At 35.0% G+C, this 144179-nt stretch overlaps 9 protein-coding genes across 11 annotated transcripts in view; 6 read left to right on the top strand and 3 right to left on the bottom strand.

Moving 5' to 3' along the window:
• Window positions 1–5492: 5492 nt before the first annotated feature.
• Window positions 5493–10464, bottom strand: LOC137406424 (fatty acid-binding protein 2, liver-like). The gene is made up of 4 exons (XM_068093006.1): window positions 10324–10464; window positions 8300–8472; window positions 6256–6357; window positions 5493–5707 (listed from the first exon to the last, which is right to left on the bottom strand). Exons 1-4 carry the CDS (start codon window positions 10406–10408, stop codon window positions 5648–5650), a joined length of 420 nt encoding a protein of 139 aa, XP_067949107.1. The 5' UTR covers window positions 10409–10464; the 3' UTR covers window positions 5493–5647.
• An 8081-nt stretch (window positions 10465–18545) lies between these two features.
• LOC137406193 (fatty acid-binding protein 1-like) lies at window positions 18546–21090 on the top strand. The gene is made up of 4 exons (XM_068092728.1): window positions 18546–18681; window positions 18858–19030; window positions 19335–19436; window positions 20644–21090. The coding sequence occupies exons 1-4, from the start codon at window positions 18597–18599 to the stop codon at window positions 20701–20703; spliced, it is 420 nt and encodes a 139-aa protein (XP_067948829.1). The 5' UTR covers window positions 18546–18596; the 3' UTR covers window positions 20704–21090.
• A 4164-nt stretch (window positions 21091–25254) lies between these two features.
• LOC137406375 (fatty acid-binding protein 1-like) lies at window positions 25255–28143 on the top strand. Its single transcript, XM_068092947.1, has 4 exons — window positions 25255–25398; window positions 26576–26748; window positions 27309–27410; window positions 27846–28143. Exons 1-4 carry the CDS (start codon window positions 25314–25316, stop codon window positions 27903–27905), a joined length of 420 nt encoding a protein of 139 aa, XP_067949048.1. The 5' UTR covers window positions 25255–25313; the 3' UTR covers window positions 27906–28143.
• Window positions 28144–29761: 1618 nt separating this feature from the next.
• LOC137406488 (fatty acid-binding protein, liver-like) lies at window positions 29762–44491 on the top strand. 2 transcript variants are annotated; one of them, XM_068093070.1, is made up of 4 exons: window positions 29762–29897; window positions 34420–34592; window positions 39230–39331; window positions 43982–44491. In XM_068093070.1, the coding sequence occupies exons 1-4, from the start codon at window positions 29810–29812 to the stop codon at window positions 44063–44065; spliced, it is 447 nt and encodes a 148-aa protein (XP_067949171.1). In that variant the 5' UTR covers window positions 29762–29809; the 3' UTR covers window positions 44066–44491. The 2 variants fall into 2 exon arrangements, with proteins under 2 accessions (XP_067949171.1, XP_067949172.1); XM_068093071.1 differs by lacking the exon at window positions 43982–44491 and adding an exon at window positions 42431–42725.
• A 1536-nt stretch (window positions 44492–46027) lies between these two features.
• Window positions 46028–52517, bottom strand: LOC137405747 (FGGY carbohydrate kinase domain-containing protein-like). The gene is made up of 7 exons (XM_068092128.1): window positions 52180–52517; window positions 51856–51994; window positions 51692–51777; window positions 51355–51514; window positions 48914–49010; window positions 48118–48285; window positions 46028–46955 (listed from the first exon to the last, which is right to left on the bottom strand). Exons 1-7 carry the CDS (start codon window positions 52515–52517, stop codon window positions 46276–46278), a joined length of 1668 nt encoding a protein of 555 aa, XP_067948229.1. The 3' UTR covers window positions 46028–46275.
• Window positions 52518–58468: 5951 nt separating this feature from the next.
• LOC137406196 (N(6)-adenine-specific methyltransferase METTL4-like) lies at window positions 58469–65441 on the top strand. The gene is made up of 8 exons (XM_068092730.1): window positions 58469–58547; window positions 58979–59160; window positions 60212–60452; window positions 62410–62638; window positions 63409–63583; window positions 64432–64603; window positions 64900–64991; window positions 65308–65441. The coding sequence occupies exons 1-8, from the start codon at window positions 58484–58486 to the stop codon at window positions 65347–65349; spliced, it is 1197 nt and encodes a 398-aa protein (XP_067948831.1). The 5' UTR covers window positions 58469–58483; the 3' UTR covers window positions 65350–65441.
• LOC137406197 (protein C10-like) lies at window positions 65435–68160 on the bottom strand. The gene is made up of 3 exons (XM_068092731.1): window positions 68008–68160; window positions 67196–67366; window positions 65435–66013 (listed from the first exon to the last, which is right to left on the bottom strand). The coding sequence occupies exons 1-3, from the start codon at window positions 68045–68047 to the stop codon at window positions 65874–65876; spliced, it is 351 nt and encodes a 116-aa protein (XP_067948832.1). The 5' UTR covers window positions 68048–68160; the 3' UTR covers window positions 65435–65873.
• Window positions 68161–75994: 7834 nt separating this feature from the next.
• On the top strand, window positions 75995–124991 carry LOC137407309 (polyamine-transporting ATPase 13A3-like). Its single transcript, XM_068093921.1, has 25 exons — window positions 75995–76121; window positions 83482–83552; window positions 91742–91909; window positions 94505–94660; window positions 95019–95104; window positions 100010–100084; window positions 101997–102066; window positions 102881–103015; window positions 103127–103187; window positions 103576–103710; window positions 105625–105789; window positions 107518–107667; window positions 108340–108466; window positions 109149–109283; window positions 109499–109641; window positions 110306–110379; window positions 110813–111096; window positions 113562–113835; window positions 114394–114586; window positions 116513–116763; window positions 117602–117674; window positions 120435–120585; window positions 121107–121318; window positions 122212–122394; window positions 124580–124991. Exons 1-25 carry the CDS (start codon window positions 76115–76117, stop codon window positions 124696–124698), a joined length of 3498 nt encoding a protein of 1165 aa, XP_067950022.1. The 5' UTR covers window positions 75995–76114; the 3' UTR covers window positions 124699–124991.
• A 17834-nt stretch (window positions 124992–142825) lies between these two features.
• Window positions 142826–144179, top strand: part of LOC137406371 (uncharacterized) — a 3341-nt gene continuing 1987 nt past the window's right edge. The window contains exons 1-3 of one of the 2 annotated variants that reach the window (XM_068092941.1): window positions 142826–142914; window positions 143499–143531; window positions 143833–143895. In XM_068092941.1, coding sequence (XP_067949042.1) covers window positions 142888–142914; window positions 143499–143531; window positions 143833–143895 — 123 coding nt within the window. In that variant the 5' untranslated portion in view covers window positions 142826–142887. Of the gene's footprint in view, window positions 142936–143498; window positions 143532–143832; window positions 143896–144179 lie in introns of both variants that reach the window. The other variant, XM_068092940.1, reaches the window with a different exon arrangement.

Raw genomic sequence — 144179 nt, 5'->3', positions numbered from 1 at the left:
ACACAAAACCATAATCGTTGTTCACCAGGCCCTGAATGTTTACAATAATTCAAAATTCTCCGTTCACAGTCAACCAGTTGGCTTCTTGAGGAAAAGTTGTCTTGCATCTCCTTGATGTTACACGTATTCATGTCTCACCAGCAGTTCTTCTAGCTCTTATTGTTTTTGCTGCTAATAAAAACACAGCAGACGCTTCTACAATGTCATTAGTCCGTTCTGAGAACGTTTAAGTTATAGGGATTTTACATTATAAGAACAACAAAATACATGTAAATAGCCTAATCCATTTCAACATCTTCCCAAACTCACCCTTTTGGCTCTTCAAAAAGAAAAAAAATTAAACTTAACTTATTAATTTAATGAATGTACAGCAACTGTGGTATTATTGGTTTGTATCGACAACTTTTCTTGTTTTTCTTATTACTTTCACTTGGTTTAAAGGTCATTTAAGGGTCATGACTACAAGTTAAGGGGTGCACACATTCAATGTCAAGTTAAACCAATTTTTTTTCACTTTTCGCTGCACAGCAAACTCTAAGCTGCAGAAGAAACAAAATTGCATGTCTAAAATAGAGTAAAACACAAATATATATTTACTATAGTAAGAGCTACACCTGTCTGTCCGTCTGTCCAGATCTAAGGTTAAAGGTCAGAATAAAACATAACTTTCAATAAGACTCCAACTCGTGACATTTAGCTTGGTAGACTGACACTCTAACACCTGCACCAATCGACCTCTTTCACGTATATCTGAGTAATTAAGCAGCTAATTATTGTCTATGCTTTATCTGCACATCTGACGATCTCTTATGAGATATACAATAAAGATAGCCCTCTACATCATTATCTCTCTCAGGTGCAACAAGAGAGAATAGGATATTTTTAAGGATAACTATGAAATTCTCGTTATTCAAACCAAATTTGGTAACTTGCACCGACTTGACACTTTATGTTATGTAAAATTTTTTACGCATTATAAAGCAAAAAACTTTTATAAATCCTTTACATTAAGTGGAATCTACATAAAAGGAGGTTAGCATCATAGAAACGTCTACTGTACGCTGTTACATATATCTATTCTGTGCAGTACTTTCCTCCAGTCCTTAGAGCACTTTCAGCACATTTTCTTTCTAGCATTTTTAAAACTAAGTTAGAAATGATGCTCATAAATCCTCTATAACATTGCTAACTAACTGCACTCTCAGCTAAATAAGCTCTTTTCTCTGTCTCAAGGTTCAATTTACGACTTCTTTCAGAAAAAATTACAATATACAGTCATACTTCGACTTACAAGCTTAATGCGTTCCGAGACTGAGCTCGTATGTCAATTTACTTGCATGTTGGTGCAATTTATTTATATATAGAACAATTAAATATATATTGATTGGTTTCCATACTCTAAAAATGCAAATAAAACACTCAAAACAAGATATTGTATCAGAAAGAACATGTTGGTTATTGTCCTAACGTACCACACGCTTTCAAAAAGCAACAAGTAAAAAATAATGCAAGGAAATGTGATTAATTAAAATGTTAAATTAAATGCATACAATAGCAGTTAACGCTAGCACTTGCCAATTGTTTGCCCAATGCCATCAGCGGTCATGAAGATCGCTGCACCGTTTAGAAACTATGGTTAATTGCGAACTAAATGCCCTGAATATAATCCTTCTGTTTGAAAATTGTGGATGTATTTCTGTCATATTGCCGAGCTAGCTCAATCACGCATACACATTTCGCATATTTTTCAATATTTTTCTATTTAATATCCATTGTTATCATTTGCTTTTTATTTGCATTAACTTTTATTTTACTGGCAAACTTTTGGTCTACGTACATTACATTTAATTCACATAATTCTGCACAGAAAATCGTGCATAAAAAACACGGTACAAAAGTATAACCTGAGCAGTTGAAAAATACTGAGTGATGCTGTTCTCATAAAACACCTCTGGCATACTTGGCAACTGACTCAAGTGCACGTATCTCAAACATGGCTCGTATGTTAGTGCTAAAACCTGCTTAAAAGCTGGCTCGTATCTCAAGTTTCTCGTACGTTGGAGCACTCGTAAGTTGAAGTATTACTGTATACAAATAAATTTTCAAATGCAAATTGTTCGCTATATCTCAAACTGAATAACTAAAGTGTTAGTTAACAGTTAATGTTAGCTAACAGGTAATGTTAGTTAACAGTTAATGTTAGTTAACAGTTAATGTTAGTTAACAGTTATTGTTACCAGCTGACAATCAGAAAGAGAAACTCTGATGATGTCATAGGCGATATTAAACTTGAGCTAAAACATTAGTGATGAAAGCCACATATATTTTACTTGCTATACGCTGTTTCATTAGGTTTGAAAAAATGCATTTTCTAGATATTTATTTCATATTGTAATGACCATTATGCATATGCTTGCTGTAAGTTCAAAGATCCAACATAACCAGCAATGCTTTGGTACAAAGGATAACTAACTATAAACAAAGTATAGGACACAGCATTAGAGCTATGCTATAAAACTAACTAATAGGACAAACTATGCACTTTCTGCCATTGTTTTTACTGAAACAATTGGAGAACAGAGTCAACAAGAGCTTTCTATAAACAGTATGACAGTCAACACTAACTTCCTGAGCCGGTTTATGCAAGACATTCCTATAGCTGAAATGTTCTTTTTTCTGAGGAAGGCAACCGGTAGTTCTTATTTTCATTGGTTAGCTCCTGTGCCACAGCTGTCCTTTTTGATTGTGTAATTGTAATCAGATTGATGGCATTTCCTTTTCTACACAGAGTGACTAATTGGAACAGGTGGCAGATATTAAACTTACCACGAATGTGCTGTGTTCTCACCATTACTACATGCATCAATCTTTTCTTTCAAACATAACCATAACTTTTCAACTTTTTTCTGCATCCACTGCTGTCGGCAGCGAGATTAGATCAAATCAATAGAAGTGGTAAGGACAAGAATACAAGTTGGCTCATAAAATCAATCAAATATATTATTATGTCATTATTAAATGTTAATTTGACTTAATTGACTAATCTAATACTATAAAATATTTCAAATTGGCAAAGTACTTTCCCATTAAAAACCCTGATTTTACGAGTTTAGCTAATTGGTACCTAATTGTAGAACTTGTTACTAGCTGTGTGCTTCCCTTTTACTTTCCATTTATAATGAATACTTTTTAGCTAATACATAATGTACCTGAAGGTTCTCAAAGTCCTAAACGTAGGGATCATCATCTTCGTTGGAGTTGCTTCCCTTGAGCGCTGCAGCTAAAATGGTTAATTGGTGTTTAAAAGTGCCGACAGGATTTGAAAATTGCCTTGAACAAGCTAAAGACAACTACATCCTAATAATATTAAATACAGTATATGTTAGGCTGGTGTCACCTTGCTTTAAGTTTTATCAAGTAAAACTTAAATTCTACAAAACTGTTTGAGTGAATAGTTTGAGAAATAGATTTAACAAATCAAAAGGGCATTCGTCAGTTTCTCAACAAGAGAGAAACCTTTCAGCAATTTGCAAGCTCAACTAATGACTGATTTAATGACACTGGTCACACAACTTTTTGATATTTGTTTCTGGTCTGGTTATGATAGCAATTTATTTTAACTTTATTTCAAAAGAGATTGCAAACTCAGCTACCAGTATGTTTAGAGAGCTACACTGATCGATCTGTTATATCAAATAGTAAAATATAATCACTTCTTTAAAAAAACGAGCGAAGAGTTTTATTAGCTTTTATAAGAGTGTTATATCATGATAGAAAGATTTTATACACTATCCTTGTACAAGCACTACATGTACATATACATCTTTTTGTTTTGGAAACCTTAAAAACATCGGAGCTCATTTGCAATTGGCCAATAATAATAGAGGAGTATAAATTTACAAAACAAACATCTTTATCTATAGTTAGTGAACATAATGCCTCCTGATGGACAGAATCATGTAATTATCTCCACAATGTTAACCACACAATTTTCTGTAGCATTAGCAACGTTGCGAAGTTATGTTCTTTAAAAAGGTTATGAATTTATAATAAACAAAAAGATATTCAGTTTTTTTCAGTCCAAATATAGATTAAAGGCTATATTGCTTTTTGACTTTCATACTTTCACGCTTTTTATATTATGATAATGGTTTTAGACTCGCTATACACCCATCTTAGCTATTAGCCTCTGTTAGCCTCTGTGTACAGGTTATGGAACTTGCATATTTTCATAATATAAAAAAGCCACTTTGGTCTTAAATTACAAAACAAAAGCAAAAAGTGCTCCTGACAACTTTCATTCCTAAACAGTTAGAAGCTTTGAGCGCAAAAACTTATTAGAATAGGTTTGACAACTCCAAATAGAGTCCACTGTATACTGTTGGCCAGCAAGCACCCTTATACTGACATTGAGCATTTAAAATATGACACATTTTTGAGGTAAAATACATTTAATTTTGCAGATACTTTGGCTTTTGATGAGCTATTACATTGTACATTATTACATTATTGCATGAGTATTGTTTAGAATTTGAAGCATTCTCATTACAAATTATTATTATAATCTATTATTATAATCTGTTATTATAATATATTGCCCACCACCCCAAGTCATTTACTGTATATTCTAGACTAATGTGAAGCTCTAATATTTAGCTCCGACTTATAAATGAAATCAATCTCTAAAGGTATGAATGCTAAATCCATTAGCATCAGGTTTTCTGCAACAGTTTACTGAGAGTCAGTAAGTTTCAGCCTGTTTGCTATCAATAAGTGGTCCACTTTTATTAAATCAGCAAGCATAAGACGTATTGAAAGACGCTGTTGTAGATGTCAAACTTGAATCACAAAACTTATGAGAGTATATAAAAAGCTAATTTTTTCACATGAGTATTCTTTTAAAGCAATCAGCATCATAGCTTTACTTAAGGCAGTATAATTTCAACAAATTTAGTAGTTTTGTCAACATTCTTCCCACCAGTTGTTAGCGCTGTGCTAAAATACTGCGGGTTAGTTAAAGGTTGGTCTGTTTGCTCTAAACCTTTGATAAAACTGTATTTATCAGAATATTTGTCTCTGAATATTGTAACAAATTGCTCTAGAAATGTTTGTTGCTCAAAGAAATGGTTTGTTATCAATAAATTTTGGCTTAATTCTTTATTGGCAGCAGATTGATCTTTATGCAGAGAATATCATCTTTTCATACTCTGACTTGTGACACAAACTTTAGCCTCAGAGTTGTCAGTTGAATTGCACACGCTTGCTATGGGTGTCACATGTGGTACCTACGAGTAAAGCTTGTTGTACGTACATCACATTGTCTATAAGCTGCAGAAGAACTGTAAAATGTTAATATAGAAGTAACTACTAACATAACAAACAGGATGTTTTTATGCAGGTATCTATGGTGATGTATTGTGAATTCTGATTACAAAAGCACTGATGAGATAAACTAACGTTTGACAACACATAAATCAGAAGTTAACTGCAAGCATGACTGGTTATAACATTTATTTCAATGTATTCAAGTATTAGCAAGTATTATAAAAAGGAGTTGTACGCTCTTGTCTCTACAATATTTAGCTCTCTTTTAATCATTCACTTTTCTTATTTCCCATCAGTTTTATGTGTACTTCGACTTTTTCGCTCATGCTCTGATCATCTTTCGAACACAGGAAACAGGTGGAGATGATTCACAAGTTCTTGTCTGCAATATAAGTGTAGTGCATGTAATATACATTTTTTCTTTCTTTGTTAAATGCGGCTGATATTTAATTTAATTGTGAGTAAAAATTGTTAAAGGCCTCTGACAAGTTTAGAGATTAGTTTTATGGTTTGCAGCTTTGAATATGGAATATATAAAACATGAATGCCACAATATTTAGAGTTGCTTCCTCTTTGTTTGAATTCCTTTAGTGCCCATATATACACAGTGAGCAGTTTGATTAACTAGAGAGATCAAATAAAGACAAGGTGAATACGCTAAGATTGTTGAGATAGCAAATTACATTTAAATGTTAATATTAGGAAAATGTTAAGGAGCATATACCTAAAGGATACCAATTGATAATACACCATAAAATAGAGCTGAATTGTGGCAATATATTTTTGATGGTATTGTTCAGCTAGTATACGTAGTATGCATATTTGTACCCTGTCGTGTATATCAACCTTATACCCTTGGCCCCATATGGTAACTTCACTCATAACTAAACATGTTCAGGCTGTTTATTGTTTTGGTCCACAGCAACGTACCTCAATCAGTTGCCCACCGATAAGTTCTATGGTAGTAGTGCAGTTGTAGAGGCTCCCTTTTTGTTTTCTCACCAGCTTTCCTCCTTCTTCGGTGAAGGTTGTCTAAAACACCAAATGTTTTTTGGAAACCGTTTACTTATCCTGAACTGTAAGGCCTGTACTTAGTGCCTCATATACTTGCGTGAGTCGAATCATTCAAGAAACAAAAAGACAAATCTAGTTTTGATAACATAATGTCAGCAATGGTATTACAGAAATGGTTGATCTTGCCATCAGAGCAGGTAATGAATGCTTTGTAAAACAATAATGCAATCAATTTCTACAGACCTGTGTGAAACTCACTATAAATATTTACAATGCTTTGGTCATTTTCTTTAAATGTAACCTTTCCATACTTTCATATAATGTGAAAGTATGGAAATATGACATATATACTTCCATTTGTAGGTCATAATATATAGAAAGCATTTTTATCAACCGCCTGTTGCAGTGTTATACCATTATAAAGTTTTACAAAAGAATTCTATATGAAAGTGTTTAACACAAAAGTACTGGTACCAGTACTAGCACTAGTACCCTGACAGCCTGGTCTGATGTGAGAGATTATCAGGAGTGCCGATACAGTACAGAGAATAAGTATGTGCACAATTATTCTTCAATCCTGGAAGACGAATGATTAGGGTAGATGATAGCATGCTGGGGGTATATTCATATGTTGTGTATTTAAGTGTTTTTTTTACAAAAGAGTTTCTCTATTTATGTTATTCTACTTGCTTATTAAAAGAACAAACATTCAAACATCCTCCTTTGTTCTGCTATCATCATAAATTAGTGTCTTGATTCACAATTAGTAAATGCAAATAGACCTTCATACTTCAAACTAAGCTGCTCTATTGCAAATTAAATGTAAGTATTCAGAGTCAAAGGAAAATATTAATAAGCATGTTTAGCTTTTCAACAAATTTCAAAACTTTTACTGACAAACTGTTTTATCTGTGATTCAGTAAATTTTGAAAAGAGACCAGCCAGCTTCTCTGGTTGGCTTGTTGAACTTTGAAAGTAGTTTCACAAGGCACTTGCGATGTGATACTTTTACTGCCATGTCTCTGAAAGGGGACTTCTATGCAAGGTGTAAGGTTGTTATATTAGCCATTTTAAATGAGTGGTTTGTCATGTGTTATTTGTTGACAAGTAAAATCTATTATAGAGTAACCCATGAAAACAATGTATTAGTTTTAAGCGTATCTGCCTCTTTTCAATTATTAGTAAGCTAAAATACTCTCAAATAGAATTAGTATAATAATAACACAGTAAGTATAACACATGTTGAATGTGTAATCACTAAAAACAATCGCATCTGCTAATGGTCAGCTTTGAACTTAGATGCAGTTACTAAGTTATAAAGCTGGCAATTATTATAGCTGATGGTAGTGGACCAAGCACTTGCTTATGCATGCCATTTTATCATCTGCGATTTGAAACTGCAATCACCTCCACTATGTTTTTATGAAGCAGTTAACCCTCAAGTTTGCACCTTCCACAAGATTGAACCGGCAAAAATCTGCAAGTCAAGTCACTTTTGTTACGTGCAAATTTCTATTGAATATTTTATGCTTGCAAAAGGTGGAAACGGCACATGTGAATGGTGCTAAAGAAAATGCCGTGTAAACTATTCCATTTTAAATATTTTCCACACTTTAGTCGTTCCTGGTTTGAAAGCGCGCTGCTAAGCGAGGCGAGATTGTTCCGGAAATACCTTTGGCATAGACTTCTTTATCTTTTTAACAAGGCGCCCGCGTTAACCCGCAACATGCAATGTCTAATGCTTATTGAATAGTAACTCCACAAGTGCACAATTTTATCATAAGCCCAGTGGAAACATAGTGCTTGCTTCTTACCAGTTCCAGAGGTATTAGCCACTTACCAAGGGAAGCTACCATAATTACTAAGGTACCAATTCTACTGTATATTAAATGCTTTTACCGCACACACACGAAAGAACTACTACTCAGCAAATCACATGTTTACCCTAGTCTGAAATTACCTGGCATACTTTGCCTCCAACCAGCGTCTCTGAGAACTCATTCCCCAGGGTGAAAGTTGTTTCATGGGAGTTATCTTTTGCCTTCATTGTCTGAGTTATCTTATCTCCATTAACACTCCACTCTACATATGTTTCTGCTTGCGCAGCTCCTTCTATCATGTCTCCAGCCAAGCCTAAAATATATAGAAAATAACCTATCGATGATTCATAGTCAAAAATTTAACATGTACCATAATCTTTACTATAATAAGAGCCGTGTTTGTCCACCTGTCCGACACCACGCTAAGAGTGTTAAAAAAAGATTACCTCATACTGGAATCGAACCCGAGGCAGCAAATTCAAATGCAAGCACAGTACCACTACCCCACTTGGCCACCTTACCACTTCACTGGATAATTATGCACATACTGATTACTAATGACAATCTCTCACAGTGCATGGGACTGGCAAGTCTACTAGTATTAATAAATGCTACAGTTGCACAAGAGAGCAAGTAGTTAGTTACATGTAGAAACACAGTATTAGTTCTGACTGATCCTCCGGTCAGCCTAGCTCAGACATACTTTTTGTATGAGCATAAACATGTACATATGCATATACATGTACATATATGCATACATACACATAGACTGATACATATACATATATATATAAATATATATATATATAAATATATATATATATATAAATATATATATATATATATATGTCACACCGGACATTCATCTAGTATATATATACACTAGCTGAATGCCCGGCATTGCACGGGTATTAGAATAATTACCTGATGAATTTGAGTAACTTACTTGGAAAGCTAGATCTCTATTAAAATTTTTACTAAAACAATACCAGCGTTTTGGGCCAGATTATTAATCGTTACATGTAATAGTCAACATTACTAGTTATTAACCTCAAACAAGCGCTTTATATCTGAGTATCTTAACCAATGTAATGACTATTTTCCCCATGAATCCATTGCATTCCATGTAGCTTAATAGTCAAGTTCGCTGACTTTAGATCTGGAAGTCCCGAGATCAAATCCATTTCTAATTCCAGATTTTAATTGTTATAACTGGACACAGGGTTTAACAAAATGATGAAAAGACAAACACTGAGATTTATATATAGATATGCATACCGATATCTATGGATATCTATAGATATCTATAGATAACTATAGATATCTATAGATATCTATAGATATCTATAGATATCTATATGCGTTTACATGTATATGTATGAGTATTTATACGTATATGTATACATATATGTATATATATGTATAAGTACTCATACATATATGAACATACATGTACATGTATATGCCTGTATATGCACATGTATAACTACATATATGGACATATACATGTACATGTGACATGCACACGCATATGTTCATATACACATGCCACGCGTGACATGTGTTATTCTTCCTTCTCGGTCTACTTATCTACTTAGCACCTGACATCAGGTTATCATTAGTTGTTGTAAAACAATAATAAATGAAAAAAAAGTTAGCTTAAATTTTTTCAAAGTACCAGACATTCTCACATCTAGATCAGTAACCTGTAAGTTCTGAGTGTTACTGTTGTGAAAATTAAACATCCATCAGCCTTACCATAAATCTATGAGAAAAATATCTACACTTGTTTTTACTAATATTTTTTATTTAATCTCTAACAAATATTCAAATATCTTCAACATATTTTGGATAAAACTTGATAATCATGCAAATTATTTAACACCAATTAGTTAGATAACCATGTTGCAGCCACAAATGTTAGATAATAGGAAACTAATATTTAATGCTAGGAAGCAGTTTATGCTGCTAAATAGGTCCGTTTTAATTACAAAATTGCATGTCTAGAAAGAAATGCTTCATAAGAAATTAGATAATTTTTAAAATAGTCGCAGTTTAGTTTACAGGCTATAAAAACTTATGTATTTATGAGTAACAAGTGTCACACATCAAACTCTAAATACCTATCGGATTATATTATATATTTATAATAAAGTATCCGTACCAATTGCTTCAAGATAGGCTCCCAAATTCTCAGTTGCGGCATTGTCAATCTTCCATGTTCCGACGAGTGACTGTACAACAGGCATGTTGATGTACAAAGTTTTTTAGAGTGACAGGTGACAGATTTGACAAGATATAGCAGGTATTCTATGAATTGAGTAAAAAAACTGCCTTATATAGACAAAACTGTTTGACATATTGACCTGAGAGTCTCCTGCAATCATACAAACTTACTGATTGGCTGAGAGAAGGAAATGTTTTACATACTTGCACACGGCAACGACATATTGTTATAGTTGTCTCATAAAGTACATCACGTCATTGGGTGCCATTTCGCCACTGGCAGCCCACCAACGTTTGCTGATCTTTGACCATTGAGACCATGTTCAGTCAGCTATAACTGTTGTTACAAACATATAGAATAATCATAACAACCACTATGCAGCTTTGTAGCCAGTAACGCAAGAACTATAATACTATTTGTAGATTGCGTCATGTCAAAGTCATTTTAAAAACAATCTATTACAATTACCCTATTTTTCGGACTATAGACCGCACCCCTATATAAGCCGCATCTGCTTTATTTTCCAGAAAATGATAATAAAACAATACATAGGCTGCACCTTTGTATAGGCCGCAGAACTCAGGACGGTGCTTTTTAACGCGACACCAACTTTGCTGTTTAAAACGGAACAGTGCCTAACGCCACTGTTTCGGATTAATCGATGCTTTTTAACCTAGTGCTTAACGGAAGAGCACCGTTAGGCATTGTTTCGTATTTTCTTTCACCGCTAGAGGTGCACTAACCGGAGATTCTGGTTAATGGGCCCTAGCGATGAAAGAAAAAGCCACAGAATAGCTGCACCCATACATAAGCCGCATGGCTCAAATCATCAGAAAAAAGTAGCGGCTAATAGTCCGAAAAGTACGGTATGTGTTTTGGTCTAATTTTAGTAGCATTTCACATGATTTCATCCTATTAGTACTGTAGTGTCTTTAGAGTTATCACATACCCAAAGTATCACAGTCATCATACATAAAAAGCATTTCTTATCAATTGCCTGTTGCAGGGTGATACCATTATAAAGTTTAACAGAATTATTCTATATGAAAGTGTTCAACCCAAAATTAGCCCAGTTCATTTAACTCTATGAAGGCCATAGAGCAAGGAAAGTAAAATAAGACATTTTGCACTAGTGCAAGCATCTGCCTTGCTGCTAACCTTTTGGAATACACACAGGAAGTGTCAAACATGGCTGAATATTTTTCCTTTGACATTTATACACATCAGTTTCTATACTCTTCAGTATACCCTTTTACTTGTATATTCAAAACAATATTTGCTTTGATTTGATCTATATTACGCATATATATTCTTGTACATATACATAATCTATTATATACTCTTGTACATATACATTATCTAATATATACTCTTGTACATATACATAATCTATTATATACTCTTGTACATATACACTATCTATTATATACTTTTGTACATATACATAATCTATTATATACTCTTGTACATATACATAATCTATTATATACTCTTGTACATACATATACACTATCTATTATATACTCTTGTACATATACATTATCTATTATATACTCTTGTACATATACATAATCTATTATATACTCTTGTACATATACATTATCTATTATATACTCTTGTACATACACATTATCTATTATATACTCTTGTACATATACACTATCTATTATATACTCTTGTACATATACATAATCTATTATATACTCTTGTACATATACATTATCTATTATATACTCTTGTACATACACATTATCTATTATATACTCTTGTACATATACACTATCTATTATATACTCTTGTACATATACATAATCTATTGTATACTCTGCTACATATACATTATCTATATCAACGTGATCAAGTTTTTATCACAGATTAAACTTTTTTTTGCGCTGTTTTTTTATTTCAATTGTTTTATTTTAACTATAGTCACTATCAATCAGTGAGTCAGTTATGACAAAATGACTGACATAAGTATGAAGTGCTCACAATACACACAAACATGTTACTGCTTGTCACCTGCGCCATCTTCAATGTCAATGCTGGTGGGTATGCCAGCAAACTCGCTTAATATTTTTTGAGTGTGCTCCTGCTTTTAAACTCTCATTTTCAATAAACAGGCATTGCATAGCATTACATAGCCTTGCATAGCATTGTATAGCATTGTGTACGTTGTGTAACATTACTTAGCGTTAAGTAAGGCTCCGTAGTTTTACATAACCTTACCTACCATTACGCAGCATTACGTAGCGTTATGTAGCATTGCGCAGCATTACGTAGAGTAATGTAGCTTTACGTAGCGTTACGTAGCATTGTGTAACATTTCGTAGCGTTGCGTAGTGTAGCATTGCGTAGCATTGTGTAGCGTTGCATCACGTTATATAGCATGACATAGCATTAAATAGCATTGCATAGCATTACATAGCATATCATAGTATTACATAGCATATCATAGTATTACATAGCATTGCATCACATTACATAGCATTCCACAGCATTACATAAAATTACATAGCGTTACATGCATTGCATTACATCGCGCCGCATCACATTACATAGCATTACATACCATGACATAGCATTAAATAGCATTACATGAATTGCATAGCATTACATTGCATTGCATAACCTTACACTGCATAACATTACATGGCATTGCATAGCATTACATAGCATTGCTTAGTATTACATAGTACAGCGTAGCATTACATCGCAGTACATCGCAGTACATAGCAGTGCCTAGCAGTACATAATATTACATAACATTAACTAAAATTAGTTGATTATTACATAGCATTACATAGCGATTGGTCATTAAAAAAACCAAACCTTTAGAGTTTATTGGAACACAGGCTAATAACCAGTGTAATAAAGGAGATGTATATGATGATTTTAGACTGAGATAAAACCAGAAACACCTTGATCATTTACCCTAGCAACCAGATCATCTACCCTAGCAACAGGTGGACCTCTTGGGCAACAAACACTCACAATACAACATTGTACTGGGTCATAGTTCAGCACAGCGCAATATTGGTTTACACTCTGTAAGCATCACAGAGCTTTGAAAAGATTGCAAAAGAAATCTTGTATAACCAACTTTCTCCAATATATTCTTACAAAACATTGATGGAACGTAATGTCTTCCCTTCAAAATCCTACAAACAAGACCACGTTTGATCTCAGTATGCAATTGCAGAGCGACTGCAACACTCGCTAACAAATGCCTTGCCTCCAGGTAATGTTAGAGTGTAAAGTGTATGATGGTTCAGAGAATTTATGATTTCCCTCAAATATTTTCGCCTTTCAGGAGTGTGAAACTATTAAAAATAATTTTTTGTTTACTGTATTATTTTCTTCTGTAAATTATTCCTTACACCATTTTGGCTAAAAAATACTTTACTCTAGTAGATGTACATGTAGTTATATATAGTACGTGTACTTTTGCGGGCTCTAGTGTTCTTGACTGATGCTGATAACTTTAAATCTTCAATTCAACACATCAGTGCGGCGAGAAGCACATGTCTAGTGAGTGTTTAACACTTGACGACTTGTAATGACTTGTGGCGACTTGTGGCGACTTGTGGCGACTTGTGGCGACTTGTGGCAATTTGTGACGACTTGTGACGACTTGTGATGACTTGTGATGACTTGTGATGACTTGTGACGACTTGTGACGACTTGTGACAACTTGTGACGACTTTTGACGACTTGTAATGACTTGTAGAATAAAGAACCATTCAATCAGATGATAATAGAGGTGCAGAGGGGGGCTGTTACCATCGGGATTCTTTTGATGACATAAGCTCAAGAGGTTGAAAAATGTGCTCCCCCTTTCACACAAAAATACTGTAGAGGTTGAAAAATGTGCTCCCCCTTTCACACAAAAATACTGTAATGATACACAAAAATGAGTCAAGGCCAGTCTAAGTTCAATGCCGGCATCACATTGTTCACACTGAGAGCTCTTTAAGATTAGCTGCAACCTCGAGGGGTGACAAAGCAAAAAAATTTTCTAGAATGGTGTGTGAGAAGCATTTGTTTTTGTCCTATGTATAGCAATGAAATTGGAGTTGTCATCTATATACCGCTATCGGAGACATATGATCAACACAGTAATTACTCTATTGAAGACCCATAAGTGAATCTAGCAAAACACTTTAAACGTCCACAAAGAACGTTTGTTATAAAGCAAGTGTTTGGCAATTGTAGCCTAAAAACTTTAAAAATATTTATAAAGATCTAGGGCCACATCTTTTGCTGATGAGTTGCCACGCATGGGCTTATTCATCATCAACAGCCTCTACCCCACTTGGCTATTGTGTACCATCGTGTCCTTCAATCAAGGCAAAATATATTGTATTTCTCCTATGATTGGGAGAGTTACATGATTGAAATTCGAATGCCTTTTATATCTTAAAAGCATATTAAATCCCAAAAAATATATGGAGCTTGTCTTTTTTAGGTGTTCTGTTCTCAATTTCTAATAATAAGTCAATTTTGGCTTGTGTTTCTACGTGAGATATATTTTCAAACCTTTCTCTTAACAGAGTTGTTTACCCTTTTGGAGAGTAACATTTAACACGACACATACATGATTTTTGAAAACCATGACAGTGCCTAATATAGCTTCTGAAGCCCCCAGATGCCTTTGTGATCAACCTTTTTGTGACAAAATACTCAAAACTTGCATTCATCAAAAGTTCTTTCAACTAATAATTATATTTCATTAAGCAAAGAAATCTGGAGTAAAAACTATATACCAATGGTTTATATTAAAAAAACCTGGAGTTTCCATGGATCATGATTTCTTAATATCCACTTGTAGAAACTCCGCGACTTAAAACAATAACTGGGTAGTGACAAATCTTGCCAAAAATGGAAAGTTTTTTTTTTACAAAGTAGTCAGTTTTATCAGGTGGGACCGTATGCATTAACCAACAGTGCACTTACATACAGGCTCCATCAGTGTGACAGCCATCAGCAGGTAGTGTCCCGGAATTATGACAAGGCCAGACAGTTGTCACCTCATAATGACTCCTTTTGTTTTTATTTGAGGCATTGTTAGCGTGCTGTCGGCTTGTTTTTAGCTGCTAAGATGCAGTTTGGTAACTGTGATGACGCTGGTATTGCAAGAGACAATTGGCGTCTCATTGCTTTCTCCAAATATGGTGAGCATCCCTAATACATTAACACTCTTTTTAGTGACCACAAAGGGTGTCAAATGTAGCCTCCCCTTATCATAAGCGACTGTGAACCCAGGCTACTTCTATCCAGAATGTGTAAACCAATTATGTGTTAGTAATGACCATGAAACAGATTGGCGCTGTTTAAAACAACAAACCTTGTGTATGTGTAGGCTCGCTATCCAAATATTAAACTGAGTGTTGAGTGGAAAATTTCTTTCAAAGTACAATCGTAACCGGCAACAACACAAAATAACATCTCCTTTCCAAGCCATGTGTGGAGTAAATTCAGCCAATAGATATAACAAACACCTGCTCACAGGTACCAAATATCTAAAGCTAATACTAATCCTTTACTTTCCTTTCGGCATCTAATTTAATCCCGTCAGAAGGCCAAGGTTAAAAGAAACTAGTCCTATGAAGGATTAAGCCTTTTTGACAATTTTTAACTTCAGCATCTATAAAAGTGGCTTGACCGACTGCCACCAGTTCAACATCGTTGCGCCTCTGTAAATAACCAAATAATATGCCTTAAAGTGCACAAGTCTTTACAAACAAAGAAAAAGTTTTTTAAAGTTTTATAATTTATTACAGTTTATATGTTTTTGTACCATTGTTACAAATACTGTGAAGTTCAACTAGAAGCTTAATCTGTCTCCAAAAGGTCTGGTCATGGAATCTTTTTTTACTAATGACTATATAAGCTGAAAGAAAGAATGTATCACCCATATGTCTGCTACGTCAATATATGTCTGCTAAAAATTTAATAAATTGGAAATGATTAAGGGATTGTCAACTTTTACAATTCACTGAAAACTTATAAATGAAACTAACACGCGGTGTTTGCGGAGAGTTTAGTTGAGAAGAATACAATTAAGGTGAAGCATTTTGTATTTAATAAAATAATATACAACAAACCAGTTTTATTGTATTAATTTGTTTGTAGACACAGGTTATGTTTGTGGGCTTTGACGTTAGAGCAAAGATGGATTATGTAAGGTTTACAGAGTAAACCTGTAACTGAAGAAGTACCTCCTAAACACCTGTCACGGAAAGAGCACCTGTTAAACACTTGCTCTGTAGTGCCCTGGACAGTTCTCTTGGGCATAATATTCTCTATATTCGTACTGTTTGGTATTTACACTCGCTGCTTTGCGGCAAGTTGGTCACTGGTTGTTAACAATTAAGCTTTAAAATGAAATCAAAACAGAAGAAAAAATGATTCAAGCTGGAATAAGAAAACAATTAATTTAGAATGCTTTGTAACGACACAAAGTATTCTAAATTAAATAAATTAAAAAATTATGAAGTTATTAAAGGTTGACTTGCAACAAAATTCACATTACAGTTATTTGGTATCAAAAGATTCACTATGTCTTACTCTGTTGTGTTGTAGGTGCGAAATATGTGGAAATGTGATTACAAGCTCTTAAAAGCTCAAAAACGAAAAGCCGCCGTAGATTGGAATCTCTTTATTTCTCTGACGTAGCCATGAAATTTGGTTATTGTCTTGTCACGTGATGTTCTTACGTGAATTGAGAGGCCAATAATAAGCTCAATATAAAACTTATCGTAGCACTAGTTTATGACAAACAATTCGGGTTTTACCGAAGACCTCGTATCAAATATAGATGCTTGCTACTTTACAGTTTTGTTTCGGTTTGGTCTAATCGGCAAGTCGTAATCTGATCATGTGACCCAATACTTCGCAAATAATTTCTGCAGCACTTTTCGATTATCACAGGTGATCAACAGGCTCGTCATGATTATCAGACAATGATATGTACTCCTTCAAGCTAAGGCTAAAAAAGTAAACGAATTTTTACGGTAAGTTATAAGATATCACTGTTAAAAGTGACAGCATTACGATGACGATAAAACAGACGCGTAAGAACAATAGACATGGTTTTATTGAATGCGTGAAGTATATTTGTGAAAATATTTCGACGAATAAGGTTGCATGGAAGTGTAAACAGAAACCATCTACCACAACTACGTCACATTTGAGCCGTTTTGGATAGAGAATCCAAACAACAGCGGTCTCGTGTGGCTGTGATTAATTGTTTGTTTTTGAGCTTTTAAGAGCTTGTAATCACATTTCCACATATTTTGCACCTACAACACAACAGAGTAAGACATGATGAATCTTTTCATATCAAATAACTGTAATGTGAATTTTATTGCAAGTCAACCTTTAACAAAATTCAAATTTATTGCAAGCATTATAATAAATTTTTTCATGCAATTTTCCCTTTGAGCTGCAATGTATTCACCCATGTTCAGCAGTATTTGCTATTTTGCTGCTTTGGTGTGATTGGCTCAATAATTATGTTTTACACCAAAATTTGATGCTCAATAAAAAATAATTTTATTTGTAATACAACTCGCGTCACTCTACAATAAAAGAAGCCATCGCAATACAAAAATATTTTGAAATGAATAAATTGAAAACATTTATAAACATTTTTTCCGAATTATTGCAAGCTCTGTCTCAAATGTATTTCTCTCTTGCAGCCGGTTGTTTCAACAATAACTGTCTTATGGCTTCGGCTTCATTACTGATTTTCATGCAGCTCTGTTTTCAACCTTCTCCTCTTTTTCCTCAACTTCTTGTCAAAATGTCAAAAACAAAAGATTTGGCCTGCACTACTGGCTATGAGATTAGGGCTGGTTTCCACAAAGCCTTTTATTTTGTTAACAGATCACTCTGGCATCAAATCAACCTTAATAAGACTGCTATATTATTGATGAGCTCACTGGTGACGTAGCATTACACACTACATTATAGTGTTACAGACATAACAACTGTGTCTGGGCTGGTGTTGAGTAAAATAACATGTGTGGCTAATTATCTTATAAACTAGCCAATCATAGCCCTTGCAACACCCTGACAGCTGCCTCTCAGGCTGAGATATAGGACATTTGGTAACCTATATAAAGCCAGAGTGATAGCATCCAAATTAGACGATCACCTTCTACATCTGTTCACACTAATTCTTAGCTGTTAAATCTAGAGCACCTGTCATGTCTGTCGCGCAGTCATTTGTTGGAACATGGAAAATAGACAATGATGCATCAGAGAATTTGGGAAACTACCTTGAAGCCATTGGTATGTTTTTTTTTCACTTATTAGCTACATAGGATTGCATTATCATAATAGAGCACAATACAAATAAAATATTTAATTATTAATATTATTAGTATTAATTATTATTTATCAATATTAGTACTTGTTAACTTTTTGACTATTGCTCATTAATATAAGTTATTTTCTGTATATTTTAGGCTTAGCTGGCGACATGATAGAAGGAGCTGTGCAAGCAGAAACATATGTAGAGTGGAGTGTTAATGGAGATAAGATAACTCAGACAATGAAAGCAAAAGGTAACTCCCATGAAACAACCTTCACCCTAGGGAATGAGTTCTCAGAGACGCTGGCTGGAGGCAGAGTTTACCAGGTAATCTAAGGCTCTAGTAAACTTAAAACCTACTGAAAGCCGTCAGATTTTATACATAAGCATCAAATCGAATCGCTGTTTCTTTCTAACTTACATTGATAATTTTTCAATAGCTTTAAATTGAAACAAAAAGTACTTGCAAACGTTTAAAAAATGAGTCACTGTTCCAAAACCATAAAGTCTTTATATTCTACAGCTCAAAAATACATAAAGTGACCGAAACATTATCCTCTTTATGATATTTAAATATTGCGAGTTTTAGCAGCCATTTCCTTTTTAAAATTTTTTAGAAATTTTATTTTAGACAACCTTTACCGAAGAGGGAGGAAAGCTGGTGAGAACACAAAAAGGGAGTCCATACAACTGCACTTCTACCACAGAACTTGTTGGTGGACAGCTTGTAGAGGTTGGGATTTATTTTACATAAAGTATAACATGAGTGCTCAATTCTATATATGAATGTTGGTGCTTACATACAGAATGTTTTACGTGTAAATCTTAAAATTTTTATAGAAACAGTGAGTTACATTTGCTGAAATGTGAAGAAAATATTTTTTATATTTGTATTAGTTCCATCAGCGAAACACAAAGTAGGAGCTCAGATATTTAATGCAGCTTTTGGTTATCACCGTATTTCTTAGAGTGCTGTCTTCACATGTGATATTTGCGAAGGGTGTATTAGCTGGAGAACATTTTTATTCAGCACTTTTACGACCATAGAGTGAGAATGTTTGTGGTGCATAAAACATTTGGTATATATAAGGCTTAAAGTAGCGCCCTTCTGTTTCTTGAACAAGCTATATTTTATACGTTAAAAACATTTAACTAAATTTAATTGATGCAATAAAATTTAAAGAAATTCACTTTACTCAGACTTTTAAAACTTTTGGCCAAGTTTATAATTAACACTAACTGTTAAAATTTCACAGATGATTGATTATATTATATTGATTATATTAAAGCCATTATGAAAAATGACTGTCAATTTTTTGTTAGACCAAATTCTGTTAAAGTTTCTCACTAACTCTTAACAACTATTCTCAAGTGGCTTTGTTGGTCTTTATCAACCGATTTCTAGGCTTGCACCAACTTTTGTGCATGAAATATTACTAGTTATCAAATGAGAGTTGTGCTTGTCAACTAGAGTCAGCCAGCTATGCTGTCAAAAGAAGCTTATTTCCTTGTCTAACTGCTCACTGTTTCCTATACCCAAAGGTTTACCATTTTATCACCTAACAAGGCTTTTGGATTGTCATATATACATGTAAATGTGAATATGCACACAAACTTTTGTTTGCTTTCTGATAGCAATGTAATGGATAGAACAACATGCTGCTAGGTTGGCCATCACAACCCTTTAAGAAATCAACTAGAAGAAAGTTTAACAGTAACATTATAAATTTTTACTCCCTGAGCTGTGCAGATGTTGTACAGATGTTGTACAGATGTTGTGCAGATGTTGTACAGATGTTGTACAGCATTTACCTATAACGTGGGGATTAAAAATGTCTGTTATTGAATATCTATTTGTTGCCTCATCATTCCTCGGTTGTATTTTCATCTCTGATTGACAAACTCTCAGCTGCATATTCAAAAGTACTTTTATTTTACAGACGAGAACGTGTGAGTCGTCCCCTCCTGTGTCATGTGTACGAAAGATGATCAGAGTTTGAAAAAGAAGCTATTGGCAGAGAGTGTATACGCAAGTGCAAAAACGGGCAAAGGTGAACCAGCTCTACAGACGTCGGAATACCAAAAATATTCGATATAAATGTGCATCCATCACTATAGATATCACATGACAGCATGTGGTTGTTAGCACTGCGAAAGCTCGCTGCCTGCTTTTTTGTCAAAAAAGTGCTGCTGTTTTTAATATTAAACATGTGCAATAAAGAACTCTAACAGGATAAATGCAAATTCCAACGAGTGTGTAACTTATTTGATTATCTGTTAAAACAAAGCTTGAGACTCACTGCTATAATTTCAGCACTAGCTCTTGTTTTACTGTTTATAAACTGCATTTCTTCTACTACAATAAATAGCTTGAATGTTAATAAGAATTCAATATTAGCAGAAGGTGAACACTAACAAGTGGGCTATTAACAGAAGTCAAATGTTAACAGAAGTCAAATTTTAACAGAAGCCGAATGTTAATGGAAGTTAAATGTTAATGGAAGTTAAATGTTAACAGAAGTCAAATGTTAATGGAAGTTAAATATTAACTAAAGTTAAGCGTTAAAAAAAGTTGAGTGTTAATATGAGTTGAATATTAACATGAATTGAATGTTAACAAGAGTTAAATATTAACATGAGTTAAATGTTAACAGGAGTTAACATTTAAACGTTGGATATTCAACAGAACACGTGAGGAGTGAATCTATCAGAAGTTAGAATAAAATATAGATTTGACTCTTTAGAATCTCTTCGAGCATTTCCTGCTGATCAAACGCAACATGGCTGACACTGTAGCAGATTACCATACCTATTCAGTTTTGACATAAGCATCTTTATTAACAAAATACTTTTTTACGAAGAGAATATGAGAGAACAAAACTCACATAATTTTATTGTCTAAATGTTCACTTTTTAATTTAATCAGAATAACTGATATATTTATACACATAGTCAAATGCAGAAAAGCGGTACATAATCAAAACAGTTCGCTTTTTCGTTGTGTTCAAACTATTTAATTTTCATTAATTTGTTCTTTGTGGTTTTTTCCAACATTTTAATTTGCATGAGTTTTTAAAAGCAACTAGTGGCCAAGTAGCTTGAAACTAATTAATAAGAAAGTTCTGACACAAGCAACAATGATTAAATACTTTACAACTTAACATTGTTCTAAAGACCAAGCAGATTCGCAAACAGATATCGGTAAGTGATAAGAATTTAGTTAAAAGTTTAAGGTTAACTAGAATACATACTAAAACTTCCTTTAAGTATGTGTTTAGTGAGCTAAATTAATTTAAACTAAATTCAGTGTTTATGTTATGCACCTGCCTCAAAGGTAAGAACTCTGCATGGTGTACATTGTAATGTTACGTTTTCTTGCAGATAATAGCCAAAAAATGCACTAAAGTTGTTGTAGGTAACTATAGTTACTAAGATTAACATATTAGTTTATTACTATTTTTTTGATAATTTTTACTAGGAGGTGATTGCATTAGATAATTACTATGGGCTAGACCAAATTGAACTAATATTAATCATTACACGTATCTATATAGCAATATGCATGCAGAATCCTTTCAACACATTATATCAGCAGATAAACCTAACTTACAAAAATACCGTTAGTATTCCACAGAGCTTGTCACAAGCAGACAACTTCAATAATGAAATACAGTAAGCACCTACAGACCCAAACAGATTATGCTTCAAAACTGCTGCTGAAACTAACTGTGAATGGACCAATTAGCTTCTAGATGACAGTTTGTTTTCTTTATTCTCGGAAGAAGTCAGTAATGTTGCTATAGCTCTCACATAATCTCAGAACATCATGAAGCCACTCATCACTACGCGTCATCCTTGTACTGTAGACGTGTTCCACATTGCTTTTAGGCAGTTCCTTTTAAATAGGGGTGCGCCTCCACCTCCTCCCGAGAAGATAACATGGCTTTGTCAAGGAAAATGCGGTTGACCTTGAAGAACATGCTTTTTTAAGTTTTTTATTGTAATTTTTACTGCCCTAGAATAAAGTGCAATCGCACATCTACTACGTTAGGGCAGCTGCAGCGCTGTCATTGTTAGAGTGTACACAGGAAGCACTCGCTCTGCGGTGTAAGGGTTTGCTTGGACTGAGCATGCGTGCCTTGGACAGAAGTCTTAAACCTTTTCTGTTACTGTATGTAAGTTACTCTATGTTGTAAGTTGATCTATATTTCTTTCTTCTCTTAAACGTTAATACAAATACAGTGTTATGCAGAGATGTACTTACAACAGTTTATAGACAAACTATACTATTTACAGTTGTGTCGGAAGAACAAGATGTTTTTTTGTTTCTGAAGGAATGGGCATGACAGAAAATAATTGAGAAGCACTGCTTTAATGCAGGTCATTAAGACCAATAAATGCATTATTTGTCTTATGAAATTAAACATACACAAATAAAAATGAAAAGTTTTATTTTCACAGATAATCATTGGGCCATGAAAAATAATAAACTACTAGACATGTTATAGCCTTAGTTTCCAGTAGTCCTCGTTAAAGACTTTGGGTCTCAATGTTCAGTAGTTGTGACAATAGGCTATACATACTTGGCAGCTGTTAAGTGTGCATAGAATCATTTCTAACAACATGTGGGCAACTAGAGCTCTCTCAATCTATGCTTTGTGAAAGCAGTTAACCAGGGCACTAGGCAAGCTTGCGGATAAAACACTATTAAAACCAATGCTAGAGTTGTCTTTTCCTGCTTGTAGAAAAGACGAGTCTCCATTATTTTATACATGGAGGATTGCCTACTTTTTTACATGTATCAGCCATGGTAAAAAGTTTACAGGTTCCGGTTCCGAGAAAGTATATATAGCAATATTCCTGCAGAAAATAAAATACCGTATGCTATGAGAGCTTAGAGTGAAGAGTTGAGGTCTGTTTGAACGACAACCGTCATCTCACTTGCTAAGATAGCAAGATGATTTGGTATAGTTTTCATATCGTTATTTATAGATCTTAGAGAATATTCTAAGAGACGACGTTAGTGTTTAATATTAATACCTATTGTCTAGCCTCTGTAACCGATGTACAAACCAATTAACATACCTGAGAGGAGCTTATAGAAGTGATGAAGCAAACGTTTCTGGGCTATTTCAAATCATTGGGCCTCTCCAAAACATTTTTTATACACTAATCTTGAACCAGTCATTATTGCTACTAGTGCTCTGGCAGTCCAGTATGCCATAAAAGATCATCAGTTGTAATAAGTATCTGCACAATTATTCCACAATACAGCAAGATAGTCGAGTGATGCAGTTGGTAGTATGCCCGGCTGCTAAGTCAAATAACTTAATTTGATTCTTATGTGATGCCTTTTCTACCTCTAAGCATGGCTTTAGACAGATGGACACGGTTCTTATCATAGTAAAAATTTATGTAAACTTGCAATCACTATAATACGAGATTGGCATGTTTTCCAAAATATTACTTGCAACAACTTTAAAAGCAAGTTTTTACACAATTGTTACCCTTATTGTTTACACAATAACTTACATGTATGTTTGCACTTTTGATAAGCTAAGGTATTTTCTGCAGATTCTCAACTCTAATTCTACCACATCTAATTAGCGAGTAAGATATGAGTATTTCCTTTGCTTTTTATCAGCCTTTGAGAGACTTCGATTAGAAAGCTCAGAGATGATTGCCGGTCTTGTTAGTGTCAACAAGTCCACGACTCTCTGAAGAGCTAAACTCGATGTGCTCAACCCGCCAATGCAAGATTCAAAAAGCACCTGCACTGTGAAGTCAAATCAGACAAGTTATTTGAAAGTTATTTAAGTACTTTTATACTAGCTATAATTATTATAAAAATTTGAAAACAACTGATAATCAGTTGAAGTCTTTCAAATTGTTCTGAAGACCACCTTTAATGAAAACCAATAGAGTTGGCACAATCATTAGACATGTTTTAAAAGTAAGCAAGTTACTACTTGAAAACGCGAGTCATGCATGAATAAGGAAGCTTGTGAGTTATTAAGTTGTATGACTCATGCCTTTCTACGACTAGCTTTGCTCCCACACCATAATTATAATTATCTCACACTCCAATCTCTGCTAAGACGGGGGGGGGGGGGGGGGGGGGAAGGGGAAGGGGAAGGAGGGAGATTAGCATTTGTTCAATTGAACTAATTGAATCTATTTGTATTTATACCAAAGATGAAACAAATCACTTCATCATAAGGGTGATCACATGACCAGAGTTGTCTCATCTCTTCAGACTACAAGAGTTTAAGTAAGCCACAGGTAGGATGGTCATGCAGTACTTATTCACAGAGTCACTATGGATAAACAAATGTTGTTTATTCAGAGTCAATAAAAAAGCTCTGAAAGGATATGAGGGCAGCCATTAGCTTCCCCAATTATGATGAAAACCACTTTGTTGTTCCGCTGATGATAGCCAATGAAATTATTCCATGTCAATTCTATTTATGTCTTTTTTGAGCCAAAGATAGATGTGGCCAGCAGAGACTATATAAGCCTAGCATCTTCTGCAAAAAAGCACCCAAACCGCTTCTCCAAGTCAGCTAAGCTTTCCTTTCTTCCACTTACATATTTCTGTATTTAATTCACCATGTCTGTCGCCCAGTCATTAGTAGGAACATGGAAGATTGATAACTCAGAATCTGAGAATCTTGAAGCGTACCTGCAGGCAATCGGTAAGTGGGGTCCGAGATACCAAAACTTATAGTTGTAAAAATCTTTAAAAATATTTCTTTTTAATGGCTAAATGTGGCTGATCAGACAGTACGGTTAGTAATAATACTATAATATTGCTTCTTAAAATGTCAATCTAAGTTGACAGCATTTATAGAAGGTTTATGCTTGTACCAAAAATTATAAAAATGTCGTTAAATTTTTATGAGCTACTGATTCTTCAATTTGAAAGAATATATAAGTACTAAAAATAATTTTAAAAATTTTTAAATTTTTTAATAATTTTTAAAATTATTTACAAAAGTTTTTAAATAATTTTTAAAAACATTATAAAATTTTATAATTTTTTATAAATAAAAGCCTAAGGCCAGCATATAGAAAAATCAGAAATTAATTTTATAGATAAAAAAGAGGCCACAGCATAACAGAAAAAGTGAACACCTTACTGCTTTTAGCAATGCTTAAAACCTATTCACCTTTTAAAGATTGTGTTAAAAGAAATTTTTTCACAAAATTATTTAGAACATATATTATTTAATGTATTCTAGTAGTAATATCATAATATTTTATAGATTCCAATTTTGGAAGGCAAAAATTTTATCAGCTTGTCAACTCTAAAATTTGCGAGTGAAAATATAACTTAATTATGAGATCATCTAAACAAATTAAACCAATGGCTGTGCAGACAAATTTCTTTCTAAATAAACAGTAATAGCTTTGAATAACGGAGTGGCATCCTGCTTTATACAAACCTGTACCTTCATGTCACAAATTATAATGTGAACTTTAATTAAAAATTTTGCCATAGTTCTACATTGATAAGTTATATGTTTAAATTACCGCCTATATAAATATATGTATATATGACAACAATACTATGGTTGTACATGTATATTACAAAAACAATGCTGAGCAAAAGTTTAAAGCAACAAGTCCAAAAACAAATTTGATATGTCTAATATGTGCTATTTGACAGTAAAAGTGTAAATAAATTTAAAACAGACATAATTTGCTTGAAGTTGTTGTCTCTTGATAGTTCTACGCCACAAATTTATTTTATACTTAGTATATTAGAGGACTTCTATTGTAAATTTTAGTGTAATCATGACTGCTGGATTACAAAGGGTCGCAATTTTCTATGCTGCATTTGGTTTACCCTCCTAGCGTATTTTTTGTCAGGAATGAAGGATGATATGATTGAAAGAGCTATCCAATCAGAAGTCGAAGTTGAGTGGAAAGTAGAAGGAGACCAGATAACTCAGTTTATCCGTGCCCCTGTCAAGTCCCATTCAGTCACCTTTACTCTCAACTCACCATTTGATGAGACTCTCCAGGGAGGAAAGGTCTTTGAGGTGAGACAAGTATACAATGATGCCGGGATACTTGTACGTCATTGATTAGTGTCACGTAGAAGATTGTAAAATGATGCTGGATGAAAACATTAATGAAACCTATTGCATAATAAATAAATGGTTGAAACCACTATAATTTCTCAAGCTTACCACAAACTATATTTAATAATCCGGCTCTTGTAGGAATTGGAGAGAAAACGAGTCAGAGAAGAATAAACTATTAAAGATATTGAAAAAAGATTTGATGAGGTTTCTCATAAAAACTAGATTTTTTCTTGTAGACATCTCATCATAGTTTTTTTATCTGAAAAGTATAAAAGCTCTTATAGCTTTGTTTATGTTAGGAATTATATTGCAGCGTTATCCGGCAACATTGTTTAGCTTGCTTGAGATAATATTGGCTTTCATAATAGTTGTCATCTGTGAAAGGAAATTATATGTGGCATATATTTTCCTCTTCATTCTGCTCAACATTTTTCTTGCCACAGAAGTAGAAAAACACAAACAGAATATTTCCTTACAGAGATAAATAAATATTGCTATACTGCACTTACTTGTAGACAACATATACGGAGGAAGACGGCAAGTTGGTGAAAAGGCAGATCGGCAGCCCCTACAATTGTACTTGTAGTACAGAGCTGATTGGTGACCAGCTAGTTGAGGTGAGTACTCTAGCCTCAAGTTTTTCTCAAAGCTCTGGTGGTTAGAAGAGCCAATCAAATCTCCATTTTAGTTTAATTTATAAACTCTAGTAATATTGGCAGCCTACGGAAAACACCAAATGAAATTATGGAGCAACTGCTTAGAATATCAAATCAAATTGTAAAAACAAATCAAATTAACTCTTATATAAAAGTTTAGTTTTATATTATTGTGTTTCTCTTTAAACATTGCAACATAACAGCACAATTCAAGCTGCTTTTGTGTGAAGCTCCCAAAAGCAAACAAACAATATTTCTCGAAGTTAACAAGCTATTTTTAAAAGCTGTTCACTCAATTCTCCTGTTTGAATAATCTAAAGAACAACTTTTTTGTACTTATTTTGTTTAAAAAAATTGACAATTGTGTATTTTCACTGTAAATGCTTGTCTTTGCAGACAAGAACTTGTGAGTCGTCCCCTCCTGTATCCAGCGTCAGAAAGATGAACAGAGTTTGAGCAATATGGAGTTGTCCCAGATGCCGCGTTCCTACTCAACTGTTAAAGTAGAGCTAAACAATTTGTAAGACCTCAAGCTACAATCCATGCTGAATCACATAGCTGTATGCCAATAAAGTGGCCATTTATATACTGGCTACTTCTTGAAGCTAGCTGCATCTGTTTAGAATGACTAAAGAAAGGTTATGTTACATCTGTTGTGCCAAATTATAATAATAAATCATTACTTGTGAATGCATTCTAATTTGTGTTATTACTTCCTCTGAATTCTGAACAATTTCTAACTTTTTTTCCAACACAGCAAGTTTGCTATAGCCAAGAAACAAAAACTCCAACTCATAGGGTTGCTAACTGCTGCTACAAATAGCCATTAAGTGTGCACCAGTTATGACTAGTCTATATATAGCAGATCTTGGGTGAAGAAGTTCAGATATGTACATAAAGTAAAAGGAGTTGGTGCATGCCAGTGAACTTCAACTACCTTAGAACCGCATATAGCATTTAAAACTTGCAAAAGGGAGTTGTCTTCTCTAGCTTCTTTGGTATGAACATTCAAATAGCATATTTAGAAAGTAACTGAAGTCAATGTTAAAGACAAAAGTTCAAAAAGAATTCACAGAATGTTTTATGATGACCGATCTCAAGATATTAAATTATGGCTGCTGATTAATTTAGAACATATTATTTAGCATCAAGGTAATCTCGGAATATGTTAGTGTTATAATTAAATATTTTTTTCTCAAATAAATCAAATAGTATTTGAATTTTTTTTCAAGATCAGTAGCAGCTGTCCATGTTGATGGCTTTTTAACTTTGTAGCCTATTCCCTATACATTTACTGTACACTATTCCCTATACTATTACTGTACACTATTCCCTATACTATTACTGTACACTATTCCCTATACTATTACTGTACACTATTCCCTATACTATTACTGTACACTATTCCCTATACTATCACTGTACACTATTCCCTATACTATTACTGTACACTATTCCCCACATATTTCCCTAAACTATAGCCATTATTCCTATAAAATAACATAAAAATTATAGCCTTTGTTTGTAAGAAAAATTGACTAACAAGTATAGTCTTTCTTCTTAAAATATACTATAACAATTATAGTCTTAGTTCCTAAGACAAGTTCCATAACGAGTAAACCTTCCTTCTTAAAAAAAGTGGCATAAAAATCCTATCTTAGGCCTTTCTTCCTAAAACTGTTACAAAAATTATGGCCTTTGTTTTCAAACAATTTGCATAATGATTATAGCTTCTGTTTCTAAAATATGGCATAATAATTTTAACTTTTTAAAAACAGTAAAGCCAGTCATAAACTGAATATGGAACACTCAATTGAGTCTACAGCTCTTCTTTGTACTGGCCCCATTTCTAACATTTCTAACAACTACCACAACTACCCCGATTGATATGAACAAAGGTGCTCTCCTAATTTCTAACTCAGAAATATCACTCAGTTCAGAAAAGACGTCAAGACCTTTAGAGTAATGGCTGCAGTTATGAAATCTGTACGTGGAGAAGTATTTATTGCATCCTGACAGTCCATCATTAGGCCTAAATAATTAATCAGCTTGCATAATTTACTGCTATGTGACCTTCTGGACAGAAGCGGTAGACCTGCCAAGGAATTCACGCAGCTCTACGTAAAAATCAGACACAGTCACAGACTGCACCTGCCAAGCTATGATTGCAACATCTCCTTGTTCTGCACAATTACATAATGTGTTTGTACTCCATCTGATAGAATTATCTATGAAGAAGCAGCCAATCACAGAACATTTTATCTGTGGACAAGACACTGCGTCATAAGTGTATTTTATTCTCATCATCTATTGAAGAAGCACCTGTTTTTGCTACTCATTAACAGTCAACCTGTAAGACAATGTCATCTGTTGCGCAGTCATTTGTAGGCACATGGAAAGTGGATAATACACCTTCCGCCAGCTTCAAGGAGTACTTGAAAGCTACTGGTAACTATTGACATCTGCAAATATATTAAAAAACATACTAGGAGCCTTTAAAATCTGCTTTGAATGTCAAATTTCAACTTTTTTCTGTAGCTCATCTCTTAAAACATTAGTTGGTTCTTGATTTTTGAGTAAATTATCTGGTAACTAAAATAATTTAAAACATTGCATGTTTGCGAACTGAAAGTAATCATAATAATAAATGTACAACTTTTAGATTTTCCACCACAAACTGTCAACAAAGGTCTATTTTATTTTAGAAATAGGTAGTTATGGCTTGCAGTATTAGCTAGTCTAGAAGAGCCAAGTTGGTAACTAAATAAGTTGGTAACCTTTATATATCTCAATATATTTGATCTTACATCTATAAGTCTCAAAGTTTATCATCTGTTGTCATTTATTTTTCCTGTTTGTTCAGCTATAGCTACATGCATTAAAATCTAGGAATAAAACGCTTGCTTGGTGCTGGATTTGAACTCACAAAAATCGCAATCACAAGTTTTCAAACACGCATCTAACCACAAAGCTACGCAATTAGTACAAGTCCATCACTCTTACCATATACTGTATACTTTTTTCTCCCGATTGCAAGCGCTAAATGACATAGTAATTGATACATTGCACCCACGTGTTATGATGCCCCTGTTATAAAATATTTTTTCACCTAACTCTATGAAACACAGTTCTGTTTCGTTCTCGTCATACTAGGGCGAATTTGTTTTCCGCTATCTGATATCAACAAAAATTTTCTTTCGAAATTGAAATTTGGCAACTGTTGTACTAATTATAACGGAATAAAAAAATGTCGGCATGTTGTTTGCCAAAATCTCTCCCACAACGCCCGGAAGCGATATACATTGCTTGCTGTCTTAGTTCAGCGTTATTGGTTAAAAGTTATAGTAAAAACTAATTCGCACACAAATAAGCAATAAAATCTTAGTTGAAAGCTGAAGTTTAGTTTAGTAAAATACATTCTAAAACTTATCTTCAAGTATGTGTACAGTAAGCTAAATTTATTGAAATTAAATTCAACACTTATATTATACGCCTGTCTCAAAGCTAAGTACTCTCCACGGTACATACCGTACGTGGTACATTGTAATGTTACATTTTCTTGCAGATCATAACCACTAAATACACTAAAGTTACTATAGGTAAATATAGTTACGTACTAAGGTTAACATATTGTTCTGTTACTAATTTTAATATGTACAGTATAGTACATATGTAAAATTTTGATGATTTTTACCAGGAAGTGTTTGCATTAGATAATTACTATGGGTTTCTATACCACTTTATACGATATTCTCGCTACAACACTGAAATGAATTAAAATCATTTAATTGTATACCAAATAATTTTTCATTTTAGTCAAAGCAAAACAGACTTTATTTAGCCATCATTTGCTAATTATTTCACAGTTATCTTTAAAAACCTTTACAGTTGTTTTATTTTTTTAATTAATTTACTTCAACTGCTCAAGACACTTTTTTCATGATGTGAAGTTTGAAAGTTGGAATGGTCACTATTGTTATATGATAAACAAAAATTATTTTTTGTGCAAAGCCTTTTTTATTACTCGGACAACGCTGGGCATTCATTTAGTATATATATAATATAATGTATATATATAGCACATGTATAATATGGGAACTACTTATCTGTTGGTAATCACAACGGGTCTGTTTCGAACAGACATAGATCTTCTCTCATCAGGTGGAAATTTAAAAAGATGGAATTCAAGATGGCTACTAGTGAGTATGAAAATGGCTCATCAATCACATCTGATTGGTTAATGGGTAATCGCCATCAACCAGGGAGAACTGCCTATGTGGTTCCCTCTTTGAAATGACTGAGCAGATAACTCTTAACATGCCTGCATGATGATGTAAATTCATTTCTTTTATCTAATGTGCATTGCTTTGGTTTGCAGATAATCATGAACTTTTAAAAAAGGCAAAAGTTGCATTTTTGCTTGTGTTTGAGTAGGCTCCACATTGCTTATGCATTTTCCCCCATTTAATAGTATATGCTACCATTTGGTCATTTAGTCTCCAAATATACTTACTATGTTCAGTCTGGATTATTTTACTTGCGTGGTTGAATGACTCATTGTGGTTGTTGCACCTAGCTTTGAAGAGTACCTAGCTTTGATGAGAAGAAAGCTCTCATCAGCACCTACATGTATGTCTGTTCGAAACAGATCTGTCATGATTACCAACAGCTAAGTACTCTCCATCTTATACATTATACTATAATTCACTATGCACATCTTGAATGCTTTTTCTTTGTTACTCTTTACAAAACTAGCGTTTCTAGCAATAATAAGTACGTACATACATATACTATAGTATACATACTATAGTCTATGTATGTGTGTTACATATACTATAGTATACATACTATAGTATATGTAACATAGTATATATACTATAGTATATATAACATAGTATATATACTATGTTATATATACTATAGTATATATAACATAGTATATATACTATGTTATATATACTATAGTATATATACTATATAACAGGGCAGTGCTGACTGCTGCTGTGACCCTACCAGCAGTATGTAAATCTGGACACTCTTGGCTTAAGACCATCGGAAAGTAGCAATGAGCCAGATTTGAGAAGGTCTGAGTGCAGTATAATTATTTGAGGATGTTGCATTTTATCTAGCCCAGAACATGATAAAATCTGTTACAAACAAGCACTGATATATCAATAAAGATATCTACCTGTCGATATTGGCTGGACAGCTGAGGTTTTCCGGTCACCTTGGTCAAGAGAAGCTTACTCAAGAAAACATAGTTGCTGTGGAAAGGTAGTTTGATAGTCAGGATGTGTGTTTGGTGTTGACCAACTACCATAGCCTGGCACTGCTGACCATAGAAATCAACTCAAAATTTGATGACAGGCCCTGACAGACTCAAAGCTTTAAGCTATCTATAGGCTGCCGTAAAAGCAGTTGCAACACCTTCCGTTACTGACATAAGTTGTTGTTTAGAAATCTTGTTGCAAAAACAATGAAATCTTTTAGCATAAGGGTCATCTTGGTCCTTTTTCAGAGTCTCGTAGTTTGTGAAAAGTAGTTTGATATATTTAAAGGACAGTTTATAAACTCAAAACAGAATGGTTGAAGGAAGAACCATGTTTTGTAAGAAAACTTGACTGGATGACCAAGGGATCATAGACATCCCCGATTTTTTCTGGTGATGTCATACAATACTGCATGACCCTATGTGTGACTACTGCGGAATGTCTGTACACACTCCAAAGTGAAACTTGGTGCAAAACTCAAATGCTTTGCGGCAATAAATTGGTGTTCAATGCTCAGCACTGTACTCTTGAGAGTGCATTGTAGCATCCATGCTACGCGATCACTTTAAAGCATAGCCTTAGTGCCCGAGTGTCTAGAGCTGTAGCAATGCATGATGAGGGTAAATAACCAACTATTCCAGTAACTAGGACTACAAATACAGCTCAAGAAAAAACAAGAGCATCGCTGAGTGTGTCAAAGAAAATACAACATTTTTCTGAAGTGAGATGCCATCTGTTGCTCATGTGAGCAGGCGCGGCACCAGCGAACTATCTTTTTTTTGGAGTTGCCAAAAAACAGTAACAATTGTGACTAAAAATTTCTCCAACAGAGCACAAAGTTGTATCTACTCACAACATGTCACAACGTGTCACAACATGTCACAACATGTCACAATAATAGTTACTCTGTCTTTCACATGATCCACTTATAATTTTATTAGTGACCCATACCTTTTAGGATTTCCCTAATAGTGCCATAATTAAAGGTCTACTGGTTGGTGTAATTGGGGAGGGAAGTGTCTAGTAAATATTATCGTCACTCTTGCCTAGTAGGTCAAGACTTCGTACAAAATTACAGATGCCAGTTACCAAGGAAACCGATAACTAAAGTAAATATCATAAAAACACTTGTTTCTAAAACTTTTCTGCTATTATGCATTTACAATAATTAAAGTTTTGACACCTCTCTCTCTCTTTTACAAGGTTCAATGTAGTTCTTTCTTTCCCACCCTTTCTTTCCTCTCTCTCTCTCTCTCTCTCTCTCTCTCTCTCTCTCTCTCTCTCTCTCTTTCGCCCTCTTTCCCTCTCTCTCTCTCTCTCCCTCTCTCTCTCCTCTCTCCTCTCTCTCCTCTCTCTCCTCTCTCTCTCTCTCTCTCTCTCTCTCTCTCTTTTCTCTCCCCCTCTCCCCTTCTCCCCCTCTCTTTCTCTCTTTCTCTCTTTCTCTCTCCTCTCTCTCTCCCTCCCTCCCTCCCTCTCTATTTCCATCTCTCCCTCTCTCCTTCTCTCCCTCTCTCCCTCTCTCCCTCTCTCCCTCCCTCCCTCCCGCCCTCTCTCTCTCTCTCTCTCTCTCTCTCTCTCTCTCTCTTTTTCTCTCACTCACAAGGTTCATTGTAGCTATGAATGCGTGCATATAGCATGTTAGCAGGAGCCAGGCGGAGCGGATGTCAGACAACAGAACTATAGTTGTGAGGCTTTTGTAGGATTAGCAGAGGAAACGATTGATAGAGCCGTGAAGGCAGAAGTTGAAGTGGACTGGAGAGTAAATGGACAGCAGGTAACTCAAACGATTCGCACCAAGACCAAATCACACACAATGACCTTCACCTTGGGAGTAGAATTCACCGATACCAATCTTGGAGGGCAAGTCTTTCAGGTAGTTGACATAATCATCCCTTAAAACTTCTCAAATGCTATTAAATAATTAAACATTTTGAATCATGAAAGCTGTCTAAAAACTTTTCATCTTGTTGTCCATGGTTGGCCTGATTAATATATGCTATTTGCTGCATGCACGTGTACATTGCTGTACATTAACAAAGTTATTTTCCTTCTGAAAGTCCATTTCTACAGCAAATTGTTGTATCTAGGTGTTACTTTATGGAGCCTGTTACATCAGTTGATATCCTGAAAACTCAAGCTGTGTGTCCGTTTCGTGAGTGTCACTATCAAGCACCCAATACTTGAGTGTAAAAAGCCGCAGATGGAGGGCTATCTTTTGAGCCAACTTGTCAACCCTTGTCACTGTACAAATATCTTAGCATTACAGATTTTATCACCTAAAGTTGCGTCGTATACCTTTATATGCCCACCAACCTTCGGTTAAATCTTTACTATAATAAGAGCCGTGTCTGTCTATCGGTCTCAAGCCACGCTAAAAGGGTTAGTAAAAAGATCGCCACGCATGGGAATTTTGCCTAAATACTCAGATTCCCAAGCAAGGGCACTACCGATTGGGTCACTCGATCCCCTTGCCGCATCACAGAATAATTATGCGTATAGTTAGGCCTACCCATGATGACCTCTCATGGCCATCATACTGATGGCCATGATAGCATGTGAAGTATTGACAAAACTTCACATGCTACTCATTACGTCAGCATATTTCTTTGAAACCATTTTCAATTATAATCTATAAAAAATAAAAAGGCATACTTTTACTTTAGTTAAAATACATTTATCTGAAAGTGGTTTGTCTGTTAAGGTAAATGTTTCAGCACCCGAAAATTTGACTCAGTAGTATTATATCGATACAACAGTGGCTGCACAGGCTTTGAATGTATGCCAGTAGTTCCTTCGTAACTCCTTATGCTCACAAACTGATATACTACTATATATATATTGCTTTATATATTACTTTATTGTAATTGCAATAATGTCATTTCAAACAAAACATTTTCCAAATTATTCCATACAAGAATCATAAAACAAAAAAAAGCAACAGATAGTCGCTAAATCAAATAAATGGTTTGAAATATAGCGGTTAAAAATGCTTTTGTTTGTTAAGAGAGCAGATCTTATATGGAACATTGTTGAAGCAGCTAGCAATGATATAATAAGGTAGTATAATGGTAAATATTGCAATTTAATGAGTGTTAGGAATATTTTTCAGATATCTCAAACATGGATATATACAGACAGCAGGAATTTGGACAACTCTTTTTTTTGTTTCATTACTGATTTCTGATAGAACTCTATAAAATGGGAGCACCTTTTAGCAGGATAATTAGGGACATATATGTACATAATGATAGGAGCGTTACCTAACAATACTACACTTAGAATATTCATGAACCTTACTCCGGCTTTGTTATCTAGTGCCCTACATTTTCTAATGCCCTTATTACAATACTATCAACCGTCAGGCCTGCTGCTGTTGCTTGACAAAAAGACAAATTCACCCAGCTACAACATGCCTTTGAGTAATGACATGATGGCTTTCTGGAAATTCAGCGGCTGTTGATGCCATCTATTTTGGCTCAGAAAGACTGGCGCACAGGAAATCAAGTGTGAATCACATTGCGTATGGAAGCTGCCTTGTCGGTTTACTGATCATCTGGGGGTGGAAATGATGTCACTGTGTAACCTCGCACTGAGGTAGTTGTATACAGCAGATACATACATACTGGAGGTTTCCACAAAATTGCTAGTGGCATATATTTTAATGTTTAAAGCTTTTGCAAAGTATAAGATTACAATAGTAGTTTAGCGTACTGGGATGACAACTCCATGCTTGACCTCATGCGGTATATTCTGCTCTAAGCATATTATGATGACCCAAAAACCATTTAATAGAGTTAACGTTTTACTGATTCAAATGGCATTTCATAGAATGCATAATGATGTTTGGCTGAATCTATTTTTTAACAAAACTACAAAGTAATCTTTCCAATCATCCTGAAAGCATTATTATCAGGTCATATCAAAAATGAAAAGTTGAAAATTAATATTTTCTATAGCTTATATTGAATATAGCTAAGTGGAATATTACTACAAGGCAAAAATTTTGTTGTTTTGCTGAAAGGGTACTAACATCGTGGTTTATTTACTGGTAACCAAAGATAACACACACCACGAATGAAGGACTGTATATCTGCTCACAGATCTCTTTGCTAACATTTAGAAATATTGTCTAATGTTATTGCATAGAGAAGATTGATACAAGATTGAGGCACAACATCCTCTACTTCTATGTATCTAGCTGAACTCTGACTTTCAGTTATAAATAAAGAATGAATTCTCTGTTGTCATGAGATGTAGGCTATCAAGCTTTCTCTAAAGCTGTGACATCATTAGAGGATTTGGTCATGTGACCAAGGTGTCTTAGTGATATCTGCATACAGTAATAGCTGCGGAGGGTACAGCGGATGCCCTGTGAAGTTGCTCTGCTCTAGAAAGTGGTTGTATGGATAGGGACTCTCTAAAGATATCTGATTCATTATTGGTTATAGTTTTAGTTCAAAAAGTTGGTATCTAAGCAGTGATGCTTCAGTGCCAAAATAGACTTGTTTGACGTCTGAAGCAGAGAAGTCCGGAAATTTCTGCTTAATCCCCGATTTTCTTTTAGATTTGAGGCATTCGAATATTGGTGTTAGACTAAACAGTAATACCTTGACTTTTACATGTTTCTGATCTCAACCAGATGAGATTACGACCAGAAAATTTGAGATTTTCAAGTATCAAAATTCAACTCAAAATTGAACTTTTGAAAATTTTCTTACTGTACATAGAGTCGTTGATTTTACAGTTGGCACAGATGTTTACAATAAGCTCTGCTGTGCTTTTTTTTTTCACACAATCTTTGCCAGGATGAGTTACTGTACGCTTCATAAGAACTTCATTAGACCCAACCTTAGTTTAGGTTAGCCTTCACTATTTTAATGTTTATGTTAAAGTTGGTAAAAATAAAACAGCCGAAATATTTGTTTTATATTTTATGAAAATCAAACACCCAGTCTATTTTCCCACTTTTTTATTTACCTTATACAATACACAAGACTCTGAGTAGATGAGGCTGGGGTTCGCGTTTCTATAGATACGACACACTCCCAACCTAATCTAGTCTATTAATAGATTTTTATAAGACAATCAGCGTATTGTACATATTACCTGCTCTTTTATTACGTGTGTATACAGTTTATGGTGTATAATAGTAAAATAATGCTCTAAAAGTTGTTTGCTAGACTTATAATGAATTAATTACTTTAATCATGGGAAAATAGCTTGGAACTTCGAACAAATCACTTTTTGAACAGCCATCTGGAATGACTTATAGTGAAAGCACGAGGATTGACTGTATTAGCGATGTTCTTTCTGTAATATTTCAACATATTTAGTAAGTTTGTAGCTAAGATTTGGAAGCTTTTTAGTAATTTAATTTTAAAGTTTGACTTATTTTGCTTATAAATATGTTTTAAATTACTATATGTACTAAACTTCCATCTGGTTCAATTTTTTGTTATTCTTATAAAGTTCCAGTTTGTTTCACAACATCTTTTAACTTTTTTATGATGGCTGCCTTGCGCTGGCAATAAAAATCTCCTATTTTTGTTGCCGTATGTATGCTCTTAAGCTATCATGAGTTGCCTGCTCTTTTATAAGCAGGTCTTACTTTGGTTTTGACCTTTATTAACCTCATCTTTGCAGCCTTGTTTGCACTAATTACGTTATGGCATATAAATCTTTTATTTAGCTGAAAGGTCATTTCTGTTATTTTAGTTCAGAAGCTCTTAGAGACTTAGAGTAAGGTAAAATGACTCATCAATAAAAAACATGAAGGTGAACAAGAATTTGCAGCAATGTCTTTAAAAACTTTTCTCAGCTTTGTATTTTGCACTAATTTAGCTTAAGTTCTGTCAACCTTCTAATGACAGACTTAAAACCCAGGCTACACCGAAATATCCTCGTAAAGATCAACTTACACAATATTTCATTCATTTTATCAAAAAGTATCGATATTTTTTTACCATTTGCGATTGTTTTGGACGTTTGAGGTGGTATGAGTGCTAGGATGCTTCAAGATTAAAATCGATAAAAATTGATCGTGGTTGAAATGCTCAGATCAAGTGAAAGTGCGATTATTACATCTATATAGTTGCAAAGAGACCAACAGAATAAAAACGCATAACGCTGCAACTTGAACGCAGTAGTCAATATCAACTATCGCAATGACAACAACTGATGACGTCATCTTGCAGGTATCTTTCTTCTGAGCGTTTTAACTGTGATCAAGTTTTGTCGATTTTAACATTGAAACATCCTGACAGTCAAATCACAGCAAATATCAAGATCAATCGCAAATGATTGAAATATACGATACATTCTGATAAAATCTACTAAAATTTTGTGTAACTGGATCTTTAACATTGAAAATAGATTTGTACTATGACGGGTCTCAAATACATCGTTTGTTCTGTGCTAAGTGACTTACATTGTGACTTACAGGTTACTTACACTGTGATTTACAGGTGACTTACACTGTGATTTACAGGTTACTTACATTGTGACTTACAGGTTACTTACACTGAGGTTGGAGGAAAAATGCTTGTCAAAATGAGGGGAAGTCCTCACAACTGTACTTCTTCCATGGAGCTCATCGGAGATGAAATAATAGATGTAAGTAAACAGAAAGAGGTGACACTTGTTGAAGGTTGTCACTAGCATGCAGGGTCATGAGAACCTCTGCCAGTTGCTTTCTTTTCATAGATGATTTAGGTAACACCCCAGTTAATGAATTATTTATGATCGCTAAAACTAATATTCCAAGGAAAAGCTGAATAATTTTCTTACGCAATGTTTGATCGCATTTACTGATATTCTCTCATCAGAGTATAGAAATCTTGGCAACAGGCCAACGCATTTTTCTCTAACGCTTGACATTACTATGCAAATATGTAGGACTGTACTCAGTAAGAGCCACTCTGACCACAGAACCCATCCGTATGGGTTAGCTTGAGTAAGTTGGAATACTAATGCTTAGATCATATCCTGTTGTGTTGGCCTACAAAAGAGATCATAGTTGTGGCACTAGAAGTAGTCATATTTTAGCGGTTTATAGATTCTTGGAATAAAATAAAGATAAAACACTCAACAGATGGTTCTAAGTTAACCAAAAACAAATATTACTCATCATGGTCAGAAATGAAGTGAGCTGATCGATGACCAATTGATAGAGTGATATTCAATTGAGCCCTGCTTAGAAAGTTACTAGTATAGTCATGGCTAGTACATGTACTTGCATCTACTGTGTTTAATTCCAGCTGTGCAGAGCTTAGCTTTATCTAGCTTGTAAAATATTGGATGAGAATCAGTAGGATCTTTTTTGCAAGCCAAACCAGAAACATGGCAGCTATAAACCATCAGTCAGACAAGCAGCTGCAAATGGTAGAAGTTATTTGAAAGTTAACTGATAAATGAACAATTAGTAGCAGATAAAATTACATAGTTATTTGTAATTTTGTCTGAAAGTAGAGTTTCAGTAATATTTTTACTTAGCTTTCAGCAAATACTATACTTTTTTTCACTTTAAGCAACTTTAAAGAATTTAAAAAAAGCTGTAAACAGCCACAATTTTCAATGCGTTCAACTATAGTGAAATCAAATTGCCTTGAGGCTTTTTAGGAATTGTCTGCTCAGCATTCTTCATACAATTGAAGCAAAATTTTACTGATAGGATGTAAATTGGTAACTTGTGAGACCCAATAAAAAATTTATTTAGACTTTGCGTAAACAAGAGATTTATTAAAACACATCTTTATAAAATAAAACATGTAATTGGCTGCTACAATTATATCGCCATCACACAGGAAAGTTTATATAAATGAATTTTTATTATTCTTAAGGCAGCTTCATATCATCTTCATTTCACCCAAACCAAAAGATAGAATACAAGAATAATAAATAGTTAATCTAATTCCTATAAAGTCATATTAAATGATTACAACTTTTTATTTCTACAATTTTCGAATCTGAAATAAATTTTTATTTGTAACAAAGATAAACTGATTATTACAATTTATTCAGTTGTAATAACGAAATAAAACTAATTGCTTGGTTAGTTAGAGTTGGTTAGAGTATCTGTCCAATAAGCTGAATGTCTTGGATTTGAGACCCATGTTGACTAACATTTCAGTTGTCTCATTTATTGCATTTACAGAATTTCGTGATTGCATGAAAGTCAGCTCATTTTAAAGCAACTGATATTGTGGGACAAAAATATAAGACTTTGACATCCATGCTGCACTTTATCATTTCTGACAATTTATTTTGGATTCAAAAGTCACCTTTAGAGAATTTTAAAGAATTATTAATGACGAACCTGTGAGTCCTCTTAAATAAATTTCAAATGAAGCTGATTTCAGATAGAAGAAATTACAATAGAAGTTGTAATCAAATACATGTATACATAGATTATTGCTCATTCATCCATTATGTAGGCTTATGAATGGAGAGAGCAGTAGCTTATCACTCAGCTTATAGCCTTGGGTTAGTATAATTGTACTGAAACTATGCTTGTTTTCATGTATAAGTTCTATAAGCCTATTACAAGAAGAAATTACAATAGAAATTGTAATCAATATATTCCTATATATACATGTATACATAAATAAGCCTACGAGTTTTGAGCAATAAACATTTATCACTATAACAACTATTGTATGGTATTTGAAATGTATTCTACATAGTAAAACATTAGTGCTGATTGTGAAACATTCATTGCTGGCCATCAGTGACAGCTGTATGCAAGAATCTGAGTTTTCTTTCCATCCTTGGTAGCGTCTTAATATGACAGCATAAATAACTCCCAAAAAGCTAGAAGCTGACTTCCGGCTCTACATATTGTTTATATAAGAAACCTACCTAATTATATACGTGGGTGCTTCCATATTTACCCACTGATTTTGTGTTAGCTGACCTTCAGAAGTAAATGCTGAAAGTACAGCTGTTTACGGCTTGAGTAGAAGTACCTAACATAGAAATAAAACTACTGTAAAACCTTTAATTAAACGCCATGGCGCTCTATTTTTCAACCCTTCCTCTATAATGGCGGTCAAATAAAGGTGGCGTTCAAATAGAGGTGACGTTTAATTAGAGGTTTTACGGTATCTGCCTTTAACTTATACTGACACTAGCTAGAGAAGAGCTGAGTGATAGCATAGTCTGTGATCCTATACAAAAGGAGTTTAATGGAACTCTACACCTACATCATAAACGTAATCTAAACAAATACATGCCAGTCTACTCCTTTTTCCGATATCTCAGGAACTCCATGATGCTGACACAAAGTTTGATTGAATAAGGCTTTAGTAAGTTGGCTTGCCGAAATCTTTTTGTAAACAATTTAGCAAAAAACTGGCAATCTATCTAGAATATTCCGATGAGCTATTAATATGGCTTATATTTCTCTTTGTTTCCTGATGAGAGATAAAAACTCATATCAGCAAATCTAAACCAATCTTCCTGGCGAATTGCGAGCTTAGATGTTTCGTAACTTTATCATGTTATGATGACCCATAAGATAAAGTTTGTTTTAGGCTCTCTAGGAAATATTAGGAAATATTTAATTGGCAGTTGTCCCAACTCTTATGTTGAAATGCTTTGCTGCATTAATGCATGTCTAAAAATAAAGTCTCACATGAACTATAAAGCATCGTAACCTTTTTCGCAAATTATATTTCTTTTCAGTTAGTTATCCTGTCTTGTTTACTTCTGCAGACAATGACGTGTGAGTCCCCTACCCCTGTCTCGTGTGTTAGAAAGATGAAGAGAGTATAAACTGTTTCAACTAAACTTCAACCTGAAGAAGCCTCCTTTACAATTACGAGTGAAAGTGCCTCCTATACTGTTATACGTTATTTGAATTCATACTAATATATTTTCTGTCAGATGCAATAACTGACTTGAGCGTTTTTCTTTTTTGTTGTGTGAATTTGCAGCTACATTGAAATAGATATATTACTTTACTACATTATGAATAATAAAAAGCTTTCGTTTTCAAAATAAAGTGATGAACACGATTTATGACGTTTTGTAATATTGTGTACCATATTTTATCCTCACAAGTTTCTTTCGGTTTTCAGAAATGCAGCAGGATGTTTTGTAGAAAAAACCTGCGGCAAAAGATAGAGTAGAATAGATCCACGTCGATACAAAATTGTAAAAATTGTTGGTTAGCAAAAATTGAATAGGTCAAAACCGAGTAAAGGTTAAAATATGTAATATTTTCTTTGTTAACATAGATATATATATATATATATATACATGTATATAAATATATATATATATGTGGTTGAACCTAGCTCTGCTACAGCCAGCCTTTTGCTAGCCTACATTAAAAGAGAAATGTCCATCTCATGAGTTTATACAATACTCCAAGACTATGGAGCCATCATTCATTAGACTAGTTTACTACTTTTGTCATCGGGGCTTGTCTCAATTTATTCTGTAACAGCTTTAATCTATAATCAATGTTAGCATTGAAGATGGAAGTTTGTTATACTTTCTAAAATGACAAATTGAAAACATTTGAATAGAGTGATTGGAAAGGCATGTTTGTAAAGTGAGAGCTGACGATTTCTCCCAGGAATTTCACTCATATAAGTTAATGAAAACTGTTCCAGATGACTGCTAATTTAATTTTGTACCCATGTAATAGGAAGAGGGCAAAAAGTCAGGCGAATAAGTAAATATTAAAGTACAGCAGGACCTGCTATTTTACAATCAATAGAGTACGACTGAACTAAAAAAAACAAAATTTTAAATTGTTACTAAATAATGCAATATCAATATATGTGTAATGAAAAGATATTTTTATGTACTATATGATCTCATGACATGGTAAATGAAGTGTTGCACAGATACATGTTTCAGTTTTAAAATTTTTCAGATGATATCATTTTGTGATGGAGAGAATAAAATATAATTACATAAGTACAGACGCAATTACTTTTGCTTAAAATAGACAAAGCATAATTATTCCATCATTTATAGTGTGTAGTGATCATGGTCCAGCATAGGTCAAACGTAGGTTAGACTTATGCTCATTCCTTCAACAATTGTGAGTATTACCAGTGTTATTTTCTTTGTGGTATTACGTAGCTGATATACTATAAACTGGGTCAGTTTGAACTATAATATGTTAAAAGTTTTTGAGTTTCAGTACCTTGTAATGTCCACATCTATCTGTAAGGCCACTGTATTAATCTCATTGCAAATGTGGTACTCCACATGAGTCTAACACAACTTTTTATTTTGTTAATCGTTCAGAAACACACAATCACAAGAGCATCACATACCCTGAATGAGATTATGAGCAAGAAGGACTTGAACAAAGCAACACCAATCTCTTAGGCACACTCGTACCCTGTACAGTGTTTGGGTCTTACAGAAACTGACCTATTTGTAGATTAGGTAAATTATGAGCGTACTAATGTTTTTGCAATGTTCACAATTTTACAGACTCCATGCGCAAAAGGTGCAATGATTTTCATTAACTCGTAGTTAGCTTTCTTGTCAAAAAAGTAACTCAAGGGTAAGACAACTTGTAATTGTTCTGAATATGCCTTTACATTAGCCAGTTTTATTCTGCAATCGTCTAACCGTCAAATCTTTGAAACTAATTCTCATGTACAAACAAAATAGCCAAGGCAACCATTTGTTGAAATGCACCATCAACTACTGTGGGAGTAACATTGGTCACACTGAGTAAACAACCTAACCAGTAAGCAACCTGCGTTAGCCGCACGCTATTAGCTAAGGTACACATCTTTGGGTATATCATACACCTTCAGATAAGGTACACATTCCTACTTTTTGCCCCATGTTCCTGTCAATAGTTATTTTGTTTTTGTGAGTCAAAACTAAGGTCTATTATAAATGTCAGCCAGATAATACTGTTGTTCTAAAACCTTTTTTAATACAATATAACATTCTGCAATCAAACAGGGTAAAACCACACGCAACTGAATGCAGCATCAATATAGCCTTGTCATCTAGTTGTGGTGATACCTCACATTCATTCATCTGGATATGGCTTACGCAGTTTGCTTATACAACTAGAATGATGAATTAATTTATGATATTCAGGATATAATGCTGTTTTGCGTTAGCAAGTATGCTTAATTTTCTTGCTTTGGGAGAAATGTTTAACTGCAAAAAGGTAAGATAAAGCACTATTGAGGACTTGAGTTGAACTAGGGCTGCTATGATCAGCAACACATTTGACGATTTGTAACAACCCTACTAACTGTAAAGTGAGGTGATTTGTAACTACCCTACTAACTGTAAAGTGAGGTGATTTGTAACTACCATACTAACTGTAAAGTGAGGTGATTTGCAACTACCCTACTAACTGTAAAGTGAGGTGATTTGTAACTACCCTACTAACTGTAAAGTGAGGTGATTTGTAACTACCCTACTAACTGTAAAGTGAGGTGATTTGTAGCTACCATACTAACTGTAAAGTGAGGTGATTTGTAACTACCCTACTAACTGTAAAGTGAGGTGATTTGCAACTACCCTACTAACTGTAAAGTGAGGTGATTTGTAACTACCCTACTAACTGTAAGTGAGGTGATTTGTAACTACCCTACTAACTGTAAAGTGAGGTGATTTGTAGCTACCATACTAACTGTAAAGTGAGGTGATTTGTAACTACCATACTAACTGTAAAGTGAGGTGATTTGCAACTACCCTACTAACTGTAAAGTGAGGTGATTTGTAACTACCCTACTAACTGTAAAGTGAGGTGATTTGTAACTACCCTACTAACTGTAAAGTGAGGTGATTTGTAACTACCCAACTAGCTGTAGAGTGAGGTGATTTGCAACTACCCTACTAACTGTAAAGTGAGGTGATTTGTAACTACCCTACTAACTGTAAAGTGAGGTGATTTGTAACTACCCTACTAACTGTAAAGTGAGGTGATTTGTAGCTACCATACTAACTGTAAAGTGAGGTGATTTGTAACTACCCTACTAACTGTAAAGTGAGGTGATTTGCAACTACCCTACTAACTGTAAAGTGAGGTGATTTGTAACTACCCTACTAACTGTAAAGTGAGGTGATTTGTAACTACCCTACTAACTGTAAAGTGAGGTGATTTGTAGCTACCATACTAACTGTAAAGTGAGGTGATTTGTAACTACCATACTAACTGTAAAGTGAGGTGATTTGTAACTACCCTATTAACTGTAAAGTGAGGTCTAAACAAGAGAACCTGTATGTAGGTTACATACGTTACATAATGTAGGTTACATACGTATAATCCCAGCTTATAATAGCATACATATAACAATTTTATACACTTTTTGGCACTAATCTATTATAACAAGTAAAACACTTGCAGATGCTATATAATTTGTACAAAATACCATCAGATGGTAGTTGGGCCCAGTGAACAAGCAGAAACAAAGTCTACATATTCCATCTAAATATTCTGTGATATATTGCATAAGATGAAGGTGCTGAGCTAAAGCAAAGTGTGGTCCAATATTTTCATGAATACGAGCTATAATCAAGAGAAGACGACTCGGCCTTACTAACTGTTCCTAGAATTGGCATCAACTGTAGCTGTTCATGATATCGCGATATGCCAACTGGTCTTTGCACATCTGTCGAAAAACTTTGTATTTTCGTGAGTGGAAACCCTGAGATTCTGCGCAGGGCATGTATGCAGTTCCTCCGCATTTCACTCTGCTTATGACATCAGACAGCGATGCTTGCTTGGCAGCACACAAACCTAAGAGTGCGGCACCTAGTAGAACTGACTCCGGCTCATCTGATATAACAACTGGTTTATTCAATATGTCTGCCGTCATCTGAACAAATAATGTGTTTTTGATGAGGCCTCCACACATGTAGACGGCTGTGATGTCATATCCGCTCGACTCCATTTCATCAACGATATGCTTCGTACCGTAAAGCAGGCTCTGAAGAGTTGCCAGGTACAATACAGCTAAGTCATCCTTGCTGCTAGAGAGAGTTAGACCACAAATACCTCCTTTCATGGTAGGGTCCGCCAAAGGGGAGCGATTACCATGAAAATCAGGATAGACATGCAGGTCCCGAGTTAAAGCATACTCTGGAATACCTTTCTCTTGGGCAAGACGTGATATAAGTTGGCTTAATGCTGAATATGGGCTAGCCTCTGCTTCTAACTCTTGATAAGCTGGATGGGATTGGAGAATGTGATCTATGACTTTACCTGTTGCACTTTGTCCACCTTCGTTCAACCACATTCCTATAAGTATGCAGGGCAAGACAACTCTATATTCACCACCTAACTACATATAATGTATTACAATCTATCTGTATAAATCTCCAAGTTGGTCTTTGTTGGTCTGTCTGTGTGTGAAGTTATAGCGACAGAGTTTTAGTAAAAAAAACTTCAGTTTTAGTTTAGTAGAAAAACCTGCTGTGCACTGGATTTGAACTTGTAATCTCCAGCTCTGCCAACAGGCATTTATCCAATAAACTACACTGCAACAGGCTATACTATGGAATAAATTGTGCACATACTCATTACCCACGCCAATCTTTCATGGATTTGTGCTAAACACTACAGCTAGAATTATGCTAGGATAACTATAAATGTGCGTGTCTGTCTGTTGTTCATATGTCCAGTTATATTGATAAAGTTTTAGGCCCGAAAAACAGCTTCATACCGGAATTGAACTTAGCAAACCCGGTTCTGCAGACAGGTCTGCTTTTTACCCTACACCACACGACCTAATTGCCATACTATGGAATAATTGTACATATACTTATTAAAAAAAATTCAGAAATCCAAAAAAAAATCAAAAATACTAATTGTTACTACTAGCAAATTTGCAAATCATGATTGAGTGAGCGATCATGATGAGTAATGTTATGATTATAAGCGCGATTATAAGCGCGATTATAAGCATGCTTCTTATTATAGTAAAGATTTTAGACTAGCTTAAGTTACTAGCATAAGTTATTCAATTCCATCGGGTAAAAACACTTAGCAAATAGCAGCTACATAACTGTTTATAAGTTGTTTTGAACAACCATGCAACGCCGGGCATTCAGGTAGTAAAATGCTAACAGCGAAATTATATGTAGATATCAAATAGTTATAAAAGCAAACTATATAAAACTTTACCTAAAGGTGTACATACAACAATTAAAAAGCAGCCAGAACCAACATGAAACTACATGTAAACTGCTCACATTGAAACTGAGAATGCGCTGAGGTTTGCACATTGCAAGACAAACTGATAATTGACAAAGTATTCTACAATAACAACAATTTGAAACTGAAACTACAAAAAACATCAAGACTACTGTAATGAAAAAACTCAAAGTCACTACCATCTTCATGGCAAAAGATCACAGCCAAGACATCAAAACAGAATTCAACAAGCATATCAACAGCATACCTGGCACCATGGCAGAGAAATACGGACCCCATACACCTGGGATAAATGCTGGTTGCTCACTCACTACCATGTGACATGTTGAAGTCCCGCATATCAGTCCAAGTTTATTCTCAGTTTTGATTTTGTAATCACGGAGAGCGTGAGGCTTGCAAGTGAGCATGCCAACACCTGCGAGTAAGCATACCAATACTTAAGATAAGCATACCACCACTCACAAGTAAGAATATCAACACTTATAGGTGAATGTTTCAACAATTGACGATGCACATGTAATAATGCTTACAGATAAACAATCTAACTTTTGTAGGCAAGGATATTAACACATTCAGTTCAATACGTGGCACCAGTAGATAAGTATACCGACACTTCAAATAAGCAGACTAAAACCTGTGCACTAGCATACAACCACCTGCAGTTTAACATCCCTACAACTGTAGGTGAACATACCTACAACTGCAGGTGAACATACCAACAACTGCAGGTGAAAATACCTACAACCGCAGGTAAACATACCTACAACTGCAGATGAAAATACCTGCAACCTGCAGGTGAACATACCTACAACTGCAGGTGAAAATACCTACAACTACAGGTGACCATACCTACAACTGCAGGTGAGTACACACATGCTTGTGTTTGAGCATATTACTAAATGCAAAAACTAGTAAAGGCTACCATCTAATATACTTATAAACTACCATTTTCTTCAAAAAGACCTTTTTGAATGAAATAACTGTTCATTCCACTCACAATAACTTTGAGATCAGCTCAACTCAACAATATAAAACAACGCTACCTCCTGCATGAGCATCAATCAGTGATGTACCGACAGGTGTTCCTGGCAGCAGTCCAAGCTCTGCTGCTGATGACTCACTCAGGCCCTCTCCCACAGGCTAAAATCACATCATAGAAACAGAAAGAAACATAGCCTGAGAAGCTGATGAAATAAATAAAGGGATAGAGGGAGAAAAGAGTGAAAAACATTTTACAATTATTAAAACAGACTTTCTTCTCTAAAATAATTTATATAACTCAACAGATACAAGTTATTTTGATGAGAATCATGCAGATTACAAAATATTGTGTTAATATTCTGTAGCAATCCACCGTGCAAATGCAACAAAGAACGTTATATTTCCATAGCTCGCAGGATACTGACTGCGTCTATCAAACAAAACAAAATATTTATATGGAGCTCTATATGAGTTTATACAGTAATAATGAGTACATTCCATTAATATAGGGTGTATTTAGAGGCAATTTCCTGTTCTGAAAGGTTACGTGAAGATAATAACCTTCCTTAGTTCAGTATTTAGCTGACATGTCAACTCAAATATATGTCTATTAATCTGTAAAACTTCTGAATCCACCACTTAATCCTACAGATATCCTGATAAACAAGTCACTCACGCGCTGTACAGATATCATATACCTGGGTAGTACCGTAATTAGTAGTGCCAAAATTAATATAGAATTTAGTCACAGATTTGGAACTGCCAGTGCTTTCTTTAAAAAACTTCAGAAGTGATTATAGATGAACAAGCATGTAACCATCCGAGCTAAGTCTAAGGTATATGGAGATGTAATTCTAACAGTCCTATTATATGGAGCTGAGACTTGGACAGCGCACCAAATGCAGATGAAGAGACTGCGAGCAATCATGTTGAGACAACTACACAGTATAATGAATTTCACCAAGAAAGCGAAGGTCAAAAACACAAAAATACTAAGGCGAGGTTGGCCTCCCATCTACGGTAGACATTCTGATAAAAAAGGCCTAAGATAGCTGAGACATGAGCACAGGATGGGTCATGAGCGATTGCCAAAACGACTTTTGCATCCACGACTCTAAAAAGGAAAGAGGAATCAGGACAGACCCAAACTGAGACATAAAAATGTAGCTAAGAGTAACACGAAGTTGAATGAACTAGCTCCAAACAGATGGAACAGATGCTCCAAACAGATGGTACAGATGCTCCAAACAGATGGAACAGATGCTCCAAACAGATGGAACAGATGCTCCAAACAGATGGAACAGATGCTCCAAACAGATGGAACAGATGCTCCAAACAGATGGAACAGATGCTCCAAACAGATGGAACAGATGCTCCAAACAGATGGAACAGATGCTCCAAACAGATGGTACAGATGCTCCAAACAGATGGAACAGATGCTCCAAACAGATGGAACAGATGCTCCAAACAGATGGAACAGATGCTCCAAACAGATGGTAAGATGCTCCAAACAGATGGTAAGATGCTCCAAACAGATGGAACAGATGCTCCAAACAGATGATAAGATGCTCCAAACAGATGGAACAGATGCTCCAAACAGATGGAACAGATGCTCCAAACAGATGGAACAGATGCTCCAAACAGATGGAACAGATGCTCCAAACAGATGGAAAGATGCTCCAAACAGATGGTAAGATGCTCCAAACAGATGGAACAGATGCTCCAAACAGATGGTAAGATGCTCCAAACAGATGGAACAGATGCTCCAAACAGATGGTAAGATGCTCCAAACAGATGGTAAGATGCTCCAAACAGATGGAACAGATGCTCCAAACAGATGGTAAGATGCTCCAAACAGATGGAACAGATGCTCCAAACAGATGGAACAGATGCTCCAAACAGATGGTAAGATGCTCCAAACAGATGGAACAGATGCTCCAAACAGATGGAACAGATGCTCCAAACAGATGGAACAGATGCTCCAAACAGATAGAACAGATGCTCCAAACAGATGGAACAGATGCTCCAAACAGATGGAACAGATGCTCCAAACAGATGGAACAGATGCTCCAAACAGATGGAACAGATGCTCCAAACAGATGGAACAGATGCTCCAAACAGATGGAACAGATGCTCCAAACAGATGGAACAGATGCTCCAAACAGATGGAACAGATGCTCCAAACAGATGGAACAGATGCTCCAAACAGATGGAACAGATGCTCCAAACAGATGGAACAGATGCTCCAAACAGATGGAACAGATGCTCCAAACAGATGGAACAGATGCTCCAAACAGATGGTAAGATAAGGCAGAAAACAAAGCTGCATGGAAGTCAGTGATAAAGCCTAAACCATAAGACAGTCATTGTCAAAATGACCAACTGCGGGAGGGAACATAAACGTACAATTCACAGATTGTCTAAGCATGAGAAAGTTCAAGCGAAACTTTACTTCCAATCAAAAAATGGCAGTATAACCTACCTATAAAATAAACATTCTTACCTCTCCTGGTGCTTTGACCTTCTGACCCAGTTTTAAGTGCTGCTCTTTAGCTAAGTCTGATAATCCAATCTTGGTGAGAAAATCATCATTCCAGCCATGTTCCTTGAGAGAGCCTTGACTAGCGTCGTAGGCCCATTTGCAGACAAGAGAGCAAAGAGACCTTTTTAACGAGAGAAAATATTAATACCTAAACTCACTAGCATTATGTAGGCTACGTACATTGGTAATGACTATATTGGAACAATGTTTAATTGACACTTTGATCACAATTGACACCTGACATTGACAGCCTCAGATCTTTATAAAGTATTATCCTTGCTATGAAAATTTGACCTACCTGCTGAGGCTTCCAGTTGCTTTCCAGGTTAAAAAATCAGGCAGGTCAAAAAGTGCTCCAATTTTATTCCATGTATTCTTGAGATGCTAAAAACCGTCATATAAAATTTTAAATGAACATTACTTCAGCCAAGCAACAACAACAATTTCTTTTGCAAAACTTACTAGCTTAAGCCAAAGAATCTTTGGCATCTCCATCTCAGCAGATATTTTTCCTCCGACAAACTGCAATATTGAGTGGTCAGTGTTATTGATTGCGTTTGCTTCCTCTAATGCTCTGTGATCCATCCACATTATTATATTTCTGCAAATAAGTAATAGTATTTTAAACAGAATCAAGGAATGTGGAAGCCAAAGTATGGTTTAAAAAGTTATTATCTGCTAAAGAAACAATCACTAATAACATGGTTTAAAATTGATAACCTGAACAAAAAGATTAACAAATAGGCTACATATAACGTAAAGTAACGTAATAACGTAAAGCCGCACCTACTGGAGTCTGTCTGCTTCTCATTGGGTTTAGGAAGAGTAACAGCAAGTGGACGAAGATTGTCATCGAGAACCACTAGTGAGCATGTTGCATCAAAGCCTATCCCTTTTACTTGATTTACAGCAACTCCAGATTCAGTCATCACTGAAGTCACTGTATGTGTAACAGCGGCCCAAATATCTGCACTTGACTGCTCAAAGTGATCAGGGGTATCATTCCAAATCTGTATTGGCTGTACACTAGTTTTCACAATTTTGATTGAATCTCCAGAACAACTCGACAAAGCTGCTCTTACGCTGGCAGTTCCAACGTCGACCCCAATATAATATTCCATCATATAATGATGCTACGTTTCTAAATACATAAAAATTAAGTCGGCAAAATGCAACTACAGATGGCACGGCCCTGGAACCCTAGATATACATAAGGACACGCCTATTAGTTTTACAACCAACACTCTACTAGGGAACTCTAGACATAGACTCGAGTAACATTGAAGGTTAACGAAAACGCGCTAAGGCGTAAAGCGCGAATAGCAAACTGCGATAAATAAATTTTAGCTTGAGCTTTAACTTTTAAACAGACGTTCAAGTAATAAGATTTTGAAGTTGATAACTAATACAAATTAGTCGATAACGTAACGAGCTAGGTAATGACGAGTCAAATTCAAGCTTTCTTCGTCCCCCATGCTACTCCCAATAATCCGCATGATTTTAAAAAAATCACAACATTAAAAGAACTATAAAAACGACTTACTTGCAAAATTATTGTGTCGTACGCAACACTATTGGCTCAAATGACTTTTTGAAGAGAGCATGTTTTTTTTTGTAGAATTGCGATTACTTAATACGGATACAACTTAAAATTTCATGATTATTTGTTATTTTATTTATTAGTACCTATGTTTACGTCTCAACTTGTTATGTTGCGAGTGGTTTTCAGTCAGTAGCTAAAGAAATTCAAATTTTTTTGCCAGTGCATGGTACGTTTAACTTAAAGAGTAGCACTATACTACTAGTGATATCTAAGCTTATTTGATTTTCAACTGTTAAGGATGCATTGTAGCTAGGCTGAGCCATAATATTAGAGTGACCTACGTTTTGAAGAGCTCCTATATACTCAACAGGCTGTGAATAGTCGGAAGCATGGTTTTTAAAGTTTATGTGATGCATGTTTTTGAATATACCTCAATGTGACGCTCAAACCTAGTTAAAAAAATTCAAATCACTTCAATTAATAGAAAAAGTAGTTTTACTCCTATAACACCCTCAGCATTTTATGGCCCTCACATGGCCTCATCTGTGTTTAGCTACTTTGAAGACCTGCACTTCAATACCTCTGATAGCATCATCAACAAAACGCTAATCTAATTGGCACTCTCTACTCCCAACTCTGCATATAGGCTATGTCAATTGTGCATCTTCCAGATCTTTGCATTTTTCTGACGCATCATCAGTATATCTACAAGATCTTTTTGCTAAAAAGAGTTAAACTCATATTAGTATTATATTCTCATCAAAATGATTTTTTGATTAAGTGTCTTTGAAAATTCATCTGACACATAACATTGTTATGTATTTTTGCACTAGTTTGATTCGTATTCTATACTATAATTAGACTATATATTCTTTATGTACAAGTATATAACTCATTTTCAGAAGAAAATATATTACTTTAGTTGTAGCTTGTAGTAAGCCCTGAAAGGTAACGTCTGTTCAGAATTGTTTCAAAATGTGAATCAGTGGCATTACATGCATTTCAGGAATTAAAGCTTTTATTTGTGCAGATTTTGTAATGTGTGAACACTTACTTTCTTATTTAGGCCTTTGAAATGCATAAAAATAGAAAAATATCTCTTATAGCTGCAACCTGGATTGTTCAAAGATGAAGCAATTGTTAAAAACCCAATAGAAAGGTAGCAAATAAAAAAATGAGATTTTTACATTTTTAACACAATTTATTAAAATACCAGAAACAAGGCTTAAGTGGCTTAATTAATTTTATATCATAGCGGCAGAAATTTAATAAATGGAGAAAATTCTCCACTAGAACTACAAAACTTATTTTACGCTTAAATAGATTCATTTATATATATATATATATATATACCGTAAAACCTCTAATTGAGCTCTATTTTTCAACCCATCTTCTTCATTTAGAGGCGGCGTTCAACTAGAGACTGGCGGGGTATTTTTCAAATGGCTTATCAAAATTTTCTGAAGGCAAATTTAGCACTATTACGGGCGAAACGAATGTCGCCTATATTTTGCTCTCTTTTTTCGGTGAAGCAATATTAAACCTTTTGGATGCAATAAATCTGCTAACTCGCCTTTAACTTGTCAAAGATCTTTTAATAAATGTGCATCGATAAACTGAGAAATATCTCTATTAGTTAATAGCTATTGCTTGCAATTAACCTGCGATGATATTATAGCCTGTGTTCTTCTTTGCAATTTGCTTGAGTTTTCAATTTTCATTTCATCCTATATTTGAAGACATATTTTTATTTTATATTTGTATTTGACATTGTTGAATAAAAGCTCATGGCACGCTTTGATATGTTTGCTACAATTTGCAGCCACAACTAGCTTTTTATGTGCAATAGAAGTGGAGTTATGAGCATCGATCCGTCGTAAGCCGATTTAGGATAGCTGCAAGGATGCTATTAATTAAATAACATACTATAAATCTGCATATTTATAAATTATAAATAATAATACATCAAATGATACAAGTGACATAAACGAATCAAGAAATGTTGCATGCAGAAACAAAAATTAACGTTATAACACAAAAATATTTCCATCGTTTGCTCGGATAGCTGCCTTCTGATTGTTGCTTTCGATGGAACAAACATCTTCTAGTTGTCCAATACCTTCCAGAATATCTTCTGACTTCAACTCTTCTTTTACTTCCAAACATTTTTAGCATAGCTTTCACATGCTGCATTTAGCACGAACGCAAAGCGTGAAAGTTTGCTTAGTAAGCGTAACCTTTGGTCCAAAACTTGCGAACCGGATTTTATACACATGTCCTGCGAAGTATTAGGACCGCGTTACACAAGAAACTATTAGCCTGAGACAGTTAGTAGTTATTTCTATGGCGTTGCTTTCAAAGTTCCATCTACCATCATAAATTTAAACCGTTTTTGTATATGTACATGTACTTCGATAGAAGCACGACCGTGTTAAACAAGGAACCACTATTAGCTTGAGACAGTAATTATTTCTATAGGGTTGCTTTGAAAGTTCATCTATCATCGTAAATTCGAGCCATTTTTTATATGTCTTCTTTGTCTTATATGTCTTTTTATAGGCTTCTTCGAAGTAGAAAGACTGCGTTAAACAGAGAACTAATACTAGCCTGAGATCGTTATTGATTATTTCTATGCTGTCACTTCCCAAGCTTTAACGAAAAAATAACTAAAAGCTTTGGAATTGGATAACGAGAGAATTAATTGTTATTGATATAAATTATAAACGATTTGTTATTAATACGATTTTGTGGACACTTTCCTACTGATCAGTTGATATTATGGGCTCGTAAAGATCAAATAATGTCAAAGTGGTGGTCAAATAGAGGTGGTGTTCAATTGGAGAGTGGCGGTCTATTTTTCAACCCTTCTCTCCGGGTGGCGATCAATTGGAGGCGGCGTTCAAATAGAGGCGGCGGTCAATTAGAGGTTTTACGGTATATACTAGCTGTTTTACTCGGCGTTGCTGGGGTAATAAAAAATGTCTTTGGACAGAAAATTGATTGTATTTAACATATAACAACATTTGCCATTCTAACTTTCAAACTACGTATCATGAGATAAGTGTTTTGTGTAGGTGAAATAAATTAAAAGAAAAAATAAAAACAACTGTAAAGGTTTTCAAACTTTGTCAAACAACTGTAACTTTCCAACTTCATATCATGAGGAAAATGTTTTGAGCAGGACAAACAAATTGAAAAAAATAAAACAACTATAACAGGGTTGAAATGCATATGTGGAATAATAAGTAATAGTTAAATCAAGTCTGTTTTGCTATGCTTACAATAAAAAATGATTCGGTAATGATACAATTAATACGAACTGAGAAAACAAAATAAAAATCCTGAATATGTTGAATTAATAATAACAATTCTTGCATAGAAGTGCGTGTGTATAAAAAAGATTACTGTTTCACCAGAAGCTATCCATCAAAACTTTGAATACGACGATACTGGTACCTCTCGATACTAATACAAATGTAAAAATGAGATATAGTACTGTCATTGTCTGACTGAACAGAGAAAAAGTGTAGAGTCTTTTCCTACGGAGATAATACAATTGTTCGCCTGAAAAAAATCGACCTTCACTGTGATTTAGCAATTGAACCTTACGAAGCACTGAAAATAAAAGTTCAAGCAAACACGAAAAATCATTGTGTTTCATAGAGTTTTAGATGATACGTCAATTAGCATGCGCATTTAGTATGTATATGATAATTTTTTTATCAATACGCCTTGTATGGCTCAGTGGTAGAGCGCCTTGTATGGCTCAGTGGTAGAGCGCCTTGTTTATTTCAAACATGCGGTTGCAATCTCCGTGAGTTCAAATCTATCAGAATGTGGAATTTTAATTCCAAGATTTTAATAGCTAAAGCTGGATATACAACGCGACAGAGACACTAATACACAAGTTTGTCTGTCGTCTGTCCAGTTATAGTGATAAATTTGTAGCAATAAAAACTACTTTCAGACTGAATTTGAACTCCCAACATTCAAATTGCAAGGCTATCAAATAGAGTGTGTAACCACAAGGCTATCAAATAGCGTGTGTAACCACAAGGCTATCAAATAGTGTGTGTAACCACAAGGCTATCAAATAGCGTGTGTAACCACAAGGCTATCAAATAGTGTGTGTAACCACAAGGCTAAGCCGTTCTTACCATTCTCATTGCTCTTACTGTGTACTGTATATCCTTTTTACAATTGCACGCACTAAATGTATACTTTTATTATTAATTAATATTACCTTTTGCGTTTATTATATTTTAGAAATATTTTTAAATGCTAATTTTTACCTGTTTTTTTAATTTATAATTTTCCAATGTGCCATTTCAATTCCAAATGTACCATTACACTGATATTTCCGGCTTCGGTAAATCTGTAAAAGCTAAATGCTTTTCACTTGGACAGTTGTATTATTTGTAGTAGAAATTGTCTCTACATTCTCTCCGTTTGGTCAGACAAAAACAATTCGATATCTAATTTTTGCATTTGTACCAGTATGGAGAGGTGCCAATATCATCTCTCAAAACTTTGAATACAACGAGCTTCTTCTGCAACAGTAGCCATTTTTTATACATTGTTTATTTTTTCTCGCAATTTATTTGAACTGCACTAAAACACTTTTCTCATGATATGAAGTTTGAAAGATAGAATGGTAAATGTTGTATGTGTTAAATAAAAATAATTTTTCTTCGCAGAATTTTTTATTATCTGGGCAACACTGGACATTCATCTAGTATATATATATATATATATTTTCAGGTGAGCCAATTGTAACCGTAAATAATTTTTTATCTCATCTACCTGGTCCATATTGTTTTTTGAGTTATACTCTGTACTGTGGTAATCCATTGTTATAACATTCATTCGAGCTAATAATACTTTGAAAAATATTGCTAATGTAATTAAATAATATTGATTTTAAAGATTATCTAATAAAATGCTTACTCTTCTGTTATTTATGTAATATGTATATAGTTAACTCAGTGTATCTAACCTTTCAGAATGTATTATTCGGTAACTGAGGCTAAAGGTAAAATGTTTCTCTATAGAGAGACAGGAGTAACCTTGTTTTGCTGCACACATGTAACCATGCACAATAGATTTTGTAGCCATGTTGTTTTGTGCTAGACTAAAATGTCTGCTGCAGGGGAAAAGAGGTTAATCACAAGAACAAATATGCTGCTGTTTGATGCCTAGCCTCGTTATTATTTCATGTAAAAGTTTACTGCTAACGTTTGTCACAGTTTTTTGCAACAGCCGAAGAGAAAGCTGCAAAATAATTGTTTATAATCATTTATTTGATTATAATAAAATGTTTCAGTCAGATTTAATTTTGACTTCTGTTTCTACATAAAGATTATTGTAAGCACATTTGAGCATGTATTTTGTATACTTGTTTATTTAAGATGTAGCAAAACACTTACCGACTGTTCTCAAAATGGGAGTGCATTGAATGTGCTTTTCTTGATGGATGACCTGTTTATTGTGACTGTTCGTGTTGAATAGTCCAATATCATATGTTCATTACAGTTTCTATGTCACGAAATGGCAGTGATTCACGAAACAGCTGATGGCTTTATTCTCGACACTCTAAAGTTTTATGAGGATTGTAAGTTACAGTAGCTGATTGTAAATTACTGTAAGTTATGGTAGTTGATTGTAAGTTATGGTAGTTGATTGTAGGTTACGGTAGTTGATGGTAAGTTACGGCGGTTGATTGTAAGTTACTGTATTTGATTGTAAGTTACAGTAGATGATTGTAAGTTACGGTAGTTGATTGTAAGGTATGGTAGTTGATTGTAAGGTATGGTAATTGATTGTAAGTTACAGTAGATGATTGTAAGTTACGGTAGTTGATTGTAAGGTATGGTAGTTGATTGTAAGGTATGGTAATTGATTGTAAGTTATGGTAGTTGATATACAAAAGGAAGAAATTATACTATGTATGAAAGAGTGCAATTTCTAACGCGTTTCCTTGTAAACATTTGAACAGTATACTTGTCCTGGATAGTCAACATTTTCATGGACTAATATTTGCAGGCTATGGTGAACTATTAGATGTGACCAGTAGAGGGTTAAGAAGACAGGCTGTGAGGCCTAAATCATGCCTGTACAATGTTGAATCTGTGTTTAAAATGATTTCGGAACATGAAGCTGATGTTCGGGAAACAGAGATGGAGGCTGTAGCTTTGGAACGGAGGCGAAAGAGAAAACGGAAAAAGGTAACTCAATACTGATTTGCGCCATAAATTATATTTTAGACATTGTGATATGTTACTGTGGGTCACTTATATCTAGTTCATTAAGGCATTTAATAGTGTGTAACATAGAGAGTATGCATGTTTGAGGAAGGAGAGAGTCAGTGATCCACTATGAATGAGTATTTTTTATAAAAAGGAGGCATGCGGTAATTTAATGTATTGAGACACAGTTTGAACTACAGCTGAGCTGTCTGTAGATGTACAGTAGTACACATAGCCTGGGCTACACAAATATTTTAGCCGAACATAAGTGGACGAGCCAACTCTACCATTAACCAGTTTTGGTATTCAGGCACAGGCAAAAGAACAAGCTATCTTTTTGTAACAAACTGTAACGTCAGTTAATATTAAATAATTTATTAGCTGTTAATCGAAGAGTGGATAACTTCCAGTAATAAAATTACAAGTCGTAAAGCTTCTGCTGCCATTTGGATGATTAGACTTGCAGAAACTATATTATTTAATTATCTTATTAAGTAAACTGGTGAGTTATTCAGGGATTATCTGGCAAATACTGTGGTAACATTCAGCGGAATCCTTTCATCTACAAACCAGAAAGTTCTTTTAAGTTTACACACAATATCTGCATGATAATTCACTTGTGGCTTTGCATGGCTGATTTGATCAAGTGTGAGTTAAATTCTGATTTCTAGCGGCCTTTCCTCAAATATTTGCTCTACAACCTGTTAAGGTGCGATCTTTTTTCAGAATTTGGGTGAAGAATATGGTAACTGCTCCTTCAAACATAAACATAAATGTGTAAAAAACTTGGTCTACCATACCTTCCACTCGCGGTCTACTATTTGTACTGTTTCTTTTGACATGTACTCTGTGTTGTAGGAACGGTGCAACGAGCCCCTTTGACATGTACTCTGTGTTGTAGGAACAGTGCAACGAGCTCCTTTGACATGTACTCTGTGTTGTAGGAACGATGCAATGAGCCCCTTTGACATGTGCTCTGTGTTGTACGAACGGTGCAGCCAGCCCCTTTGACATGTACTCTGTGTTGTAGGAACGGTGCAGTCAGTCAGAGCCAGTTGATAGCAGAATAGAACTTATGTTTAATTCTATCATGGTCTCCGCCAAGGCTGCTGGATTATTTAATCACGTAGTTAGCTCTAATGACAATAATGTTGTCGCTAGATCATTGGTCGATTCACTTGGCTGCTCATCCTTATTGGTGGAACTGACTGGCATGTCTTGTCATGGCGCTGAACGCTCTATAGGCTATGTTCAACTGAATACCCCGGAGGGTAAGTCTACTATCACATCTTTCTGATGATGTATTGTCTATATACAGGCCTTCTTTCCGTACCGACTTAAGCTGTATTACGCAGTTTGCCTTCTTCAGTAGATACATCATTATGTCTGACTCGCATCTTACCTTTTTTCATCTCTTGATTTGCCACCTTAATTTTGCTTCTGTGCTACTAGCTGATTGGTCCAACTTCTGTTTCATTTTTAGCATCAACCATTCTTTTTTGCCTGTTTGGTGACATATACCTGACACTATTGTTACTGTTAAGGGTTATGTATGATGTATAGCAACATGGTATAAGGTGTACCTCTGCACGCTCATTGTATTTCAAGCCCATCTATTAACCGAAAAACATCCATTGATGGAGGATGCTCGTTTGGAAAAAACTTAGAAATTGTAAGTTGTCTCTTCCTGCACATGGAAGCCCTTTCATTACACATTATTAACTGCAGTCCCAGGTGTGGAGTAGCGTAACATTATTGATAATTTTAAACAGATGTTTGACGATGGGAAGGGTAATGTTGTGTGGCATTGTTTCATTTTAACAGTGTACAATAATCGTATAAGACACAACTTGATTGCTTCCCTTTGAGTTATCTTCTCAAAATACCAAAACTAACTGGCAACTTCAGTGATTGCAACCAATCAACCAAACATCCTATTGTATGAGTAATACTCAATTTTAGGAACTATTGACAGATAATTTAATGCAGTAATGAATCCTAAATAAATTGAATGTTTATTTATTTTTTACTAACATTTATTGTTTGGTTTATAGCATTTATGGTTGTTAAATTACTTGAACAGCAAATACAATGAAATTTGGAGTGACAACTCCAAACTACGTGTCATTAACTACATAGGATTCCAGCAATACAAATTATTCACGGACAACTTAGCGCGCTTCGCGACTTAATGACTTAGTTATTTAGCGTGCTTGGAGCTGACTAATGAGAACAGTTCTAATAAATATGCAAGCTAAGCTATAATCAACTTAAATAGCAATGCAGAGAGGTACACATACTTAATGACAGAACAATTACTTTGAACATCAGAACAGGATTGGATTCAAAATAAAGTCTTAAAATGGATTCATCAGAACCTCTATTCTGTAGGCTGACAGAGGTAATCAGATATATTAGCAAACATACCTTAGTCTATTTTAGAAAAAGAAACTAGCATGTTTATACCTTATTTCACTGTAACGTTGCATTCGTTGTTGCTAGTTGTACATGTTAGTTTCATATGCAAAGGGAGGCATTTGTAATGTATGGAATCTTTAAGGCTTAACATAGACATCGCTATTAATCCACACCAGAAATAGATATACTGTATATACCGTTACCATGGGTTACGCACAGTCAAGTGACCTGAGATATTGGCTAGTATTATCCACTGGACTGCAACAGCAGAGGCTCGAGTTAACGTGTAGCAATAGATATACGGTCATATTCTATATCAGACCCTTTTGAACAGCGTAGCCGTATTTTCATATCGAAGAAGATTAGCATTGTTCTTAAATTGTTGATATTTGTAAGGACTCTTGATGTTAGGTAGGTGACTATGGTAGGTGACTATGGTAGGTGACTATGGTAAGTGACTATAGTAGGTGACTATGGTAGACAGCTTACTGCTTGATCGTTAGAAATACCATAATTTAAAAACTAGCAAAATATGATGAGTTGGAAACTATTCCAAGAACTTTAATGTTTAATGTTTGACATCACTACTACCTAACAAGGCATTCCTACGTGGTTTAGTTTTTATATTTTAGTAGCAAACGCAGATCTTAATGCTGCAATCTACTATACTAGTTACCAAATCTAATTTACGTGGTCGTAGACGCACAATTTTGGACATTCTATAATTTCATGCCTTCTAGTAAGCCATCTGAGTTTTATGTTTCTATAAGTGCTAAGAAACTGTACTAATGCTGTTTTTTACTCTTTTAGACGCAGCGTCATGTCAGGAATCCTTCTGCCACAATCTCATCGAGTCTAATTGTGTTGACAACATATCTTTGAGGTTACAAGGACGGAAGTTTCTGATACCAACCAACTCTAGTTTCCTCATGTCTGATATACTCGGGCTTCAAGAATTCTCTCAAACCTTTGATAGAAAATTCAATTTTTTAATTGTCGATCCGCCCTGGGAGAATAAGTCTGCCCGACGAAAGAAAGTGTAAGGCTGACTTAACATTCTGCACCTTTACCTTCCTTTCTTTTAATTAGAGTTTCCTCTAACTTGAAATTTTTTTAACTGAATTTATTTTACTCATTTGTGAGTTTGCCTGTTAGCTCAAGATCCACTATTTATTATTAGCAAGTGCCAAAGGTAGATTTGATACTTGCGAATCTACACCATCTTATGAGCAACTTTCTCGATTTTTATGTCATTTGTAAGGTTTTAAGTACGACAAGGTACATACTAATCTGATCTTTTAATATACAGAAAACCTGCCTCATGGTTTAGCACAATTTGAACTGAGACAAGACATGTACACGTGTTGTACATGCACAAAGAGTACATGTTACTTAAAACCTTACAGCTGACATAAAAGTCAAGAAAGTTCAGTGAACCTTCTGTTACTCTAGAATCTTGTACTATTTGTACTATGCTGGTATGCATAGTACAAATAGTACAATTATACGTCAGTGAGGACGAGCAACAACTTGTCTCATATCGAGTGTTTTGTATTCATGAGTTTAGTTTGAGACATGTGTGCTCTCTCAGTTCAAAATGTGGTGAATTGAGAGGCTGGTTTCATGTATATTAAGAGATTCTTGTAAATCAGAGAATTCACTCAGACTTTTAAGCGGTCATCATGTACATTTTGTGTGGGTCTGTAGTGAGTTAGTCGACTCCTTGTTCTCAACTGCACAGGAAGACAGTTTCATGCATACTCATGATCAGTGTTACCTACATGTAGTTTCTCACAAACTCGGTTGCAGATACAAGCGGCTGAACAACACTGAGTTTCTAGAACTGCCAATAAAGAGGATGAGTGCTGAGAATTCCCTGCTGCTCCTCTGGTGTACTAATTGCAAGTCGCAGCGAGAATTCATAGAAAAAAGTCTTCTTCCTCATTGGGACTTTAGGGTTGTCTCCACTTGGTACTGGTGTAAGGTCGGTGGCTCACCAAAGTCATCATAAGTACAAATAACCTTTCTGAATGTATGATTGGCTATATTTAAAATACAACATGTCTACATGTTAAATTGCTCCCATACTTTTTAACAGTCCTCAATCTACCTTCTGGTACAAAATGTTGAAGCTTTGAGGCAAAAGGCTCTTAGATGTTATTACAGGTGAAATAGCACTCACATGGAAAGGTTGCAGGTCACGATTATTTTACTACCTGAATTTAAAAATCTTGATCACAAATTCAGTGGGTGCATTTTGTGGCATCTATTTCCATCTAATGATGGTATATTTCCTTTACATGTATTTTCATTTTAACAGCATTGTGATTCCCTTGCAATCATAATTTATTACCAGCTACCGCCTACAGTCTAACACAGTTTCTTATTCCTACACTAAAGCTAAACAATGTTTTAGAAAAGTTTTTAAAACAAGTTATAAAAAGTTTTCTAAAATTGCTTTCATAAGTGATTTACTAGACTAGTAAGTTCCAATGGCTTGGAATAGTTCAAAGCTTGTTTGACTGTTAACTGATATGTATAAAGATGCTCTGGTCAGTCTTGTTGTGCTATGTGCTCACACTATCTGCGGTTAGCCCTTGTCAAACTAATTATGTTTCATCAAAATAGTGGTGTATCCAGACATTTATTTTTATTTGCATTAACTGTTGCAAAATATCTTATTAAGATTTTTAGGCTGGGCTCTAGCCAGACATTCAAATCGTAGATGAAACTATCACGAAAGTTAGCATGTTCTCTATGTAAAACTTGCTAGGCATCTCCTCACTATTTGTTATGCATACAAGCTAACTAGCTCTCATGCTATTTCACCAGGTAACTAAGTCGGGAGATCTGATTCGTCCCTTTCATAAAGGAGGAAAGAAGCCATATGAGACACTCTGTATTGCTGTACGAACGGGTCAAGCCATTCCAGAGCAGTTAATAAGTCAAAAAGTGATAGTGTCGATACCTTCCCTTATACACTCTGCTAAACCTGCTTTACTAGGTACTAGTGAGTCCATGATATCTCTTTACCTCTCATACACTCTGTACTAGGAAGTCATCTCCCTTCAATTCAACTTGCGTTTGTATTGTTTTCATGTTGAGAGTGAGTCATACCAACCAGGCTGCTGCTTTCTGTTCATTTCCCACATTTGATGACGTCATTCCAATGATAGTAGATTTGCTTGTGCATTTCCTGTCTTAATTTTTTCACTCACATTGTTGATGCGGAACTTGGATGTACATGTATTTTGTATCTAATTTTTGATTGACTTTTAAAATAATCCATTACACTTTTAGAGCTCTTCAAAAAGTATTTACCAGAGAATCCCAAATGCTTGGAGTTGTTCGCACGAAACCTTTTACCCAATTTCATGAGTTGGGGCAATGAGGTAAGCACAGATTCAAATTGCTAACTTCATTTCAAAGCTTAACCATGTTGCAGATGACAAGTTAAGTGAGAGAGATAGTGAGAACTACATATACCTGATTGCCTAGCGCATCACCAAAACCAGCCAGCTGCAGTTTATCTACCAATTTCAATGATTTTATTTGCAACTGATGCTAATCTTTGGCTCATCATTTATTTCAAGACTTGAATAGAATAACTGGATAAGATTTTTAATATTGTATATAACTTCATTGAGAGAGATTTCTGTTTGGTTTCAGCATTTGTTAGTTTGTTTCTGATAAGATAATGGTTTGCAGGTGATTCACCAGCAAGACATGGATTACTTTGATGTTGGCTGACGAGGTTAGCGCTGCTCCGTGACTGATACTCATCTTCTACGGAGTCTTGCAGAATATTTATCAAAAAAGCCAAAAAACATCCCCAGAAATCTCTGTATAAATATATTTATAATAAAATACTTTCAAAAGACAATCAAGCTATCATTGTGACTCTGATATGATAGTTAGATATTGATAGTTCTATGGAATGCAGTAGTTTATAAATGCCATTCCCATGGTCATTGATATCCAGCATTATGTGATAGTGACAGAGTATTTATGTTAGGCTCATTGTAAGACATATCAACAGTTGAAGGCGGACAAATGCAGGTAACCACAAAGCTGTTAACTGCAAATACTAGTTGATTAGTGAAATTGGTCTCAACTTCTAATGGCAGGTCAGTAATCATATCTAATTACCTAGTATCACAAGTCCTAAAACCTTACCAAATGATGCTCTTCATATTAGAAATTATGATAGTAAAAATATAGCTACATATTTTTGTTTGTATAAGCATGACAAACTAAAATGGAGTATTAGGCAGTTAGCAATCAGGTTCTGTTATCTTGACTGAGACCATTTCCTTAGTGGGTATCAAAAGCTTTTTCAACTTGTGATAAAGGTGAGACAACTCCTCATCTTGTTTTTCCAGTTCCTTCACTAATCGTGTGAATCGCACCAAGTCTGAAACACCAAACGAATCCACCATTGTCACGAAATCTGCTATGAGGGTAATAGACTTGCTAAACCCAAAGACTCGAGCACAAATAAATTACTAAAAATGAGATCTACACTCAATCTTTGCTCTCACGTCGTAAGCAATACTCCTTATTAGAAAAGTTTACAAACGGCTAATCACCACTTTATTTTAACATCTTTATGTAGCAGTTAAGTGAAGCCATCATGAAGATATCACCAACAACATTTTCTTTACTAGAGAATACAAAAATTAATTTATCTATTGCCATTAGGAAAAGAGCGAACAACTCTTAGTATCCGAGAGTTGTCATTTTGCCATTTGGTAAATAGATGGCGAATTTTGTTTTGAACTTAAGTTATTGTCTATGCAAGTTGACACCTCCAAAGTAGGTTGAAAGTAAAAATCCATTATCTTGAACAAAGTGCTAAGCCAGCTAACAGCAAGAATGAGCAAAGTATGTGTGAAACCAGATAAAAATAACCTTAGCTAGAAAGGCTAGATGAATCTTGACAGATCTATGGCTATTTATGTAATTGTGCATTTCTCCAGTCATTTAGGTTCTTTAGTTACTGAATAAGCTCTAGGTGGTAGATTTCAGTAATGCACCAAAATGATCCATGCAAATTCATAAGTAGCTTCCACTGACATATTCATTTGAAAAGAATCCAGAGAGAAAATGGAAAATGCCACTATATTTACGGTAGTGTTCATGTGAATCAGAACAAAAATGATATTTTAAAATTTCAACTTTTGCCTAGCTTAAATTGAATTATAAACAAACCAAAAGCCAGTCATACACTTTGTATTTGTTGACAGCTAATTTGGACCCTCAAAGAATGCAAACCTTAGCCATCTTGTATTATGATTAATAATACAAGTTGACTTCAAGAAATAATAAATTGGAGTAAAACTAGCGAATGAGCACCTATTTAATAATGAGTGTAGCTGCCCTCTATGATGACAAACAGCAGCAACAGTGATATGTGAATGTTTCAGATAGTTATACATTTGCTTGTGTCCGTAATGAAATTGATAAACAGTATTAATTGATTTTACTGACAAATATCTATTAATAAAAAGCTTACCCACACGGTTATACAGGAAACTAATCTCTCTTGTATGATAGATTGACAACCAACAATTCATCGATAGCATAAAAGAGTTACCTTCTCCCTGTTCTGTGTGGCCATGGTTCTCAAGAATATGCATTTGCGTTTCAGTTGCTAAGGGAAAGACGACTCTTAGGTAGTTCAGCATGTCTGTACCAGCTTCTGCTCTTGCTGCTCTAAATGCGCTGTCCTCTGCGCTGAGGCTGTCCAAAATTTCTCCAAGAATATCTAAAACATTTAAAAATACAAAAAATTGAGGCAGCATCTCTTTAGCATATTAGTTGTGAGATAGAGAATCAGCTGATATTTATCATCTTGTATGGAGAATATACAAATAATAGGTTCATTTTTCAGGTAGTTCACAAGTAATAAAGTTTTGAGTGAGGATGAAACTATTTCCATTGTGAGTTTGATGTTTGGTGCTCATCTATCTGAAATTGTGAGAACATTTTTTTATCAATCGGTATTGGCAGCGGTGCAGAACAGAATAATTGTTACATTACACATAATGATCAAGCATGCCAGTAATAACCAATGGTATTCTGCCAAGTGCTTGAAGCATGATTACTTTAACCGATGTAATGACCATGTGCACAGTTAACCCATTGTATCGCAAGTAAAATGTGTGGCTTAGTGGATAGAGTGTCCACCTGCAGACCCGGAGGTTCCGAGTTCCATTGCAGTGTGAAGCGGATTTTTCATTTCTAAAACTATTGCTATAACTGGACACACAGATGACAGACAAACACTGAGATTTATATATATATGCTTTACCTAAATGACAGTCAGCCAATAAGCTAACATTCCATAGCAAAACTATTACACAGAACAATTAGTGTACTATAAATATCTTATAACTTGTGATGTACCTTTGGCCTCATTGATGGTCATGCTCATGTTTGACAACATGTTTGAATATCTACCATACAGCTGATATAGATTGGCTGCGTCTACACATCGGTACTACATCATCATCACTAGAGGATCCGTATATGCAAACTTCAGAGTAAGTAGCATACCTACACCAAGTAGTAACTTAAAGTCACAGATGTGTAAATGCTGGCATAGAATACACGATGTCTTTTAAGCTACAGCAAACTCTAGTAAGGGTATCAGGTCGCCAGTTAGCATGGTACGGTCTAGTTTATTTTTTATGTAGGTGGCATGAGTATTTTTATGATTCTGGTTATTTGGTAATATGGTACATTCCTGTCTTTTTGAAGAATTTTAAAAATAATGTGCTAAACTTTTCAAGAATATTTTGCGACTAATAGTTGATATGCTACTAAACACTTGGGCCTTCGCTAGATAAAATGGCTTTTAGCGTTCTCTAAAGACTTTAAATTTAATTTATAGAAATAAATTTCTTGAAACGAAGTACTTACAGTTGTGGTCAGGCAATTTTAACTGTACCATTTGTGAAAATACCGGTATGTCAAAGGTATTCTAATCTAGATACACATACCATTGATAAGAATATATACGTAATTTGATATTTTACTTTCAGAAAGAAGCTGTAAGTGAAGTTGGTTTTTTTACACAAATATACAAAGTTTTTGTTTTACTCATTATGTACAGGGCTGATGTATGTACAAGATGATTAAACCAGACACTTTCCTTTTTATTGATCATCTCTAAATAGGTATATTTTAGTTCCTTAGAATTGACTGAGTCAAGTAGAAAGAATATGTTTTTGCTGATACATGTTTTTTCCTGAAACTCTCCATAATATCTAGACTTCTGCATACAATAACTCCAAACAAATTGGCTATTTCGTAAGCATCCCTCCTTTCTCTGAGCCAAGTCAGAGATTACCACTTCACAAAAATCAACTAACCACTCCAGTTGCACAGTAAATAATAAGCACTACATATTTTTTCTGAAACTCTATCGGGTTACGTGCCCAGTTTACAGACATGTAAACATTAGACAGTAGTAGATAGACATAGACAGTAGTATTACATGGCTGGTAATAGCAGCTAGTATTTTTACTGTGGTACAAATTGAGTATTTACTTGTTCAATCACATCATATCTAAATACCATCAGGTACATGCTAACTGCGAGTGATCAATGAAAAGTTATGGATTGATAAGTCATATGAGCAGTAATAATTGGATTAGTTTTAAAGACATGACTATTCACTTAACTTTGCTGCCTTTTACAAGCCGGGGTTCAGTGCATGCTTTAGTCAATGCAAAGATATTAGTCTCATAAAGCCCTCAAATAGTAATAACATGCTAGTAACTAATACTTAGTATCACATTTCCAGCAACCAAAGTTCTAGCCTATTTCTTGAACAACTGCTATGACAACAAAGAATAATGTTCAGCATTGACTGATAGGTTGCATCAGGTTGATGGCTAGAACTGTACATTATATTGTATAAATAATTACTGCTCAATAAACATGAAATAAACGAGCAATCTAGCTGTGCAATGAGCTCAAATAAATGAGATCCCTTTATGTTTATTTCAAAATCTTACAACCAGTGTTCAACAACATTGGAAAAAAAAACATGCTGGATTTTACTACTATGAACACCTTTTAATTATCACATTTTTCAATTTACCGGCTGGAAGTTTATGCTCATGATAAACAGGTTCTCTACAAGCACTGTGCAATTTCAATCAGAGAGAGAATGTGAGAGAGAAGATGTGAGAGAGAAGAGTGGTCTATATTGTTTCAGGAGAACTCTTGCAAATTTAGTATTAGGATAATGTTTGCATGAGTATAGTATTGTGATTGCTAGCCACGTCTAGCAAGTAGTCTTGGATTTGCTCCACAATTTTGCGTAATATTAACAGAACATTAACGTAGAGCAATTGAAAATTACTTGCGATGAAAAAAGTTTGTTTGAGCCTCTATCGTTGTCAATTTTCCATTCATCAATAAGATAGCATTGTAGTAACTTAAAATAGCATTCAGATAGTTCCCATTACAAAATATCTATACTCTCGCTTCCTGTGTTCCACATCTGCTATGATATCAATACGATACCTTAATACTAAAATGTTACCAGATTGTAAAAATAGTCAAATTATTTTTACATTTGAATATTTGATCTAGCTATAACACTGAAATGCTGATGATTAATAACACATACATGTAGATAACATGTGCAACTAGTCTAAACAGAAAAGGGTGTTGGACGTTGAACAAATAATTTAGAACAACTCATTTTAGAAACTTGTCAATATATTATGATGAACTCTTATTAAATTTAGGGGCATATAGGTGTAACTAACTCTCCTTTCAATCCCTACTCATTGGTCTGCTAGTCCACTGACATGACACAGAAGGGCACGTGGGTAACTTCAACTTGTGGAAGCTTCCCATAGCTAGGCCAGCGTCAGGTGGTTCACAGGTGAGAGTATATTTCCTTTGCGAATAGCATAGAGTCTGCCTCTCGCAATTATTCTGGGTGCTAAGAAAGCGCCGATGGTTACAGTGCCTTTGGGTAACTTGTATTAGAAGGTGCTGCTAACTTGGTATCAATCCAGATGCGCAGTGGTTAAATTAAGTTTGTCAAAACAGTTTCCTAACAGACTACCAGGTGAGAAGTAATGAACCTGACGTTGCTGGTAGGGTGAGATGCAAAATCAACTGTGCAAATTATCCAAAGCAAAATAGAGTGACTACTCAACCAGCAGAGCCATGCATACAAACATAAATACAAAAGCACACATTCTGGCAGTGCACACAAACAATAGGATTGTCCACTTGAAAATAGAGCAGTGCTTGGTGCTCAACAACACAGAAAAGATGCTTGTTTATTTCCTTGTTGCACCTGTTTTAAAAAAAATATTTTAAACACAATTCTTCTACATTCACACATACATTAGTGTTGAATTTGCTTTTCTATTTTATTCAAATTTTGACTGCGTTCTGTTTGTTTGCCTTTTCCTAGGTTGTATGAACTAATTGACTTGCATTGGTTCAAACGCTAGCAAAAGTGCTAAGCTGCAATTAGTACCAAGATTTACTAGTAAAAGATACATATTTATTTATTTTTGCAAGTCCAACCTGTTCCATATGCAAGCTTACAAAATTCTAACATATAAAAATGTGTCACGCATCTTTGCTTTTCAGTTGTAGATGTGATGTTAATAAATGAAGTTTTTTTGTCAGACAACAATCTTCTGCCTTTGCCTATCAAATTATGGCCCCCTTTCCGTATAACAATAAATGCTATTTAAACTAATTTAATGTGATATAAACTAATTTATATCATGGCAACTTTCATGAAAGACTCAATCTTAGAGATGGTGTGAATACTCATCTATTTTTTTAAAAGTCGTTTACTAAAATATTATTTTAGTGCCTTCAAGCGCAGTTAAACTCGGCATATCGTCGAGGTACAGCAAAATAGAAAAAACTAAAACAAAACGTTTATCCAATAAATGAACAGTATAACATTTAAAATTCTCAGCTTAAAACTAGCCATTAAGCTAAAGATCGCATAGAAAATTAAATATATCGTTCCTTCAAAGTTTTATGGGAGCTTTTGTATGCACAAATGACAATAAATTGACAAACGTAGTTCTCAGGTTATTATTCTATAGCCTTATTCCTTCGGCGCAAAAAACAATCTGTATAATAGACTCGCTGTATCACATTATGAAGCGGTAGGTTTTTTTCGCCACAACTAAAATTTGGAAAAAGCTGTCAACTTATAAAGAACTCGTGCTACGGTAGATTTGCTTCTTTAGCTCCAGCGAGAAGAAACTCAAATTGAAACATGCGCAATTTGTAACTAGGTTGTTTTGTGAGAAAACTGAATATACATGATGCGGGACTGAGCTTTATTTTTCAAAGTTAAAATCAAGCAAAGCAAAACTTTATCGACTTGTTAAATAAGACTTACAAGTGACCTCGATCAGGTAGACTGTTTAAAGCTTCTATATTTATTAAATAAACATAATATTTCATTACGGATAAACCGAAATTAAACTGGCATATTCTAGTCAAATGAGCGAAGCAAAAAACTTTATAGATAGAATAAAAAGTGAATAACAACAGTGATAAATTGACGACAACACCGTAATTGCGAAGTTGTATACTCAATACAGAGGAGGGACAACTACAAAAATATATTTTACTCTCCAAAGAGAGTTTTGAGAGCTCTGTAGCTTGAGGAGACGATAAGACGTATAAAATAGCAACATAAATTAAAATTGCAAATATTATTTCCGACCGCAATTGTGGCAAGTAGCTATGTCAGGCAAAAAATTAAACAAATATTAAAAAATACTTCAATATAATGTTGTTTCACGTATAATATAATGGTATAAAATAAATTACTTAAATTCAGAAAATCACTGTTTTTGAATTAATAGTTTCGTGTAATAATAGCACTTTTAACTGAGGGCTATTGTAACATATAAATAAACATGTTTTGATCTGGCAAAGTGACTTATGCTAGGCAACACTCTTATGCCATAATCAACTGTCTATTTTAGTCAGTGAATTTGTGTATGACAGACGTCATTTAGCTATGATTTCAGCAAAATTTATCCTTTCCTGAATAGATACTTGGTATCTATTCAGGAAAGGATAAATACATCTTACTTGCATCTTACTTAGCTTTCAATTTGGTAGTTGTCCAACTCTTTCGGGCGCTGCATATCAGCTTCTCGATTAGATTAGTTAAATAAGCTCCCAATGCATCAATATGGCGAATGCAAGTCTCTGTTCAACCGTGACAGCGTAGTTTCTTTTGGGCACTAGTAATAAATCTCTAATCTATCTCACAGTATCTCTCGCTCGAATGTCAATATGTGTATCTAGTCAATAAAAAGCTGGCCTATCTCAGGTTTTAATATAATCATTAGTCGAATGAGACTTGGCCTCACTTGTGCACAAAAAATAATGTTGATTGTTGTTACGATGCAATATATATATAAGTATCTTGTGAAACACTGGCTATCAAGGTTGTTCTCAAAACTCATGCATAAAACAAAAACTCTTATCTTGTCCTCAATGTAGGGGTAGCAAAACCTCACTGGCTTGGCCTCAATGGCCCACTGATTGACAAATAGCTACTAGATATCTAATGGATATCTAGTTGATATATAGATGTAGCTATTAGATATATATCTATGATATATATTATATATCTATTAGCTATCTAATATATATCATTGTTATTTATTAGAGTTCCATTTGTATACTCTTCATCCAAAGACACTGCTGCTAATTTGTTTATTGAGAAGCTGACTCAACATTTGGTAACATTTGATTGACAGATCATTTTTGTCTTAGTTGGATCTGTCAAGGTTTTGGATTACCCATGATGATTGAAACAATGTGTTATTTTTTGTCTCTGGATAGTGTTTCTATCTTGTATTTTATTAGCTTTACTCTTCTAAAAAAATTTTGGCTGTGTAACCTGTTATTTTTTAGACTTTTGGGTTTATATTTTCACACAATTATATATAAACAGGAAAAATTAGTAAAGGATCTTTTATCTGGCTCCTTAGAGCTCTCAAGTCTAGTAGCTTGGGGATTACCATGATGATTACAATTTTCAAATGAGCTGAACTTTTATAGTGCTTTGGAAAAAGTAGGATCATGCTTTGCCAAAATCTATTAGTTAAAAATTATTAAAATTTACTCGGCTAAAATATAAAGTACTAAAATGTGTAGTTGTTGGGTGTGGATATACGACTCTCCTTCGTCTCTCCGTCTGCTGATTATGTGTTGTTTTGACATATGAGCTCTCTTTATTCACTTGAACGCTGCTGTGCTGAATACAATATCCTTAATTTTCTCTCTGTTGATTATTTGATGTTTTGACGACTGGCACACCTTTGCAATCCTTGGCTTTGCTGTTGTTTTGAGCTGCGCTGAATTGCTTCGGTGAAAGCAACAAACACAGTTATTTGTTATCGTAGAAAGATACAATGTCTGATATTTGACAGTTTGATTTTGTATGAAGTTGTAATTTGACAATTACATGTGACCTGTTCACACCTGTCACTGTTCACACCTGTCACTGTTTGACCATTTGATTTTTTCTACTACAGCGTCCCAATACACTGTATTTGTCATGATGACAATGTGTATTTTGCTCTTTGGTGATTTTATTTTTCTAATAAATACGCAGTTTTCGCAATCAGTTGAAAAGTGAAGTTCTTACATTAACTCGTTGATTTTATGATGCTTTATATTATGTGTGTGATGCACAAATAGTAGATATTTTTTGTATGTTAGATCGTAAACCTGATCAGGTCAATCACCTACAGGAAATCTTTGTGTTACATTCATCGAGAATAACAAAACATTTTTAGCCCTTCAGCATTTTTACTACCATATAAATATGGAAATTTACCTTTTGCTGCCAGCTAGTTTCTTGAAAGCATTATGTAAAACATTGCGCACATTTGTTGAATTGTGAGCAAATTATGATTACGTTAGTGACATGCTAACAAAATGATTGCTGATTGTAATCAGCTGTTTGTACATGTATTGCTCGTGAACTCGTGAACAGTTAATAGCGCCGTTGTATTCAGCCTCCTTACACATAAATAGCCATATTATAGAGGTGTGTATATATTACATGTGGAAAATATGAAGGATTTGCTACTGATACCAGGGATATATCTAATTCGCATCTATTGAGCTGATGTATAGTTATAGCCATCAGTGATAGTACCTTTACTTTATGCGCGTGAAAGTCTCAATTTAAATCTATCACCTTGCAACAACATCTTTTTTCTTACAATTTTTTGGCTTTGGTAACAAACAAACATAATATATAGAAAATAGACAAGCTGTCACGTTGGTCACCATCCATAGTAAAAATGTCTTACACAAGAGGTACTCCCATAATAAATAATCTACCTCTCTGATAAGTGAAGGGCATCAGACACTCACCCGTAATACAACACCTAATGTGGTATTGACCCTTGCATGTATCGTCCATCATTGAAGTTAAGTTATTGGTATATACACGTAACAATGTTAATATATACAAGCAAACCAGTGTTATAGAATGATTGCTGAGGTTTACTTTTGCAAAACTAGCAAGAGATACAGATAAGGTACAGTAGTTTTGATGTACTTTACACAATTCTTATGTTAAGTTTTTCAAGTTTAGTTTTCGTTACCTTTAATAATTCAAGGAACTCAATATAGAATTTTATTTGAAATAAAAATTTTTGTTTTATAGCAAATCAGCGATCCAAGACTGACGCCAGATGCTGTGCCTTAAGACTAGTGTTGACTGAGGTTAAAGAGAGTGGTTGTTTGTTTGTTGATCTCTGCCGCTGAAAAAGTGAACCCTCAATGTATTACCCTGTTTAAGTAATTGGAACTTGCTAAAGAATGTTGGAACATGAACAGCTATTAGTTGAAACTGACCTATTAGAGCTGACCTATTGGAACTGACCTATTAGAACTGACCTATTAGAATTGACCTATTAAAACTGACCTATTAAAACTGACCTATTAAAACTGACCTATCAGAACTGACCTATTAAAACTGACCTATTAAAACTGACCTATTAAAACTGACCTATTAAAACTGACCTATTAAAACTGACCTATTGTTTTGTTATAATTAACTACCAACTGCTCAGTCTCAAAACATGTAGGAGTCACAATGGGAGACATAGTAGTGTCTTGCTACCCTCAACCATTCCATGCAGGTAGAGAAACTTTTAGATTCTATAGAAGACAATCTAGCTTGTACCAAGCAATAGCATGTTGTATGGCAGAATTGAGATAAACAGCTGAATCGTTAGCTAAATGAGAAACAAGCAGGTAGGTTTTCAACTTTTTCTTAGGTTGAACAAATGATGAAAATGACTTGCGATTGAAAATGACTTGAATTTTAGGTCAGCTGTAGAGAAAGCACCAACAAGTATGTCAATGCCTGCTGCCTTGCCTTGGGTGGTCCTCTTAAGGTTTACTAGCTGACAGCTGTGCAGACTCTTTCTGTGGGAAATCTCTTTGATGCTATCACCTGACTACAATGGAGGGTAAGCTTTTCATGTTGATGTTTTGTTGGTAAAACTCATCCATAGAATCCTTTTTTATGAATTATAAGACCACAATTGGACTCTGATAAGGGCTATTTTATGGCAGGCTGGTCAGGTGTGTCTTTCCTACTCATTGTTTCACTACTGCCTACCTCCTTTGGCCCTTGTAGTTCTTTACAGACACCCTTAAGAACTTACAAAATATGTGTTATTAATTAGTTGCTGGACTCACTCATGCATGTAATTCTATCCTGTTCGTTCGCTTGTAGACTTTGTTTTTAGTTATGCTCTCTTGCATATGCTGTGATTGTTATTTAGACCCAGACAGTGCTCTCACTGGTTTAAGTTTGTATCATTGTAAATGATTGGCTGTCAAATTTGAAAAGTTGCTCGAGGCATCTCAGAGACATTTTGGTAATGTCTTACGTCTCTGCAAAGCTAGCTTTGGCCAGTGTATTCAGTCAATGTTGTGCTGATACAGATACAGCAAGAGTAAACGATACTAAAAACTTTGTCTTAAAGTTTCTCCTTGTTTTCCAGTTTCTGAGGTACTTCACAGTAGCTCATGAACACAGGTGAATTCTATGAACTAACCACTCTTTACCAAGGGTCTTTGTCATGTTTTCTTAGCTTTTATTAAAGAAACTTTGCTGATGTATTCACTAACACTTTGAACTGATTAACCGATACACAGATAAGCTGTTCAGTATTGCAATTATCTTATGAAGGTTAACTATGATTCAGACTATGCCATGAATCAATAATTAACAATGATGCAATGGATCTGGTCTTTTTAGTATGTGGGATTTTCCATCATTACTAATTATCGTAATCCTTTAGTCAGCGTGATGAGTTGTTGGGTTAGTCTCAAAGTTTTGTACTTGTACGATATTGAGTATGAGAAGGGAGGCTATGTGAAGTCGGATCGCAATTTGTTTGTTATCTATCATCTTTGTCAGATGGTTGAACACTGTTAGGAGTTGTTAACGTTTCATCTGTTGACTTCACCATCATGGGTGGAGGTAAGTTGTCTGTGTAACTGATCATATGCCGAATGATTGGTTACCCACAGTTACCGCAGTTACCCGCAGGCATTGATTCCATGCAGCCTTTTGTCTTACTGCAGCTGATATGGGTAGTTATAAACACTTTATAATCTGGTTTATTCACTGGCTGTTGCTAAGACTGGCTTGTGTAGTGTATTGCATGAAGGATTAAACTAACAACGTTAATATCAAAAAACAGCATGGAAAGGACATTTACGAATGTGGATGAAACAGTTGGAACAATACAGGATTGCGAGCCTCTAAATTCAAGTAGGAAAGCTCTGTGTTATCTCTAGCTGTTCGTCTTTTCATACCATATCTGTGAAATATGAGCCTTATTCTTAGCTTGCGTCATTTAAAGCGACTTTGTTTAAAGCAGAATTCTTGGAATCGATTCATATAGTCTTGGCATCGGCGTAGTCTGCATGTCACAAATTGATTGGTGCACTCAAAGGTACTCATGCAATCTTTTGTTATTGGTACCATGCTATTTTGTGCCCATGTAATTATGACATTCCTGTGACACCCTTTTCAAGTGTCACAGGAATGTTGCAAATAGCGAAATGTTGTTTGATGCTGAAATGTATCCTTTCAGAAAAATAGTCAATCATTTTCATTAGATGTATCTGCTTTACAGCTCACTGCGCTGTGACTAGCAAACCAATTACCCTTCGCAATGTCTAGTGTTGAAGCTGATAATCTGCTATCAGATTTGCACAGTTTTATGCACTAATCAATTTACTATGTAAAGGCTCATTTATAATAGTGTATGTGTAACGTTAGTCTTTTGCAGTTAGACACTGAGCGATTAGCGATAGACGCTCGTTGCCTAGCGTCAAAGTTTTGTAGACGACCATTTACAACGTATTAGTACTTGGTTTATTGTTAAGAAATGAGCCAATTGCTGAACGTGTGATATTCAGTGTGATTCTGCTTCTATTGCAGTTGCCATGGTAACAAATCTGATCATGTATAGCTGTGGCAGCGTTTTATTTTCTTAGTCGCTAGATTATACTATGAAATACTACGTATGTCTCGTGAAAACATGCTCATTTTTATGATTACAGATTATCTCCTTTTTAAACTTTTTTTCAAGAAAAAGAGTTACTGATTGTTATTCATGATGTATTTACAAGATGCTTTAATTTAATATATGCTTCTGCGAGCACACGCACACGAGACCCTTTCTAAAAAGAGCACAAATAGTTTAAGCTGATCTTGCTAGAATTGTTTACTAAAAGTTATCTACTGCATAAACTAACGATTCTTCATGAATAATGAAAGCACCCTCATTGGGTGTTAGTCTCATTTGATTGGCTCTTCTAGTGGAAGGATCACTTGAAAATTGAACAAGTTTAATTCGAAGCTCAATTGATTGATCGATAAGTATCTGATTGGTCAATAATCAATAATCATATTGAACGATTGACCCATCCAGTTTTCAGAAAAATCTACCTCTTTGTGTGTAACATAAAGTTTTCTAAAGACGCACAACTAGGGGATAGACAAGCATACTCTCTGTGCTTTTTGAGCACCAAGCAACGCTCACTATGGACGCATAATTTCTAATTTTAAGTTCCCAAACCTATGGTTTGTGTACACTGTTACAATGTGCGCTCTTTATGTTATTGAAAATTACCCAGCTAGCGAGATATTCATCAAATCAAAAGTTCATACCCCTTGCTTTATTTCACTCTAGAATTTTGGCATATCCAATTTTGCATCTCACAGTACTAGCAAAGTCAGTTCATTGCCCATTTGCTGGTCAGACAGATCTTGTGGGTAGATGATTAGTCAAACCAAACTAGTCAAACTCAAACTGACTATTCAGCAAAGGTGTGAGAACTTTAGTAAAGGTTGCCTCTGATCACCGTGCTATTTCATCCTATTCCGTCAGGATGCATATTTTCAGTCGCGTAATCCATCGATTTAACCAATGGCATCTCCACACATCTAAAGGGGAAGTTAAAAAATCAAAGATTAGTTGTACATGTCGCTGTGTAGACTGTGTCTAATCGATTTGTCAATGATATGACTCGTTCTCAAAAAACCTTGTTTTTTTTCATAATCGTACGATTATCTCACTAATGGTACAATTATTTAAATAAATATTATAACAGAATAGTTTGTTATAACACAATGGTTTATAAGTAGTTTGGTTGCTGACTCAGATTGCAGGACTTTCAAGACAGCGCTGCTGTATAGAAGGCTCACATCCATTGATTCCTCCCATTTATCAATTTGCAACGATGTTGAATAATTTTTACAGTTGGTTATTGCAAATGCATTTATCTTAAAATTACCACAGCTGTTTCATTTAAACCAAAATGACAAAACATTTTGTTATTTTGGTTTTTAATTCAATTTTTCTGTTTACCTGCACTTTGATAATTTGTTATAATTTAAACAAGACATTTATAATAATCCATAACTGACTTTGTATTTATTTTGTGTGCTATGTTAAACACAGTTTCTTTTTATTAATTTTATGTTTCTACGCATGAGCTAACAATTGAAAAACTATTTAAGGTTTGAATCAATCAGCGTCTGTTGGCATGTTGACATTTTTTGTTTAGTATTTCTAAAGAGGACAGATTAGGTAAGGTGAAAATGAGTGCGATCGCTGAGAAGATTATACTTTACTGTTGTTACTCTGCCACCATTTTTAGCTTTACTTATGAAGCACATGGAAGAGAATAAAATGGCTGTCAAGGGTTGTGCACTCTTTCCTTACACTACGTGAGGAAAAATAATTCAAATACAATTTATAAAAAAAATTTGTTTCCAAAAGGTTTGCCGTTTTCACCTTAGTGGGAATGTAGTGTTATATCCTATAGTCGCTGCAATTAATCTAATCTTTGGTGATGTCACTTTAGAGATTTACTCGCTTCTCTTTGTTTTATGCAATTCTTTCACGATTTTTTTTATCTAAGCTATTAAAAAATATTAAAACTATACCAAAAATAAAATGTAGGCCTACTTCGAAATATTGCACAGCAAATAGTTCCTGGCATCATTTTAGCTGACCACCCACCTCTTATCCCTTGCCTGCTATTCTCTGTCTAATACACCCAAGTCATTCACCTTGCTGAAAATCCATCTCTTATATGGATATATTATGGAAAGTAGCTCTATGTAAATTATTCTATGGCAAGTTACGCAATCAATGCAAAGTCTTCGGGCAAGCGTAATATGATCAAAAGATGTGAAGAGACTACTGGCTTACGCTTTCATTGTGGCCAGGCGCATCACTAGCTCATTGTGAAGAAGCTGCTGGCACATTGTTAGTTTATAATCCAATACGCTACAGACAGTGAGGTAGGTGTACTCACACGCTTTCATCGTTCAGGTTTGTCTATAAGTGCGCTATGGAGTAATGAAGCATTTACAGTACGTGATGTTTTTTTCATTGGCATACAAACACTCCTTCCTTATGATATTGTTGAGTTGTTGGGATAGAGATGGTTGCTGGTTTGACAAATGCTATTCCAGTTGCGACCAGTTTTATATTTTGGTAGATACTAGAAACCTCCCCACTTCTTTGTTCACTTTCATCATCTTTCTTTTCCTGTGTAGTTCTGTACGCTGGCAGTACTGTATTACTGTCTCTATAACACTATGCTCCGAGTGACGACAAGTTGTTACTAACTTCTTCGTACCTTGTTGCACTTTCGTTTACGATTTTAAGAGAAGCAACTTCACTGTTCAGCACAGGATGGTTTCTGTCTTGTTTACCAGGCTGCACAACCTATGGTTGAAATGCCTAGCAGGTAGGTGTGTTAGCTAGAGAAGGGATTAAGGATTCAGAGTCGTGTTTAATTCATGTTATTGTTATTAATATTATTGTTCTTATTCTGCTGACAAAAGATAAATAATCTGATGGAATCCTTTATAGATCAGTCAAATACAGTTGTTAATAAAGAAACAGGTTCAGTGCTGCCCCAACCACCAGTTCTCTGACAGTGGCATTAAAGATAGACTTACATATAATTTCAGTTGATTTCATCAGAAATTATCGGTATTTTCTATCATTTGCGATTGTTTTTGGTATTTGAGGTGATCTGACTGCCAGGATGTTTCAAGAATATAATCGACAAAACTCGATTGTGGTTAAAGCGCTCAGAAAAAAAACACTTGCCAAAATGCATCACTAGTTGCACGGCTGCCTGCCTCTTCATTATTGATATCAGCCCATGCCTTCAAGTGGCAGCGCTATGCCTCTCTATTTTGTCGGTCTCGTTACTGAAGCTATAGAAGTTGTCATCACAATCCAAGAAAAGATCTCATTCAAACCCTTGCATCACTGGACTGAGTTGGTCTACAAAGACAGAAATTACATCAAATTAAAGCTTGATGTCTTAGCTTTATATTGATATTATTTTTATTTGCATCACTTCAATGATGTAAGTTCACCTTTCATTAGGAAAAGTCTTCTAAGGTGCAAACCACTAACAAATTTTGATCGAGTTGTTATGAATGACATAGAGCTATTCATAGAGCTATTCTCATTATAAATGTTTAATATTGTGAATAGATATACCTCATCTTGTTTTTATTGTAATAATGTATTGTCGTTATTGTTTTTGTTGTCTACAAAAAATTCGGTATTTCTATTATGACTACAAATGAAAAGGCATACGGTTGGCAACAATACTGCCTCCTAAACTAAAGAGCATTACTACAGTTTTTTTTTCTTGACCATATATGGTTTACCCCCAAGTGGCCCATATAACTTAGCATTAGTAAACAGATAAAAATGGTAGAAGAATATAGACTATGGCATCACAGCAGTGAGAACACATATTACTATAAGCCTATAGATCCGATGTTATCATGAATACGAACACTTCACATCTCTATTCTAAACTAACAGAACTGGTTTGTTTGATTGTACTAGCTAATTGCGGTTGACTGTTGATAGTAGATTTATCATTCCAGATGACCTTGACCTAGTTAGCGGAGACACTAGGTTGTTCACACATTAGAAGTACATAGGTGGCTTGTGATTGATCTTAGCATGTTAACAACAAAAATGATCTGTCACTGCTCTAGCTTAGATTAAAAAGTGTATCACCAGTGTTGAACTACATTGGGTGTGTTGACTCTGTTCATAGGACATGGTTGGAGTCGGTAGTCAAGGTTTTGAATTTAAATTGTGTAGTCTAAAGGGTAGTTGGTAGCTACACAGGTGAACATGTTAAGGCTCCCCTGCCTATAAATGCAGGAATGCATAGGGATGCATCCAATGCATAGGGATCGTACATGTGCATACACGTGTCCCTCAGACTTCAGTATTGGAGATGTGCAGATATGGAGTTGTGCGCACATTGAGCTACCATGTGATAAGTGTTTCAATGGACAATTGCACGTTGTGGATTAATGCGGGTGCTTTGTTAAAGAAGGTAAGAAATTCTATGCCAGAGGTCATAGCGGCGCACTACTGTATCGCTTTGCAGCGCGCTTTCTTGACGACTGAAGTATGAAAAATGTTTAAAATGGAATAGATTGTATTTTTTTGCGCATAATTCGCAAATTTTGTTTTCATCTTTTGTTTAAAACGCTCAGAAGAAAACTACGGGCAAAATGATGTGACTAGTTGCTATCGTTGCTATAGCTGATATCAGCTATTGCGTCTCAGTTGTTGCGATATGCGTTTCTATTCTGTCGGTCTCGTTTTCCAACATTTTCCTCATCGCACTTTCACTTGATTGAAGCATTTTATTCGCGATCAAATCTTTTCGATTTTAATCTTGAAATATCCTGTCAGTCAGATCATCTCAAACATCAAAAGTGTTCGCATATGATAGAAAAATATTGATACTTCCTAATAAAGTCTACCAAAGGTTCGTGGAAACAAGTTTATCTTGATGTCATAAATGGTAACAAAGTGGTCCAAATATACACCTGTATGCCCATTAGTCTTACCATTGCCCTCAAAGAGCACATAATGAACTGCATTATTGCCCACACTGTCTGTGTAACTATTTCTTGAATGGGTAGCCTGGTAGAGTAGATATAACTATGCGGTGTCATAGCCACATTGTAATTGGCTTAGTTGTAAATTATTTGAATGTTTCTGATGGCCTACTGACCATCAGGCTGTCAAGTGAGTAAAGTGTTTGCAGAGTATTTCAGTGTAGGTTGCGGCTCATTAATAAGGATGAAAGTACTGTATATGTAAACTTGAGGTATTTAATTCTTATAGGCTGTATTTGAACAGCTTCCTTGATGTTTGTGTTTTTCAACGCTGACATGATTTGAGTCAGGCATGAAGTCGAGCTCGGAGGAGTTAATCGCTGTTTCTTTCTCCACAGGGCCACTGGAGGAGACGGCCATGATTCCAAAGGGAAGCACCGTCCTCAATGCCGGTCAGGATGATGAAATGGTGAGTTGTAGGCCTAAACATAATAATAACAATAATATTAACAATAATAATAACAATAATAATCTTTGCTATAATATGAGCCATGTTCATCTGTCTGAAGCCATGGTTGAAGGTTAAAAAAAGATTACATCATAGGGGATTAGAACCAGTGGACATCACCATCTGCACTATTTGTTCAGAGATTTTTAGAATTATGCATTTACATACTGCGTGTCTGTGCGTTATTGCCGGGTCACTCATAACGACAATAGCAATAATAATAAGAGATCAGAATATCATCTTTGCTCTTTATCTTCTGTTGTTTGAAGTATATAAGTTCACCTTCCAGCCTTAACTGTGACCATGATACTGTACCGTAAGCTGAAGGTTTGTGTTTAGGTAGTAGTTTACTCACCGACTGTCAACTTGAGTAAACTGAAGCCTGACAGGGTCGATCACACTCTTTGATTTCCTCCTTCATTAATCCCGTGTTTTAATGAGATGATTTTATCTAATGGTTGATGTCTGGGCTGAGCATGTCCGGGCATTTAGTAATGGCTTATCATATTTTTGGTAGTTTAGAGTGAAATGGTCTGCCTATTAAGGATTACTAGTTACGTGCCAAAATAGAATGAACGAGCTTTGATCATGTTCAATTAGTAAAATTATATATGATTAGCAAACAGAGTTTTTACTTCCTTGCTTTTCAACCAGTTTATTTTTGTAGTTTTTTTTGATAAAATAAAAAATAAACAGACAATAGCTGGAGTCAAGTTACTTTTTTATTTTCTTGTAAAAACTCATTGTAAAATTCGGTCGCTTTGGCGGAAATATTAGTTTGGGTCACCCCTGAAAACCACATTACAGGTGGTGGAATGGTATGTTTTACCATTCCACCACCTAATGATAAGTTAAATACTAACTAAAGCCTGAGTTTCATAAGTATTCTGTCCCACTCTGTATAAACAGCTAAAATTCACTAAATAGCCTTTTCTTTGAATAGCAGTCTGAATAGCAACCATAGTTTGGATAGGGTTTACATAGTCAGTTGATTCAAATTACACGACCCTGATAGACAATGGTAGTCTCAAACTTGGCACAGATGGACCCTAGTATTGCTATGACTTTTATTTGCATAAAAGAAATGTGATGATAGATTCTGAGAATTAACATTGAGGTGAAGTCTGGGGGTGGCTCAAGAGACAACTCTCAGTCCAAGGATCACTTGGATCAGCTCTTAACTAGGAAAGAGTCCTTGAACTAATAGCTGCTCCAACACCTTTTGTTCAATCACAGGCCTACATTTTTATTCATAGCTTACTATGGGCAATAGCCTCTATAGGCTCGGCGGTGAGATTGTACGAACAGGGCCGGGAGGCTTATTGACGTTTATAGTATCCACGGCAACACGGGCTTTGTTGTAATCCATCCTATCAATCAGTAACTGCTGCATCGGCTTATCACCTGAGTGCGTAGCACTAGTGCTATCTGGATGATACTCTAGTCCTCTTATGTTTCTATTGTAGTCCAGAACGCATTCCGTCAATTTCACGCCCATCTGTTGAGCAAAGATTTTTCATTTAGTCAAAATGATGAGCTACAGTTCATTTTTGTTATGGATGTAACTCGTTAGTTGACTGAATGACTGACTTTGTGGATAAGATATGAAGGTGGTTATAGCAGGCTATTTTATAAATAACTTTCGCCGTCAAATTTTTAGTTTACATCGCAGTGAGATTTGTTTGTCTACACGAGTAGCTTTTATTATTTTTAGAGTACTAGTAGAATTAATTATAGAGCAGCCACTTTAAAATGATATATCAAAATATTTATAACAAAAGTAAATAAGCCTCAATGAAAATAGGTAGTTTTGGGGTAAAATTAATATATGAGAAATATGTAATCGCTAAAACTAATCTCTGTCTACTATTAGTTAATTGACAGTGGCAAATCCTTTCATCATACCCGGTGCACTTGATGGTGGTTGCCATAAGTTTGGAGTCCATTGACCAAGAATTTAATGTTTGCTTATAAGGTTTTAGTATCAAGTAATGAGAGATAGTAAAAATCCTCACAGAGTTATTTAATGCCAAATTAACTCTCTTTCCTTCCCCATTCTACTTACCTTTCTGTATAGCATATATATGAGTTGTAGTGACTGATTGCTGTTGCATACATCTGTATGTGTAAACCTTGGTGTATGTTTGTCGTCTGTCGTGTGTACAGCTAGCAGTTAAATTTAGGAACAAAAATCTGCTTCGCACTGGAATTGAACTCGGAACCTTTAGGTCTGCAGGCATACATTTTATTCACTAAGCCACAAGGGCTTCTTGCGATACAATGGAATAATTGTGCACGTATTCATTACACCTGGCAATCTGTAATGGCCATTGGTTAAAATACCTACCCTTCAAGCTTGAACTAATTTACTAAAAGAAAAGTCTTACTAGAAGAAAATTACATGCCAAGACTTCTTCAAAATGCTATAAATACTTGTATAGATATAGCATAAACTTAATTAAAGTTATAGCACAGACAGAAATAAGCGAACGCCTTTATTTAAAAGGTACACAGTGAATAATGTTGAATTTTTGTGCAACAACCTTTTTATTACTCGTGCAACACCGGGCATTCAGCTGGTTTAAAAGGTGAGGCAGGCACAACTCTGAAATTTAAACACACACCTTTCTAAAGATATATAATGCAGGCTTTTACCTGCTCACACTTTATTTCAACAAGTTAAACTTTGGTACTACAATATGAACGCTTGTATCCATACATTGTATAGTTTTTCTGGAACGATTCAACAAATAGCTAATATTTGAAATGCTTTTAAAAGTGTTAATTAAGCTTTTCTTATAAGGAATCGTGCTTGCAACTGCTGCGTGAAGCGCGACAATAATTTGACAATCTCACTACATAGTGTCAAGGCAAATGAAGCATATATAAATTAAGTAAGTCATAAGAGTAAGCCGCAAGTAGTAAGTCATAACTTCACTTGCAAGCAGTAAGTCATAAGTATTTGCTTAACCTGTTTTTGGTAGAAATGAAGAACAACTGTAATCTTGTTATTTCTATGGCTACAAGTTGAAGATTATAAAAGTATAAAAGTTATATCAAATTGGCTCATGGTACTTTATGACCTTTCTCTAAAGGTCATCAAAAGTGGCGTCGAGATTTGGAGTGGCTTTTGTTAATAATGTAGGTATGCTATAAGATATGATAGGTATGCTATGAGAGATGATAGGTATGATATAAGAGATGATATGTATGATATAAGAGATGATAGGTATGCTATAAGAGATGATAGGTATGTTATAAGAGAGGATAGGTATGTTATAAGAGAGGATAGGTATGATATAAGAGATCATAGGTATGTTATAAGAGAGGATAGGTATGTTATAAGAGAGGATAGGTATGATATAAGAGATGATAGGTATGATATAAGAGATGATAGGTATGATATAAGAGATGATAGGTATGCTATAAGAGATGATAGGTATGCTATAAGAGATGATAGGTATGTTATAAGAGATGATAGGTATGATATAAGAGATGATAGGTATGCTATAAGAGATGATAGGTATTATATGAGATGATAGGTACGATATAAGAGATGATAGGTATGCTATAAGAGATGATAGGTATGTTATAAGAGAGGATAGGTATGTTATAAGAGAGGATAGGTATGATATAAGAGAGGATAGGTATGATATATGAGAGGATAGGTATGAGATGAGATGATAGGTATGTTATAAGAGATGATAGGTATGATATAAGAGATGATAGGTATGATATAAGAGAGAATAGGTATGATATAAGAGAGGATAGGTATGATATAAGACAGGGGTATCAAACTCATTTTCATCGAGGGCCACATCAGCGTAATGGCTGTCCTCAAAGGGCCATATGTAACTTATAATTGTAATGAAATGTAATCGAATAATGTAAAATAACTTAAACTAGTCTTTGATATTAAATAACTCTGATTTTATTACTTAAAGTTGCAAGCAGAACAATTGCACAGCAAAACATGCAGAACACTTGTTTTCGAAAAAAATCAGAAAAATTACACAATTCCCATTAACATGGGCATACTTTCAGTAAAATCAAAAGTTGTGAGCTGCTAAGAACATAAATTTGTTTGCATACACACCTTAAACCTGCAAACACTAAATAATTGCAACACAAAGTCAATATGTTAGCAGCAAAAAATCAAAAAAACTATTTGCTGAAACAAAGTTAGACTTGCACCAAAGAAATTGCAAAATATACAGTGTTTGACTAAAATTACTTATTTATTACATACAATACAAAATTATGAATGTTATTTATACATGTACAGTTAGTCATAAACATGAAAATCACGAAACTATAATTTCGAATTTTTCCTCGCGAGTATTATCCTTCAAAGCATAGCAAATCTACATCCCAATATAACTCAAATAAACTGTCATAAACATGTTTCAAATAATAAAAAAATATATATGTTCAGTAACTCTGTTCTTGACTTTTCCAACTTCAGGGGCAGTTCTAAGAATCAATATGATCCTATCGAGATTTAATGATAACTTTAGTCTGGCTACGGCTGACAGCCTAAAAAGTGCATTTTTATTCGAGCATAACAATTCAAATTGACAAAATTAAAAGTTAGTAAAAACTTTGAAAAATTAAAAATAATGTTTCTATTCGATTTATGGAGTCTTTCACTGTCTTACCCCTTCTGAATCTGCATATTTACTTCTGGAGTTGAAAAAATTGATCACAAACGATAAATTTTAAAGTGACAGCGATGATTTTTGGTTTAGCTAGATGTCGAAATGGGTATAGTGTTTTAGATATAACTTTTGCCAAAGAGATCATTGAGGCATATTTGTATGTTTGTTTGATTAGCCAGGAAATATTTTTCTGATCAATCAAAATTATTCTTAGGTAATGTAAAAATAACAATACAAGGAATAGATAAATTTCAAAGGCAAGATAACTCGCGTTGGGGTGCCTAGCAACGTTATAAATACCGGAGTTAACCCTGTCTCGTGCGAATGAGTAATTAAGCTCTCGCGGGCCACATAAAATGAGGTGGCGGGCCATATGTGGCCCGCGGGCCATGTGTTTGACACCTGTGATATAAGAGATGATAGGTATGATATAAGAGATGATAGGTATACTATAAGAGATGATAAGTATGATATAAGAGATGATAGGTATGTTATAAGATATGATAGGTATGATATAAGAGATGATAGGTATGCTATGAGAGATGATAGGTATGATATAAGAGATGATAGGTATGATATAAGAGATGATAAGTACATCTCATCATGTGTTCCCTTGTCATTACCTTTTTACTGCTGTGCTATTTATAGCCATGCAGGAATTCCCTCATACCATGCACTCTGCACCTTTCAAGGTAATGACGCGAGCCATTAGCCGCCCTGTTCTCCTTGTATCATGCAATACCATTCTTCCTGCCTCTCTACTGTTACACCTGATTAGTATTATGATAGCCAACTATGCTTGGTAAAATTCTTTGCCTTGTAAAGGGTATCACCACATAAGATCATTAACTACTGGCTTTGGGAAGACAATTCCACAAGAGCAAGGAAAAGAGTCTGTGGCAGGTTGACATGAGGTGACAATCAGCATCTCTGTCTGTGTTCAGGCAGCGATGCTGACTTGGCAGTTATGTCGGTCTGATCATCTCTTAAAGAAAAACTTACACAAAATTTTAGTTTATTTATCAGAAATTATCGGTATTTTTCTATCATTTGAGATTGTTTTTGAAGTTTGAGGTGATCTGACTGCCAGGAAGTTTGTTGTTAAAACTCTCAGATCAAGCAAAAGTGCGATTTTAATGTCTACAGTTAAAATTGATCTAAAATTAATTTGAAGTTATGAAACATCATGTAATATCGCCAACAGAAACGCTATCTGAAGTCGTTAGGGATCACAATTCCCATTTGTATCATACGACAGGCACACGCCAATATTCACGCTCGAGGCATGTCAGTTTCTTTTTAATGATGCATTTGAGTAGCATTCAGTGCGAACCTCGGTTTGAGCTTGTAATCGTTTTTATTCAGGTCATTTAGTTGTTTTTGCAACCTGATGGAATAAGGTTGTGATTTGTGATTGAGTTCCTATATACTTCACATCAAAATGTCTGCTTTTTACCCAAAAATCGGAACTTAATGTAAATTCCTAACTTAGTAATATAAATATTTACTGGGATGGGTTGCCAGATCTGCTTGCTGACATTAACTAGTATGTAAGGTCAGGCAGAGGTGGCTCCCCTATTCCACATCTGGTGAAAAAAACAGGAGAAGCCTGTGAAAGGTTAAAGACTATTTAATGATAAACTTTGTCAACTTTGTAAAACTATAGCTTATCGGGGAGCATAGCACTTCTGCCAAAATTTATATCAAAAATCTCTTGTTACACTGTAATAATAGCCCTATGGAATACCACCAGGTCACGCCATGACTCAGCTTGTGTCAATTACTATGAATGAGAACGCAGAGCAAGACATAAAGTACTTATGATCTCTTGTTATTAAAGATAAACGTGCACAAATTTTTAGTAAATTTTATCAGAAAGTATCAGTAGTGTTCTATCATTTACGATTGTTTTTGATATTTGAGGTGATCTGACTGCCAGGATGTTCCAAGATTACAATCGACAAGATTTGATCGTGCTCGAAACGCTCAGATTCGAGCAAAATTGCGATTATGACCTCTATAATTGCACTTCAGCAGAGTGACTGACAGGATAGAAACACATAATGCTGCAGAAACAGTAGTTGCTCACGAAACAAGTAGATTAACCAATGAGAACTGTACTCGGCCGTGTGAAGGCCGTGTCTTCCTCGGCTAGATTTTTTATCGCAATTCAAGTGCCATCAACATATTTATTATCTATTGTGGATCTTCAACAATTTATGACAACAGTAGCGTCTGTGAACCAAGTTACCTTGATATGTTTTTGCTCAAAAATAATGCTAATCATTTACGATAAAAATTAGCCATGATGATAATTATAATAATGATAATGATGATAATTCGGGTTGATATTATGAGTCCAACTAGAGAAGAACTTTCAGTAAAAAATACCTGGAAAGTTATATGGGCAGCTCCATTTTCCACCATTTATTAATCTTGACATCTCCTACAAGTAAGAGAAAAAATATAGTAGTTTTTGTGAAGCAATGTCATCGCAATCAGCTTGTGGTAAAAGTGAGTAAAATGGAATCTGGGTTATGTTCAATGTAATCAACTTTTTCACCGAATAAGAGATACATTGGTTTCTTCTGTTCTGACACAGACCGACTTGTTCATTAATATGTGCATTCACGAGGCGTAACCAGTGTGTTATACCAATGCACAAACAATGGCTGCACAAATGACTCATTTCGTTGGTAGGTATAGCCAGACCCTATGGTGTCCTTTCAGCCTCTCGTCATGTAACCATCTAGGGGTAGACGATGAGAGATCATTACGGCCTACGACTATATTTTATACACATGCATACATATACATGTATATGCATGTGTATATGTACATACACTCTCATACACATAATCTATATATATCTAAATCTCAAATTTTGTGTGTTATTCTGTGATTCTACTTCGGTTTGTCCAGCTATAGCTATTAAAATATTGGAATAGAGAATCCGTATTGCAGAAGTTTTGATCTCGGAACCTCCCAATTGCCAGGTAAATATCTTACTAATTAAGCAACGCGAGATAAATTCTTTGGGCGATATATGTCGCTATGTCTGTGAAAAAACGCTACCGCTTTTCGTTACGACGCAACAAAATTTATGCTTGCTCTCACGGCTCTTATTAGTAGGAGCCGTAGATAACTAGCTTCCTCAAATTAGTCATTGGCAATGTGCAAAGCTAGTGGCAAGTGGTAGGCCACTACATTACCTGTCACTGTTCTATAAGCTGTTTTTAATACCCGTGCAACACCGGGCATTCCGCTAGTATACATATGTTGTACATATAATACATTACATATTATACACACATATATATTATACGTATAATACATTGCATTATACTCCATATTATACAATGTACTATAATTCATTCTGCACATGGTGTATTGAGTGCTTTTTCTTTATTACTCTTTCTGCAACTAGCGTTTTTAGCTGATAGTAAGTATATATATATATATACATATCAAACCCATTGCTTACTGTAACAGATAGTAGAGGGATACACTAGAAGCATTGGGAGGACAACTCTAACTTGGATTGGCTTTATACTCTCTCTGGGGTTTCTCAGGCTCATTTTCTATTGGAAACCAAATTGGTATATAAGATGCACTCATGTGAAGACTAGCCTCAGCTCTGCCAGTCACGTTCTCCTCAAGGTATGGATTCTAGTCTGCCTTTGTTTCACTCTCTGCAGTCTATGATTAACATAATATTTTTACCATTGTCAGAGGGACGAACAGAGACGTCCCAAACAAAAGCTCACATTCAATCAACAAAACTAGTAAAATCTAACATTTGAATGATAAGTGAATGGAAGCTGTCGAAGCAGTTGGCAATAAAATTATTCCTATTACTTACATTTATACTACTTACCTTCAATTACTTTCAATTTCACATTTGCAATACATTTAGATAACCAACTTTCAGTACACGTTTGTTTAACTCACTCAATAATTCCTGATTTCTGTCTTTTTGTTTTTTTTCTTGCGGCGTGTAACGAAGAACATAATTTTTGTAGATGATTGCCAATAAAAAGTTATTAATAGGGTACATGCATTAATCATAGATTGAGGGTCGACACACCTTAGACCGATTCTTATACACAAATGTTGGATAGCGTTGCCATTTTCACAGTTGACACAACCATGAACCCTCAAATTAGTTACAATATTTTACTTTTTCGTGTTGAGTGAAACACTAAAATTTATGTGTAAGTGTTGCTTGAGTATTCAAACAGAAAACATGATTGTTGTTAGCTAGCTGAGTAGTTGCCTGTTGAGTTATTCAATCTCTTATTTTAATTGGTGCTCCTCCTCTGGGAAAGAAATATTGTGTACTTGTCTTTTAAGATTTTCGATGTTTCGTGCCTAATTTGACAGTAAAAACTTACGCCGAGTTTATATTAAGTATTCTAAAAGGGGATATTGAATATATAGTTCGGTGAGGGAATCTTTGGAAAGTGATTTAATTTCTATCTGTTACGAGCCTTCAAATTTCTTGCCAATTTCTATGCTTCACTTGAGTTCTGCCTAAGCATTTGAACAAGACCGCCATTTTAATTCAGTTTATTCTGAGTTACTCAATTTTTTATAGTAACATTTTATCGGTAAGAATATTACAAACGTACAGTTGACATACAAGAACGGGTGTAAGTGATTGACATGTCAGCAAATGTCTCTCCAGTTGACACAAGAGGAAAAGTATTAACAATTAATTTGTAAACGTCTTCAGTTTTACTTCTTACCTCTTTGTGCGTGCGTGGAATTAGTGGCTAATGAATTATTTACGTTAAAAATCGTTTAAAACATGTTTTATGGTTAAACGACTTTTTCCGAATTCTCTGACATCGAGTTCATGTTATGTAACTCATTTAATTTACTGAGGGTGAAAGTGACATTTTTAATTGATTTTGACAAGTTTCAAATATTTTTGTTCTATCTTCTCTATTGTGTAGTCTTTGGTCAACTTTAACCTCAATCTTTAATTTTAATCTTGTGCATTGAGTCTGGTATATTACATGAATAATACACCAAAGTCTCAGCTGCATTTCTTTACTGTTATAGGAACTTAACTGCAGCATGTTTTTATTTATCTATAACTTTTTATTGCCACTGGTAATCATCAACAGAAAGAAAGGAAAAAAGTTAACGAACAGAAATCAGGAATCATTAAGTGAGTTGAACAAATATGTTTTGAAAGTTGGTAAACCAATAGTATTGCTGAGGAGTCAGGATAGTGAATTGAAGGTTGTAGTAACAGAAAGTTCATAATCTGAAACATACAAAGGTAAATATACTATGGTGTTCCAGTTGTTCAGCTGCTCTGCAGCATGACGAGCAGCTGGTAATTTGTAAGTTGTCATTATACAAAACGTGAAGACAAACACCAGCATTTACCTGCAAGGTCAAGGCAACCTAGGCTCTCATCCAGATTCATCGAGATACAATGTACTACTCGCTTAATGCTCATATGTGGATTTGCATCATATGGTATTTGTTTTCATTTTTATGGGAATTTTAATATTTCATCTTATTGGCAAGGGAGTTGTCTGCACTATTAAATAATTTATAATTGACGAAATTTATGCTGAAGTCTCTGAAGGCTACACATATATTATTTCACAACTCTATTACAAGATATGTAAAGCCTACGATCTCTAATTATATAGTCATAGTTCCTTAAGTTGACTTTTCATTTTAACGAATCCTCTGACCAATGTCCCTCCTTTACAAAATAATCTTCATGTAATGTGTTCGCTTGCATTAGACAATTCCAAATTAAACTCACATTACCATAACTTATACTCAAGGTTTGACATTCCCATAGCGATCCAAAATAATATTATTGATTATTGAGAGTTCACGGGCTCCTGAGAACTTTCTTGATTGGTGAATATATTTGCTACACACATTCAATATACCCGCAGTTGGACAGCAATATATATAATTGGCTTATAGCTTACAGCAATTACTGAAGTATCTCACTTTGTATGAACCCTTTTACTCACTATTTTTGTCACAAAATTTTCAACTCTGTTCCTTATTTGAGTGTGTCAGCTGTCATTCGTCAAAGTAAAACAAAATAAAACCGCTGAATTATATACCTTTAATAAATATTATTTTTAACAAGACTGGTTTGTCAAACTTGTACACCCTCAACTCTAGTCTCGCAGTATCTTTTTGCTGCTGTCAGGTGTATTCTGATGTTCATGCTGACTTACCGCAGCAGCTGCTCTTTTGTTACCTCTCTAGGATCAGTATGATCAGGAGTTTGTGGAGACAATATGCTACCTTGACTTGGGCTCACAGCCTCAATTCAAACTTTCTAGTCAGCAAGAGAATAAGAAAGGGGAGCCAACTCCTTTGTCTGTAATAAATCACCATGAAAACACACAGTACAATCATAAGGTGAGTGTTTGTGTAGATGTCTAGTAGACGTATCACTTCCTTTGGAACTAGATGTCTATTTCAATAGATATTAGGATGTTTCACATTTTACACGATCTAAATGTGGCGAGAGGTGAATGATGTGAATGAGAGGTAGAATAAGGTCTGGATACAGTGATACAGTTTCCTGTACTGTTCAACCTTTCCCTATACACAAATACTCACAAATAGAAGTGCTAGCTTCTAATCAATATTCAGTTTTGTAGAAATTTTCTTTTTAGTACGTTCTGACCTCATGCAAAGCGTTTTTAATTCTAAGCTGTAATTGCCTGGAATACCTCTCATTCTCATCACTCTAATTCTCAAACCTCTATTTTAGGATGATCTTGATGGGCGCAAATACTTTGTAAACAAGAAGCACATGTACATCTTCTCCTTTGCGACTGAAACTTTTTCCAAGTTAGGGTGAGTCAAGTTTTTTAATTTTCTTTATCAAGCTCCGGACGGTTAATGGCAGTGTTGATGGTAACATTAATTTACCGTAAAACCTCTATTTGAATGCCACCTTTATTTGAACGCCATCTCTAATAGCATCACCCTTTATTTAAACGCCGCCTCTATTTGTCCGCCACTTAGACATTCTTTGATCTTTACGAACCAAAATAGAAAGCGATCAGCGGAAAAGTGTCCACAAAATTGTACTAATAATGACTCGGTTACAACGATAACAATTAATTTTTTCGTTGTTGCTGTAGTGGCTTATACGATTTTAGTGACGATGTACCTGAGAAGCTCGATCATCACAACCATCAGAACTACACTCTGATTCAAAGTCACGAATATCTAAATCATATCCATTGTTTTCAGATTCATCCATAATGGGGTTTACAATCTAGAGATTTTAAAGTGTTTTGAGGAATGATTAGAATGCTCCTCAACAACACCTTACGACATAGTAGCAGGTATTAATATGGCGTATTCTAACTTTAAAACATTACAAGTGTCTTTAACAGTTATAAATGTTAAGTGCGTTTTCTAACTCCAAAGCTTAACAGTTTTTTTTAAACTTTGAAATTGAACCGTCGAAATAATAACAGCACCACGCTAATATTTTATAGTCAAATTAGTTCATTGTTCAACTCAGTCTGATACTTCGACGTATCTGAAAAATCATTTAGCAAAAATGCTGAGGCTGACAGCATTAATGTCACTTTCCTTCAGGGAGAGTGCTAAATACAGGCGACATTAGCATCGTTTTGCCCACAAATGGGTTAAATTTATCTTCCAAAGATTCAGACAAGCGAGTCAAAAAATAAAGCGCCAGTTTTTATTTGAACGCCACCTCTAATTAAACATCACTGTTGGATGAGAGGGGAAAAACAGAGCGCCATGGTATTTAAATAGAGGTTTTACAGTATATACTAAGTTGGCAGAAGTGGGTTAGACTATGTATATCATGGCAGTTCTTGAATATTCACAGCCAAAGGCTACGAGCGACATGTCAATAGTTATGAGAATATACTCAACAATAATGGCTTTCAATCGGAATCACCGTGTTTCCATGCTTCAAATAGGTTCGGAGTTGCTTTTACTTCGAATCATAGAAGCGGTGAAATCCGAACGCATTCGATGCCATTTCGCTTCACCGAATTTGTGTGAAGGCATTCGCTGTGAGAGCACTTGGACATCATGAAAATACTCACTGCTGATGAATCTGAATAGACTCGGCTAAGCTCTCCCTAGTGGAGGTAAATAAATTTCATTACACAACCATGCGGGCCTCTGTTACGAAAATGCTCTACTGCTCCTCACTACTGTTTCTGCTTGATCTTTTGCTTTTACATTAACATGCCAAGGATGGGTTGCTCGTACGAGGATGGCAAAATTACTTTTTAGTGCAACTAGTTGACTAGCATTAATTGAAGAGTGACTAACCTGAAAGCGAGTCTACTTTAACAAGTTAGGGTTTGAGTGATACATTACGAATTTTAGAAAGATCTGCTCCAACTCCAATCTTGCTCAACTCCAAATCGTTGAGCAACTCCGAATTGTTGAAACAGTTGGATGCGAATTTGTCTAGAGTGGACAACTCCGAACCCATTTGAAGAATGGATACACAGTGATTATGCATGTTCGATCTGAGAGGCGTGTAAATTAAGGGCAAGGGGCAAGAAGCGATGTTGCGACTTGTTTGTACTGCATTTTGGAAACATAACGTCATGTGAGTTTGCAAAAAGTTCTGAAATTTTTTTTTCATTTCGTGAAATCAGAGATGGTCAGCAGTACTACCAAAGACTACATCATTTTATCGATGACACCAATGATAATGCAATTAAAGAACTGTTGTTGAATTATGCTGTTCAGTGATTGCCCAAAAGCTAAACTACTTACTGTCCTCTAGCAATAGCGTGGCTACCGACGAGTAAACATCTCATCCTGAGTTAAATGAAAATCAAAGAACGGTGAAGTTGCAGCGGACCCTGTTCTGCATAAAAACATATCATTGATTGCAGAAAGCACTGTAATTGTTCATCTTAGACACACTTCCAATTAGAGTACCCTTAAAACTATTTTCATTTTACACAAATCTGGTATAAATGGTAAAAACTCTCCACATAGTACATTGTAATGTTATATTATCTTCGGCGCGCAGATCATAACCACAAAATTCACTAAAGTCATTGTAGGTACCTATAGTTACCAAGGTTAAAATAGTATTTTGGCACTATTTTTAATCCACGAGTTAGGATGCTCCTGTTCTAAAATATTTCGGGAACTAAGCACATGCAACGCAATGCTTATTCGTCTTCTTTCGTTAAAGCTTCGTTAATTTATCTTGAACTTAAAATTTGGCGATTTTTGTACTGATTACATACGTTACTGACATATATACGCTACTGACATATATACGTTACTGACATATATATGTTGAATCGACATTTCGTAGTTTACATACTTGCTATTTATTTTACATCTACATTTAGTTCGTTATTAATTTATTCCAGCTGCTCAGAAAACTTTTTCCCAGCTACATTATGTTTTTGGATTCTGATTTGGTACCTTGCATTCCACAATCATTAAATACGAAATACGCTTAATTCACGTTTAAATTAATGAAATACGCTTTGTTTGTTTAAAAAATCTTTTACGTTATTTCTTTTAGTTAAAATTAACACATCTTTGTTTGTATGAATATTTTTCAATTTATTATTTATTTCAATAGCCATATAGTATATTAACAAGCGCAATTTCTTTTCCTCAACAGACAGATAAGGCAAGTCCGCTAAACATGCGTTTCACAAAAGTTCTTATCAGTGCTCACTTTGAATAATATATATATATCTAGATTTACATTCTCTTATTACATTCATAAGCTTCTTATAACTTTTAAAGTATATAGTATAAGTTTTTAAAGGTTGTTTCATTATCGTTATTATTTCAACTTGCTTTTTTGAAAAATAATGTGAGTATCGAGTTTGAAGTTTAAACATTATTCATTTTCCTTTCTAAACCTAACCAGTTATTAATTCGTAATTAATTTTACAGTTTACAACAAACATTTGTAAGAATTACTGTAGGATTTATAGTGTAACATTACAAGTATCTGTTATTCCTCGCTCTCTTATATTTACACATATTTACATACCTTGAATAACATGTATCTAGATTTACATTCTCTTATTACATTCATAAATTTCTTATAACTTTTGAAGTTTATAATACAAGTTTTAAAAGTTTGTTTCATTATCGTTATTATTTCAATTTGTATTTTTGAAATATAATTTGAGTATCATGTTTGAAGTTTAAACATTATTCATTTTCCTATCACTTTTATTATTGCTTAGTTAGTTTCCAATTTTTATTATTAATATTAATTTTTTATTCACCCATTTTTGGCAGACATTGTTCTAATGAAGCTTTAACTACAAAATACTACCATATTCTGTCATATGTTTTTTATTAATCTGTTCAATACAATGTATTCTCAGAAGTTACACATTGTCTAATGCCTCCAAAAAAGAATCTGTCCTGCACAAAACCATTTCCTCATGATATAAAGTTTGAAAGTTAAAGTTGTTAGACAAAGTTTGAAAACCTTTACAGTTGTTTTTATTTTTCTCTTAATTTATTTCAACTACACGACACACTTCTCTCATGTTACGTAGTTTGAAAGTTAGAATGGCAAATGTTGTTATATGTTAAATACAAACCAATTTTCTGTCCAAATACTTTTTTTTATTACTCGAGAAACGCCGGGTAGCGCTGCTAGTCTGGTATAAAAGAAAACTTAAAATTGAAAGTTACAATAGGCGTAATCAAATTTACCACAGAAAATGCAACCACTGTATGAATACAAGAGGTTGGCATCGTATTCTTAATTAAAGCATTTTTAAACAGATTATTAAAGCATTGGTAGATTTCACCTTGTGAAAATAGAAATTTTGGAATATCTAGCTAATGTGTACTCCCATAGCTTTAATGGGGTTACTTTCGCTATGCTAAAGTTTGGGGTTTATAAGCAGGCTTACCGAAAGCGTGTCATATCTGCCTTCATTGTACCTAGCCTTGACCTACGTACACCAGTGTCAATGACCTTGACTTATGTACACCAGTGTCAATGACCTTGACTTATGTACACCAGTGTCAATGCTCTGAAATTAGCCAGTTAACAAGTAACTGATGACTATGTACCTTTATTTTTTGTCATCGTTATATGAAAGCGAGCGAGAGAACCTGAGGCTATATCATATCGTCTTCTTTGGTGTTTTGGCTAGATTTTTTTTTTCATTTCGAGACTTTCAACAGGCTTCATTTTATTTTACTCTGCTTGTTGATTTTGTTCCCTATACAGTTTTTTTAATTTAACTGTATTATTTATGTGATTTGTAAAGTTAATTTGTGACTTTTATTTATTGTAGCATATGTAGAGCCTTTGCTATCGTTTGTTTTCGTAATCGTTTGTTTTCATTAGAAAGCTCATTCGAATTAAGTCTATTGTAAAAATTATGACAATTTTTTTCTGTTCATAAAAAAGAGTCAAGTAGAAAAAACAGTGCATGGTGATAGAGTTTACCTGCTAAATTAGGGCTGTTTTGAAAGACTTAATCAACTATTTGTTTCATTTTTTAATTTTTCTAATTTAATAGCTATTTAAATGACAAGTAAACCAGTATGTTCAGATAAGTACATCTTTCCAAAATATTTAGTCAAAGCAAAACAGGATGTTTCTGCTCTGTATCAATGCATTTTTTACATAGAATAAGAAACCGCACTGAGAATCCAGCGGCATTCATTTAAACAGCTCACGGAATGGCTTTCTGATCACCACTGCGGTCACCATACTACTATGCTTAGCTCTGTTGGTTGCAGGAATGTTACACAGGAAATGACGTCATCTGAATTATTGTCTTGCAAGCCTTTGTCGACTAGTGAGGCTGCTTATAGGTAAGCTTGCAACTCTATTGCCCACCCATTACATCCTGGCTAGCAAGTTCTGAGCAAACTCCAAGTTATTTAGAAAGCTCTGGAAGTAACGTTTTCTGGAGGTCTTTCCAGGATTTTACATGCATTTGCAAAATTCCACAAATGATGAAGAAAAAAAAGAGGAATTATATAAAAATTTGTGAGTTGATCATATCAAAATAATACGTAACAATCGAGGCGATGCGAAAACAGCATCGTATAACCCTGGAGAAATTCACCAAAATTGGTAACTTGCTATTAGCCGAGCACAAATGGATTCGCTAAAATAACATTCTGGAGGTTGTGCTATTATGTTAAAGGTTTACTTGCAACAAAATTCACATTACAGTTATTTGGTATCAAAAGGTTCACCATGTCTAACTCTGTTGTGCTGTAGGTGCAAAATAAGTGGAAATGTGATTACAAGCTCTTAAAAGCTCAAAAACGAACAGTTAATTGCAGCCATAACAAAAACGCCGTAGGTTGGAATTCCTTTTTCATCGATGACGTACCCAACTCGACGTGGTTGTTGTTTTGAGATGCGATGTTATCACGTGAAATAAAACGCTTAATTTAAAATATCTTGTAGCACTAGTTTATGACAAACACTTCGAATTCTACCGAAAAACCTTTATTAAATATAGATGCTCGCTACTTTACAGTTTCGTTTCAGCTTGGTCTAATCATCTAGTCATAATCTGATCATGTGACCCATACTTCCTGCCAAATGGCGTGAACAATTTCTGCAGCATTGTTCAATTGTCACAGGTGATCAACAGGCTCCTCATATTTATCAGAGGATGATATGCACCCCCTCGAGCTAAGGTTTAAAAATTAAGCTAATTTTTAGGCTAGGTTTTGAGATATCAGTGTTCAAAGTGACAGCATTACAATGATGGTGACATAGACGCGTAAGGACCATAGACATGGTTTTATTGAATGTGTGAAGTATATTTGTGAGAATATTTCGACGAATGAGGCTGCATGAAAGTGTAAACAGAAGCACATCGTGTTCAACTGCATCCCATTTGAGCCGTTTTGGAAAGGGATTCCAACCTACGGCGTTTTCGTGAGGCTGCGATTAACTGTCTCATTTTTTAGCTTTCACGAGCTTGTAATCACATCTCCACATTCTACAACACAGCAGAGTAAGACATGGTGAACCTTTTGATGCCAAATAATTGTAATGTGAATTTTGTTGCAAATCAACCTTAAATCAGATGTACATTGTATGAGCAAATGGTGATAATACACATTATCTTTTTTTTCTTAAATCCAAAAAAACTTTCAAGTCTTAAAATTTTTTGCCAATTGCCTTCGTTCCTTACTCAAATATACCGAGACGAAAATGGTTTATAGTAATTACATCCGTGGCCTTGTTTGACCACTGTCATACATGTGTTTGCAGGTGTCTGGGATTACTATGTCTCTTGTAGACTGTCACTTTATGAATACTGCCTCTTGTAGACTGTCACTTTATGATTACTATGTCTCTTGTAGGCTGTCACTTTATGATTACTATGTCTCTTGTAGATTGTCACTTTATGATTACTACGTCTCTTGTAGACTGTCACTTTATGATTACTATGTCTCTTGTAGATTGTCACTTTATGATTACTATGTCTCTTGTAGACTGTCACTTTATGATTACTATGTCTCTTGTAGACTGTCACTTTATGATTACTATGTCTCTTGTAGGCTGTCACTTTATGATTACTATGTCTCTTGTAGATTGTCACTTTATGATTACTATGTCTCTTGTAGACTGTCACTTTATGAATACTGCCTCTTGTAGACTGTCACTTTATGATTACTATGTCTCTTGTAGACTGTCACTTTATGATTACTATGTCTCTTGTAGATTGTCACTTTATGATTACTATGTCTCTTGTAGACTGTCACTTTATGGGAGAAATGTTCTGGAGGTTCATGTTACTCCCATCGTAACACTGGTCATCAGGCAGGTAAGCCCTGTCATGAATCTTCAAGATATTTGGCAAATGTTTCTCACTGAGGAAGAGACATTTTATTATGCTTTACCCATTACTCAGCTTTTATTGAACAAGAGCAGCAACCGTATAATGAGTGATAGACAATGTGCTATAAACAATAATAATAAACAGCAATAATAATAAGCAACGTATAATTGCTAGTTTTTTTCAAGTCTGTTTAACAAATGTATCCCAATGTGCTACATGAATATTCAGACTTTACCTTATATTAGTAAAACGGAGGTAAATCACAACTAATGCTACTATAAGGTTGAAGGGGAGAGTATCTCTGTTCTTTTTAATCTTGTTTTCATTCAATAATTTCACGTTTTGCGTTGTCATCTTTATTACTATTTTTTTGCTGTTGCTGGCATTCTCCCAACAGCCGTTCTAGTAACAGCTGATCATGATTTTTGTTATTTCTGATGTTTATGTGGCCTGCATCCATTAGCCTTTGCCATCAAGGCAAAGATAACTCTCACTCATAGTTGCTCATAACTGCTCATAGGGCTGAACACGAGTTTCATGCCCTGAGAGTCGTGTTGACCTCTTTTAATGTTTTGCTGAAATTGATAACAACACAAGTTCCGACACACTTTGTCTCTTTCGTGTAAAGTGCGGTAAAGTGTAAAGTTTGTCTTTCTCAGTTATTTTTGAAGTTGTCTACCTTGGCATCAGACAGTTTATTGCTTTCAGTGATGTAGTTAGTATTGAGCTATTCATGGTTGGAGTTTAATAGTGCTAAATATTTTGGTTGTACCCTTCATGATAACTTATTCCATTTTAGGCGGTGAATCCTTTCTATGTATTCCAGCTGTTCTCTGTCATTCTCTGGTACACTGATGAATATTATTACTATGCCAGTGCCATTATCATCATGTCTGTGGTCTCCATCACTATCACTACCTACACAACTAGAAAGGTATGATGATATGCTTCTAGTACCTACACCACGAGGAAGGTACGTATAACTATATACTCATTAGTGCTTTTACAATAGCAAGAACCCTAATTCTTCCTGTGAACTTTGCAGATGGAAAGGGCACTGAAAAGCACTGTACATCAGTTTGGTTCTGCTACTATAAGACGAGCCGGTAAGTATTATGAATATTTTGCCATAGTAATGGATCAGTTGGTCTACTAGTAGGGCAGCAACAGGGTAAACAGCGTGCGTCACTCCGATAATTAGAGCTTAAGATTTTCCTTTCCAGCGATTGCTCATTCCTCAACAAAGAATCTAGCAGACATTATTAAAGTTGTCTTCTCTATATATAGAGAGGATAATTCCAACAACATGCTTTGTTAGACTCAATGACAAGGATGCATTGTTCACTTTAATTCTTGCTTTGTTCACAACATAATAAGAGATAAAAGAACACAACAATCTTGACTCAGGTGTTTTTAGGTTCCTTATTGAGAATGCTTGGTGATGAAAGGTGTTGCATCATTTTATGGCTTTTGATTTTTATCTGTATTTTTGAGAGGGTACAATCACCACCCTGCCCACAGAAGTCGTCCCCGGAGACATAATAGAGATTCCGAGATCTGGGATCATCATGGACGTGGATGCCATTCTTCTAACAGGAAACTGCATTGTCAACGAGAGTATGCTTACTGGTTAGTCATACACTTTGCTAATCACTATCCTACTGTTCCTTTCACGCAGTAGCAAGAGACTACACCACCCATCAATTAGTAGGCTGCCCCGCCGTCCCCCCCCTCTCTTATCGAACTAAATGCCTTATAGAGCCGAGTGTTGCTATAAGCTAGCATTGCCAATCCTTTCAAAGATTCAAATTTAGTATCTATAAACTTGGAATTATCTTTCCCATGTCACTTTTAGCGATCTATAACTGACCCAATAATTATTCTATAGATGCTCCACAAACTAACCTAACAAAACATTTTTGATAAACACCGAACTCATTTGTGATAAAGCGAGCATTCAGTTATCATAGCGTAAAACCATTGAACTTTTTACAACGATCTCAGCCACAGATTTGATTGATGTGTACCCTTGTTCACCCTTTGCGTATCATTGCGTATTATTACATATCTTTGTATACCCTCGCGTACTCTTGTGTACTCTTGTATATCTTTGCGTACACTTGTTTGCGTAACCTTATATACCCTTACATACCTTTATGTATCTTGCATACACTTTCATACTCCAATCAAGGCCAAACTGCTGTAGCCTACCTAAAACTTTCAGGAATAATGAATTGGAATAAACGCAACTGTAATTGAAATGCCTCATATGTGCCCCCTACATGTAGGAAATTCCCTACTAATCCGTTCTAAGGTTGGCGTCGTATGGTTGAAAATCGTATGGAGGGGTATAGAAACCATAGTAATTATATAATGCAAACATCTCATGATAAAAATCATCATAATTTTATACAAGCATTGTACATATTAATGATTAGTAACAAAATAGTGTGTTAACATATAGTAACTATAGTTACCTACAGTAACTTTAGTGTATTAATTGGTTATAATCTGCGTTAAAATGTGCTATGTGCAATACATACTGTAGAGAGTTCTTACTTTCTAGACGGATGTACGTATCACATAACCTTTGAATTCACCTTAAATAAGTTTAGCTGACTAAACACGCACACTTAAGCTATAGTATGTATTTTTAACTATTTTACTGAATTTCAACTTTTGATCACTAGAATTTTATCACCCATCAGTTTCTGGTTTTGTTTTCACTATAGCTTTAGCTGACCTCATTGACACCTTTTTCCATCTAATTTGGCAAAAAAGTCCAAATAATGATGTCTTTATAATGAAGTGGATTTTTGTGAGCAGATTAAGGGAAGTTGTCTAGTCTCTGACTTTGTGTTAAAAAGGATCGCAACTTCAACTTTGAAGGAAAATATTTTTTAGTAGTTTTGAAATATAGTTTTGAAGGAAAATATTACATACCACTTTTTACACGAGGAATGCCAAACTGAGAAAAATCAGTAATCCTTTTCTTTTCAGGGGTGTTGAGAAGGTTTTCGGCGAACAGAATGTCGACATCCTTGTTATTGCGGTGTGCATAATAAGCACACAGGCTACTAAATTTGAACTCGGGTGAAATTTTGTTGAATTTGTATGGTGAAATAAGATTCAAATGGTGAGGTGGAAAAATCATCATGTTCCACTTTGTAAGGTGAAAAAAATAGTATAACAGGGTAATCGTATCTCAAGGATGCACTGCAGCTTGTTTAGCCATCTTTGACCACTATTGTCAAGCCTGGCACTCAGAGACCATGTTTAATATTCATAACTTTAATAACAAGAGACCATAACTCTTTAACATCTCATCCTGATTAAACTTCACACACGCTCAGCCATGATGTGGCCTGGTTGTATCTGTTATACAGACATTATAAATTACACTAAAATGCATGTTTTTGTTCATTTTTGTGACTCAACAACTGAATGGATTGTATCACTGATCCCTGTTTTCAGTAATGTTTAAAAGGACCTTTGTTGCTTCATCTATACAGAAGTTCAAATGCTGTTTTGCTGTCAACCTAGGCGAGAGCATCCCGGTGACAAAAACTCCCCTCCCCAACCCAGCTAACTCCACCATCATGTATGATCCTAAGCACCACGCTAAACATACTCTCTTCTGTGGAACTCATGTCATACAGACAAGGTTTTACGGAGATCAGGCTATCACAGCCTTGGTTATACGTACTGGTAGGTTGAAATGTTATATGCCGGCTAAAAGACATCTATTGCCTGTACATGTTGTACTACGCCGCGGCATGTCACTTCTTGAAATAATTGAAGAGTTGAAGAGAAAAATGAGTTTGAGATTTTACATCGCGTGCATAGAGGTACTGTACACTACATCCACGTTGGCTAAAGTTTGTGTGTAGGCCTTTAATTCATGCCACAAGTTCTAAGTTTTCACTTTCCTGGTAGCAGAATGTAAAAGGACATTTTTTATCATTTGTGTTAAATGCACCTTTGTCTGCTGATTATTATATACTATTTACTGCCAGGTGCTTTGTGACAGCATATAGTGTACATGTAGTGTACGTGTGGTGTGCATGTGGTGTACATGTGGTGTACATCTTACTGTTGTAAGTTTGACATTCATTGTGTCAATCTCTAGCCACTTTCTAAAAGCAGCGACAAAATGTTATTGTGAAGGGTTAGCTTGTCCTGGTAGAGCTCCAAAATTTTCTCACCTTGTTCGAATCATAAATTGGTCCATGTTCGGGAATTTGTTTTTTTATATCACAGCCTTCGGCGGTTTTTTATTCTAAAGAAATTTTCTGTGAACTCTCTTTACTGATCATTTAAAGGTCATCTAGTCATCAATAGACTCTGGCCACTGTTACATGCGCGTTAAGTGTTTATATAATATAATGGGTGATGTTTATGGATGATAATGAATTGATAAATATTAAGCAAAGCTAATCTTTTTCTCTATTACTGAAAAAATGCTTCTCATACCTCTAAATTTGGTTAACCCTCTCTCTAAGGCAATTGTATCCGTTGAATGACTCAGTCACAGACAGGGTGCATTTGAGTAACATATGAACAATATTGCTGCCGTTTACAATTTTTTACAGTAAAACGATGTCATAAAATGCTTAAAAACAAAAATGTTAGAATTACTTGCTGTCTGGTTGCCTTGACAATAAATAACCTAAAAATCTCTGTCTCGCTATATTTGGGTAAATAATGAAGATGATAGGTAAACATTTCGAGACTTGACAGTTTTTTGGTTTTAAGGAAGAAAAGAATAATAATATGTAGCCTCATTCTTTCTTCTTACAAAGGTACGACATCTCATTAACATAATAGCTCAACTTCCAGCATATTATTTTAGTGAACACATTTTTGCTCGGCTAACAGTAAGTTAACAATTTTGGTGAGTTTTTCCAGGGTTATACGATTCTGTTTTCACATCGTCTTGATTGTAACATATTATTTTGACATGATCAACTCATAAATCTTTCTACGATTCCACTATTTATCTTTTTTTCATGATTTGTAGAGCGTTGCTTTTCGTAAGTACTGTATATGCAAAATCCTCGAGTGATTATTTTCTCACTATCTTTTCTCACGCCTGAATTTTTTTTGTTTGGTTTTTGTGCTCAGAACAGATTTGACTTCTCAGTAGCAGTTGAAGCCTCAATACGCTGTACCGCATTCATAAAACCAGCCAAGTGTAGACCAGAACCCATAAATCACATAGGATGGTCCGTCAGACTTGGCAATTAGAATCGTAGCATATCTGCTAGTAATCTGAACATCTGCTATAATTTCATAAATATGTCGCTCATAAATATGTCACTCATAGATATGTCACTCATAGGTCACTCTGTTTTCTAGAGAAAAAGCCTGTTATTTTGAAACTATCGGTTAATCTATATGGTACATCTATCTATATATGTTACATGTACCTTGTAGGCTTTATGACTGCAAAAGGAAACTTGATCAGGTCGATTATGTTCCCAAAGCCTGTGGATTTCAGATTCTATCGAGACATTTATATGTTTATGATATCGCTGGCAGTTATTGCTTTTATGGGAATGATATACACTGTGGTGCTAATGGTAGGTGTTTCTATTGTTGTCCATAGTTCTACTGTTTTATGTGTTTGTAAACATTTTTAGTTTTTTATTTGTTATTCAGGCTACCTAGTATCTAAAATTCTTGTTTTAGTTCTACTAAAAAGTAACAGTGGGTCACTTTATAGTTTACAGTGTGTTTATAATCCACTTGCTTTAGAGTTCATTAACAATCTTTATGTTCTTAACAGCTTGTATAGCTATAAGATCAACATTGTACATTGATTAGAGCTATTAAAACTTAAAGATGGACTTGCACTAAGTTTTAGTAGATTTTATGAGAAAGTATCGGAATTTTTCAGTCGTTTGTAATTGTTTTTAATGTTTGAGGTGATCTGACTGACAGGATTTTTCAAGAATAGCATTGACAAAACTTGATTGCGTTTAAAATCCTGTAATTTCAGTTAGAGAGACATTATGAAGCTAAAACTATGGTTGATGTTGTGTAATTTCAGGTAGATAGACAATATGAAATTATCTATGGTTAATGCTGTGTAATTTCAGATAGATAGACAATATGAAGTTATAACTATGGCTAATGCTGTGTAACTTCAGGTAGATAGACAATATGAAGTTATAACTATGGCTAATGCTGTGTGACTTCAGGTAGATAGCCAATATGAAGTTATAATTATGACTAATGCTGTGTAATTTCAGGTAGATAGACAATATGAAGCTGGGCTAGTAGCGAGAAGAGTCTTAGATATAATAACTATCGCAGTTCCTCCTGCGTTACCGGCAGCGCTTGCTGTTGGAATCGTCGTCTCTCAGAGGAGATTGAAGAATCAGTAAGTGTGCAACAAAGGCATGTTACTTAAATGCAAGGTGTACTACACATGTTTACTTAGTGTGAACACTCCATTATGGATTGTGTTAGAATAGTTTTGTTAGCACACTGAGGTTGAGAAGTATAGCATGACATTCGTTGTCATGGCAACAGGATAGATATATTATAACAACATTTTACATATTCTTATATGGACATTGTATCAATATGCCAATATTGATACTAATATGATATTGATGATACGATATTTATGCTAATATATGTCAACATTGATACGCCTATCTATGATATATTTATGATATATTTATACATGTATATGCTATCAATATAAGACGTGTTGGCATCATATCTATGGCATGTGCCATGCTAATAAGTCTAACGTTCTTTGCTGTATCACACCTTGACAGTTTCTCAAAAGCATTCACATCTGTACTGTAGATAGTACACTAGTGGCATAGCAGTGCATGCTTATATTGTAGTTATTGCACTTCAGCTGCTTGGCAAACTTGCAGTCGCAACACAGAGGTGTCATACTGGTAGCATTGCCCTAGTAGAAATTTGTTGTGTCAGTGGACTCATAGTTGGACATAGAGTGTACTCACTTTCTGTATAGACTTTCGTTTAGCAGTATTATACCTTGGTCCGATGTCATACATTACATCATTACTTTGGCTGATTTGTAGATCAAAGATATATTGCATTATCCCTAGCTATATAAACATAGCTGGCTCTATCAATGTTGTCTGCTTTGACAAAACTGGCACACTGACGGAGGATGGACTAGATATGCAAGGAGTCCTTCCTTGTGAAGATGCCCAGTGAGTGTACATGACAAGTCTGTCAGCTTGATATTTGAAATGTTTGGAAGGTCTGTTAGTACTGAAGTCTGGAAGTACTTGCAAGGTGACTTGAGCCAGTCAGTTTTAGTGTAGTTTCAGTTACCACCAGTTAATTATTTTATACTCTGGAAAGCTGTTCGCTTGTTGGAGTTGCTTACTCTTGTTAAGATGCACTGTTTCATCCCTATTTATAGGTTTACAGCATTTGTACAGGATACGAGAGGGATGACTGAAACCGCACCTATAAAGACAGGAATGGCTTCTTGTCATTCTCTCACTTATATTGATGGAGAGTTGAGTGGAGACCCCCTTGACCTTAAAATGTTTGAGGCTACCGGTGAGTATTATTGGCAGTTTACTGAACCAAAACTTATCTCATTCTCCGTTTTCCTCTCCTTCCTTGTCTTCTCTCTTTTTGCTCCCTTTTTTTCTTTCCCTCTTCTTTATTCCTTTCCCATTTTTTTTCTTTTTCCTCCTCTCTCTTCTGTTCTTCCTTTTCTTCTTTCTCTCTTCCTCTTTCTCTCAAATTGTTCAGTTTAGCGAATCCTTTGTAGGAAAAGGATACAAATAACCTTTATCAGTATTTGGTCTTCAAGTTAACTCATTTTATGATAGATAATGTGAAATACAGAGTTCAGATGCTAGAGAACGATACACTTTGTTATAATGTCATACTGTACAATATAAGCAGTATTCTACCTGCTTCATTTCATATTGTGTACAGTTTCTAAATGACAAAGATGATTCAGCTACTACTACTAGTTCAACTCGCCAATAAGGAAACTTCCTACGCTGAACTGAAACCACTCTGTAACAGACTTAGCGTGTTGGCTCATTCTAGTAAATCTAGAGCATCTGTTGTGCTGAACAACTTATCCTAGCCATTATATACATGTCACACGTGATCTTTTGTGAAGGATGCCTTCCGCGTCACATCAGAGAGAGTGCAATTGCTAGGAATTCTCCAGTGTATCGCATACAAGTTTTATTGGATCTCATAGGTTGGAGTCTGGAAGAAGTAGGTGAAGAGACCAATAGATATGACATGATAATGCCAACGGTTGTCAAGCCCAAGGTGTGTGCTTTAGTCTTCATCCAGTTTCTCTAAATTCACTTAAGTTTCTTTTTTCTTTAAAGATCAACTTGCACAAAATTTTAGTAGATTTTATCAAAAACTATCGGTATTTCTCTATCATTTGCAATTGTTTTTGATGTTTGAGTTGATCTGACTGTCAGGATGTTTTAAGATTAAAATCGACAAAACTTGATCATGGTTAAAACGCTCTGATCGGTAGAATAGAAGCGTGTAACCCTGCAACTTGAATGTAATAGCCAATATGAACTATAGCAATTTTCTTTTTTAAGCGTTTTAACCGCAATCACATTTTATCGATTTTAATCTTGAAATATCCTGGCAGTCAGATCACATCAAACACAATCACAGTTGATACACAATACCAACACTTTCTGATAAAATCTCTACTTTTTAACCACCTTTACTCTTTTAGACCGGACACTCACCAGACTCTCCCGAGGTTGGTATTCTCCGTCAGTTCACCTTCTCATCCTCCCTCCAGAGAATGTCAGTCATCGTCAAAAATTTGTCTTCACCAGTCTTTGAGGTCTTCACAAAAGGCTCTCCAGAAATGATCTCATCACTCTGTCTTGAAGAGACAATACCCAATAACTTCTCTGATAGGCTGGCTGAGTACACGCGGCAGGGCTACAGAGTCATAGCCATGGCTCACAAGGAGCTGACTCTCAGCTATGCCAAGCTACATAGAGTTGATAGGTATGTCTAGCCTCTCTGTCATCTCTCTTGACATACGTGTATACTGTAGGTTTGGGGTGTCGGAAAGTTGGCAAATAAATTAGCTTGGAAGTTGTTTTCTCAATTTATTATCTAAACAGCTGCATATTCTTTTCCTTGTGAATCGCCATATTTAAAACGTTTCACATTCACAGCATACTAAAGCTAATATTGGAATATGGCACATGTATCGCTAGGAAAACATTTTTGCTGTGAGCTAAAAGCAATTCTTCTTGCAAGCTAATCTATATAAAAAATATTTCTCAATGTTGGTATTTGTGTCCCTCCAACTATAGCTATCAAAATCTTGGAATTAAGATTCCACATTCTGATGGATTGGAACTCAAGACGAATGCATCCGCAAGTTTCTTATCCAAGCGCCCTACCACTGAGCTACATCAGCATATTGACCAAGAAGTTATCATATACCGTAGACCCTATGCACACGCTAATTATTTTAGCATTGCGCCCACACGTTACGATGTAAGGTTCAATTGCTACATCTGGGGTCAAGGCCAATTCTTCTTACACGAACAATTATATTATCTCCGTTAGAATAGACTCGACATTCTCTTCCCGTTCGGTCAGACAAAGACAGTTACGATATTTCATTTTTACATTTGTACCGGTATGAAGCGGTAACAATATCGTCGTATTCAAAGTTTTGTTGGATAGCTTCTTGTGGAACAATAACCTTTTTTATACACACACACTTCTATGCAAGAATTGTTATTATTAATTCTACATATTCAGGATTTTGATTTTTAGTTTTCTCAGTTTGTATTAATTGTATCATTACTGAATCATCTTTTATTGTAATCATAGCAAAATCGACTTAATTTAGCTATTACTTGCTAATTATTTTACATTTACATCTAAACCCTTTTGTAATTGTTTTATTTTTTTAAATTTATTTTATCTGCACAAAACATTTTCTTCATGATATGAAGTTTGAAAGTTACCGTTGTTTGACCAAGTTTGAAAACCTTTACAGTTGTTTTTATTTTCTCTTAAATTATTTCGACTACACAAAACACTTTTCTCATGATATGTAGTTTAAAAGCTAGAATGGGAAATGTTGTTGTGTTAAATACAAATCAATTTTTGGTGCAAAGACTTTTTTATTACTCGGGCAACGCTGGGTAGTACAGCTAGTATATTATTTATAAATCCCAGTGTTTGTGTTTCACATTTTGTCTTTTTGTGCACCGTATGTCCAGTTATAGTGATTAAAGTCTAGCAATGAAAAATTCATATCGCAGAGGATTTGATGTCGGAATGTCCCATTAACAAGGCAACAAGCTAACCCATTAAGTTACACAGGATACAATGGATTCATTGGGTAAATAGTCATTATCTGGGTTAAAACACGTATAGCGACTATGTTTTATGCAGTGTCACCCAAGCTTGCTCTCACGGCTCTTATTAGTAAGTTTAACAGTACTTATATTAGCTTACTCAAATTAGTCAATGGCAACTACGTTACCTGCCACTGTTTATAAGCTGTTTTTTAATACCCGTGCAACGTCAAGAATTCATCTAGTTTGTTATAAAATAATTAGTAGATCTTTATGTAGTTTGCAAACTCAAAGACATGTGATATAAACATGTCATCGTGTAGTACATACATCATTTCAAGCAGCGCTGCTGCGTGTCTTTTATTTATACTAACCGATGCACATGGGCAAATACCAAAGTATTCACATCGGCAGCAATACCATCCTAAGCAGCTTTGCTGATATATACTTCATTTCACACTCAAAGTTATGACATGTTTTCATGTGATCGACATGTTTTGATACTCGTATACAGAAATCCCTAATTTTTCACGGTTTATGTGAAAATCCTAGAAATAGAAACTAATTTTAGCACCACAACACTTGAAATGCTTTCTAAACCTATTTTATTTATTGCGCGAGTTTTATATATAATGCTTTCTTGCCACACATGTGAGGCTATTGCCTGCCTTTATCATATCTAATGAAGTCTATATCTCTAATGTTTCCGATTATCGAATATTTAAGGTTTCCCTCTTTTTCTTATGTTCATTAGATAATTTTGAGGTTAGGGGGTACTTGAGAGGCATGTTGAAGGGTGTCACAAGCACTTTGCACTCTTACCCTTCACAAACCATAACAGGAAAACCAAATCATAACAGGAAAACTATCACAATATTGCTTGCGGATATTGGGATAGTTTTATCTCACTGGGCCAGAGTATGAGAAAGATTTTTGTATTTTATTTCTATTTTTTGATGTTTATTTTTTTTCAAGGATTATTTTCAGCCTGTGAAGTACTGAACCATGAAAACTGAGCAGTGAAGTAGAGAGGGATTACTATATTGACTTATTTGTGGTGTGATCATACCGTAATATATATTGCAAATATCGCCTTCCTTTACCGTAACCTATAGTCATATGAGGAACTAACTTATACATCCTTTACAGGTCTGAAGTAGAAAAAAACCTGAAGTTTCTCGGGCTTCTCGTCATGGAGAACATGCTTAAGCCGGAAACGGCACCAGTCATTGCTGAATTAACCCAATCAAACATAAGGACTGTCATGGTGACTGGTGACAACATGCTGACTGCTGCCACTGTTGCCAAGCAGTGCGGAATTATTCACCCTGGTCAAAAAATTATCTTGGTGGCAGCTAATGAGGTGAATGGCGAACGAACTATTGGGTTTTACACAGAGCAGAGCGGTGGAAAATTCAGTGAGGTGCGTAGTTGCTAGAACTAAAGGCTTTTTCATTACGCTCATAATGGAACTCTCTACGTATATGCTATTTTAGCTATGGCTTTTGCAGTGTCAATGTTTGTTGACGATGTGGTAAGACGGGCGTTCAGCATCATGTCTGTAATATACTAGCTGAATGTGCCATAAGTATACGTGTCTGTTGAAAGATACCTAAACTACTCAGTAGACAAATAAGTTGATGCTATGTCTCTCCTATATGCATAGAGTATATAACTGTGTTATTGAGGGATCTATAGCGCGTCACAAGTCAATGTTTTCATTTGAGAAAATTGGTTTAGATTTGTCATTGCTTAAGTTTCTATTGATGTTCTAATGTATTAAATCTGTTTGTTAATACCGAGCATAATTACAGAGGTGGAGTTTATCTATTTGCTGCTATTACAGAGCACAATCATAGACATAGAGGCTATCTATTTGCTGCTATTACAGGACACAATTATAGACATAGAGGCTATCTATTTGCTGCTATTACAGGACACAATTATAGACATAGAGGCTATCTATTTGTTGTTATTACAGGACACAACTATAAACATAGAGTTTATGGATGATGAAGTTGAAGATTTTTGTTTTGCTTTGACTGGCTGGGCGTGGAGTGTCATTCAAGATGATCATCCTAACCTTCTCCAACGAATTGCTGTAAAAGGTGCCGTGTTTGCACGAATGTCTCCTGAGCAAAAGTCCCAGCTTGTAGAAGTCCTGCAGTCTTTAGGTTAGTTCACCTACTTGAATGCTATTACTTCTATGCAAGAGTCATTTTCACCTTAAACAGTGGCATTCCAGTATTCACAAGCATTCAATACATAATATCACACATTTAAAGATAGCAGTTGTTTTATTTGTTTGATGAGTCAGCTATGTTCACTCGATTGTTCATAGTTGCAGGATTAACTGATTGGAGGTCAATTGATGTTCAAAAGTTCATCACACAACGAAGAGCCAACTTTAACAAACAGAAAACAAATGATACTTTGCATATTTCAGTATTCTGTTTGGAAAAAAATCTTAATGCATTTTTATTATGTTAAAGTATAATGTTTTATTGAAAACCGTGTTGGATGATGATAATGCTAAAAAATAATAAAACAAGTTGTTTCCTATATACTGATTGGCAGTCCAATAAGATATCAAGTTTGAGAGAACACTGGTTATAGTTGGCTCTGGTTTTAGTTCCTAAATAAACTCTGGTTTCTTAAGCTGAGTAAGCTTGCATTGCTAGATTTGTTCATGCTTTGCGGCATCTGCCCTACCATTAGGTCTGATGCATGCTGTAATCTGTCATTGCTATAAGTGTTATGATATAAGTGTTGATATTGGTTTGATATTGGTTTGAAGTATGCTGTAATCTGTCGTTGCTATAAGTGTTTTGATATAAGTGTTGATATTGGTTTGAAGTATGCTGTAATCTGTCATTGCTATAAGTGTTATGATATAAGTGTTGATATTGGTTTGAAGTATGCTGTAATCTGTCATTGCTACAAGTGTTATGATATAAGTGTTGATATTGGTTTGAAGTATGCTGTAATCTGTCATTGCTATAAGTGTTATGATATAAGTGTTGATATTGGTTTGAGGTATGCTGTAATCTGTCTTTGATATAAGTGTTTTGATATAAGTGTTGATATTGGTTTGAGGTATGCTGTAATCTGTCGTTGATATAAGTGTTTTGATATAAGTGTTGATATTGGTTTGAGGTATGCTGTAATCTGTCTTTGATGTAAGTGTTTTGATATAAGTGTTGATATTGGTTTGAGGTATGCTGTAATCTGTCTTTGATATAAGTGATTTTATATAAGTGTTGATATTGGTTTGAGGTATGTTGTAATCTGTTGTTGCTATAAGTGTATTGATATAGATATTGGTGTTAGGTTTGAGGTGTGCTCTAATCTGTCGTTGATATAAGTGTTATGATGTAAGTGTTGATATTGGTTTGAAGTATGCTGTAATCTGTCGTTGCTATAAGTGTTTTGATATAAGTGTTGATATTGGTTTGAGGTATGCTGTAATCTGTCTTTGATATAAGTGTTTTTATATAAGTGTTAATATTGGTTTGAGGTATGCTGTAATCTGTTGTTGATATAAGTGTTTTGACATGTGTTGATATTAGGTCTGAGGTATTCTGTAATCTGTTTTGATATAAGCGTTATGATATAAGTGTTATATTAGTTCTGAGATATTCTGACTCCGTTGTTGAAATAATTACTTTGATATATAAGCGTTGATATTAGGGCTGAGGTATGCTGTAATCTTTTATTGATTTAAGTGTTATGAAATAAGTGTTATATTAGGTCTGAGGTATTCTGTAATCTGTTGTTGAAATAAGTACTTTGATGTAAGTGTTGATGTTAGGTCTGAGGTATGCTGTAATCTGTCGTTGCTATAAGTGTTTTGATATAAGTGTTGATATTAGGTCTGAGGTGTGCTGTAATCTGTTGTTGATATAAGTGTTTTGATATAAGTGTTGATATTAGGTCTGAGATGTGCTGTAATCTGTTGTTGATATAAGTGTGTTTTGATATGTGTTAAAATAAAGCAAGTTTTTCGATACCTCCTACTTAACAGAACTCATCATAGGTTGACTAAAAGAGTCATGAAAACCTCTTAAAGTACTTGCAGCTGTTTGATTTGTGGTATTTAGATTACTATGTGGCCATGTGTGGTGATGGTGCTAACGACTGCGGGGCTCTGAAGGTTGCCCATGCTGGAATTTCTCTCTCAGAAGCTGAGGCTTCAGTCGCTTCTCCTTTCACATCTAAGATAGCCAACATTCGGTGTGTTATTCATCTGATCAAGGAGGGACGTGCTGCGCTTGTCACATCTTTTGGAGTGTTCAAGTTTATGGCAGGATACAGCCTAACCCAGTATGCATCGGTACTTCTATTGTACTATGTGAGTATCACCAGTATGTTGAATGATTTAATAAAGAAGTAGACAATTATCTTAGAGATATTGCCCGTGTTGGGCAATGAGACATATCAGACTCGAACTATGGTCTGAATTGGGAAGGTTATTTTGAAAGACCTGGAATCTCATCTGCAAGAGCATTCATCAAACTGAATTAGTTCTCAATAACACATTGTCATCCGATCGCCCTGAGCTGTTTATGTACAAAAGCGCCATATATTTTCCAATGTCTTGTTTCATCGTTAGACTTTTACGGAATTGATGTGAAAAACCAAAATGAGATGTAAACTTTGACTTACAGTCATGTTCATAATACTAACACGCCTGGAATAATGAATAGTTCAAATAAGAGTATTATTATTAAGCCCTAGTAAGTCTAATAATTTTTACAAATCTAGCAATTTACACACCAAAGTGAAGCTGAGAGTCCATTCTTTACAATAGAATTAATTTAATAAAGATTGTAATACATTTTCTTATTCTCATGGTCGAGATAATTTTTAGTGAATTTCACCGATTCTTTTTAATTTCTTACCCACAATTTCATTCAAAGTTATCTGAGGAACAAATTTTGATCTTCAAACAAATTTTCAACTCTGTGCAAGACAATGGAAAAACTTCAGAGCATTTAAGCAACTCTAAGTAGTCACAAAGTGTTATAAAGGAGAAGCATATTTTGCACAATTTTTATTGATAAAACCATAAGGGTGTTAATATTTTTCAACATGACTGTAGGGAACATTGGCGTGTATATGAATATATACATGAACATTTTAATATGAACATTTACAATGTGTTCTTATAGGTTTTCACTCAATTGTAGATTGGAGCCAACCTGACAGACTTCGAGTTCCTTTACATCGATCTGGCAGTTATCACCTCTTTGTCTATTACCTGTGAGTAGTCATGTACAACTGCAGTGCCTGGCATGCGAAGTTTGTTCTTGACTGGAAATACTGATTCACAACGCGTATCTCATTATGAACAAACAAACGATGTTGATAATACTGTGTCATCCCTAAATTCATTTCATCTTCAGCACCTCATTGTTAAGTTTATAGCACATGCCTTGGTTTGTTGGTTATTAATCTTGGTTATGGTGGTTGTTGGTTATGATTGTCTTCTTGGTCACAGTTCTTGGTTACGGTTCTTGATTATGGTTATGGTTTTTGGTTATGGTTACGGTTCTTGGTTATGGTTACGGTTCTTGGTTATAGTTACGGTTCTTGTTTATGGTTTTTGATTATGGTTACGGTTCTTGGTTATGGTTCTTGGTTAAGGGTCATGGTTCTTGGTTATGGTTACGGTTCTTGGTTATGGTTACGGTTCATGGTTATGGTTACAATTCTTGGTTATGGTTACGGTTCTTGGTTATGGTTCTTGGTTATGGTTCTTTTTAGTTACTGTTGTTGTTAGTTATGGCTGTTCTTCTTGCTTGAGAGTTCTGCTACATAGATTATTTGAGAGATGTTGAATAAACAGCTTAAACTAAATGTAATTAACAAAATATTTTTAGTGTGAAACATTTTTTATCATTAAAGCAATTACATTCCATCTATCCATCTAAAACCTTTGGAAAGCTGGATAAGATCTCACTCACTATTTAGTTGACATCTGTAGACTCACTATTTAGTTGACATCTGTAGACTCACTATTTAGTTGACATCTGTAGACTCATTATTTAGTTGGTATCTGTAGACTCACTATTTAGTTGACATCTGTAAACTCACTATTTAGTTGACATATGTGGACTCACTATTTAGTTGACATCTGTGGACTCACTACAGTCATACTTCAACTTACGAGCTTAATGCGTTCCGAGACTGAGCTCGTATGTCAATTTACTCGCATGTTGGTGCAATTTATTTATATATAGAACAATTAAATATATATTGATTGGTTTCCCTACTCTAAAAAAGCAAATAAAACACTCAAAACAAGATATTGTAACAGAAAGAACATGTTGGTTATTGTTCTTACGTACTACATGCTTTCAAAAAGCAACAAATAAAAAAAATAATGCAAGGAAATGTGATTAATTAAAATGTAAAATTAAATACATACAATAGCAGTTAACACTCGCATTTGCCAGGGAGGGAGATATAAGTTATCCTTCGTTACAACATTTGACTTTGATAAATTTGGATTTTATCAAAGTGTTAAAAGACAAACTTAGAAGCAAACCTAAAAGCAAACTTTCATTTTCAACTAAACGTAATTAAAATTTCTTCGGCGCTCATAGTTTGAAGTTTCTCGCTGGTTAGCGAGAAAGTTTTCCTTTTTTTCGCTCTCACGACTAGCCGGCCGTTTTAAGATAAACCTATCTAAGGACGTTTGCCTTTGTCGCCCATGCATCATGTTGCGATTAGGACGAACACAGGTGTCGTCACAAATGGTTAATGCACGATCACTAGCCAGCTTGTCCGAATGTCTATTAAACAGTTTGGATAGATAGCGCCGGCCTTTTCACATAGCATCGTTTCAGTTACGCTGTCACCGGCCAATTGTTTGTCCAATGCCACCAGCGGTCGTGAAGATCGCTGCACCGCTTAGAAACTATGGTTAGTCCTTTTGCGAACTACATGTAAATGCCCTGAATATAATTCTTCTGTTTGATAATTATGAATGTATTTCTGTCATATTGCCGAGCTAGCTCAATCACGCATACACATTTCGCATATTTTTCAATATTTTTCCGTTTAATATCAATTGTTATCATTTGCTTTTTCTTTGTATTATCTTTCATTTTACTTGCAAACTTTCGGTCTACGCACAGTACGTTTAATTCACATAGTTCTGCACAGAAAATTGTGCACAAAAAACACGGTACAACAGTATAACCTGAGCAGTTGAAAAATACAGAGTGATGCTGTTCTCATAAAACACCTACGGCATACTTGGCAACTGACTCAAGTGCTCGTATCTCAAACATGGCTCGTATGTTAGTGCTAAAACTTGCTTAAAAGCTGGCTCGTATCTCAAGTTTCTCGTACGTTGGAGCACTCGTAAGTTGAAGTATTACTGTATTTAGTTAACATCTGTAGAGTCACTATTTAGTTGACATCTGTAGACTCATTATTTAGTGGACATCTGTAGACACACTATTTAGTTGACATCTGTAGACACACTATTTAGTTGACATCTGTAGACTCACTATTTAGTTGGCATCTGTAGAGCCACTATTTAGTTGACATCTGTAGAGAGCAGTTAGGTACGCCACTAGTGACTAAATGCTAAATTTATTCTTGCGTTCTCCCTAGTGATGCCCTAGGAGCTAATCCTTCGTTTTCTCGTGATGTCATTCTGTGAGTGTTGGACTGTGAATTATCGTAGTCTGCCATCTTTGTAGGCAACTTTTACCGTTAAATACACGAAGCTTTTGCACTGAATTTTAAAGTTAAAATGCCGGTCATTTGCAGTATCCTTGGGTGCTCCAACCGCTGCAACAGAGAAAATCGTTTTTGATATTTTAAAATGCCAAAAATAACACCAAAAATACTATTCAATAAAGCAAAGTTAACGAGAATGACTCTTGTTTGTCTACAAATATGGCGGCGTTTCCGCGAATGAGTGCATGTGCGCACAAATTGATAAAGCCAAAAAATGAGGGATTGGTGTCAGTGGCGGTATGTCAGTCCATGTCCTATCTGTTGCAGTTCCATTCACTCCTGCTGCCGACACCCTCCACCCTTACAGCCCTCCAGTTAAACTTGCCAGTCTTTTTCCTATACTCATCTTAGGCATCAATTTCATCATAATGACCTGTGTACAGCTCGGAGCGATGCTCCTTATCATGGCCCAGCAATGGTAAGTTTATTCTTTAATTCTGACTCGTTGGTAGTTTATTATTTATAAACATTATTTACGCTGACCCTTATATTGTATTCATTTTTTACGATTCAGTTACCCTATAGTCACATTATAAGATTATTTCATACCATACTCATATTTCGAGTAGGGGAGAAAATGTTTGTGATAGTGTGAATTACGTCAAAAAATATTTAGCCCATTTTGAAATAGAAGAGATCATTGAAAAAATGTTTAGCTGCACTTTTATAGCAAATATGTTTATGGAAGTTAATTTGCCTTTGAAACATGTTTGGTTGACCTTAAAACAACTTTTGTTCACCCTTAAAAGACTGTTTCCGGTGTTTTACATAAAACGAAGAAATACCAAATGCATTGTGCCCCAACTCAAATTGGCAAAATTGGTGCTGACACGAGACTAAAGAATTACATAACAGGTCCAACACTTGTCAGACGGTTCTATGCTCTGTCGACTGCATTGTTGGTGAAAGGTTATTAGTGGTTGATCAATGGTATTGCAGGTTTGAGCCTTATGAAGAGAATCCAGATGAGGAATATATTTGTTATGAGAATACGGCTGTCTTTGATGTGTCTAGCTTTCAATACATCATCCTAGCACTCATGTTTGCTCAGGGTGCCCCCTACAGAAAGCACATGTTTTCTAACATTCCATTCCTTGTCAATGTTATAGTTGTCATCCTCATCAACGTCTGGCTGACACTTTATCCTACAGGTATGTATTTACATGTACAACCACTGGCGCTTTTGTATTGTATGGCTTTTGCTGCATGATTCAAATGAGACTACAAGCAACCAAGAGAGCAAGTATTTGGTCGAAAAAGTGTTTTCTCTTGAGGATGGTGAAATTTTTGAGTGTTGTGATTTTTCATTGACTTCGCAATAACAGTGTTACAGCCAACCACATCAGCGTTACACGAATTTCTAAAGGTTATTCCTCTTTTTGCTTGCTGATCACTTAATACTTGCTACAGTACTGCAACCGTAACTGTATTGATGCAATGCATGCAACGGATGGTCTAGGGGAACTATAGGAGGGTGGCGTTCTCATAACTAGAAGCTTTATTATCAACGGAAAAAATCAAGATTTGACACTAGGAGAGTAAAGCTAGACAATGATAACTGACATTGGTCAATATTATACAGTAGAAGAAGGAAAACAAGTGTAATTAGTCGAATTTATACGGTAGAAGCGGACAATAAATGTGAATCGTCGAAGTTATACATTAGAAGAGAGCAACAAATGTGAATAGTCGAAGTTATACAGTAGAGGAAAGCAACAAATGTATGTAATAGGAGTTATACAATGGAAGAGAGCAACAAATGTTAATAGTAGAAGCTATACAGTAAAATAAGATGGTAATAATGTGGTTACTATTATTGATTATTGGTTGTTATTATTACTGGTTTATTATTGATTACTGATTGTCCTAATAAACTCCTGCCCACTTCTTCAGCAGTAGACAGTATGTCAGCAATCTTAAAGGCCTTTACACGCCTAATATGATCATGTGATGCAATCCCAGCTAAATCATCTGCGTGTATGTTATTCATAACTAGTTTAATGTTTTATCAAATTAAAACAAGCCAAACTTTAACCTATTACAGCACCTGTGGCAGCATTTATGGAGCTGAGGCTACCCCCGACTATTGGATTCCGTGCTCTCTTCTTAGCCTTTGCTGCGGGAAATTTTTTGATCTGCATGGTTGTAGAACGACTCATCACAGGCAATGAGTCACTGAGGGTCAAGGTTGAGGAGTTCGCAAAGTCCCGCTCGTGTTGTCATTCAGGTATTCAGGTTTACGATAGATCAATTATTACATTTTACTACTCTGTAGCTGAAGGTAAACTAAGCTGATATCTTAGTTTCACTCTCATATGTTGGATTAAATGCAGTCTTAATATACACGTTTTACCATTTTATAACAAAATGCCAGACTAAAGTCTCAGATACCTTTCAAAACAACTAGAATGTTGCCCCCATTTCATGTGCGCTAATAATAGTACTTGTATTATAATAGTGAAAATATTTTATTACATCACTGCAATTGTAAATAACGCAAAACCTCTATTTGAATGTCACCTCTAATTGAACACCACCTCCATTTGACCGCCACTATGAGATAAGGGGTTGGAAAATAGAGGGCCACCCTCTATTTCAACGCCACCTCCATTTGAATGCCACTGACAATCTTTGATCTTCATGAACCCATAATATCAAGAGATCAGTAGAAGTGTCCTCAAAATTGTATTAATAATGAATAGTTTACATCAATAATAATCAATTCTCTCACTTTAACGTGCTAAAGCTTTTAGCTTATTTCTTGTTAAAACTTTGAAAGCAACACCGTAGAGATAATTAATAATTGTCTCAAGCTAATATTAGCTCCTTGTTTAATGGGGTCTTGATACTTCAAAGTATGTACACGTATATAAAAACGCATTAACTTTGCGATGGCACAGAGGTTGCGTTTAACGAGCAAAACCTTTACGGGCTGCTTTTAAGCTAAATGCAACTTGTAGACGTTTTGCTCCGCCAAAAAATTGTTTGGACGCTAATATCGACTAGCTATGCAGTGCAGAAGAAGAGTTGAGATAAGAAGACATTGCAGACAGTATTGGACAACCAAAAAATGTTCGGTCCATTGAAAGCAACAAACAGAACGCAGCTATCCGAGCAAACGATGCAAATCTTTTTGTTTTAAACACGTCAATTTTTGTTTCTGCATGTAATATATGTATGGTTTTTTATGTCACTTGCTCATGAATATATCTTTTACAATTTGATAGATCATCATTATATAATTTATAAATTTGCAGATTTGTAGCGTATTAATTGATAGGATCATTGCTGTAATCTGATTATACAATGGATGGACATTCGTAACTCCTCTTCTATTGCACATAAAAAGCTAGTTTTGGCTGCAAACTGTAGCAAACATATCAATGAGTGCAATGAGCTTTATGCAACATTGTTAAATATAGATATAAGTTAAAAATATGCCTTCAAATTTAGAATGAAATAAAAGTTGAAATTGCCAACAAATTGCAAAGGACGCAGGCTATAATATTATCGCAGGTCCATTGCAAGATATCAACTGGTAGAGATATTTTTTGGTTTCTCGGCTTATTTAGTAAGAGATATTTGACAAGTTGAAGGTAAGTTAGCAGATTTATTGCATCCAAAAGGTTTAATATCGCTCTACCGGAAAAAGAGGGCAACTTATAGGTGACATTCGCTTCGCCCGTAATAGGGCTAAATTTATCTTCTGAAAATTCTGACAAGCCATTTGAAAAAAACACCGCCAGCCTTTATTTGACCGCCATCTCCAATTGATCACCACTATAAAGAAGGGTTGAAAAAAAGAGCACCGTGGCGTTCAATTAGAGGTTTTACGGTATATTAGATTAATATATTTGATATTTTAACATTGTATTAGTAATTATCACAGCCAGCCGTTACACTTTCACTCCTTTCAGGCTTCCTCTCCCTCTCATCACTTTCACTCTCCTCTTCACAATAACTACTGGACAGCTTCACAAGTATTTTAAAGATTTTATCTCGTGTTTAGCCATATATTTCTATTGTTTTAATTTCAAACATGCGTTGCGTTGATCTTTTTTTTCATTTTTAATAACTCTTTTACTAGTTTTTGCTATCGGAATTCATAGTTTTTAAACAAAAATAAAAGGTGTGGAGCACTGTTTAATATATTTCAAATCAATCTGTGGAAAGATAACTACCAAACTATGTATTAATTTGTGAGTTTGAGTGTTTTAAAAAATGTTAGACAACGGTTTACTCAAATTCCACACTGCATGTCAAAAAGTTTACATAATTATATTATAGAAGTGATCAAAAGCCCACTTTTGTTCGCGATACCCGATCAGGGGTGATAAATTCTTAGCTTTCAATTGACACCAGCTCATTGCATCATTGTCACTCATTATTGACAGTGTACTTTCTATTTCTAGGCTCAAAGTATGAGGCAATTGGAGATGAGATTACTGACTCCAAAAATTGGCCGCCCATTGCTTCTAGCGATGAAACATTCGCAACTGTTCTGCACCGAGAGATGTCCCAGATAGACTAGCTGGCTTTTTTATTACCGGCTCATAGTGTTTGAATGGATACCTGTATATTATATCTCAGAATTACATATGATTTTTGTATTAACTTAAATAACTTGTATTAACTGCAAATCAATTATAGCTTTCTTATAGCTGTCTTTGAACTTGATTCCGCACAGAGAACTACCTCCATCGCATTTGTTTCATTTTTATTTTTACTTTTATTTCAGTTCTAATTTGTCAATTGTTGAATTGTATTATATCAATTGTATCATTAACAACTTTTTTTATAATTTAATGAAGTTTTCTTTTTATATTTGTGCTGCTTTTAATGGACTAATAGAGGATTATTTGTAAAGGTATCTGTAAGTAGAAAAGAGAGAGCTGGCTATTTGGAGTCATCGCTATGGTATCATATCTACACAAGTTCATGAGCAAACTTCCAATCCATAAGGGTTTTTTATCTGTACGATCATTGAAAAACATACAAGTTATTCGATTTTTGGGAAATTTGGTATAGATGGGATGAGTGATTTTAAATTGGCTTAATGTGGTAAGTCAGAAATTTTTGGCGCTTCCTTAAATCATAGATAAAACGCTTGGCTGCTGCCTCTTGTGATGCTTGAATTGCACTGTCTGAAGCCGTTTTATTTATGAAAACAGATTTTTTTAAATAACTCATATGAAACCTGTTGAACCTTTTATTCGGTATCACAGATAACTTGCGGTAGTGTGTAAGAAGATACGCTACAAATCAAAATGGGGTTAGTTTTGTAGTTTTCGGTTAAAATAGGAAACCTCATTAGTTTCGCTTTTACAACTGTGGCACATGGTGCAGTTAATGCAAGTTAACTACAGTTAGCTACTGTACTAACTGCAGTTAGTACAGTAATGCAAACAGACTTGCTGTGTTTGCATTGTTCTTATGATGAATTACAGATATTAAATGGTCCAACAAACCTGGATTTTCAATAATTTATAGAAGGTTGGTTTGGAGCGCAGCATCCGCATGTTCATGTATAATAACAGTTGAAGGTTACATTTACAATTTAGAGAAGGGGTTATACGCAGTTAATAATGGCAAGAGCTAAAATAATTTTTCATGTGAAATTAATAAAAAACCAATTGCCAAAAACTCGCTAATTTGTATTGTTTACCATACTCACGCTTCTAAATATGTTCCATGCCCGATTATTGGAAAAAGGGGTTACAAAACATTGCAATCCAGTTCCATACAACAAAAATGTGTTTTTTGTGTTGGTTTAGGGCAGCTGTGGCGAATCTAGATCCGGCTCTTGGAAGTTTTTTTGTGGATCATTCAAATTAACTGTCAAAAAAGTTTTTTTGAAGTATTTAAAAAAAATTTAATTTAAAAAAGAGCTTGGAAAACATTCTTAGAATTTTTGTAAATTCCTTGTTTTCAGCAATGAATTTTGTGAAAAACAGTCATAGAACACGACTCACGCATACTCATCATTTTGAACTTTAAGAGTCGTTGTAAGTAGCAGGAAATAGCGTTTTAATAATAATGTGTAGTCAAAGCCCATTCATCATTTTTCTCACTGACATCAGACATATTTTTATAACAGCACATTTATTCACTGATCAAATTAGTGTCAAATAGTCAAATTATGTATAAAAACAGCTTTTTAAAATCGTATTGGACGCTTTGCTTTAGGATGTTCACAAATAATTGCATGTTTATGTATGATAAAAAAGGAAAATGAACATCTTCAGCTCGTTGTGGATCTTTAATTTGTCAGATTTGACTAAATTGGATCATGACCAAAATCATTTGGCCATCCTTAGTTTAGGGTCTTCTAAGATACTTGAATACTACTGAAACAGGAAGAAACATAACTGTGAAGCCCTTCAACTTTATGATGCACACTTGTATCATCGAATGCCTCTCTAGCGATACACTTAAAACACACTCCGTTACCAGCAATGAATATTCAAACCAAGTATTACTATTAATTTTACAGCAAAGACCGGTCAAAGCTACCAAAAATTCCTTTATTATGTCAACTCGCTTGACTCTATAAGCTGAAGTGACTGGCCAAGAGATCATCTAGTCCTGCCACTCAGTATAATTTTCCAAGTGCTGGCACCTCATTACTCACAATAATCTAATAGAAGAATATTAATGGATTTGTGATATTGATTAACTATATCCAGCAGGCATGACAATGTAGATTTGAAAGTCAGCAGTGTCGAGAAGAAGTGAGAGGCCAATAGAAAAACAAAGGCAATCAATAGGAGAGGCATTGAAGTCGGAGCGTCATAGCGTCGCTGCTCTGAAATATTAGTATAATGGGAGGCCTTCAGCTTGCATCTAGATATCTTTAAATACAAGTTCCTAAAGGTGAACCTGACTTATGTAAGTATATATATATTCATGAGTTGAAACTTGATTATCAGCTAACAGGGCAAAGCTATGTTCATATGCATACAACATGAGTCTGGAATCTGTGTACGGCTATGATTAATAAGCTAGTTAAGTACTAGCTTATTACTAACTCTACTAATAATGCGCAACCTGCTAATGATCAACAGCTGCCTTGATAGTTACATATGCTTTATAATAGTTTATATGATACATTAGCCTTTGACTGATTTTAACAAATGGCTTCAGAATAAGCAAAAACCATACTTGAGGTAAATATCAACAACTCATAGTTTGTGTAAAAGTTACAGCACAACATTGTGACTGCAAGACAATCTGTAAAATTATTTTCTCTCCATCTGCTTCAGAAATAAAAAAAAAATTTATTTTGTGTAATTATATCTGTGAGAAATGTCAATAGTTGAGTGGAGTTCTAATACAAAAAGAGTAAAATGGGAAAGGGGAAGGTGAGGGGGAGGAAGAGAGGGAGTGTGAGAGAAGGAGAGAGAGAGTGAAAAAGAGGGGGAGTAAGAAAGGGTGAGAGGAGTAGAGGGAGAAAAGGGGAGAGACGGAGAGACGAAGAGGCAGAGAGGAGGGAAGAAACAGAGAGAAAAAAGTCAGAGGAAGAAAAAGTAAAAAAAGGAGAAAGAGGTGGTGGGGTAGAGAGATAGAGAGGAAGAAAGAGAGAGGAAGAGAAGGGGTTTGGGGAGAGGCGAGAGGGAAAGTGAGAGGCAAGAAAAAGGAGAGTGAAAAAGAGGAAGAGTAAGAAAGGGCGAGAGGAGTAGAGGAAGAAAAGAGGAGAGAAAAACCATGTATGAAAAGTTGACCATGTATAAAAGACACTAGCGGTCAATAGGCACAAGCCTCAAGGGAGTCTAGCATTGGCAGCTTTATACAGGTCGTGTGTCAGCAGTCCATTGTTTGACATCTGGCTGTATGGCAGAGTTGTTTTCTATAAACGTCTTGTAACAAAAGCTAGTAGTTTTATCATGCCAGGCTATAGAGAAAGACCTACAGGCATCATAGTTAGGCATTCAAAGCTGTTCTCATAAGAGTACTCATGACACCTTATTCACTGTTACATGTTTATGTTTCTTGCAGAAGATACCTGAAAACTGATTACAGCTGGAACGGCACTACAAAAAAGCCTTTCAGGTATTTACCAAGACAACATGGAAAAATGCATTTTTGGCTTAAAAATTCATATTAAATATTTACAGAGCGTGTGTACTTGCGTGATGGTTTTTGTTTATTTGAAGTTTAGACTGAAAATAAAGCTGAAAGGTTAGACCCACAGATTCAGAGACAAACTGAGGAGGCCATGAAGAGAGAAGATGTGGACCAAGCTGAAGATGGAGGTAAAAGCTTCTCGTATCCCAATACTTGTAGTTTTTATTCATTGTGCTTACGTAATTTGGGTATCTGTGCATATGCCGAATAAATATTACCTAATTGTAAGATGTGTGGCATGCTTAGCACAACTAGCAAGTATAAATAGGCTAGTGTAGTTGCTTTTTAGAGTTTATAAGGTGGAATTGTTCACACAAGCTTGATCTACCTGAGAGCTAGCGTGCAGTTGCCAGCCAGTTGCCTCATTAGCTATACATGTACTAGCAGATTGTAAATTGAAGGATTCTGTTGAAGAAACAAGCACAAAGATGATGAACGACATAAGGAAGACACGGAATAAACTGATAACAGTAATGATAAAAACAAACCAAATAGAATTCCTAATTTTGCCATCTAGTCTGAGAAGTTAGCTGTGAAACTAAACCTGCCATCACTGCATGTAGATACACCCTCCTTATGCAAACCTACGCAGTGTTTAGATAAATTCTCCACAGTAACATAACATGTAAATATATTCTCTTCCATAACACATGTAAATATATTCTCTTCCATAACACCTGTAAATATATTCTCTTCCATATCACATGTAAATATATTCTCTTCCATAACACATGTAAATATATTCTCTTCCATAACACATGTAGATATATTCTCTACCATAACACATGTAAATATATTCTCTCCCATAACACATGTAGATATATTCTCTCCCATAACACATGTAAATATATTCTCTCCCATATCACATGTAGATATATTCTCTCCCATAACACATGTAAATATACTCTCTCCCATGTCACATGTAGATATATTATCTTCCATGTCACAGGTAGATACATTCTCTCCCGTATCACATGTAGATATATTCTCTCCCATGTCACATGTAAATATATTCTCTCCCATGTCACATATAGATACATTCTCTCCCGTATCACATGTAGATATATTCTCTCCCATAACACATGTAGATATATTCTCTCCCATGTCACATGTAGATATATTCTCTCCCATGCCATATGTATATATATTCTCTCCCGTGTCACATGTAGGTATATTCTCTCCCATAACACATGTAGATATATTCTCTCCCGTGTCACATGTAGATATATTCTCTCCCATGTCACATGTAGATATATTCTCTCCCATGCCATATGTATATATATTCTCTCCCGTGTCACATGTAGGTATATTCTCTCCCATAACACATGTAGATATATTCTCTCCCGTGTCACATGTAGATATATTCTCTCCCATGTCACATGTAGATATATTCTCTCCCATGCCATATGTATATATATTCTCTCCCGTGTCACATGTAGATATATTCTCTCCCGTGTCACATGTAGATATATTCTCTCCCATGTCACATGTAGATATATTCTCTCCCATGCCACATGTATATATATTCTCTCCCGTGTCACATGTAGATATATTCTCTCCCGTGTCACATGTATATATATTCTCTTCCATGTCACATGTATATATATTCTCTCCCGTATCACATGTAGGTATATTCTCTCCCATGTCACATGTAGGTATATTCTCTCCCATGTCACATGTAGATATATTCTCTCCCATGCCACATGTATATATATTCTCTCCCGTATCACATGTAGATATATTCTCTCCCATGCCACATGTATATATATTCTCTCCCGTATCACATGTAGATATATTCTCTCCCATGCCACATGTATATATATTCTCTCCCATGTCACATGTAGATATATTCTCTCCCATGCCATATGTATATATATTCTCTCCCGTGTCACATGTAGATATATTCTCTCCCGTGTCACATGTAGATATATTCTCTCCCATGTCACATGTAGATATATTCTCTCCCATGCCACATGTATATATATTCTCTCCCGTGTCACATGTAGATATATTCTCTCCCGTGTCACATGTATATATATTCTCTTCCATGTCACATGTATATATATTCTCTCCCGTGTCACATGTAGGTATATTCTCTCCCATGTCACATGTAGGTATATTCTCTCCCATGTCACATGTAGATATATTCTCTCCCATGCCACATGTATATATATTCTCTCCCGTATCACATGTAGATATATTCTCTCCCATGCCACATGTATATATATTCTCTCCCGTATCACATCTAGATATATTCTCTCCCATGCCACATGTATATATATTCTCTCCCATGTCACATGTAGATATATTCTCTCCCGTGTCACATGTAGATTTATTCTCTCCTAAATATAGCAGCAAGTTTAAGCATTAACTATGAAGAGACGAGGCCACTGTTTATGAAATGTAATCAAGTTCCTTGATAATTGTAGATGCTCTAAGGATAGGAGGCGTTCACTCTCTTGCATGCAGCCAAGAATGGATCAGCAAAGACAAGGTGTTCGTTTCAGAGATAGCAGCCAACCTTGACATATTAGTATTAGCCAACACACAAATGCTGATGGCACAAAAGTCCGACGTCGAATATCCTATGGACATAGACGATTTCGAGCTGATAAGGAAAGACAAATCTACACAGTTCTCCGAGCACGATGGGAGATTGTTTTTGTTCATACGTAAAAGTATAGATTACAGCATTACTTCTTTCTGGGAGTCAAACGAAATTAACCAGCAGTTAGTAGAGGTTGCTGTAACAAGGCCTTTAAGGTTTGATCTAATAGCAATAATCAATCAACACGAGACACATCATCAAAAGGTACTAGACTTGATGTCACACTTTCTAGAGCGTAACAAATGTGCTAATGTACCGTTAATGTTTATTGGTGACCTGACGAGTTCCGTTGCAAAGAAAAAACAATTTGACAGACTTCAAAGACTTTATGATACAAAGCAACTGAATGTAGATGTTTTTGACCAACAAGCCGTTGTCACCATTATGACAAACATGGAACACTCACTTGGATCAGTGACAGATGTCACAAGGCTACCTACAACAAACAAACTTGTTAAATGCATTATCAAAATGCCATCGGGTTCTTCAGACCTCCGTGCACTAGAAAGTGTAGAGTATCAAATTGTCAGTCAACCAATTGGAGACGTCAATGGATCATCAATATTCTCTGCTCTCTTAGCTGATGAAGTTCAGTGTGTTCTCACACTGCACTATGAGTTCGAATACAAGACTCAAAAACATTCAAATAAAATTACATCAATTTCGTTCCGTGTAATATTCGATCAAATAAACAGCAAAAAGAAGCTAGAGAAGATTGGCCAACTGAAGTTAGACCAGATGAAACTACAATACGATGATGCCACGATTGTCAGTAAACGGTGCACTGTCTTCTTCCTGCACAAACAGTCTATGCAACCTGCTGCCGATGATGATGCTACTAAAAGCCTGTCCTTTCAAATGGGCAGCTTTGATTGTTCATATGTAAGGAGTTCGGGGAATAACCAAACTGACCTGATGAGCAAGCTTTTTTCTCAGTTTTATATCTGCGACAGCAAACGATGCCTGAAACTTTTCACAACTCAAACAGGGTTGCTAGAGCATGAGATGGCAGAGCATCCCAACAGGTGTCCATATTGCTTTGAGCACTCTCCACACCCTAAAAACCTTGACAAACACATTATCAAAAAACACATGCATGCGCTTCACTGCTGCTCTGCCACAGGCTGCAACGTGAGTTTTCCAACAACCTCTGCCCTTCAGTCTCATGAGGAAACGGACCATGACACCTGCTCAACCTGTCTACAATTAGATTGTCATTTGCATGGGTCAACAGAAAATGGGTTACGAGGAATGGAGGATACAGATGCACCTGTAAATAGAAACACAAAAGCTGGTCATAGTGAAAAACAATCATTTGCTGCTGATGAAAAGACCTCAACTAAGCACGGCCGCGTTAAAACTCAGTTGAGAAGGTTTCCAAGTCTTTACAAACGGCTTCACTAGTACAAAATAAGCTGTTCGCCAAATCAAGGATAAATACAGAAGTGTAAAGAAACAACAGCAACGACCTTTTTATAGAGTTTGATTTTTGCTTCAACACATTTTTGGGCATTAAAACTAGCCTTACAAGTTTTCACTCAATTCTTAGACCAATTTCCTGTATAGAATTCAAATACAAGTATATTGGAAAAAATATGCAAAGTTGTGTATATATGAATACTATATATACATATATATATATATATATATATATATATATATATATATATATATATATATATATATATATATATATATATATATATATATATATATATATATATATATATATATATACTCATGCTACAGACAGTACTGTTTCGGCTATTGAAGCCTCATCAGTGCAGCTCAGAGCTTAGGCAAGGGACACAATCCCATTACCAATGAGAGTTGACTTCCTGCCACGAAACAACTAAGTTGCTTCACAGACTTTAAGAAAGTCAATGCGCTGGCACCAGAGTGCTCAAATCACAAAAGTGATGAGCTTTGCACAAAGGCTAGTAGTGCCGCACCTCTCACAGAGCGCTCAACCAAACCGAAGCGAGGGAGCATAATACTCATGCTACAGACAGTACTGTTTCGGCTATTGAAGCCTCATCAGTGCAGCTCAGAGCTTAGGCAAGGGACACAATCCCATTACCAATGAGAGTTGACTTCCTGCCATACGAATGGCAGGAAGTCAACTCAATATATATATATATATATATATATATATATATATATATATATACTGTTATATATTGTATACTATATACTGTACTGATTACAGCTTCGACTCACAAGCCTTTTATTGAGGATTATAAACCATTTAAAGTTTGCTGTAGTTTTTTTCAAATAATAATTTAAGTTTGATCTATTTATTGCATCATTTCTTGACATTTTAATCTATATATACAATTCTCAGTGTTTGTCTATCGTCTGTCTGCCATTTGTCATTCGTATGTCCAGTTATAGTAGTTAAAATCTAGAAATAAAAAATCTACTTCGAACTGGATTTGATCGCGAAACCTCCAGGTCTGCAGACAGGCAGGCTAATGCTTTGCCATACTATAAAAAAATTGTGCACATATTTAGGCAGCCTTTGCAAATATACTATTGGCCAGTTTGATGTCATGTGTAACGCCATTAAGAGTAACATCAAGCTGGCTTTACGGCTCATAATATAGTAAAGTTATTGACAAGCTTAAGTTACTTGCTTGAGTTACTAGCTTAAGTTACCCAAATTCATTTGGTAATTATTTTATTATCTGTACACCGCTGAACGTTCACCTAGCAATACTAATAATAAAGAAACAAATAAAACGAGTTTTGAAATACAGCAAGTTGACGCTGTTTGGATTGGCAAGATCACACCTATGAAGCTGTTATTTATTGTACGGTAATACATCTGCAATTAAAAAAAAGATGGAGTTGCTTCATTATTTCTCTCCTTCATACCTTCTACTTTGTTTTTAAATCCCATTTGTTTTTGTTATTAAATGTATAAAACAAGAACAAAAGTAATAAAATATTTTACTCGTCAGCGCTGTAAGTATATCTATAATTGGAGAATAGTACCTCAACACCAGCCACTTCCATCAGTAAAAAGCTACTTATGTACTATCTGCCAACTTTTATTTTACTTGCTATATAGAGACAAGTACAGTAGATAGCAATAAAATCATAGTGATTGCTTGCGGTTAAACAAATCTTAAATTTTGCGGAGTTGTCTACACCCTATAAACTATTACTTCTGTGTCTTTCTAAAACATATGGTTTGGTTTTCCCATTTCATAATTTAAGCATCTTCATTGGATAATAATAAACAGCATTAATAAAACTGTTTTACATATGCTTTTTAACTATGTGCATTTTAATTGTTTCTTTATTTAAAAATAGATATGCTGAGGTAAGTTTCTACTTTTAAATTTTGTGAATGTACTCTCAAAAAGTATATATTTGTGGCAATTTAATAAATAATTATAATAATTTTAAAGCTCACTCACTATAAAATGCTTTCTCTTTAGAGAAATGAATAATCAACTACATGCATATATAATTATGGCATTAAATTTCACTATATATGTTACAAAAATTTTCAATTTGTTTAGGAGCTTGTTTATAAAATTTTATTTAATACAAGCCTGCACTAAAAATTTCAAAAAGACGATTGTCCACTAGTTTGTAACTACCTCCCTCTATTAAGACGGAAAGGTGTGATAAGGGTGTTAAAAGGCTCTTGGCATGCTAATGTTAGTATACAAACAATAAAACACTTCAAGGAAAGATACATATTAATATGTACAGACCTCGTTTTAGCATCATTAGTAACACTACAAAATTAAGAAAGGAAAGAATTGATTTACAACAAGTGTTAATTGTTACCAGTGTAAAACACATCAATTTGTGAGAGAATTATAATGTTATGACCACATAAAGTCATAACAGCGGATGTACCACTGGATTCTCATCAGGGACAACATTGCTCAAAACTTCAAATAGGACCAACAATTTCCAGAGACACCTCTGCATCATTCTTAGCAAACCGATCCCAAGAGCTCAAGAACTGGTGTCCATGTGTTACTAGGCAATGGTGGTGGAAAAATTAACTCCAATAGGCAGATAAGCAAATTTTAAACTCAACATACTTGATCTGAAAACATCACTAACTTTATGTTTAGACATACAGATGCCACGAATGTAAAATTACTACTTTTGCGCTTTTTAAAAAGTCAATATTAGAGCCGCTATCAAACCCTAAAACGGGACAAAAATAAGAGTCGTGTCTGTCATCCTCAGAGCATTAAAGAAAAAGATTGCTACATGTAAAATTTAAACCCACATCTTTTAGCTTGGTAAACCGAAACTCTAACACCTGGACAAATCAACTAGCTCTCAAGACAATAATTGGGCAGTTACTTATAACACCTAACAATATGTCTTGGCGAGCCAGATTGCCTGTGTACTAACATATATAAAGGAACATCTTTCTAACCAAATACTTGCTGCCTGTGAACCTAATAAATAACTGTCAAGTATTTCACTAGTCAGCACGCTGACAATACTTGTTGCAAAATAATGCTTCAGCCCTTTTATAACGAAGCTTTACTTTTCACTTCCATTTTTGTGACAGCATCTCAAGCCAGCATAGCAAGAGAAGTATAGATCTGACTCACTTTGTTATTAAAGTCGTAAGTATAAAACAAACAGCGTAATAGAGAGCTGTAATTTTGGCTACGCATCATATCTACCCTCCTATTTCTTTTATCTGCCAATATTATGTTCTACTTCTTTATAAAAACTATCGTTGGCATCACACTGCAATATTTTATGCAAATAATATTCTCTGTTTGAAAAACAAGCTTTATAATCAGTAAATGTGAAAAGATGTTGCATGTCTGAACTATAGCAGCCGTTTGTTTTAGGTTATCTGTTTATCATTCCTCTAAAATGTGGGTTAAACAAGACAATAAATAAAATAATGTATAAATATAAAACCCTAAAATTAGAAAATAAAATAAAAGAAACTAAGTGATATCTAGAAGCGACAAAAAATATAGAGTTTTTTCTCAGTAGAAGTCCCCATAAGTTGCACATAAACATTCTGGAGCTAAAGCTAAAATAAATCCGGCACCTTAGAGTACAATGAATATTGTGGTATCAAGTCATAAGTGTTATTATAAGTTATGGTGGTCCTAAGTTATATTCCATCGTAACCAGCGTTGTGATCAAACAGCTTTTGGGTAACTTTGTAATGATTGGCAGCCTCGATAGTGAACTAGGTCAGTTAGACAGCTGTCTGTGGCATAAAAAGGTCAGCCAATCATTTTCATTGATTACACTCTGTACTGTTGAACTAATATATAAAGAGAACGGCTAATTCTATTAAGAGAAACAGCCAAAAGGCATTGTGCAACTTGTACACTGTTGTCTAAGTTATAGGGGATAAGGATTATGGAGTAAATATATCATAAGTTGATGTTAATATATATGTAAGCATGTCTATGATATAATCCATAACTTATTTGAAAAAGTGTTTGGAGTTGTAAACCCATTGTAACGATGACAGTTTGCAATCTTTGTGAGAATGCCATAAAAATTTCCAGTAAAAAAGTTAGACCAGAGTAATCTCATTATAGTGTTACTTTGTAGTGGTAGTTAGACCAGAGTAGTATCATTATAGTGTTACTTTGTAGTGGCAGTTAGACCAGAGTAGCCTCATTATAGTGCTACTTTGTAGTGGCAGTTAGACCATAGTAGTTTCATTATAGTGTTATTTTTTAGTGGCAGTTAGACCAGAGTATAGTCTCATTATAGTGTTACTTTGTAGTGGCAGTTAGACCAGAGTAGTATCATTATAGTGTTATTTTGTATTGGCAGTTAGACCAGAGTAATCTCATGATAGTGTTATTTTGTAGTGGCATTTAGACCAGAGTAATCTCATTATAGTGTTACTTTGTAGTGGCAGTTAGACCAGAGTAATATCATTATAGTGTTACTTTGTAGTGGCAGTTAGACCAGAGTAATCTCATGATAGTGTTACTTTGTAGTGGCAGTTAGACCAGAGTAGTCTCATTATAGTGCTACTTTGTAGTGGCAGTTAGACCATAGTAGTTTCATTATAGTGTTATTTTTTAGTGGCAGTTAGACCAGAGTATAGTCTCATTATAGTGTTACTTTGTAGTGGCAGTTAGACCAGAGTAGCATCATTATAGTGCTACTTTGTAGTGGCAGTTAGACTTGAGTAGTCTCATGATAGTGTTACTTTGTAGCGGTAGCTAGACCAGAGTAATATCATGATAGTATTTTTCTGTAGTGGCAGTTAGACCAGAGTAGTGTAATTATAGTGTTATTTTGTAGTGGTAGTTAGACCCTACTCCTTCTCAGCATTCGTTTCCTGTGAGAAAGAGCTCCAGAGGTTTTTAATCTGTGTTACATACCCTTAAAACTGAGCAAGTGTTGTTGCTTAACTTTAGTTTTCAACTCGCTGCCTTTACTCTCTTATACGGCTTATCATAGAGCACTCCAGAGGTCGTAGTTGCTTTACCGCAATTGTAAAATGCAATTTCAAATCTATTGATTGTTGACAGTAGGAAAAAGGTACACACGTGCTCACTAGGTGAAGACTTAAAAATCATGAGGTTTTGTAAGTTGTTCCCGGGAATCCTGAAGCATGTCAATTGAACAATTCTCGTGTTGTTGGACTTTTTCCTTGATGGATAACATTTTCAAATCACATGACTGCAGGTTTCCCATAAATTGCCATAAGTATCCAGTGGCCTTTAGCATTGCTTGTATACTTTAAGGGGTTGTGTTATGTCATGACTTAAAATTAAACCAAATACCTCAAACATCTAATGTCATCTAGTCATAACATAATTTCATCTAGTGTCATCTAATTGGTTACTAGCTTTCTATTGCTTTATCAAACAGGCTCATCCTTCTCTCTTGACCTTGAGAGATCACATCAATGCCTGGATTACATAGAAATAAGCACAAAGGTTTGTAGCCTGTAAAGGGTATTTCCCTAAAAAACTTCCTTGAATGATTCATTGAGGCGAGCGTAGTTCCATGTAGTTCTATTCAATAAAATGGATCAGTAATGCTAAGCCTATAATCAATAAGCTTTAGTCCTCCAGCTGAACACCTGACAATTTGTCTTGGCGAGCCTGACTGCCTGTGTACTAGCATACATAAAGGAACATCTTTATAACCAAATACTTGCTGCCTGTGAACCTAATAAATAACTGTCCAGTATTTCACTAGTCAGCGCGCTGACAATATTTGTTGCAAAATAATGCTTCAGCCCTTTTATAACGAAGCTTTACTTTTCACTTCCATTTTTGTGACAGCATCTCAAGCCAGCATAGCAAGAGAAGTATAGATCTGACTCACTTTGTTATTAAAGTCGTAAGTAGAAAACAAACAGCGTAATAGAGAGCTGTAATTTTGGCTACGCATCATGTCTACCCACCTATTTCTTTTATCTGCCAATATTATGTTCTACTTCTTTATAAAAACTATCGTTGGCATCACACTGCAATATTTTATGCAAATAATATTCTCTGTTTGAAAAATACCCTTTATAATCAGTAAATGTGAAAAGATGTTGCATGTCTGAACTATAGCAGCCGTTTGTTTTAAGTTATCTGTTTATCAGTCCTCTGAAATGTGGGTTAAACAAGACAATAAATAAAATAATGTATAAATATAAAACCCTAAAATTAGAAAATAAAATAAAAGAAACTAAGTGATATCTAGAAGCGACAAAACAAGATAAAGTTTATTCTCAGTAGAAGTTCCCATAAGTTGCACATAAACATTCTGGAGCTAAAGCTAAAATAAATCCGGCACCTTAGAGTACAATGAATATTGTGGTATCAAGTCATAAGTGTTATTATAAGTTATTATGGTCCTAAGTTATATTCCATCGTAACCAGCGTTGTGATCAAACAGCTTTTGGGTAACTTTGTAATGATTGGCAGCCTCGATAGTGAACTAGGTAAGTTAGACAGCTGTCTGTGACATACAAAGGTCAGCCAATCATTTTCATTGATTACACTCTGTACTGTTGAACTAATATATAAAGAGAACGGCTAATTCTATTAAGAGAAACAGCCAAAAGGCATTGTGCAACTTGTACACTGTTGTCTAAGTTATAGGGGATAAGGATTATGGAGTAAATATATCATAAGTTGATGTTAATATATATGTAAGCATGTCTATGATATAATCCATAACTTATTAGAAAAAGTGTTTGGTGTTGTAAACCCATTGTAGCGATGTCAGTTTGCAATCTTAGCGAGAATGCAACAAAAAATTTCCAGTAAAAAAGTTAGACCATAGCAGTATTTTTATAGTGTTACTTTGTAGTGGCAGTTAGACCAGAGTAGTCTCATTATAGTGTTACATTGTAGTGACAATTAGACCAGAGTAGTCTCATTATAGTGTTACTTTGTAGTGGTAGTTAGACCGAGTAGTGCGATTATAGTGTTACTTTGTAGTGGCAGTTAGACCAGAGTAATCGCATTATAGTGTTATTTTGTAGTGGCAGTTAGACCAGAGTAGTCTCATTATAGTGTTACTTTGTAGTGGCAGTTAGACCAGAGTAATCTCATTATAGTGTTACTATGTATTGGCAGTTAGACCAGAGTAGTCTCATTATAGTGTTATTTTGTAGTGGCAGTTAGACCAGAGTAATCGTATTATAGTGTTATTTTGTAGTGGCAGTTAGACCAGAGTAGTATCATTATAGTGTTACTTTGTAGTGGCAGTTAGACCAGAGTAATCTCATTATAGTGTTATTTTGTAGTAGTAGTTAGACCAGAGTAGTCTCATTATAGTGCTACTTTGTAGTGGCAGTTAGACCAGAGTAGTCTCATGATAGTGTTACTTTGTAGTGGTAGTTATAGACCAGAGTGATCTCATTATAGTGTTACTTTGTAGTGGCAGTTTGACCAGAGTAATCTCATTATAGTGTTACTTTGTATTGGCAGTTAGACCAGAGTAGTGTGATTATAGTGTTACATTGTATTGGCAGTTAGACCAGAGTAATCGCATTATAGTGTTACTTTGTAGTGGCAGTTAGACCAGAGTAATCTCATTATAGTGTTATTTTGTAGTGGTAGTTAAACCAGAATAATCTCATGATAGTGTTACTTTGTAGTGGCATTTAGACCAGAGTAATCTCATTATAGTGTTACATTGTAGTGGCAGTTAGACCAGAGTAATCTCATGATATTGTTATTTTGTAGTGATAGTTAAACCAGAGTAATCTCATGATAGTGTTACTTTGTAGTGGCAGTTAGACCAGAGTAATCGCATTATAGTGTTATTTTGTAGTGGCAGTTAGACCAGAGTAGTCTCATTATAGTGTTACTTTGTAGTGGCAGTTAGACCAGAGTAATCTCATTATAGTGTTACTATGTATTGGCAGTTAGACCAGAGTAGTCTCATTATATTGTTATTTTGTAGTGGCATTTAGACCAGAGTAATCGTATTATAGTGTTATTTTGTAGTGGCAGTTAGACCAGAGTAGTATCATTATAGTGTTACTTTGTAGTGGCAGTTAGACCAGAGTAATCTCATTATAGTGTTATTTTGTAGTAGTAGTTAGACCAGAGTAGTCTCATTATAGTGCTACTTTGTAGTGGCAGTTAGACCAGAGTAGTCTCATGATAGTGTTACTTTGTAGTGGTAGTTATAGACCAGAGTGATCTCATTATAGTGTTACTTTGTAGTGGCAGTTTGACCAGAGTAATCTCATTATAGTGTTACTTTGTATTGGCAGTTAGACCAGAGTAGTGTGATTATAGTGTTACATTGTATTGGCAGTTAGACCAGAGTAATCGCATTATAGTGTTACTTTGTAATAGCAGTTAGACCAGAGTAATCTCATTATAGTGTTATTTTGTAGTGGTAGTTAAACCAGAGTAATCTCATGATAGTGTTACTTTGTAGTGGCATTTAGACCAGAGTAATCTCATTATAGTGTTACATTGTAGTGGCAGTTAGACCAGAGTAATCTCATTATAGTGTTATTTTGTATTGGCAGTTAGACCAGAGTAGTGTGATTATAGTGTTACATTGTATTGGCAGTTAGACCAGAGTAATCGCATTATAGTGTTACTTTGTAATAGCAGTTAGACCAGAGTAATCTCATTATAGTGTTATTTTGTAGTGGCAGTTAGACCAGAGTAATCTCATTATAGTGTTATTTTGTAGTGGTAGTTAAACCAGAGTAATCTCATGATAGTGTTACTTTGTAGTGGCAGTTAGACCAGAGTAATCTCATTATAGTGTTATTTTGTATTGGCAGTTAGACCAGAGTAATATCATTATAGTGTTATTTTGTAGTGGCAGTTAGACCAGAGTAATCGCATTATAGTGTTACTTTGTAGTGGCAGTTAGACCAGAGTAATCTCATTATAGTGTTATTTTGTAGTGGTAGTTAAACCAGAGTAATCGCATTATAGTGTTACTTTGTAGTGGCGGTTAGACCAGAGTAATCTCATTATAGTGTTACTTTGTAGTGGCAGTTAGACCAGAGTAATCTCATTATAGTGTTACTTTGTATTGGCAGTTAGACCAGAGTAGTCTCATTATAGTGTTACTTTGTTATGGCAGTTAGACCAGAATATTCTCATTATAGTGTTACTTTGTATTGGCAGTTAGACCAGAGTAGTCTCATTATAGTGTTACTTTGTATTGGCAGTTAGACCAGAGTAATCTTATGATAGTGTTACTTTGTATTGGCAGTTAGACCAGAGTAGTCTCATTATAGTGTTACTTTGTATTGGCAGTTAGACCAGAGTAATCTTATGATAGTGTTACTTTGTAGTGGCAGTTAGACCAGAGTAGTCTCATTATAGTGTTACTTTGTAGTGGTAGTTAGACCAGAGTAATCTCATTTTAGTGTTACTTTGTAGTGGCAGTTAGACCAGAGTAATCTTATGATAGTGTTACTTTGTAGTGGCAGTTAGACCAGAGTAATTGCATTATAGTGTTATTTTGTAGTGGTAGTTAGATCAGAGTAATCTCATTATAGTGCTATTTTGTAGTGGCAGTTAGACCAGAGTAGTCTCATTATAGTGCTACTTTGTAGTGGCAGTTAGACCAGAGTAGTTTCATGATAGTGTTACTTTGTAGTGGTAGTTAGACCAGAGTAATCTCATGATAGTATTTTTTTCTAGTGGCAGTTAGACCAGAGTAGTATAATTATAGTGTTATTTTGTAGTGGTAGTTAGACCCTACGCCTTCTCAGCATTCGTTTCTTGTGAGAAAGAGCTCCAGAGGTTTTTAATCTGTGTTACATACCCTTTAAACTGAGCAAGTGTTGTTGCTTAACTTTAGTTTTCAACTCGCTGCCTTTACTCACTTATACGGCTTATCATAGAGCACTCCAGAGGTCGTAGTTGCTTTACCGCAATTGTAAAATGCAATTTCAAGTCTATTGATTGTTGACAGTAGGGAAAAGGTACACACGTGCTCACTAGGTGAAGGCTTAAAAATCATGAGGTTTTTTTTGTAAGTTGTTCCCGGGAATCCTGAAGCATGTCAATTGAACAATTCTCGTGTTGTTGGACTTTTTCCTTGATGGATGATGTTTTCAAATCACATGACTTCAGGTTTCCCATAAACTGCCATAAGTATCCAGCAGCCTTTAGCATTGCTTGTATACTTTAAGGGGTTGTGTTATGTCATGACTTAAAATTAAACCAAATACCTCAAACAATTCTTTAAACTATTTTTGATCCGTGTCATCTAATTGGTTACTAGCTTTCTATTGCTTTATCAAACAGGCTCATCCTTCTCTCTTGACCTTGAGAGATCACATCAATGCCTGGATTACATAGAAATAAGCACAAAGGTTTGTAGCCTGTAAAGGGTATTTCCCTAAAAAACTTCCTTGAATGATTCATTGAGGCGAGCGTAGTTCCTTGTACTTCTATTCAATAAAATTGATCAGTAATGCTAAGCGTATAATCAATAAGCTTTAGTCCTCCAACTGAACAGTTGAATGGTACTCAAGCTGTGTGTGGAGAAGCAGTGAGCGGTGCGGACACAAAGATGGATTCAAACAGCTCTAACACTGAGGTTTGTCAGGTCAACCCTTCAGTAAATCATATAGGAAAAGACTAATAAAATGAATTATTCTTTTTAATCAGTTTAATTGTTTTACATCCATTCTAATTACTAATATAAGATAATTATACTAATTTTGACTATTCTCTGGAAGTGTTTAATAAAATAACCGCAAATAGCTTTTTTTCTCACACGCACACTCATTTCTCACACGGTTTCACATGCCATTTGAAAGATGAGAGCTTTGCTGCAATAACCTACATAAAGTGTGTTTGAAACTACGTGTTTAGTAGCTAAGAATTCTTTTTTCCTTTCAAAACTTTCTAGCTTGCACTTGTGTTCATGCTGGGTGAGTTTTAAACCGTTTTGCCACAGTTTGAAATGAGACTGGCCATTGGTATATCTTTATAATTTCAATTGTTTAACTAGATAAATAATCAAGCCTTAGACCTGAAACATTGTTGTTGACCTTGATCATCTGTTATGCCACGAGTGCTCACATATCAGCGAATAAACAGATATAAAAATATATTTATTTTTAGCTGGTTTATTTTTCTGATCACCAACTGCTACTATGAATGTTATGCATATTGTAGAATGGAGCAGAGACATCCTCTATGCACGGGAGGGTATGTAGCAAACATCACTCATATCGGCAATCTTTGCCTGCCATAGGGGTGACGTTAGTATTGCTATAGGAAGTTACCATAGCTTAAACAACAAATATTTACATAACAAGCATTAATACTGTATAAATGTCAATAAGAAGCAAACTTCTGTATTCCTCGTGTCAAACTGTTTGTATAGGCAAAAGGAGAAAACTGGTTTTTTAGGAAGTAACTAGCTGTGTTTGTATGGCTCTTGGTTTTCAGCTGTACATTGACATTTATCTAGAGAAGAGCAAGCCCAATGTTTGCTTCTTTCCTGCAGATTGCTCAGATGGTGACAAGAAATGGACAGATAGTTTGCCAAGCCAGCTGCAGCACAACCAAGGTATTCCCTTGTAAAATTGCAGGCGTAAATCTTTGTATTTTTGCATGATAAAGGAAGCTGGTTTAAATGTACTGCTTTGCGACCAAATACTTTCAGTTAAACTATATAGAGAAAACATAAAGATTTTCAGGAAAGTATTAGTTCCTGTCTTGAGACTTTTGATAATTCCTGACTTTTATAAATGATTGAACTCTTTGGTCACAATTGTTTTGGCTCTATTCAGATTTATAATTGCTCTTTGTTCAGAAAAGTTTCAGAACTTTTATGTTTAATTCAACTTCAAC

Source organism: Watersipora subatra, chromosome 10 (assembly GCF_963576615.1).
Source record: "Watersipora subatra chromosome 10, tzWatSuba1.1, whole genome shotgun sequence".
In the NCBI taxonomy this organism is placed as follows: domain Eukaryota; kingdom Metazoa; phylum Bryozoa; class Gymnolaemata; order Cheilostomatida; family Watersiporidae; genus Watersipora; species Watersipora subatra.
This window is presented reverse-complemented; position numbering and strand designations above follow the sequence as displayed.

Excerpts from the sequence above, each read along its gene's own strand:
- LOC137406197 (XM_068092731.1), bottom strand. The coding sequence starts at position 68,047 with ATGTTGTCAAACATGAGCATGACCATCAATGAGGCCAAAG. Across the intron at positions 67,367-68,007 it reads GACCATCAATGAGGCCAAAG|ATATTCTTGGAGAAATTTTG; the intron begins GTACATCACAAG and ends TAAATGTTTTAG. Across the intron at positions 66,014-67,195 it reads CCACACAGAACAGGGAGAAG|ACTTGGTGCGATTCACACGA; the intron begins GTAACTCTTTTA and ends TTGGTGTTTCAG.
- LOC137406424 (XM_068093006.1), bottom strand. The coding sequence starts at position 10,408 with ATGCCTGTTGTACAGTCACTCGTCGGAACATGGAAGATTGACAATGCC. Across the intron at positions 8,473-10,323 it reads AGCCTATCTTGAAGCAATTG|GCTTGGCTGGAGACATGATA; the intron begins GTACGGATACTT and ends TATATATTTTAG. Across the intron at positions 5,708-6,255 it reads TCGGTGGGCAACTGATTGAG|ACAAGAACTTGTGAATCATC; the intron begins GTACGTTGCTGT and ends CTTATATTGCAG.
- LOC137406375 (XM_068092947.1), top strand. The coding sequence starts at position 25,314 with ATGTCTGTCGCCCAGTCATTAGTAGGAACATGGAAGATTGATAACTCA. Across the intron at positions 26,749-27,308 it reads AGGGAGGAAAGGTCTTTGAG|ACAACATATACGGAGGAAGA; the intron begins GTGAGACAAGTA and ends ACTTACTTGTAG. Across the intron at positions 27,411-27,845 it reads TTGGTGACCAGCTAGTTGAG|ACAAGAACTTGTGAGTCGTC; the intron begins GTGAGTACTCTA and ends TTGTCTTTGCAG.
- LOC137407309 (XM_068093921.1), top strand. Across the intron at positions 105,790-107,517 it reads AGCCTTGGTTATACGTACTG|GCTTTATGACTGCAAAAGGA; the intron begins GTAGGTTGAAAT and ends TGTACCTTGTAG. Across the intron at positions 108,467-109,148 it reads CAGAGGAGATTGAAGAATCA|ATCAAAGATATATTGCATTA; the intron begins GTAAGTGTGCAA and ends GCTGATTTGTAG.
- LOC137406196 (XM_068092730.1), top strand. The coding sequence starts at position 58,484 with ATGGCAGTGATTCACGAAACAGCTGATGGCTTTATTCTCGACACTCTA. Across the intron at positions 64,604-64,899 it reads TGCTAAACCTGCTTTACTAG|AGCTCTTCAAAAAGTATTTA; the intron begins GTACTAGTGAGT and ends TTACACTTTTAG. Across the intron at positions 64,992-65,307 it reads TCATGAGTTGGGGCAATGAG|GTGATTCACCAGCAAGACAT; the intron begins GTAAGCACAGAT and ends AATGGTTTGCAG.
- LOC137406193 (XM_068092728.1), top strand. The coding sequence starts at position 18,597 with ATGTCTGTCGCGCAGTCATTTGTTGGAACATGGAAAATAGACAATGAT. Across the intron at positions 19,031-19,334 it reads CTGGAGGCAGAGTTTACCAG|ACAACCTTTACCGAAGAGGG; the intron begins GTAATCTAAGGC and ends ATTTTATTTTAG. Across the intron at positions 19,437-20,643 it reads TTGGTGGACAGCTTGTAGAG|ACGAGAACGTGTGAGTCGTC; the intron begins GTTGGGATTTAT and ends TTTATTTTACAG.
- LOC137406488 (XM_068093070.1), top strand. The coding sequence starts at position 29,810 with ATGTCATCTGTTGCGCAGTCATTTGTAGGCACATGGAAAGTGGATAAT. Across the intron at positions 29,898-34,419 it reads GGAGTACTTGAAAGCTACTG|GATTAGCAGAGGAAACGATT; the intron begins GTAACTATTGAC and ends AGGCTTTTGTAG. Across the intron at positions 34,593-39,229 it reads TTGGAGGGCAAGTCTTTCAG|GTTACTTACACTGAGGTTGG; the intron begins GTAGTTGACATA and ends TGTGACTTACAG.
- LOC137405747 (XM_068092128.1), bottom strand. The coding sequence starts at position 52,517 with ATGATGGAATATTATATTGGGGTCGACGTTGGAACTGCCAGCGTAAGA. Across the intron at positions 51,515-51,691 it reads GCAACTGGAAGCCTCAGCAG|GTCTCTTTGCTCTCTTGTCT; the intron begins GTAGGTCAAATT and ends CTCGTTAAAAAG. Across the intron at positions 49,011-51,354 it reads AGGTCAAAGCACCAGGAGAG|CCTGTGGGAGAGGGCCTGAG; the intron begins GTAAGAATGTTT and ends ATGTGATTTTAG.